Source organism: Monodelphis domestica, chromosome 3 (genome assembly GCF_027887165.1).
Source record: "Monodelphis domestica isolate mMonDom1 chromosome 3, mMonDom1.pri, whole genome shotgun sequence".
NCBI classification, from domain to species: domain Eukaryota; kingdom Metazoa; phylum Chordata; class Mammalia; order Didelphimorphia; family Didelphidae; genus Monodelphis; species Monodelphis domestica.
In genome coordinates, this window is record NC_077229.1 from 166,192,569 (window position 1) to 166,336,747 (window position 144,179).

Here is a 144,179-nt window from a genome sequence, read left to right on the forward strand (position 1 = left end):
AATGCAGTGTGTGGTTTCCTCAGGCTTCCTTATGGCTCCTTCTTCAAAAGATCTGTTTTTTTTTGTTTGTTTGTTTCAGGGTGTTGGCGAATTTCTTTTCCTGAAATTTTTCCAAAAAATTTTAAGCCTTGGATTTTAGGATAATTATACAATTCCCACTGAGGAGGGTGTTGACCAACACCTGGATTGCCCTAAGATACATTGCTAAATTATGAGGTATATGAATCAATTGTCAAAAGAAAACCACACACACATATACACACACTCACACAAAAACAAAATAGAAGAGAAAAAAATAAGTATATCAAAATCTTATGTGTATAAAATTATGAGTAAACAAATCACTAGTTGAATCACTAGTAAGCCTCAATTAAAGTGATTTATGTCCTATGAATCTGTAGGACAGTTGTAGCAATATAGCACTTACCCAATGGCAGTCAGGACTACAGAAAATTGCCATACTATAGAAGAGAAGGGACTAGATTCTGAGGTAAAAGGGAAATATGTGATTCATCACAGAAGGAGGAAGCATCTGCTCTAGGAGGAGCAGTGTATTCAAAGAGGGGCAGTCAGTAACCCAAGAGACATAAGCTCCGAGATGATTTTGAGAAGAAAATGGTTGAGTTCCACAAGGAGGAGATGTATGAATCAGACAAGGAGAAGGCCAAGGGCCACAAAGGAGTCAGAGTTTGAGGACGAGCCCAAATTTATGTCCACAGTCATTGCAGGCACCAGCAAAGGCCAGGAGGACGAGCGACCCGGCAAGTGGGAAGCCCTGGTGCTGCTGCCAGGGGGTAAGGAGAAGCAGAGAAAGGCAGAGGAGCTGGAGGATGACACCTATGGCGACCAGTCCAAGAAGGAAGAGCGGGCAGCCCCCAAGAGGACCGAGGCCACCATGGACTGGGACTTTGTGCCAGAGAACTTCTGGGTGACTGCCTACAGGGCCCTGCTGGAGAAGAGCTCATCTATGCCACCTCCACCACCTAGGAAGCCCACTGAGACCACCCAGGCTACTGCTGCCGCTGGCAACAAGCTGGGCCCAGCCCAGGCCAAGAGGCTGCCCGCTGGGCAAGTCCTCCTCCATCATAGGAGAGGCCCAAGTCAACATGCGCATGGACTCTTTCAATGAGGACCTGGCCTGTCCCAGTGGTTTATTGGCTCAGGAATGCAAACTCAGTCAGACCTAGTCCATAGCAACAAAAAAGATCAGGAATTCCGCTCCATTTTCCAGCATATACAGTCTGCTCAGTCTCAGCGGAGCCCCTCAGAGCTGTTTGCCCAGTACATTGTGAATATTGTTCATCATGTTAAAGAGCATCATTTTGGATTCTCAGGAATGACATTGAATGAACGTTTTACTAAATACCTAAAGAGGGGAACAGAACAGGAGGCAGCTAAAAACCAGAAGAGATTCACAGGAGGATAGATATTTCTCCCAGCACATTCAGAAAACATGGTTTGACTCATGACGAGATGAAAAGCACCCCGGAACCTGGCTACAAGGCTGAGGAAAATACAAAGATGACCCTATTGATCTTCGCTTTGATATTGAAAGTTGTAAAAAACATAAGGAATGAGATCTTAAACAAGATAAGTCAAGAGAATCAGTGGATTCCTGAGGCTCAAGCCACTCAAGATAGAGATCAACTGAAAAAACTGAGAAAACTCACAAAGGCTCCAAAAAGCAAAAGAAACATCACCAAATGAACATGGGATTGGTCTCAGTCACGTCATCCTCCTCCCAGTCATCACAATCTGTAAGAATTAAAATTTTGGGGGGGAAACTGAGGCAAGTAGAAATTAGTTTCTCTCTGCAAGGAGTATTATATTTTTAGAGGTTATTTAAGATAAGGAAGTTAGGAAAATACAAGTAAGAAAGGAACATGCTAGACCCAGAGAGCCTATTCACAACCACTCACATCTAGCCTGCTAGATGGAGAGCCGCAAGCGCTCCAAAGCGGAAGTAGGAAAAGAGCCCCAGAAGCCTTTACAGCCAGGTTAAATACCCCATCTCACTCTCGGCCCAGGTGAGGTTACAAGGCATTTTGGGAAGTGAGCAAAGACTTCTGGGAAATGGAGTTCCAGGTTCAAGTCTCCATTTTTACAATTCTTATAAAGCAGAGGAGTATACTGAAGAGACAGAGGAGTGGGAAGAGCGCACCACAGGCTTTGACAAATCTCGGCTGGGGACCAAAGATTTTGTGGGTCCAAGTAAGAGAGGAGGCAGAGCTCGAGGGACCTTTCAATTTCGAGCTAGAGGAAGAGGCTAGGGCAGAGGCAACTATGCTGGCAATAACAGTAGTGGAAACAATGATTTCCAGAAGAGGACCCAAGTGGAGGAGTGGGACCCAGAACATACACCCCAAAGCAAAAACTGTTACCTGCATGATGACCAAGAGGGTGAAGGCAGCGTAAAGTGGGTGAGCCGAGGCCGAGGCCGAGGCTGGGGTGCCTTTCATCAAGGCAGGGGCAGGTTCATGTTCCGGAAATCCAGCACCAGCCCTAAGTGGGCCCACGACAAATTTAGTAGAGAAGGAAAGATTGAAGATGATGAGAGCGGGATGAAGAACTGGGAGGAGAAGGACAATTTACAGGCAGCCACTGAGTAAAGAGCCCCTGGAGGACCCTCCCCCCCAACCCCCCAAAGGGAGAGCAGCACCTGTCACTAGCCAGGGAGAAGTCCCAGAGGGACTGAAGAGCGGATTCTCTAAAATATACCCCAAAGCCCCACCCTTCCCCTGCTCCCACCCCCACCCCCAACTAGAGGGGAGCCATCCCTGGCCTGTCTACTCAGAGCTGTCTGTGCAGTCTGACTCAGGGAGGGCTCAGCTCTCACTCTTAACCACAAGTAGGGATTTTGGTTGTTTCTTGCTTCTTTGAATGGGATTTGGGGCACAACATAGGCTATGAAAACTTGTTTGGATTTCAGTCAGGATCCCACTTTGAACCAAGTCTTATTTTTTATTTTTGAATTTAATTTAATTTTTCAATTTCCAATATAAGCTGAAAGATGAGGACTAATTTGATTCATTTTGGTCTCCTCTTCCTCTATTCTCCCCACCCCCCCCATATAATTTTTTAGGTCTCTACTTCATGCATATTTAGTAATACTAGCTCTCCAAGTTTAATTTAGGAAAATGATTCTCAAGAACAAAACATTGGTGTGTCAATTTTGATTCGGGACCAAAACTCTAATTTTTAGAGCAGCTTTTGTATTTAGTAAGTTTAGATCCTTTCAAACTACCTTGTTTGCATAAGCCTTCCCTGCTGAGCTCTCAGTGACAGGATCTTGGCCCCACACACATCCACACACTCTAACCTTTCTCATTTCCAGGGGCTGCTTTCCCTTATGGGACTAGACCCCAGGAATTGTGCTTATCCTCTCAGCAACTGGGATGTGAACTAGAGGGCAGTTTCTGGTGCGTTTTCTAAGAAACCTCTGAATTCTAGCTAAAAAAAAATTATAAAATGAGAATATTTTTTTCAATTTTTTAAAATTAATCTTTTTATAAAATGAAAACTCCTGTGATTAATAAAGGAAGGCAATTGTGGTTGTGTGGTTTTGGGATTATTTTTTTATTACAGTTTGTGTTTTAAATTTAAATTTTCTCAAAAGACATTGAGAGAAAACAATTATCTGTAATGAGTCCCTATGCTTGCTACAAGCAGGTGAATCATAAGGAGTTCATATGTTGTTTAAAAAAAAAAAAGACATGACAGAGGAGAGACTCTAAATGAACACTCTAATGCAAATATTATCAACAAAGCAATGGGTTCAAATCAAGAAAACATCTAATGCCCAGTGGATTTACGCGTCGGCTATGGGGGGTGGGGGGAGGAAAAGAAAATGATCTATGTCTTTAACGAATAATGCTTGGAAATGATCAAATAAAATATATTTAAAAAAAAAAGAAAAAGAAAGATTGCCTCCTTCCCCTTCTGTACCTCTGCCTTTTCCACCTTCAGATGGTTGTACTACTTTTTGTTCCCTCACTTTGCGAAATTTCTATAGTTTAGTTGATTTTGCTTGAATGATTCATGTTTAGGGGGAAAAAATTAAGTTTGTTTCAACTCCTAGAGCAAATAAAGAAAATAAGCACTCTCATGGATAGGGGAGCCAAAATGAAAGCCAAATTACGGTACTTGTAGGAATTCTGGCATGTCCAGTATCTGAAGTTGTCAAACAGATGCGTCCTTGAATCTCAAAAACAGTCCTCTGTCTTGGCACAAATTCTCACCAATCCCACAAGGATTGCTGGTCTCCTTGACCTTGTGCTTCTAGCACTGTGCAGTGGATATTTTGTGATCCCTTCTTCTGGAATCAGATACAATTATTATTAAAATTCCCATAATACTTTTTTTTTGAAGCTTACATTTTTTTTAATATATTTTATTTGATCATTTCCAAGCATTATTCGTTAAAGACATAGATCATTTTCTTTTCCTCCCCCCACCCCCCATAGCCGACGCGTAAGTCCACTGGGCATTAGATGTTTTCTTGATTTGAACCCATTGCTTTGTTGATAGTATAAAATTCCCATAATACTTAACAATCAACAATGGCAGGTTTCCATAGTCTTAAGCATTTGGATATGCAGAGGTATTAGGGCTAATAGATATTTTAAATTCATCCTTCAAAATAAAAAAAAACATTAATATTGATTTCATGTACTTCAAGCACAAAAAATAAGAAGAAAAAAATTCTAATATCCTATTGCAAACAAAAAGGAAAGCAAAAATAAAAAATTCAGGCATTCAATGTGTCATCCAAAACAGTGTTCAACTTATCTATAGACTTTTATAATGGTATTATCTTCAGTCCAGTAATAGGAGGAGGGTACAAATAAAGACAATTGCATGTGCCAATCAGTGTCAATGACAACTGCAAACAAACCTGTTCCTTGTAGACATGAGAGCTTCCACCAGCTATCATTAGGATTCATATGAGTCTCTATAGCCACTTGCTGTGTGTCATTTAAAAGCCTTTGAAGCTCATGGATATTTGTCACAAGTTCTCCAGATCTGTTTATTACTGCCATCATTCCAAAATTTGGCAAGAGAGCTCAGAAAAACCTTTGTACTCCTGATGAAGACTTTTTGGGCCTAGAAATGTTACCAAGAACCTAGATTACCATCCTGGTGGAAGGGTAGAGTAAGCTGAAGAGTGACAAATATAAAACCATCCAGGTGTCACCAAGTCTCATGGGAAATCCTCTCTCCTCCAGGATGAGATTGTAACAGTCATAAAAGGCATGTTTTTATATGTCCCGTCCATTGCAAATATGGAGGTGGGGAATACAATAAATGTGGAGGTGGGGAATACAATAGTGCTACTGCACTTCACTTTGACACTCATGTACTTACTTCTACTCAATGGACCTTTACCTCTTGTTACACACAAGTCAAAGGTAGGGGAATGATCAGTAAGAGGTGCTTCTAGATATCTAAAAATCCCTTCTGAAGACCATTTATAATGAATTGCGAATTTTAGCTCATTAAATTTTTCAAAGGTCACTTTGAAAAAGGTTGTAACCATTTTGATGGGGTCCATCCATCATCTATGTGACAATTAACAAAGGCAAAAGGAGCAAAAGGCCATTTAGGCAACATGTGAGCTCCTTGTGTGTGGTAATGTCTCATTACTGTGGACTTGAATTATTGCCCAGGACAAAACAGAGCTCAATGTGACAGAATGTATAGCTAAGAAGTGGTGCTACCTTGCATCTGTTCCTTCTTTCCCAAATATCTGGCAACACATTGGTTCCTTCTTGATTTCCCCACTAGTACAGTAGGCATAGATGGTAAGGGGCAGGGGTAGGGAGATAGATTTTCCTTCTGAATCTTGAGATTGATCAAGCTATCTTTCCATTGTTTTTCTTGGGGAGGAATGGATGAATTGCAAGGTAACCTATCAGTACAAATACCCCCAGGAAAGGGACTAATTGAAACCTTTCTGAAACTATGAGCTGTGTGAACCCAGTAATTTTCTTCTGGAACAGGAGCCATTTTAGATAGGCAGGAAGCAGCATTTTTGCAATGTGAGCCATGCTCTTCAGCACCATCCTTAGTCACCTATTTTAAAATTTAATTATTAAATTGACTAAAAGGAAAGCTATTTCAATTATCCAGAAATTTATATTGTAAAGGAGAAGAATAATGGAGGAGGGAAAAGGGGTGAGAAGGAATGAGGGGATTGTTTCTCTCCTCCCTTACTTATGGGGGGAGAGAGGTCAGGTCCTGTCCCCTTGAAAAAAGGAGTATGTCTCCACAGAGATATTATCTGGGGGATGGAGGACAGAAGACTAGAATGGGATTGCCCCAATGAGATGACAAGATTCCTCCCTCAGAGGAGCCCAGGGCTCCTGAGATCAAATCTATCTTTGAGAGGCAAGATGATCTCATACTTCTGCTTCCCAAAGGGACATTAACTGTCAGCCTTTTCAGGGATTTAGAAGTGGTCAACTGCCAAAGAAAGATGTCAGTTTCCTTGGTCAGACAGTCTTGAATCACTGGGGTTTGAAAGTCAAACCCTCTCTTGGAGAGGGGTGTGACCTTCCCAAACTTTTGATCCCCTTTGCTATGTTATTTAGAGATAGGACCAAACCCCAAATCCTAAACGTCAACTAATTTATTGAGGATAAAGTAGGAAGGGAATGGCAGGGATATGAGGCAGGAAAGTGGGTAAAAGGAAACCCTAAAGACTTTCCTCTTTTGCAGATGGCCTTTTCGATTCTGGAGACCAAAGGCTTCTTAGCCCTGACATCTCCTTTTTGCCAACTACTTTCTTGCCCTTACTCTCAAATGAACTAGACCTTGAAAGTTTAAGTCCAGAGACAAGTAAAAGAAAGAGAGAGAAACTATCCCAGGAAAGGATCTGGATGGCTCTGGTCAAAAGTCCAAATTCACAATCCCTTTTGAGGATTTTAAACAGCTGTAGTGGAGAGTCCTAGTGGAGATGTTTCAGGGTTTCAGAAGAGATAGTAAGTCTCAAATGAAATGGGCTTCTTCTCAGGTTTCGGGAAATTCACCTTTCTCCTCCACCTCACAGGTTAGTAGTGATCTGTCAGTTGGATTTCAAGCTTCTGTTTCTTCCTTAGAATTCTCAGCTTTTCTTCACCTCTCCTCCACTCTATTCAGCTGGTCTCTCCCTGAGACTGGTCTCTCTCCTAAATGCAAAATCTCTCTTCCCTTATTCTACAGTATTCCTACTCCTAAGAAACCAAGACTATGTACCTATTTTATATGGCAGCTAATAAAGATTCAAGAGTTTAATAAATCTAAATTATAAAGACAAAGATTTCACATTTCTCACTTCCCTCTTTTTCTCTCTACCTATAGAACCATCACCATGCTAGTTTAGGCCCATATCACCTGAAATACTGCAACAGCCTGCCTTAAACCTTTCCTCACTCCAATCTATCCTCCACATGCATGTTATTTCCCTTATCAACAAATTCTATTGACTTTCTATTGACACCAGGATAAAATAGAAATTCCTCTGGAACTTAAAACCTTTCACACTTATATTATTTCATTTGACATACATACACACATGTGATATCCACTTGGATAGAATGTAAGCACTTCAGGGAAGGAATTATTTCACGTCTGTGTTCATATCCTCAGAGTCGAACATATAGTAGGAATTGTAATGAAGGTTCTTTTACTATGGTATTTATGGTAAGAGAAAGTTCTAGAATGATTATACCAAGAAATAAGGTTAGAAGAACTGGGATTTCACTCCTCCTCCCCTCACCAGCTTTCTGTGTCTTTCTGTTGATGTTAACAGCAACCTTTCAATATATTAATTCCATAATGTAATACTGTCAAAAGGGGATTTATTTTAAAGGAAGGAAATTAGAGATGGGATAGGCAGAGGGAATTTAAGGTTTCCCTAATCTATTATAAAATTCAATATAAGGAAATATGGTTGATTTGTCCTTAAGGGGAAATTGTTAATAACTTGAAAAGGATCTTCAGAGCTATGCCCCAAACCTTTCCAAGGTTAAATTATTGGTTAGGAATTCAGAGCAGTCGTCTGCTGGCTCCTCTCTTCCAGTTCAAGAGAACAGAAGTTCAGAGCAGAAGTGAAGTTTCATATGTTGGCTTTCTTAACTGTCTCTCTGACCAAATTCTTCTCTGGAATCTTCCCTTCTCTCCTTGATTAACAGACCACCAAGCTTCCATTCCTTGCATCTCTTTGCAAATCTCTGTTGTGGTAATCAGTTTCTCACAGTATCTAATGAATAACTTGATTATTCAAGGAGCCATGCATTAATTCCTAAAAGAGTTGTCTCAAAATGGAGGTGGCTATGACTGGAAATTGCTGGGTTTTTCTTTGCAAGTCATTGAATAGCCTTTCCATGATTCTTTTGGGCTAATTTTTCTTTTTTGAGACTTCTTAATACTTTGTTCTACTACAGCACTCTGTACTGTATTCCAGGGCACCCTGTTAATATTCTTTGTAATGTAACACCCCTTCCTCCTCAGTCTCCAGCTCCTTATTTATTCACTGATGACAAGGTCATGTTTATTCACTATGTTAGCAGCAACTTAGATACTATAAGTTTTGTATACTTGCTTACATATACAAATGTACATATTGGTGTAAGGCTTTCCTAAAAAATTATGACTGATGAAAAGAAGTGTTGTGGATATACTGTCCTCAAGCACACATCAGAGACCCTAATACAAATCCTGGTAATGAGTTTCACGTAACATCTGCTCCAGAAAACCATACTGTTTTCAAGTCAGGTCTTTTCATATAAAATTAATCAATCCATTAATAAACTTTATATTAAATACCTATTATGTGCCAGGCACTATGCTTGACATTAGGGATAAAAAAAGAAAAAAAAAACCACCCCTATAACCATAGACTAGTCTGGAAAAAAGTATCTTAAACAAACAATATTTTATTGTGAAAAAGATTATACAAATATTTGAAAATGTATATGAAGTTATATGTATTTGAAAGTATATATAAAGTTCACATTTATAAATGTAAAATATTACTATTTATAACATTTTAATGTAGTATATTGGATATACTTTGTGTACTCAAAATAAACAGGAAAAACCAAAAGCATCTGGGGATTTTATTTAAGGCAATAAATTACTAAATATTTTATTTGGTGTGAAACAAAATAATGTGAAGAAATATCTTTAAATTTCAAAGTAGACTGGAAAATTTTTCTTGGTTTGCCAAAACTACATTTTTCATTTTAGTGACACTAATATTGCTGATACATAATGTTGAATGTTTATAAAACCCTAACACACCTGAGTAGATTCTATAAAACTTATTTGAAGAATCATGTGGCACAAAGTATTTTGAATATTTTAAAAGTGCCATTTAAAATGCACCCTGTTTTATTGTACATGAGGTACAATACACAATTATATGAAGTTTTGCTACCTATTTCTGTGTCGGCAGAACATCATGATTTCTATTACATGCTTTACTGTCCAATTTTGATAAAACTTATAATACAAAACCCCCCTTGGCATTTTCCTTTGGGGAACTTATCAAGTTATCTGACAACTATAAAAGTCTTAATTATATTCCTAGAAAGACATGAAACCTTTTTTTTTTAAACAAGAAAAGCACAGTATCATTTAGCTTGATTAAAGAAGGTAACATCTCAGAATATTGTCTTAATGAGCTAAAAAAAGTGTAAGGATTACTCACAGAAATGTCATGAACAGCACAATACCATATTGGCTCTACTTGAAGAAAGCACCTTAAATTTAGCTGCACTAAAATTTGCTTACTTTCTAAAATCAACAGGCATTTCACATCAGTAAATTTTTCTAAAATTCAAGGAATACAAAATTATTTACAAATTTTAGATTTTAAAGGCAGAATTGTCAGTTAAATTGTCATTTGAACTGTCATAAAGGCAGTTAAATTGTCATTTGAAGGACATTTAGATAGTAGATCACCATTTTGATAGGTAGAATGGCAAGGAGAAGAGAAAGGCAGATTTGAATCTAGAAAGACCTGGATTCCAATCCTGCCTCTGACATGACTAGCTGTGTAGCAAAGGGAGAAGTCATTTAACTTTTCACATGGTGCTGACAATTCTCCAGGACTAGAGAAACTGCAAAACAAGTATTCACTTGCATTGGTAATGGAGCTTCTTATACCCATGAAATCACAAGTACACTTTTGGTAGGTAATTTTTTTTCTTATCTTAAAAATGAATATTAATCATAATTTTAATAGTAACTAACATTTATATGGCACTTTAAGGTTTGCAAACACTTTATATGCATGATCTCATTTGATCCTCACAACAACCCTGTAAGGTAAGTGTTATCATCTCCATCCCAATCTTTATTTCTCTTTGAAACTTAGTGTAAAAACTACCAATAACAGTGCTAAAATGAGATAATGGCACAATGGTAAAGTACAAAATTTAAATAGTTTTGGCATTAATTTTCCAAACTTTTAAATCTTTATATTCTTTTAAAATAAAGAAAACAAGTAGGAAGGGTTAGGAGTAAAATGAAATCTTGACAATCTCACAAAAGTGAAATGGTCAGCCAAAATAAAGAAGAATTTTAAGAGATATCATCAACTGAAGAGAATTCTTCATCTCATCATCTCTATATCTGTCCTATTATTGTTAAACTGGTGCAATTCCATTCTTTGGATTTCTTGCTATCATTAACTTTTTTATACATTGCAACAGGTTCTTGTAACCCCATCTCTCCATTGTAACAGCAGGAAATGTATCTCTATGTGCAAAATGAGAGAAATATACAAAGGTGTTTATAAGGCTTAGTGCATTGGTCTTTTCCAGTGTAACATGACTCTCCTCAAAGGGAGGTTCAGTGAAACCATGAAGATTTTCTTTTTCAAGTATCTGAATTGTTTCCAGAACCCTGCTCTTTCCCAATGTCCAAAGCAGAGTGGATGAGCAGTGACGTAGAGCCTTTAGGACTATCTGGTTGCGAAATGCTGGGTATCTGCAAATTGCTACTTTGCAGTGGGTGAGTATCAGTAAAATTGCCTTTTGGAGTTACCCTAAAAAATAGAAAAGAAAAAGATTAACTTTTATCTTAAACACAATGAAAAATACATCTGCACAAAATAATACCAGATTTGTTTCCTGTAATAAGAATGGTAAAATGACCAGTTAGAAAAATACATATCTCTCTGGGCTTCAGGCTGTCTTGTTATTATAAATGCTTACATTATTGCTGACGTGATAAATAGGTCTTTCCTCTCTACTAATATTTTTTTAATGGAGAATGAAGGATGTCACCTTACTGAAGATGACTAACAAAGGGAAAATAGGTAGATGCCTGACTTAATGTATCATCTATTCCCTACTAAAATAGAAGTATATTGTTATAGAAGGGAAAATTGCTATCTGAAAAAAATTTTTTTTGCATAAAACAAATATTAATTACATGTCGTATACAAACAACAAATGGGTCATTAGTTGGGGTTGCAAAAGGATATGTTTTCCCAGTTCCAAAGAAGTTGCGAATGAGATAATAAATACAATCTGACTTTCTGCTTTAACTTTTAGTTCAATATAATATACTAAGATAAATTGATAGGTTTTTAAAATAAATGTATTAGTGATGCTTTGGTTGTTCTGGCTGATGGGACTATGAGATAAAACATTCTACTAGAATTTTATTAGCTAAAGAGAGCAATTAGGTGGTAAGTGGCTGGACCTAGAGTCAGGAAGACCTAAGTTCAAATCCAACCTAATGTACTTACTATACCCATGTGCTGCTAGATAAGTCAGCTAATCTGTTTTAGCTTCCTCATTTGGGGCTCTTGAAGGGATGAGGAGAGTGAGATGTGGTGAGGAGGTTGACATACATCAGAAGGGCCAATGAAGCTGGTAGCAATCAGAGGCAAGGTTTATTGATCACAGCTAGTAATTTATAGAGAAATGTTTTACATGGACAATGGTTAGTAATGATTTATAATATTAGTACAATGACTTAGTTTACCTCACTGAAACTTAGACAGAGTTTTCTATAGGATAATAAATCACAGGTAAATATGTAATCATCTAGTCCAGATTTTTCAGGGAAATGTTTGCTTCAGTGAGCTCGTCCAGAACGGTGAGTCATTTACCGAGGGAGGGGAGGGGTTTTGGGGCCTCAAGTGAAGAGTGATCTTGGCCAGATCATGACTTTGATTTTATTGGGGCCTACGAGAAGCAAAATGTGAAATGAAAGCAGTGCTTTATGAATGATCCTATCTAAACTTCAGGTATTAAGCTGCCAGGTCCCAGATCCACATAAAGGAAACTACAACACCTTACAATTTATTTTCACTATGCATTATTTGGAATCCTATCATTATTTAGCTCTGAACAAAAAATGCATTTTAAAATTTATGAAGAATATTTGAAATTGTAAAATTATGGGTACCCTCTACTCATGCTTTGCCAAAAGCATAGTATCTTTGTTAGAGATTGATTACTAAGTGGATAGAGATGTAAATCTACATCATCACTATTAGTATGGACCATCAATTTCTTTAGATAGATCTGAATAGCCATTCTGAATGGTTCAATTAGCCAGGAAATAGATAATTTTAACCATAGAAATTACCCAGTAGTCACTGAAATATGTGGCTAATTTTACTCAGTTGTCAAGAAGTTAATTCTAAAGGGATAGAAACAGGGTATTAGAATGCTTTCCCACTATTTCAGAAATATTATTGAAAGGGGATAGAAAAGAAACATAATATTATTTTGTTTCCTAAATTAGCACAAAACCCTACTGGCTTTAGTGATAAGATGACATAATGTAAGATGCCTGAGTAGAGATGAGAAATTAGGAATTATAAAAACTTTAAATCACCTTATGTCATTATTTTTAGCCTTTCACTGAACCCCTACTGTGATAAACACCATTCAAGTGATGTTATCGACACTCCCTTCTAAAACATTTCTACTTCTGCTCCACTTTTTTTCTTGTCATTTACTACCTTATTGATTCTGCTGCAGTGTATGCTGGGGCTACCCTTGCTTAGAAACCTATCAGAAGTAGATTTTGTGGACCAGGTTATATTCTGGTGGCTTCAAGCCTACCATAATTCTATCTCTAAGCCAGTAAGGCTGAGAAGGATCTGGCTTTTATTTCACATGGTGTAAGTCGCCTATCTACCTTGGTCTCTTTTGCAACATTACTATACACATTCCAACCCTTAATTGTGGGTGTATCTCTAAATTCTCTCCCCCACCCTTTCCTCCTTTCTAAATCCTTCTTCACAGTGATTTTATTGGCTCCCAAGGTTTCAGTTATCATCTCTAAGCAGATGACTCCCCTATCGACATACTCTGGCTTTGTCTCTCTCCTGCACTTCTGTCCCATATCAATAACTGCCCATGGACACTTTGAATTGAATGTTCAAAAACAACTAAAATAGGAGTCATCAGTTTTTCCCTCAGAATCTTTCATCTTCCTAATTTTTCAAGGCACTTGTTTCACTCAAGGCATCACTCTCCTTTTAGTCAGCCAGGTTTGAAACTTGGAAGTCATCACTAACTTCTTACTTTTCTTCAACCTCAATAGCTTAGCCTTTATCCCTTAGGGTTATCTCTGAATCCTGTAGTGGCACTGCTATATCAAAGGCTACACATAGCTTTATAGCCCTTTGGAAGTGTTTACTATTGATTTCCAGAATGGTTGTATCAGTTCAAAGTTCCACCAACAATGCATTAGTGTCCCAATTTTCTCACATCCCCTCCAACATTTATCGTTTTCCTTTTATAATATAAGCCACTCTGATAGGTGTGAGGTGGTATTTCAGAGCTGTTTTAATTGATATTTCTCAAATCAATAGTGATTTGGAGCATTTCCTCATATGATTATGAAGAGTTTTAATTTCTTCCTCTGAGAATTGCCAGTTCATCCTTTGATCATTTATCAACTGGAGAATGCTTTGTATTCTTACAAAATTTCAGTTTAATGTAAATAAAATTATTCATTTCACTTTTCATGAAATTTCTGTCCTGTATAGTCATAAATTCTTCCTTTACCCATAAGTCCAATAGGTTAACTTTTCCTTATTTCCCTAACTTGTTTATGGTATCTTTATTTCTAGATCAAGTATCCATTTTGACTTTATCCTGGTGTATGGTGTGAGACAATGGTCTATGCCAAACTTCTGCCATAACAGTTTCCAGTTTTTCTAGCAGTTTTTGTTAAATAGTAAGTTCTTCCCCCCAATAGCTTGGACCTTTGGGTTTATCGAACATTATACTAGTATAGTCATTAACTATTGTGGGTTGATTTCCTAACTATTTCACGGAGCCACAACTCTGTTTCGTAGCCAGTACCAGATTGTTTTGATGATTATTGCTTTATAGCATAGTGTGAGATCTGGTACAGGTAGGCCTCCTTCCTTCATATTTTTTTTTCATTAATTCCTGTGATATTCTTGGCCTTTTGTTCTTCCAGATTAATTTTGCTATTTTTTCTAGTTCCAGGAAATAATTTTTGGGTAGTTTGATTGGCATGGCACTAAATAGATAAATTAATTTAGGTAGGATTGTCATCTTTATTATATTGGCTTGGCAATTAATATTTTTGCAACTGTTTAGGCCTAACTTTATTTGTGTGAAAAGTGTTTTTTAACTGTGTTCACATAGTTTCCCATTTGTTTTGGAGGGATTTTATACTGTCTACAGTTATTTAAATGGAATTTCTTATTCTGTCTCTTTTGCTACTGATTTTCGTTGGTGGTAAACAGAAATGCTGATGATTTGTGTGGGTTTACTTTGTAGCCTGAAACTTTTAGTTTTTTTGGTTGATTATCTGGGGTTCTCCATTATATCATCTACAGAGTGACAGTTTTGTTTCCTCATTGCCTATTCTAATTCCTTTCATTTTAGTTTTCTGTTCTTATTGCTAGAGCTAGTGTTTCTAGTATAATAATAAACAGTAGTGGTGATAATGGTCATCCTTGCTTGAGTCCTGATCTTACTGGGAAGGATTCTAATTTACCCCCATTACAGATAATGCTTGCTGATGGTTTTAAATATATGCCTTTTGTTATTTAAGGAATGCGCCTTTTATTACAACACTTTCTAATTAAAAAAAATAATGAATGGATGTATTTTGTCAAAAGCTTTTTTTGCATCTATTGAGATAATCATATGGTTTCTGATGATTTTATTTTTTGATATAGTCAATTATGTTGACAGTCTTCCTAATATTGAACCTGCTTTCCTGGTTAAAAACCTACTTGGTCATGGTGGATGACTCTTGTGACAGAATGCTATAAATTCCTTGCTAAACTTTTAACTAAAATTTTTGCATCAATATTCTTTAGGGAGATTGGTCTATAGTTTACTTTCTGTATTTTAACTTACCCTGGTTTAGGTAATAGTACCCTGTTTGTATCATAAAAGGATTTTGCAAGAATTCCTTATTCTCCTATTTTTCAAAATAGTTTATATATTATGGAAATTAATTATTCATTGAATGTTTTGTAGTATTCATTTATGAATCCATCTGGTCCTGGAGCCTTTTCTTAAGATACACTTTGATAGTTTATTTAGTTTCATTTTCTGTGATGGGATTAAGTACTCTAATTCCTCTTGTTAATCTGGGCAGTTTATATTTTTGTAAATACTCATCTATTTCACTTAGATTTTTCATATTTATTGACATTTTGTTGTGCAAAATAATTTCCAATAATTGCTTTAATTTCCTTTGCATTAGTTGTGATTTCATTGTTTTCATTTTTGATGGTGGTAATTTGGTTTTTCCTTTTTAAAAATCAAATTAACCAATGCTTTGTCCATTTTACTTTTTCATAAAAACAGCTTCTTGCTTTATTTATTAGTTCAATAGTCTTCTTACTTTCTCCTTTTGATTTTTAGGATTTCCAATTTGGTGTTTAATTGGGGATTTTTGTTAATTCGTTCTTTTCCCAATTTTTTTAGTTGCATGCCCAATTCATTGATCTGCTCTTTTCCCATTTTATGGATGTAAGCACTTAGAGATATAAATTTCCCCTAATTACAGCTTTAGCTGCATTTCATGAATTTTAGTGCGCTGTTTCCTCAGGGTCATTTTCTTTAATGAAATTATTGATTGTATCTTTGATTTGTTCTTTGACCCATTTATTCTTTAGGATAATATTATTTAATTTCCAATTAATTTTTAGCCTATCTTTCTGCTGTCCTTTTTTAAATGTAATTTTTATTGCATTATGGTCTGAAAAGGAGGAATTTAATATTTCTGCTTTTATACACTTGGTTGTGAGGTTTTGTGCTCTAAATTATATGATCAATTTTTGGGAAGGTGCCATGTAATGTTGAGAAAAAGATATATCCCTTTCTATTCCCATTCAGTGTCTCCAGAGGTATACCATATCTAACTTTTCTAAAGTGTTATGTATTTCCTTAACTGCTTTCTTATTTATTTTTTAGTTGGATTTATCTATTTCTGAGAGGAGAAAGTTGAGGTCCTCCACTAATAAAGTTTTACTATTTCCTCTTATAAATCATATAAATTCTCCTTCAGGAATTTGCAGTGCTATGCCACCATTTGGTGCATGTTATTTTTCTTTTCTTTGATGTTATAATATCTCTTCTGGGATATTACCATGATTAACATTCGTGGGTTGGCATCCTTTAGGGGACAACTATTCCAAGTTCATGATACTTTGTGAGTCTATACGCATGAAACCACAGCTCAAAAGCCTATACTAGAATATATCATTCTTAACTCTTCATTCTTATTCACCTTAGATTTACAATAGGTTGCCAAATTTTGTCATTTCTACCTTTACGACGTCTCTCAAATAAATCTACTTTACCACTCTCATAGCTACCGAATTATTAAGCTCATACTATCATATGGATTCTACTAGAATATCCTTCAAATTGTTCTGTCTTGATTGTTACAAATCATCATCTATTCATCTGCCAAACTGATTTTTCTAAAGCATTGGAATGATGACCATGTCATTCCCCACTAAATAAACTCCAATGGTTCCCTATTGTCTCCAGGATCAAATATAAAGATATGTGGAATTTTAAGGTCTTCATAACCCAATCCCTTCCTACTTTTCAGATTTTATTATAGGTTACAGGTTTTATTTATTCCCTTCCATGTGCTCTACAATCTAGGCTTCTGTCTCCATGCCTCTGTACTTATGATGTCCCTCAGGCTTATAATATTCTTCCCTCCTCACTTCTGCATATTAGTTTCTCTTCAAGACAACTCAAACTCCACTTTCTATAGGAGACCTTTCTCAGTTTCACTAGCTGCTGCTGCCTTCTTTTGTGAAAATTCATTCTCTATGTATTTTATATATCTATTTTCATATTTGTCTCTTGTTAGAATGCCACCTCATTCAGGAGAGACTATTTTTGTCCTTCATGTTATTAGCACCTGGTGTAATGATTAGAACATAATACATACTTAATAAATGCTTGCTGATTACTATATAAACTGTAATTTCCTTTTTAATTTTAACCTTTCCCTCTTTCCCTCCCTCTTTCCATAAGGGCCGATTTCTTGATTCTAGTGACTTTTTCCTGAAATTAAAAAAAATCATTAGTATTCTTTTTGTTTTCAATTTTGTTTTTTTATTTTTGATGGATTATTTTTTGTGAACTTATTTTAGGATTACCGACTTGTTGATTTTCTAATTTTTAACAGTTCATATTTAATGTTAGTCTTATGTCTTTTTTGTTCGAGATTATATTTTAATAAAAATCCAAGATTTTGATTTTTCATTTGAGAAAGATCTTCAAAGAAGAAGCTTGCTAACTCCTAAATCCAGAGAATGAACTGTTGCAGAAAGATGCCAGAAAACCCACACTACATGAAGAAGATCAAGAATGAACTTTGGGTGTGGCTGATCAAACTGAAGTTTAATTGAACATTTATTTGTAAATGTATACTTTTATGCCAAGGGGACTGCCCCTAATTTGGCTTTTTGTCAATGTGTCTAGCAAAACATTGGTTTTGCTTTCTTTCTTTTCTATTCCTCCCTAACTACTCTAATTTCCTCTTAGAAAATTGAATATTGTATGCATCTGTAGTTTGAAGTGCATTTAGGACTACAAGATGATTATGTTAAATGATCAATGGGGAGACTAGTCTCCCAATGATCATCAGGGGGGATTGTGAATCTTAAAATTTCTCAGACTCTACTTCAGAAGATTTGATTAAGCTATTCCTCATTTTAAACAATGCAGGTACTTGGTCAGGAATGTATTGAGAACTTTAAAATTAGTCCACCCTGCTCAGACAGTGCCTTAGGGGAAGATAAAGTTGTAAATCCCTGATGGAACAATGAAAAAGTCCCTAACTCATACTTATAGTGAAGCTAAAACCTTAAGCTAGGTCTATTTTTAGATATAATACTAAAGGGTACTAAGTACCTATAAAGGTTAAATTAATCACTAAAAAGGTCAAGCAACTTACAAAGGGCAAGCTTGGCAAAGAGATGTGAAATACTCAGAAGATATAATCTAATCAGAGAAGGTGATAACAAAAGAAGATGTGAACTAAGAATGGTCAGTCCTGGGGAAAACATCTACTGTGATTGGTAGATGTGAAAATTTAGGGGAGGGGACACACTAGAAAATTTCTTTAAAAGGAAGGAGAGTTTGAAATTGAGTTAGTTGGAGTTCGGAGTAGTTGGAGTTCGTAGTTCAATTTGGAGTTTGCCCGGGGGGTGGGGGGGATTCGGAGTTAGTTTGGAGGAGCTGGCCCTCTGAACTTAGTTGGAGTTTGGAGTTAGTTGGAGGAGCTGGGTCTCTGAACTCAGTTCAGGAGTTGAGGATTTCAGTGAAGGACTGGGGTTTTGCTTTAGGATGATCTTGTGGTGAGTGATTAAAGACTGACTAGTTTCTCTTAAGGCTCAGGCCTAGGTCATTTGGCTTAGGCCCTTCCTACTATTCCCTCTTACACTCTCTCTCTCCCTTCCTTTAATTCCTTCATTTGTATTAATTAACATCTCCATAAAACCCAGATGATTTGGGTATTTTCATATTTGGGAATTTTCCCATGGCGACCACTTATTTTTAATATAAAACCAAGACACTAAAAATTATCTTTACAGTTTTGGCAATTCACAGTCTTGGAAACCATATTTTCATGGTCACAGTCTTCTCTTTAGTTACTATAAATGTTCAAGGATATACATTTACTCTAAGCATTGCTTCAGATGTATCTTATTTTCTCATTACTATTTTAATCATACTCTTCATTTAAGTCAATCTCTTCTCTTTACAGGAAGCTAAGAGTTGCAGTGGAGAAAGTGCTGGGCCTTTAAGACATCTTCCTGAAGTCAAATCTGGCCTGAAACACTTACCAGCTGTGTGACCCTGGGAAAGTTACTTAACCCTGCTGGTCTCAGTTACTCATCTGGTAAATGATCTGGAAAGGGAAATGGCAAACCACTTCAGGATCTCTGTCAAGAAATCCCCAAATGAGGTCACAAAGTATTGGACATGACTCAATAACAACAACAAATGGTAGGTGATTTATTGACTGATTGACTGAGGTGTGAACTCATATATTAATTTATTTTTGAGGGCAGCTAGGTGGTGCAGTGGATAGAGTGCTAGGCTGAGAGTTTAGAAATTTTACCCTCCTGAGTTCAAATATGGTTTTAGATACTTTCTAGCTATGTGACCCTGGTTAAGTCACTTAGCCCTGTTTGCCTCAGTTTCCTCATCTGTAGAATGAACTGGAGAAAGAAATGGCAAACCTCTACAATACCTTTGCCAAGAAAAATCCAAGTGGAGTCACAAAGAGCCAGATATGACAAACAATAACTGAACATTTCTCTTTTCATTACTTTTCACAAATGGTCTGCCTAGGATAAATTGCATATTTCTGTCTTTGTTTCCTTCTTTACGAATTTTTATGTCTTACTATGTTATTTTTTTTTGTAAATATACAATGCCATGCTGAAAGAAAAAACATCCTCAAAAATTCCTAGTCATAACTGTCAAAATTCTAGTATTCCAAAATTTCTCCTCAAATCCATTATTTCTTTCTTGTTTCCCTCTCTGTTCGATTTGCCTAAGTCTGAAAACGACACACTGACATAAATTACAATTATTGTCTTAAAATCTAGGCATTTTAACTGGCTTTTCCTTTAAATATTTATATGCTATGACATTTTTGCATATATATTAATATTGATACTATTTCATTTGTATATATTTGCTTCCCCTAATATAACTTAAGTACCTTAAGGAGAAAGACTTCACTTTTGTCTTTTAATATCCAATACTTTCCATAGTGCCTGGAATAGAATAGGTACTTACTAAATTCCTATTGACAAACTGATTTCATTATCTGTTGTAGTTTTAAGTATAAAGTTGTTCCCCTATCTATATCTCTTTAGAATATCTATCTATAATATTAGATTATTTGAAAACTCAATTGTTTCTCCTGCATTTTTTTCATTCAGGAAAGCATAACAAATTTTACTCCAGCTCATTTTAAGTATGCAAAGCATTTTTCTAACAAATTGTGTTTTCTTTTCTAATACATTTTGTGGTTCATTTCCATTTTATGTGTGAGCTCAGTTCACATTAGCATAAGTGAGTGAGTGAGTGTATGTGTGCATGTATCTTCTTTGACTCAACTTAGCCCCATATTACTTTATTCTATTTTTATTGCTATAATCTCATTTTACATTCTTTTGTCTAGCCCAGATAACTATGTGTTTCTTAAGTCTCCTTCTTCCTCCATCTCTTTAAGTGACCTTCACCTGTGAAAACCTGCTTCCACAAAACAGTAAATCACTTCATAAAATGACCCTCTCCTTTTCTAGGACACTGTATTCCCATCCGTGAAGCACAAAGTTATTCTCTCTTGGTTGCTTCAATGACTTTATTCTATTTGCTTTTACATTGGTCATTTCCGTTAGTACCTATACTACTCTTCCAGATTGAAACTTCCTTTTCAACAATGAAAAATTAATCAACTCAAGATACCAAAAACAATGGATCTATCTGACAAAGCATATAAGACTCTTTCTTTATGATGATGAGAGATTATTGTATTTTCTTTGGGAACAGAATTCTTTTTAAAAAACATACTTTACTGATGTTTTTAATCTTTACATTATGGTCACTGAAAATCTCTCTGCCTCACCGAACCTTCCTTTATAGCAAAAAAAAGCAATTACATAAAAATATGGAATGATTACATCTGGCAATGAATAATATTCTTTCCTAGTGCCTCCCTATATCTTAGTACTAGAGGTGGTGGTGGAAGGGCAGAGATATGTATGTTTCATCATATATCTTCTGAGACGAAATATTCAGGGCCTGACCTCTTTTTTTTCTTTTGATTTTCTTATTTACATTGTATTCAATGTGTTTGGTTTTGATTATTTTCCTTGCAGTTCATACAAGTCTTCATATATTTCTCTGAATTTCTCATTTTCTTACGATATATTTTATTATATTCATATGCAATAAATTTTTTCAGACATTCTTAAATTAATGGTCACCCACTGTTTTCAGTTTTTTGTTACCATTTTGTGCCACTATGAATATTTTGTTATCTATTCAACCTCTTTTCTCATCTATGACTTCCTTATTCAAAGTGTATAGTCTTTGCTTAGTTTCTCTTTTTAAATTTTCTTTGCATAATTTCAAACTGATATCCAGAACTGCTGGATCACTTCATGACTCCACTGACAGTGTATCATTGTGCCTATCTTTCTCCAGTACTTCCAACAATGATTGTTTCCCTTTTCTGTCACTTTTGCCAATTTGCATGGTATAAAGTGAAATCCCTGAGTTGTTTAAACTTGCATTTCTCTTGCCATTTAATATTTGGAGCCTGTTTAAATATGATCATTTGTAGTTTATATTTTGTATGAAAGTTTTGTTTATATTCCTTGACCTTTTAAGTATGGTGAATCCTATTTTGGATTTGGATCCTATGGTGAATCCTATGAATCCCTATTTTGGATGTTGGATTTTCATAGGTAATAGTTGCTGCAAATAATTTCCCTATGTTTTCTGCATCCATTGACAAAAACATAAGATTTTTGCTCTCTTTGTTTTATATGAGCAATTAGGAAAGAACTCAATAATTCTTTTACATCTCTAGTAGAAATCTGAGTCAAATCAACACTTATTAAAAACCTACTAAATGTCAGGCAAGGTGATAAAGCACTGGGAAGATAAATAAGAAAAGGAAATGGAAAAAAATTGAAACTATTGGTCAAGTATTGTTTTTCCAACAATCTGTTCAGATTCATATTTTTATAGTTTATAGTCTAAATTGGTATTGCTTTTGGTAGTATTTTGCTTGGAAAGTAAGTCTAGCATTTTATTCAGTAAAGCATTTTTTGGATTCTTTTGGTGCTCTTGTTGTGACAACAGAATTTACTTGGTATAAAATTATCAAAATTAGTACCATTATTTCTGCTATCTACTTCCAATTTATCCTTGCTAAATACTTGTTTATTGTCATGACTTACTTCTTTCAATTGTATGCCATACATTTTCCAAAACGTATTGTCCTTTGTTGTTATTTTTGTTTATTACTGACTGACCCTTCATAATTCTGTTTGAGATTTTTTTAGCAAAAATCCTGGCGTTGTTTACCATTTCCTTCCCTAGCTCATTTTACAGATGAAGAAACCTAGGCAAACAGGGTTAAGTGACTTGTCCAGGATCACACAGCTAACAAGTGTCTGAGGCCAGATATGAACTCTGATCTTCCTCACTCAAGGCCCAGAACTGTTATCTAGCAGCCCAAATTGCTTTGTGCTAACTATTACCTTTCACCTGAGAAGCTGGTGGTATCTGACTGACAGGTGATTCAAGGCTAAACTCTGACAGTGATATAATTTCTTTCCCTTTCTGTATATGTGTATATTGTATTTTAATTTAAAATCTAAGGATTATGAATTTTTTGTTTGAGATTGTATTTTTATAAAAATTCAAGATTTTGATTTTGTTCAAGAAAAGATCTTCAAGAAAGAAGCTTGAAACTTTTATATCCAGAGAATGAACTGTTGCAGAGAGGTGCCGAAAGCCTGCACTTCATCAAGAGGATCAAGAATGAACTTTGTATATGATTGATTGAACTGAACTTTGATTGAACATTTATTGAAAATGTACACATTTATGCCAAAAGGGACTGCCCCTAATTTGGCTTTCTGTCAATGCACCTAGCAAAACATTGGTTTTGCTTTATTTTCTTTTCTATTTCCTCTCTCACTATTATAATTTCTCTTAGAAAATTGAATATCATGTATATCTATAGCTAGAAGTGCATTTAGGATTACAAATTGATTATGTTAAATGATCAATGGGGAGACTAGTCTCCCAATAATCATCAGGGGGGATTGTAAATCTTGAAATCTCTCAGACTTGTGAATGTTGAAAATTTCCCCATCAGGGAATTCTTAATTGGAACAAATTCCCTACTGAGAAACATTCCCCATTTTGATGTGAGAACTCGCCAGGATCAGAAATGGGAGGACCTCTATTCCACCCGTACTTAAGACTGCTTTAGGGCAGAAAACTCATTGCTAAACAAAGAAAGTACTTGGATCCATGCTTATGGTGGGGCAAGGAGTTCTCTGAGCCAGGCCTGTTTTTAGAATTGATACAATGAGATGCTAGGTACCTAAAAGGGTCGGCAAGTTTTGTCTTAATGAGATTAGTTGACTCAGCTGTGTTTTCACTGGTTCAGACTTACTGAGGAGATTTGTCAACTTAGCAGGAATTCAGATGGGCAGTCCTTTGGAAAGCATCTACAGTGATTGGTAGATGTAGGGACTTAGGGGAGGTGACATGGGAGAAAAACCCCTATATAAGAAAAAGCAGAATCTCTTGAAGATATATCCTTTTGGAGAGATCCTTTTGGAGAAAGCCTTTTGGAGGATCTCTGATGAGGATCGCTTGGGAAGAATCTTTTGAGAGAGGCCTTTTGGAACAGTCTCTGGCTGGAAGGCTCTCTGGTGAAGTCAGCTGAGATGGAGCTGGCCTGATGTCACTAGAATCCTTGTTTAGTCAGACCTTGTGGTGAGTGTTAAAAAACTGACTGATTTCTCTCTTAAGACTCAGGTCTAGGCCATATTGGCTTGAGGCCCTTCATACTTATTCCTTTCTTACTCTCTCTCTCTTTCTTTGATTACTCATTGTATTGTTAATTAAAATCTCTATAAAACCCAATTGACTTGGATATTTGAATAATTGGGAATATTTCCCTGGCGACCACCTTATATTTGATTTAAAAACCAAGACACTGTAGTGAAACATATTTCTGCAGTCAAATTTACTCACCCTCTCTTATATCTATCACAATTTATATCTTCCACCATTTTAACTCACTACAGTTTAAGACCTCAACCATTTTAAATCTCACAATATAATACACACATGCATATGGATATAGTAGTCTTCTCTAATGCAAGCCATATTTAATATCTACAAATTCTTTTCTTGTATCATTAATGATATAGAGTTCTGTATATCTCTAAGATTTTAGCCTCTCTCATTTTTTTCACAAACCATTCTTTTCCACATATTAATCACAGACTTCACCTTTCCCCACCTTTGCATTTAGTTCACTGAGTATCAGAGTATATGCTGATTTAAATGTGATGTTTTATCAAGTTCCTTAAGGAAAGTCTCAATTTTTTCAACATCAATAATGGATATTGGTGTGTAAGCTATACTTGTTTCCAGTGATTTTTTGTAAATAACCTTCTTTAGCAATGCAGATATGTTTAGGACTGTCTTGACTTTACCAGGCTTTGTTGCACATGAATTTTCAGCGAGTTTATTATATGCAACAAATTTGGTGGTGGATGATATTGTTTTCTCATCCATTTTGAATTCTTCTCTTTTTTATTGATGATTTTAATCCATTCTCAGTTGTTTAGTCATTTGGTCATGTCTTTGTGACCCTCATGGATAATATGGGAAATACAAGTCCTTTCTATCCTTTAGTATCTCCTAAAGCAAAGATGGCGAACTTTTTAGAGACAGAGGAGGGAGGAAGCACCCCTACTGCGCTGCTGGGCAGAGGGGAAGGAGAGTGGCCTGAACAACCCACTCTCCTCTGGCTTTGTGCCACACGGTGAGCTATGATCCCCTCCAACCCCACCATGGAAGTTACCTTCACCATCGAGTCCACAGACTGCTGTCTGCACTGCCCCCTCACACAGCATATGAGCATGTGAGGCTTCCCTCCCCCCCCCCCACCTTACACCAGACTGGGGAGGGAGGAAGCACTCCCAATGGCTGCTGGGAAGAGGGGTGGGGGAAGTGAGTTATATCCTTGGGCACATGGAGAGGGAGGGGAAGAGCCCCACCCCGAGTCCCTCTGGTTTTCTAGTAAGGAAGTCTGGCGGGTGACTGCAGGTGTGCCCACAGAGAGAGCTCTATGTGCCCTTTTTGGCACATGTGCCACAGGTTTACCATCATGGTCCTAAAGTCTGTTCAAGTTCATATTTGTTGTTTCCATGACACTATCTAGACATCTCATCTTCTGCCATCCCCTTTTCCTTTTGTCTTCAATCTTTCCCAACATCAGGGTCTTTTTCTTTGAGTCTTGACTTCCTATCATATGGACAAAGTATTTAAATTTCAGTTTCAGTTATCTGACTTTCCAGGGAATAGTCTGAATTAATGATTTTTAAGTAGTAATCAAAGTCTTTAAGTATTTTATTTCCTTGCTCTCCAAGGGATTCTCAAAAATCTTCTCCAGCACCACAATTTAAAAATTTCTATTTCTCAAGTATTTAGTTTTCCTTATACATCGACTGTAACAGCCATACAATGCTGCTAGAAAAACCTTAGTTTTGACTATAAAGTACCTTTATTGGCAAGGTGATGGTCTCTGCTTTTTAGCATGCTCTTCAGTTTCCTGACACTTTCTTTCCAAGGAGCAAGTGCCTTTTAATTTTATGGTTGCAGCCACTGTCTGCTGTGATCTTTGAGCCCAAGAATATAAAATGTGGCACTATTTCTATTTTTTTCTCCCTCTGTTTGCAAGGAAGTGATGGAAACAATAGCCAAAATCTTAATTGTTGGATTTTTTTTTATGTTAAGATTCATACAAGCTTTTATACTCTACTCTTTCACCCTTACCAAAAGGCTTCTTAATTCTTCACTTTTTGCCATCAGAGTGCATATCAGAAATCTACATATCTGAGATTATGTTCTCCCAGAAACCTTACTTTCATCTTTTGATTTATCTAACCTGGAATTTCACATGATGTAGTCTGCATATAAATAAGATGACAACATATGGCCTAATCACACTACTTTCCCAATCTTAAGTGAACCAGTTTTTCTATATTTAGTTCTAGCTATTGTTTCTTGGCCCACACACAAGTTCCTCAGGAGACAAGTAAGATGATCTGGTACTCCCATCTCTTTAAGGACTTGTCACATTTTGTTGTGATCTATATAGTCAAAGGCTGTGTCAATGAAGCAGAAGTAGATGTTTTTCTGGAACTCCCTTGCTTTCCCCATAATCCAGCAAAATTTGGCAATTTGGTCTTTAGTTCTTCTGCTTTTCTGAAAATAAACCTGCTCTTCTAAGTAATTCTTGCTTTACACTGTAAAAAATAGACTCGAATACAGGACTACAATCCCCATGAGCCTTTGCTCCACTTCCCCAGAATGCCTTGTAATCTCACCTGGGCCGAGATCGAGAAGATATTTAAGCAAAGGCTTTTGAAGGGCTCGGCCTCTTTTTGGACTTCCATTTTTGGAGCAGACACAGCTCTTTCCATAATGTAGGTGAGGTCTAGGCCTCTGGCCTAGACACGTGTTTTTTCTTATCCTGTATTTTCTTTTAATCCTTAACTTTAATAAACCTCTAAAAAATATAATACTCCTTGCAGAGAGAAACTAATTTCTACCTGCCTCAGATGCCTCAGTCTCCCCATCTCCCCTGATGATCATTGGGAGACTAGTCTCCCCATTGATCATTTAACATAATCATTTTGTAGTTCTAAATTCACTTCTAACTAAAGATATACACAATATTCAATTTTCTAGGAGAAATTAGAATAGTGAGAGAGGAAATAGAAAAGAAAAGAAAGCAAAACCAATGTTTGCTAGGCGCATTGACAGAAAGCCAAATTAGGGGCTCTGAGGAAGCTTGCTCTGAAGGAAGCTGAAGGTGGGGGCCTCTGAGACTGTTTCTCCATTTTGGACACGTGAGTAATAGGGACTGATCTCTTTTCTTTGCCCCAGCTATCTAAGGGCTTGGGCCTTTTGGCCCAGCCTAAACAGAAGGGGTATTTAAGCCCTATTCCCTTCTCTCCCCTTTCTCTCTCTCTCTATATATATCTAATTCCTTTCTTGCTCCTATTGTAATTAAACTCCAAAAAAGGCTGACGGCTGACTTGAGTTTTTCATTTAGGAATTACATAGCTGATTCCTTGGCGACCTTAAATTAATATATATCAGTCTTTTAAAGTGATTCCCTTGTAACATTGTGGCTGACCACACGGGAGCAATTATTTTGTTTTTTTCACGTTCACTTAAAAAAGCCTGTAGTAAGCTCTCAACGTCCTTGTAAGACGGATTATATTGAAAAAATATGTCTCCCATCTTTTTTGTTACTAGAAAAGGATCTTGTTCATATGTGGGGATATTTCGTGTAAATTCATTTATTTCTTGGGGAGTAAACGGTATCCTATGTCTTAAAGTCACCACATCCCCATTTCGTCCTATTTCAGGTACTTCTCTTAGAGGAAACAGGCCTCTAGTTGAATTTTGCACCTGTGGGTCAGTTTGACAAGGACAGGTTTCTCTAGGAGGACAAGATCTCCCTTGCATTGGAATTTGGTTTTCTGTAGGAGAAGGAACATGAGAAGCTGGGATTGCAGGGGAAGGGTTTTGGGGATTAAATTCAGACAAGATTTGCACTACACGAGAGAAGCAGTCTGTTAACTGGGCTATAGGGAAGGTGTTTTCCATCTCTATTTCAGGGAAGGAAATTTCCTCATTCAAAGGTTCAGAAACAGGTCTGTTTCTGGTAGAGTGGTTTTTTGCCAATTGATCCTGTAAGAAACTTTTTAGATCTTCTAATTGGGCTTGCATTTTATCCTCAATTTTTCCTATTTTATCTTCCATATTTCCCATTTTATCCTCAATATTTCCTATTTTATTCTCAATATTTCCTATTTTATCCTCAAGTTTTTCTATTTTATTCTCAATATTTCCTATTTTATCCTCAATTTTTTCTATTGTATCCTCAATTTTTTCTATTTTATCCTCAATATTTTTTATTTTTTCATCTCTAAATATAGTATTGAGGAGTACAAAAATGACAGTACCTATTAATATAAAAATTTGGAGGTATCCTTCATTCCTCAATGCCCCTACTTCTTCAGCTGCCATATAATTGTCAAAGAATGTAGTACTCATTTTTATATGTATATTTTGTAATTTCACAAAACACGTGGGGAGCAGGGCAAAGCAACAAACTTTCCACAGGGTTTTTTTTTTTTCTAATCCAGGAAGTTGTTCCTTAAGGGAAAGGATATTTAGAAACAGTTCTTCCAGCCAGGACTTTAGAGTCCTGTTGCTGAGATTTAAAAACAGCTGTTTTCTGTCTATCAGAGTCACACAGCTGGGAAGTATCTGAGGTCCGATTTGAACCCAGGACCTTCTGCCTCTAGGGCTGGCTCTCAATCCGCTGAGCTACCCAGCTGTCCCTTAAGATTAAAGGGAAGAAAAAGAAAAAACTGCTGATTCCAATTTAACTTAAGGAGAAAAGAGAAAAAGTTTTTTATACTCACGTGTTCTAGCAGCTGTGTCTTTAAGCCAAGTTTTTTTGTTAAAAAAAAAAGAACTAAGTGGTGAAACAGTATAGTAAAAAGGCAAGGAAAAAGTTTTATTGAGAGGATTCTTTAGACTCCCGTGTGGTCAGCCACAATGTTACAAGGGAATCACTTTAAAAGACTGATATATATTAATTTAAGGTCGCCAAGGAATCAGCTATGTAATTCCTAAATGAAAAACTCAAGTCAGCCGTCAGCCTTTTTTGGAGTTTAATTACAATAGGAGCAAGAAAGGAATTAGATATATATAGAGAGAGAGAGAAAGGGGAGAGAAGGGAATAGGGCTTAAATACCCCTTCTGTTTAGGCTGGGCCAAAAGGCCCAAGCCCTTAGATAGCTGGGGCAAAGAAAAGAGATCAGTCCCTATTACTCACGTGTCCAAAATGGAGAAACAGTCTCAGAGGCCCCCACCTTCAGCTTCCTTCAGAGCAAGCTTCCTCAGAGCTAGGGGAGATGGGGAGACTGAGGCATCTGAGGCAGGTAGAAATTAGTTTCTCTCTGCAAGGAGTATTATATTTTTTAGAGGTTTATTAAAGTTAAGGATTAAAAGAAAATACAGGATAAGAAAAAACACGTGTCTAGGCCAGAGGCCTAGACCTCACCTACATTATGGAAAGAGCTGTGTCTGCTCCAAAAATGGAAGTCCAAAAAGAGGCCGAGCCCTTCAAAAGCCTTTGCTTAAATATCTTCTCGATCTCGGCCCAGGTGAGATTACAAGGCATTCTGGGGAAGTGGAGCAAAGGCTCATGGGGATTGTAGTCCTGTATTCGAGTCTATTTTTTACAACACACAGTTGAAGCCTAGCTTGTAGAATTTTTAAAAAATTAACTAACTTTTGATACTTTATTTTTCTCCAATTATGTGTAAACATTTTAATATTTCTTTTTTGAAATTGAATTCCGAATTCTCTCCTATCCTCCCCCTTACCTCCCTGAGATAGAAAGCAACTTGAAATAGATTATACATATGCAGTCATTCACAACCTAACATGGAAACATGTTTTACAAAAAAATACAGATAAAAAAACAACCAAAGAAAAATAAAGTTTTTAAAAAGTAAGCTTTGATCCGCATTCTGACTCTATCAGTTTTCTTTCTGGAACTGATAAAGAATTTTTCATCATTAAATCCTTCAGAATTCTTTTGGATCATTGCATTGCTGAGAATCACTAAGTCATTTATAATTAGTCATCGGACAATATTGCTGCTACTACGTACAATGTTCTCCTATTTCTGTTTATTTTACTTTGAATCAATTCATGTAAGTCCAGGTTTTTCTTTTGAAGTTTTTTTGTAGCCACCTCCTGTATAATATTGCTTATCTCTATCTATAGTTCTTCAGGCACTGTGTCTACCAGATCTAATTCCTTAAATCTATTTATCACTTCTACTTTATATTCATAAAGCATGTTATTTAGGACATACCTCTATAGTATAATGGTTTCCCCTATTTTCTTCAATTTATGTTTGAATTTTGCAATAAGCAGATGATCTGTCCCTCAGTTAGCTCCAAGTCTTGTTTTAACTATCTGTACTAAGCTTCTCTACCTTTGGCTGCAAAATATATAATTAAATTGATTTCGATACTGACAGTGTGATGATGTCCATTTGCAAAGGTGCCTTTTGGGTTGTTGAAAAAGATATATGGGGCAAGCAGTTCAGTGGCTCAGTAGAGAGAGAGCCAGGTCTAGAGATGGGAGGCCCTGGATTCAAATTTGGCCTTACATACTTTCTAGCGGTGTGACCCTGGGCAAGTCACTTAACCCCCATTGTCTAGCCATTACTGCTCTTCTTCCTTGGAATTAACACACAATATTGATAATACATAAGGAAAGGGTTTAAAAAAAGAAAGGGCATTTTCTGTGAGTACTGAGTTATCTTGCAAAAACTCTATTAGTCTCTCCCTTGTTTTTTGTAAGTTATTCCAATTATATTTTTATTTTCTACTTTCTCATTCCAATCCCATATTAAGAATGTGATGATGTCTTTTTCTGGTAGAAGATGCTCAAAGTCTTCATAGAACTGATCAACTTTGGCCTCTTTGTCATCAGTGGCTGGTATACAGATTTGTATTAATATGATGTTGAATGTTTTGCCATGGAATCAAACAGATATCATTTTTTTGAGATTATGTCTCAATATTGCTTTTCTCACTTATTCATAATAAGTAAACTTAATGTGTCAAATTAATATTTTTTCTCCATTAATGTCATGTCATATTCCCTTTGGATATATTATGCCATATTCGGTCTTTGGAATCACACTTTTCTAGTGGCCCAAATACTTCCTCTGCACAGAGGGAGCTAGCAGCCAGTCCCATAATTGACCAATTCTTTATGGACTCAAAAGAATCTTCTTCCTTGCTGCCTGAAAAATTAGTTTTTTTTGAGAATGTAGTTCTGAGCTCTGATTATGATGCTTCATGATAAATTAAACATAGTTTCTTTCGGCTGGCACTTTATGGATTCTCTGAACCTATAATTTATCTGCCTCCAATATTTCTAGGCAATTTTTCTCTGTGATTTTTTGGACTATGCCATTTAAATTTCCTTTTTCAATTTATGATATCTGTAATTTTCTCAGAGGATTTTGGCACAATTTTTTTTTTTGCTAAAGTACTTTTCCATTCAAATTGTTCTTTTCTTTAGTGTTTATTCATTTTCACAGTCAGCTTTTGTCTATGTTAATTATTCTGACTCTTTCATATAGTATCCTTTCTAAAATTTTATCTTTGAGCTTCTGTAAACTGAACACTATTTAAGGGATTAAGTAATCATTTAAGGGTTGGAAATGACAAAGTCTGTTGATTGTGCTCTCTTCTCTAGAAACACCAGGGTTAGGTGAAGGCTATGCCCCTTAGGAAGAAAAGATGACCAGTTGAAATACTATTGCAGGGAGAATGCTGGTGGCCATTGTAATTATGCTTTTTTTTCTACCTTTAGCAATCCTGTATTTCTTGGTTCAACCTTTTTCTTTATAAAGTGACTTTCTTTAGTCTTCTGGCAAGCCCCTAGGTATACAGGTTGCAGAGAGGTCTGAGGAGGGTTCCCCACTATATGGCTGAAAGGCATTCTCCAAAAACCTTTGCTTTTCACTCTTTTATCTAATGCTCACTCATTCTATTGGCTCTTCTTCTTCCTCAGGCTCTACACTTCTCCACAGTCTCATTCCTTTTATTCTTTCTGAGTTTTGGGGCTGCTCTGATTTATGAGTTTCAGTCTTCATTGGGAGAAAGGTTAACTCTGAAAGTCAGTATCCAGTCCAAGGCATAAACTGAAAAAACTGATAGAGGGAAACCTAGGGGTGAGAAAAGCTAGTGCCAGAACCTCTACCCACCTTGGGAATGGGGACTTATCTGTTCTCAATCCTTCTATTACAATGATGAGGGATTAAGTTAAAAAAATCATGACTGCCATTAGGACAACAGGGTCACCTAGGGTCCATGTGCAGGAGAAAGGGGAACATAAAGGGTAGAAACATAGTAAAAGCATCAGGCTTCTGAGGTAGTATTTACTATTTTTTTCTATGAGAATTAATACTGTGAAATTTGTGAAAGGTTTTTTAACTTTTCCTTTTCTATTACTGCTAAGACATCTTCATCTGAAGGTATTTCTTATTATTAGTTGTTATGGTGAAAGGAGAGAAGCTCCTTGGATACCTCTCATTTTTTCATTTTCCTAGGATTCTTAGCACTGGTTTTCCAATGACTAAGATCAGTCTTCTTTTAGTGATACTTTAATTTACACCATCATTGTTCATATCTTTCTATTGATCTCTCTTCTCTCTCTCTCTGTGTATATACATATATATGCATATATACATATATACATACACACATATGTATACTGTTCTACTTATTTCATTCTATATCATTTCATAACAATCTTCTCTTGAATTCCTAGTCTCTTATACTACATATTTCATTATATTCATATACCACACTTTTTCCCCCCATTTCCATTTCTTTGGGTGATTTTTCTCTTCTTTTTATAAATTTTATGTTTATTGGTGAAACCCAAGATAACATTAGCTTTTTCTGGTGACACATTACACAACACAAAGCATAATAGTATTTTAGAGCTAGAAAATCATCTAATCTCATTTTATAGATGAAGAAACAGGTCTGAATTCGCATAGGTAAAAAAAAAAAAAAGCCAGTATTTGAAACCAGGATGATTCGTCTTCCTGAGTTCAAATCCAGTGCTAGCTATGTGACCTTGGGCAAGTTACTTAAGTCTGTTGGCCTTAGTTTTTCATTTGTAAAATGAGCTGGAGAAAGAAATGACAAACCACTCCAAAATCTTTGCTAAGAAAAACCCAAACAGGATCATGAAGAGTTGGATACAACTGAAACAACTGAACAATAATATCAACACAGCCAAGCTATGCCCTTCATAGACTCTATTGGTGTAGTTGTTTGTTTTTTTTTTAACCAAAATGCAGACCTAGATAATGACTCCAGCATTCTTTGTAGAGAATCTATGGAAAAACCAAAGACGAGAAGTACCTTAGTATAAGTACAGAACTTTATTACTTAAACATTTATTAAATTTCAACTTGTATTTGACCCATCGTTCCAGCTTTATTCACTTTTTTTTTCTGTAGCCTTTTCTGTCAACCAAAGTAGTAGCAATCATTCCAATTTTGCTAAAAGGCTTATTTTTTAGGGGGAAAAAAAAGAAAGAAAAACTTACCTTCCTTCACTCCGCACACTTCCAGATATACTGTTCTTATCATTGGAATTTCCTGTCTTGCACTTTTTTTCCATCTGTTCCACAGATAATTTAGAACTAGATTCTGCAGGTGTTACATGCTCTACCACATTATTTTCTTTTGTTTTCTGAATGGAGGGTCCATCTGCTCCTGTATCTCTCACAGATGTTTCTGGGGATGTTTTAATTTCTGTCAAAGTCTCTTGACCTAAGTAATCATGGTTAGCAATTGCTACTGCAGATGTTCCATGATTTGTTGTAGCTCCTGTACTGGTTCCCATGGATTTTGAAATTACTTTCAGTTTGTGTGAACTTGATTTGTAGTGCTTCTTTTTATGTTTAACTTTAGAATTGTGTTTTAAGAAAAACTCACAGGATTCTTGCAGTACTCTTCTACTCTCACTGATTGGACTGAAAAAGAAAATCCCAGGAAAAGCATTAACTTTATAAACATTAAATATTATTTTTTAAAAATCACAAAAAACAATTACATCTTTTATTAGGAAATGCTATGCATCCAAGGAAAAAGTTCCTAAAATATTCAGGCAATAGTACAAATAATTCATAAAATTCAGAATTACAGATATAAATGAAACCCTTTATTAGAAGGAATGCATTCTTAAAGAGTGCATTAAAGTTCAGCAAAGCAAAATCCTAATTGTGTAGGAGTTGTTGTTTTTCCTATATTTTGGAGGGTCTAGTAAGATAATCTGGTGAAGGTAATGAGAAGTTGGGATTGTAACTTGGCCAAAAGAAAATCCTGTCCATCTTTATTAAGAGTTAAAGAAATAAGCAAACTATATGAAGTAAAATATCTAGGGGACCTCCATTCTAGCTTTGATCCTGCACATCCCACTGGTGGAATATAGGAGTCACTGAGTCACGTGTCATGTCTGATGTTGGTGTCTCCTGGCATCAGCGAGAGCAGCTTGAACATGAACATGGAGCTAGTGGGGTTTAAAAAGCGAGCTCAGGAAGAAGAGTGGTCTTTTTACTTCCTCTCCTGGCTTCCCCAATGGTTTTTGAGCTGGTGTTTCTCTCTGAGCTTTTTCTTTATCTGATTGGGTTATCTCTTGCAAGAGGGGGCACCTCAGCTATCTAGCTAAATGGAGAATCAGTTCTACCTTAAAGTAAGACAAGCTGAGATCTCTCTCTCCCCTATCTATTCCTCTCTCTTTACCAATAAATGCATATATATATATATATGTATAGTAATAAGCCTCTAGATTAATTTTTATTTATAATAAAACCAATAGCAATTAGTCTTCAGATTGGCATCTAGAAAAGTCAAGAAATATTATAGAATGAGAAAGCTATATTAGTGGCCTCTGTTTTCAAAGTGAGGAAAATAAGTTGGGGAAAAAAATGTAACAAATCAAGATCTCATTAATTCTGACTCCACTACATTAGAATTTCCTAGATTCCCAGAACTGAAAGAGACTTCAGATGTCATTTGTCTAATATACCACTGAACAGGAATTCTTTCTATAATATTCCCAACAATAAGGAATCCAATCTCTGCTTTAACACCTCTAGTTAGTTAAGGAGAACTCAGCTAACTCATTTCTCTTTTACGCACTTCAAAATGTTGAAAAGTTTTCTCTATGTTGAATTAAAAGTTATACTCATTACATTTAATTTTATTATTTGGGGCCAAGAAGCACAAGTTGAATCCTTCTTCTGCATAATAAACTCTTAAAAATTCGAGATAAGGTAATATGGCTCCATCTTTAAGCTAAACTTTGCTGGTACCTTGAACCATTTTCATATGGCATGGCTTCTATTGTCCTCAAAATCTTGGTGTCAGAAGCAAATTTCTCTCTCCATTGTGTTGCCTTTTTAACATCATCTCTCAGTGACCTGGAGGTCAAATACCACTGAGTAAATTCAGGTATAGATAAGCCCTCAGAGAAAGGAAGTTAAAGAACCAAGGAACCAACAAGATAGGAAACTGATTCCACAGGCACTGCCCCCCTGGGCAGTTCAGGCAATTCAAGAAACTATGGTTGGTTCCTGAGATGTGAAATGAGAGAGCTAGTGGGTGTACAAAACAGCTTTTAAGGGGAGACCCAGCAGGAAGTAAATATCTTTGGCGTGCACGTGGAGAATCTGAGGGGACCCTTGTCAGAGATTAGCTACTGGCCCATCATAGCGGCCAATAGATTAGAAAGCTAAATATTTCTCTACCTCTCTCCTATCTTTCCTTCTCTTTACTACTATTTTTACTACTTTGACTTAATAAAGTTATTAAACTACTAGCAGCCTCATAATTTTAGTTAAAACAATGGCTACCCTCCTTTGGGTACACTCCTGCTTGTTAACATACCTTTTAAAATATGGTACCCAGAACTGAATAGGATATAAATATTAGGATGACTGAATTCAGAAAAAATGGTTTGTAGATGCTAGGTTATAAAAAGTTTTAACAATTCAGTTATAATTCCAAATAAGCTCCCTTGTTCAAGAATTTCTTGATTTAGGATTCCTAATGAAATGCCTCATCCTATAGAAGATAAAAAGTTTTGTCAAGGCCATACAGGCCTAGGCTGTTTGCCAAGGGACCATTTAATAAGCAAGGCCCTTACAAATCAAAAAGTCAAAATGCTCTCAAGAAAACATCCAAAAGTAGAACATAAGGAATAGCATCATCTCTACAATAATTAAAGTACCAAAAGATCAAAAACAGAGATCAAGAAGTCAAGTTATAGATAAGACCTTAGAAGAGAGCATAAAATAACCAATGGACAATTAGAACTTGTCTTTGTTCATGGAGGAAGAAACATTTACTATTGAGTAACTGCACATGTCGGGTAGCTGGACTTCCTATATATGTACCATACTCAGGGGCCAAGGCAATGATTGATTCCTCTAAGACCAAATAGCCATGGAATATGTATCCTTCTGGAATATGGTAGAATCCAAAGCACATGTAAGTATGTTCATGGAGTTATCTCTATACTAAAGAAACACTAAAGGGATCCTGAATGTATCTGGGACTGATCTTGACATAGTAGTTGCTCATCATATAAGTGCTATGACCTATGACCATTTGCCACTCAAAACCACTTAGTCATTCTCGGTCACTGAGAGACTACCACTATTATTACTCAAAACCACAATGGCAAAGTAAAGTGGGATAATCACTTAACTAATTCTGAACACTGTTTCCCCTAGCAAAACATAAGATCATATTTTCATTTCTGACCGATATACCTCATAGTTGACTTGCATTCAATTTGCTGGTCACTAAAAACCCTTGATTCTTTTTCTGTTTTTTACCCATAACTTCAAAGGACTTGTGCAGTTAATTTCTACACACAAGTCTGAAATGGAGATATATGTAAAGTCTAACTGGGTTCAAAGATGAAGTTCTGAGAACTTTGTGCATATAATAAGTAGGGCAAGAAGAAATCAAGCCATCTGCAAAAAGACCTGGAGTTTTTAGTGGATGGAAAATTCAATACACCAACAGTGAATAATATAGAAGCCAAAAAAAGGCTAACATGATTCTAAAATACATTAAGAGAATAGCAAATATAAACTTGCTAAATGTTTAGAATTAGAGCTAAAATTCCAGACAATTAAAAAATTCACTTTATTTTTTTGTTATTTTTTTGGTCTGAGTTTTCTTTTTCAACATGACTAATGCAGAAATAGGTTTCACATAATTGTATGTGTATAATCTACATTGAATTGCTTACTATTTCAGGGGAAGGACAAGAGAGGAAAATTTTCAAAAAAGGTTAAATATTGTTTTTACATGTAATTGGAAAAAATAAAATATTATTTAAAAAAATGAACTTGGAAAAAAATTTCTAATCCTGAATAGGGCACTTATTAGTTCTTTGAGCCCTGGTAAAAGTCATTTTATCAATCTTAGCCCTGATTTCTTCATCTATAAAAATGGAGATAATATCACTTAATTTCTAGGATTGTTGGAGCAAGTGCATTCTTGAAGGCTGTCTTCAAATACAATGTTTGCCATGCATACGTTAAGATTATGATAGGTTTGATAATATAAATTGTGCAGATAACTAGGAAAATCCTGACTATTAATATCAAGTGAAGCATAAATTGGAGAGACATCTTACCATACATATATATCACACTATATATATAGTGTGAAGGATGTTCTTGGAAGAGAGATGGTGAGGTTCTCTAGCTGATACTCTTACAGATGCCACTATGTTAATTTTATCAATCTCCAGAACCCTACAGAGTCTCCTCAATAAAAAGAGGTAGTCAAAATTCACACATTATCCATCCAACTGATGACATAAAGTCAGACAGACAAAGATTACAGATTTGTAATTGTAATTTAAAGACATAACACCACAGATTTACAACTGCAACTAGTAAGACCTTCTATGAACCTACACTTTTATAGAAGGATAAACTGAGGCCCAGAGATTTGCCTTAGGCCATAGAGATAGCAAGGGGAAATCTAGATTTGAACCCAGATCCTCTGACTCCAAATTTAGTACTTTTCTAATGTGTACCATACTACAGAGAGGGCTGGAATATTGTGCAGAGCTTTTAAAGATGCCAAGTCATTTCCTGCTGCACATATGCATCTTTTTATCAACAATATACTACTAATGGTGATACTATATGGCTGAAAAAAAGGGAATGTTATAGTTTTAGAAGAATCAAAATTGGAGGAGATCCAAATGGCAATGAAAAGCACAGTACTGGCTCCAATATACTGTTGTATGGCAAAAGTAACATAAAAGTCATCATATAAGAAGACAAGAATGACTAGAAAAGGAGAGGAAGGGGTCACAAAGCAGGAATAAGGGCAGATTAGACAATCTAAATATTATATTTTATCCAAAACATGGTTAAAAGAATTGGAAGAACATGTCCAGTCAGATGAGTAGAGCTTTCAATGGAATACAAGCAGACAAGAAAATAGGATGAAAGATGAGGATGGAATGAATTGTATTCTGATGAAAGGAATATTTACAAATGAGATTGCAAAACAACTGAAATAAAATCCAGCTGAATTCTGAAAAAAAAAAAAACAATACATATTTGAGTAACTTTTACATTTAGTTATTGCCCTATTACAGTTAACATATCTTCTTAATCTATCAATATATTGGCAGTATGATAAGAAATCACTTAATTTTAATGCCCTATGCAAGAGCTCTAGGTCACAAATTAACTCTTTTTTAAAAATTTAGAGTATTTTTCCATGGTTACATGTCACAGATCAACTCTTGACTTATACGGGGGGAAGAAATTTCCTCACTTGGAATCATACAGATGAAATAATTTGTTTTGTTCAGTTGAGTCAGACTCTTTGTGACCCCATTTGGGGTTTTATTAGCAGATGCTGGAGCAGTTTGTCATTTCCCTCTCATTTTACAAATGAGAGAAATGAAGCAAACAGGGTCAAGTGACTTGCCCAGGGTCACAAAGCTATTAAATGTCTGAGGCCAGATTTGAACCAAAGAAAATTCAGGCTAAGGATTCTATCCACTGAGCCATCCAGCTGCCCAATGAAATTAAATATCCAGCCAATTTTTTCTAATCCAATGTTTCATTGCAAAATTGCCTACTTGACTTTAGCAGCAAACTGAGGCAAACAGAGCTGTCAAACTGGTTATATTTAACTCAGAAAATATGATTACTAAGCTCTAGCCTAGTATTTATACATGAATGTTAGTACTTAACTATATTTTTCTTTTATTGTCTCCCTTAACAAAATGGTGAGAGTATATGTAGCATTTCCATATTATAAATTACTCTAATAAACAAAAGCATTACTTGCAAATTTAGTCAAATGAATTCTGTATTTCCAAATGAGGTAGCTCACACAAAATTCCACATAGTGAAAGCTGAAATAAAGAAATGAAGGTTTGTTCTTTTATTATTTAGCAATTTTTTCCTATCAATGACTTTCTGTACCTTTTTGATACTGTGAAGGATACTAAGTTCTGAAAACATAATTTTCATTAATTGACCATAACATGAATGAGAGAAGTCAAACTATCTGTCCAAGTGGCAAGTGGGCAATACTGAGTGCTATTTGAATCAGATTAAAATGTAATTGGGAAATTTTTAACAAAAGAAAAATACAATATATGTTAATTTGTTGAGTCACTATGCCATCTGCAATGCATTTCTATTTGAGTTTGACACCAATGACATAGATGATTTCTTCTGCTCAAGTTTTTATCTAATCTTCAAGCTGGCAAAAAGAATTTTAGATTTCTTTAAATTATTCAACTTATTCATCTAATTGTTATTAAAAAATCTCAAACATTCAATTAAATCAAATTATTGCTTGAAGAAGCAATAAATTAAAATTTAATATACAAAACACAGTAGTTTTATGTTGAAACCAAATAAATACTCTTTTTAAGGGGTGGGAATGGGTCTAGACTTGTATTATCATCAATGTAAGAAACTCCACAGCAATTCTGTAACTTGCTGTCTAAGTAGGTGATTGAGTGATCAAAGCACTTGCCCAAGGTCCCACATAAATCTATTCTATCCTGATTACAACACACTGGCCTTTCTAGCCTCTATGCTAGAATAATGCTATATTACACAATGCTAAGTTGTATAATTTGGAAATATTAAAAATCACTGAGAAAAACTAAGTAATGCATATATTTCTATTTTCTCCAAAATTTCAAGTCTTTGCATTAGTAGCATTTTTTTTAAACCCTTACCTTCTGTATTGAAATGGAAGAAGAGTGGTAAGGGCTAGGCAATGGGGGTTAAGTGACTTGCCCAGGGTCACACAACTAGGAAGTATCTGAGGCCACATTTGAACCTAGGACCTCCCATCTATAGGCCTGGCTCTCAATCCACTCAGCTACCCAGCTGCCCCCAGTAGCATTTTTAAGTATGAAATGTTTTTTTTTTAAAGTTCAATGAATTTCTCTTTCATCTCAAAAATCTAGACCTTAACTGACTTTACAAAGCATGTGAAAAAAGCTAATTCATATTTTCACATCATTGAAATAAGGTTATTCCAATTAAATTATAAGTAGATTATATTATTGTGCTTTATATTAAAACCATAACAAGAAGATAAACCAAAAGAAAAAGTATTGTGAAAATATACATAGAGGGTCTTTTAAAAGAGGGCTACCTGATTTAGTGAGAAAAAGACTTACTAAAGTACTAAGAACTTGAGAGGAAAATTCATAGTTAATGTTTTGAGGAGCAGAAGGTACCAATCGATACCTGAGGAATAGGGAATCTTGGAAATATATATTTGGAAATTCTTCTAACCTAGAACCAGAATTCCAATGGAGACAGTGAATCCTTTCAAAAGATGTAAAGAAAATTAATACCATATGAATCTTTTGAGGTTTACAACCAATGTAAGTCTGTTACAAGTGTTATTATAAACATCAAATCAAAGTTTCTAAGTAATATGGCCTTCCATCCCTCAGTTGACTGCCCATTCATTTCAAACAATATTTGATATGGCAAAACAGAACAACAAAAATATTTTATGGTCATTTGATATTTTCCATAATTAGTTTCCCTGGTCTTACACACTCAGCTTAAATCCTACCAACTGCCATCATCTTCCCCTCTTGGGATTAACTTCCATCAACTCTGTGTTTACCTTGTATTAATCTAGTTATTTTTCCTTTATCTCCCCCATTAAATTGTGAACTCCTTGAAGGCAGGGACTGTTTTTGCCTTTCTTTGTATCCACAATACTTAGCATAGTGGGTGGGTGGGTGGGGCATACAGGAAATACTTAAGAAATATTTTGTAGACTGGTTGCCAATCTACACATTTCAAAATATACAGATTGAACTATTTATACAGTTAGCTATTACAATGCACAAATACAAAAGAATTATGGTTTAAAAATATCTCTTACTCTCTCTTGCGATTTCTGTTGAAGAAACTTGCCCATTCTGTGCAGGTCTTTTTGCTTCCCACCCAAAAGACTGCAGAGATTCCAACAATCAGTGTCATCAGATACTTTATCATAAACAATGCCAATTCTGGGCGCGCTAATGTTTTTGCCTAATGAAGAAAACCAGAGCAATTGAATCAGTTTTACAATACTAAATTTTTAAAGGGTAGAAACACTTTACATATAATATAGCTATATTAATCATTTATAACATGAGGTATTATAATAATAGCACCTAGCATCTAGGGTTCTTATGATAAAATAATATTTGCAAAGAACTTTGTAAATCTTAAAATTTCCAAGTGCTAGTTGTTATAATATAAAATTAAATGTTACATTCATTGTTAAAGAAAAACTATATTGGGATGAACAGAATTTTAAGCATAAGATTCTTTACTGAATCTATAAACAAACTGATATGGAGACTATATCTCTCAAATGTGGTGCTTCAAGAAATAAAGGTTGGAATCTATTAAAAAGGCATTACAAGGGCAACAAGGTGGCTCACTGAATAGAGAACCAGGCCTGGGGATGGGAGGGGGAGATCACAGGCTCAAATCTGGCTTCAAACACTTCCTAGCTATGTGAACCTGGGCAAGTCACTTAACCCCCATTGCCTAGCCCTTATCATTCTTCTGCCTTGGAACTGATACTCAGTATTGATTCTAAGACAGAAGGTAAGGATTTAAAAAATAGGCATGGGAGAGGAAGAAGGGGGAGGTTTATAGCATGGTCTGTGTATTTATTCCATTTCTAGAGGGGAGACTTGTAATATCTAAAATATCTAACTCTCTAAAATACTTGTTTAGTTAGTTCCTATTTTTAGACTCAGTTAATGTAAATGATAATCTAAATATTTAATAAAAAGTCTTGTGAGTATATAGATTTTATTTTAAAATCAGAGATAAGATGGTAAATCTGTTATAATTCAAAGCTCACAGTTTCATTATGGTCTGTTTAAGTTTTTAGTCATTGAAAAACTAAATAAGAAAAAGAAGGAAACAGGTCAAACCACACTTAATAAGCCTATTTTAGATTTTCTCTCTTTAGTTTATTTTTATGTCTTAAGAAGTGTTTGGCCAGACCAGTCTATGAACTGTACTTTGTTCAACATATGTTGTAACATTTACAAACAGAAACTGGAATCTTGAATTTTTGTTCTTAATGTACAATTTAAATTTTTAGCAGAATGAGTATTTTTCTTCAATTTATACAAAAGGCTTAAGAATATAGACTAAGTCTGCTTTAACATAACATCATTATTTGGATTTGGTGGTACCCAGAATTAAACTGCATTTCCTCAAACCCCAAAACACATTGTTAAAATATATCATAAGTTGGGTAGTCTAAATGCGGGTATTAATTATGTTTGCTGAAGTCAAATGGTTCAAATGTGTTTATCCACTGACCAAACTGGCTGGCAAATTATTTATTATATATTAATTCCTATTTAGGAAGGAAGGAAACAAGCACATGTTAAGCATCTCATTTGCATTAGGTACAGTGCTAAGTGATTTACAAATATAATTTAATTTTATCTTAACAATGTAGGGATGTAGGTGCTATTATTATCCCAATTTTATAAATTGAGACAGTCAGAAGTTAAATGACTTGTCCAGGGTCATATAGCTAATAAGTATCTGAAGCTGAATTTGAACTCAAGTCTTCTTGACTCCAGAATAAATACTCTATCTTAAACTTGTAACCTGGCTGCCTCTTGGCAGTTATTTGGCAAAGCTCAATCCACAAACTGCTTTATTTAAAAGACTATGTTTTTTGCTTGTTTAATATTATTGTTACTTAAATACATTTAGGACATGATTTTATTGGTAGAGGGACTTCCTTCAACTGAGGTAGATTACCCCTCTGTACACCTAAGTAGGTAATGTTAAGAACTGCCAAGGCGAAAAGATCCATCATCTTATAGTTAATATGCTGATGGGCAACTCTAAGAATGTAGCTAAGATGGTCCTCAGATAACAAACATACAGTCTGACAGAGGGCCCATATACAATGCCACAATGCTCAGCTTAGAAGGACCTGCCAAGACTTGTGTTCTCTGGACATTGTATTTGAGAATTCAGGGCTACTTCCCACCCCAAGAAGGTATCAGAATTGGACTCCAGTGGAAGAATATTAATATTACTGTATATTATGGATATTTCTTTGCTAAAGTCCTAAACTGATGCTTTATTCTGAGGAGTATCGATATGAAGAGGAGTATCGATCTTTGAAAACTATGCTAGCAGAATACAAAGTTTGGAAAATCCTAACAAATTGGAAAGGTTTTGTCTACAAACTGAGTGATAAACTCTGTGCCTATCATCTGGGATCTGGCCTAGCATCACTGAGAGAGGTAGAATTTGGCTTCACAAAATAGTAAAAGATTTTTTCCACAGCAGCTTACATTAGGAGAGGCATGGTGGGCTCATGGTCTGCATCAATGGAAGGAGTACCTATGCCAGTGAACTCATGGATGTTCTGAAGTATTAGACATAATAATAAATAATTAATCCAGAGAGAGGGCCATATATGATATCCCAAAAGTCTCAGTGCAATTTTAAACTTTAGTAGCTCAAAGCTGCACTGAGATTTTTGGAACTCTATATAAGAAGTATTGGCATATGAATTAAATTTCTGTGAAAAATACTGAACAACTATGCTTATAGAACTGTATTAGATTCAGAAATTTTAAAATCTTGAATCTTAAAAGCACCAATCTACAATTTTTATAAGCAAATGTGACCAAAGTCATAATAAAAAAAAGATCATAAGATCTGTGAAGTCAGGAATCATGTTATGTTTAAAATCTGTATCGTTCCATTCAATATCTCTAACACAGTGGATGCTTAATCAATGTTCACTTTAAAAAAAGGAATTTTAAGGACATTGAAACTGTATTTTATTTCAATGTTGTAAGCTTTCTGTTTGGAAAAAGCAGACTGATTTAGCCATATTTCTATTAAAATGGTTTCTTTCTTTTCTTTTTTTTTAAAACTACTTTCCACCTTAGAATCAATACTATGTATTGATTCCAAGGCAGAAGAGCAATAAGGATTAGGCAATGGAGGTTAAGTGATTTGCCCAGGATCACACAGCTAGGAAGTGTCTGAGGCCAGATTTGAACCTAGGCCCTCCCATCTCTAGGCCTGACTCTCAATTCACTAAGCTATCCAGCTGCCCCTTAAAATTATGTTTCTGAAGAACATTTTAGGAAGAATTACAAGTTGAAAAATATTATTCATTAAGGTCACATCTTAAGGGGGCAGCTGGGTAGCTCAGTGGATTGAGAACCAGGCCCAGAGATGGGATGTCCTGGATTCAAATCTGGCCTCACACACTTCCTAGCTGTGTGATCCTGGTCAAGTCACTTAAAGCCTACTGCCTAACCTTACCACTCTTCTGCCTTAGAACAAATACATAGTATTAATTCTAAGATAGAAGGTAAGGGTTTTAAAAAGAAAAAAAAAAGATCACATCTTAAAGAAAAGCACTCACTGATTCTTTTTACTGAATAAAAATCCAAAATTAACTCATATCTCTCTGCAAAGACTACATCATTCCTTCTCTGTTCACCTACCATACCCACCCACCAGTTTCTTCCTGTTTTTCAGTCAGGCATTCAGCTACTCTTTGTCCTTATTCAGAAGCAGCAGCTTGTCTTTGACATCCAATATTAATTTTCAAAAGTAACTCCTTAATGTGTCAATTTATATCTTCAATGGGTGCAAACCCAGAAGGAGATGAAAAATTATGTAATCTTGCAATCATTACCTTAATGAATATAGAGGTAATGACTTCAGATTATTATTGAATTTCCTAATCTTAAATCTAATTAAATATCATCAACAAACAAAATTATAATTCAGTGAACATAATCTATGTTAGTACTGAACAATAAAATAATCCATCTGTTTGTTTTTACCTGATGGGGGCATGGGATATGGTATCGATGGCAATGGTCAGAGACCCAAGTTGTTTCCCAAGTAATTCTGTATATCTGCTCATAGGCATAACATCCAAGAAGTGTTACTAATGGAACAAGGTACAAACCACTGAAGACTCCAATTCTAATCATAAATTTCTTTAGTTTTTCTTGGTTTCTTCCATCATGCTGTATAACTTGCCGAACATGATTTAAAGAAATAATGCCAGCTAAAAGAAGAGACAATCCAACAAACACACAAAGGCATAGAGGCAACAACACAAAGTATCGAGAAGCATAAAGGTCATAAAGGCCAACAAAACAAACACCACTGATATTGTCCCCTTCTACTTTGTTCATTGCCAGAAGCATCACTGTCAAGAAACCAGGCATCCCCCAGGCAACTGCATGAAACCACACAGCCTTTTGTTCAATTGCTTCACAGCTCCACTTTCTTCCAGCAGCTAAGAACCAAGTAATGGTAAGAATCACCCACCATACAGTGCCTGCCATTGTGAAAAAATATAAAAGCATAAAGAGAACTGTACATGCCTTATTTTGAGAGCCCAAAACAACTGTTTCACCAAGCTCTAGTTTTTCATCTGCCTTATTACAGGCTGTACTATTGCCTAGCAAAAAACCAATGAAGTACATTAATGATACAATACTGTAACAGACAGAGTAATATATGATTGGTCTTTCAGGGTACCTAAATCTTTTAACATCTATTAGAAAAGTCAAGAAAGTGAACAAAGTTGCACAAAGGCAAAATATTGAAACAATTCCGATGAAGCTTTTGGCAAATTCTAATTCATCATTTTTGAAATACATGTTGGGACATGGGGGTGCACACTGGTCAATTCCAAGGAATTTGTAGCCTTGTCCACCAGAGGTCTTCAGATGTCTTGGACACCAAAATCCATAGTCTCTTGGAACCTGCTCTGGTGTTTTTGGTGGGTCGTGAAACTTGGTGGTAAGGTCTGAAGCGACTGGAACAGACTCATCACAATTCTGCAATCTGCATAGATTACATAACACATTAAAATGAATTCCAACTATTCTACGTATTATATCCTACTTTAAATACAATATTTTAAAACTGAAAACATAAGTTTGTCTGAATTCAAAATTTGGGGAAAGTGTATGAGCTAAACTAAATTTCAGGAAAAGAAATTTGGTATCATCTAAAAATTTTATTAGCAAAAGTGCTGCTTAAGAGTAAACATTTACAAATGTGTATTGGGGAAAAAAATCAGCATATTTAAGAATTATAGGTTTTTTAAAAGTACTTAAAGAGATGTTATTATTCTTAAACTTCAAGAAGGTTATTGACAAAAACGCTAATTTCATTTATTTTAAGAAAAAATGAATAAAAATATTTGAAGAAATTTCTAAAAGATTTTATCATGTTCGGAGAGAATAGGCAGGATATTAGTCAAACTATTTTGTATCCAAATTACAAAATTTTATTAAGATTATTGCCTTAAAATTTTTACAAACTTAGTAACCACAGACAACAAAAAACTCCAACAAATAAATGTGTAAAATAAAGAAAATCCATAGTTCTTTAATATATTGCATTAAACATTTGAACAAAGTAGAAAGAATCAAATTAATAACCAAGCAAAATGTGTATGTTTTTGTTTCCTCTTGAGCCTACTTTTGTTTTCAACTACTTTTGTCTTTGTTCTCTTTTTTCCTACAGGAACTTTATTCATATTCTTCAACTTGCTATTTTACACTGAAGCATGAAATTTCCTTAAAAATGAATATTCAGTGGCAGCTAAATAGTATACTGGAGGGTGGAGTCAGGAGGACCTGAGATCAAATTTGACCTCAAACATAGTTGTATGACCTGGAGGAAGTCAGTTAACCCCAGCTGCCTCGCCCGTGCCATTCTTCTGTGTTAGAACTGAAACTAGGAGAAGGTAACAGTTAAAAAAAAAAGAATATTCATATTCAATTATTGAAAGTCAATAGTGAAAAAGAGGTTTTGGACAAGGAAAAATAAAAGAGCCTGCAATCTTTCCTTCATTTATATGATAAACCTGTCACAAGTCTTTAATTCCCTTAAGACTAAAACATTGGTATTAAAATACTTTACTTATAAGCTAAAAATAATACCATACCTGCTGCATTCAAGCTCCTCTGGCCACGTAATACCAAAAGTGTCAATTAACTGTTTACAGTCAGAATATACTCTCTCACAAAACTTTCGACAAGGAGGAACCACGTGAATTTGCTCAGTGCAGGCTGGCACAAAAGCTTTACAGAGGAAAGTATCGACATCTGGTGAACAGCGCAGATTTGCTAGAGGGAGAAAAGGCTTTCACCAAAAACAAAATGATCTGGTTAGAAATTTTTTTTAATATATACTAAACACCTATTTAAAGTAATGTGTATATGTATAATAACTATAGTTTGAGATGATAAATTTTACTTAACTCCTTTAAGTCAATAACTTTTCACAAACGGAACATTTTTTAGCCAACCACTCTTCTTGTTGAGAAAATAAAAAGTAAAAATATTCCTTATACTGAACTCTTTACTTTGGAATACATGCAGAGAAGGATGACAGAGGGCTGGAAATCATATTATTGGGCTGGCTGAAGAAACTAGGTGTATACTGTTTGAAAATGAACTAATGTAGGGAGACTAAGATAGATGTGTTTCAAGTATTTGACAGGCTGTTAAGCTGAAGACAGGGGTCAAGTTTGTCTACATTGGCACTAGACTTCAATTCAAAAAATAAGCAGACCCTGATAAATGACAGGACTGAAAAATGATAGGATTAAAGCAAACAATGACAGCACTCCTGGCCCTCAAAAACCCTATAATTTACAATCTAGTTCATTAAAAGCTTTCCCAATAAATTCAGGGAGATAAAGCACGGAAACTCCATTCTCCTCTATTATCTACTCTAGATATAGTAGAGATAGCAATAAAACAGGAGAAAGAAATCAAAGGCATAAATAATAGTAGAGAAGAAACAAGATTACAGCTACTTCTAGATTACATAAAGGTAAAAAAGTAGGAAAGAAACTGAGATTAATAGCATTAATAAATAGTTAGCATTTGTAAAGAGCTTAAAGTTTTATGAAATGCTGTACATATCTCATTTGAGCCTAATAATAGTCCTGGGAATTAAGTGATATTATCTCCATTTTTACAGATGAAAAAATTGAGGCTGAGTTTGATAAAAATGACTTGGGCCAGGGCTCAAAGAACTAATAAGTGCCTGATTTAGGACTTGAACTCAAGGCTTCCAGACTTCAAGTCCAGTGCTGTTGCATCACCTGGCTACCTAAAGTAAAAGCAAAAAGAAACAAAATATACAAAATCATTGGCATTTCTTTATAGTAAGAACAAAAAACAAAGAGGAAATAATAAAAATAGCTGGCATTTATCTAGTGTTTTAAGGTTTATAAAACATTTTTCATCTAGACAGCTAGGTGGCTCAATGGATATGAATACTAGCTCTGGAGTCAGGAAGACCTGAGTTCAAATACAGCCTCAGACTCTTACCAGCTGTGTCCCTGGGCAATTTGCTTAACCTCTGTTTACCTCTGTTTCCTTAATTGTAAAATAAGGATAATATCTCACTTATCTCCCAGGATTGTTGTGAAGATCAAATGTGATAGTAATTGTAAAGTACTTAGCACAGTGCCTGGCACATAGTAAGCATGCTTTAAACATTAGCTATTATTAATACTCTTATCTTATTTGACCTTCATAATAACCCTATGAAGTGGGATCTACCTCTATCTCTATTTTTACAGATAAGGAAACTGAGGTTGACATTAGTGAAGTGCTTTGTCCAGGGTAAGAATTCTGGGGTAGAATTCAAATTTAGATGCCCGCAGGAAAACAGAAGTGTAATATGGCAAAAATATAGATTTATCTAAAGAGTATCCATGAAGCATGCCAGACATGCTTCTATCTAGACAAAGTTCAAAGGAAGAATAAACAATACTATGATAGAAACATATTGCAGATCACCCATCCCAAAGGTATAAATTGATGATTAGTTCTGGAAGCAGACAGAACTTCAAACTGACACAGAAGTTTAATATAGCACTAATAGAAGACTATAATTATTTGGATCATCTTGATAAGAATTTAAGTGAAGGCAGCAACGAGGCTACTAAGTCTTTTAATAAATCAAGTGATGAGATGAAGCTGAACTTTTTCTGGCCAATATGAAAGAATGGATCACTGAAATAGAAATGATAAAAGCTATAGGAAGTGATTATTTCATCTTAGAGTTTTTGATAGATAAGGCTGGGAAAGCCAAGCACATTGATAAATACCCTGAATTTTAAGAGTTCAGAGAAAGGAGATGTAGCATAGGTAATATGTTACAAAGGAAGTCAGAACAAGCAAATAAAATGCTTTCAAGAAATTCTAGTTTTGTGACTGAACAAATCATTTCACCTCTCAGTGAGATGACAACTTTCCAAAACCAGTTGGTGAACAAGCATTAAGGGAATACTATGTGTCAGGCACTGGGCTAAAGCACTAAGTAAACAAAGAAAAACAAAAAATAACTGTCCTGATTCTTAGGAGCTCATAGTCTTAACAGAAGAGATCATATGCACACAACTCTGTACAAATAATAGAGATTAGTTGGGACATGAAAAAAAAGCCAGGGAAACCAGGAGGTAGACATGAGGAAAACTGTAGGTTTGGGGAACAGTCAGTGAAAAAGAACAGGAGTTAGGAGATGTGAAAGGAATAACTAGGTCAGTATCACTGGATAGCAAAGTGTGTCAAGGATGTATTATAAGGGTAGGATGGGGTAAGGTTAAGAAAAGTTTCAAAAGTCAAAATAGGATTTTATACTTGATCACGTTGGTAATGGGGAGCCACTGGAATTTAATGAATAGAGAAGTGACATGGTAAGAATAGTGTTTTAGTAAGATTAATTTGAAAGCTGATTAGAGAAAGAACTGAGTGGAGAGAAACAAAACAGAGAGGCTAACAAGAAGGCTATTGCAATAGTACAGGCATGAAAAGAAGAACATTACCATAAGAGTGATAGCAGTATTAGAAGAGGATATAATATAAGAGAGATGCAACAAAGCTAGAATTGACGATTGATCTGATAGAGTAAGATAGTGAGGAGTTGAAGATGACACCTAGATTGCTGACCTGGATGACTGGAAGGACAATGGTATTCTTGAGAGTGATAGAAAAAATGTTAAACTGTAGTTAAGACATATGAATAAACAAAATGATCCTCTGAAAAGTCAATATATACTATTACTGTGATGTAGAAAAGACTTAGTAGCCTATGCTGCCTTCACTTAAATTCTTTTTCATCTTATCCTACAACTCAACTGGACCTCCTGCCATAGTTGGCTCACAGGTGGGTGTCTTCAAAGAGATCTATTAAGTATGCTTTTACTAGTTTCCTGGAGAGTGCCAATAGCAGTTTGGAACCTCAAGTTTGTTTTGAAGTATTGAACAATCTCTCACTAATCTCATCAAGTGGCACAGTACCATATTATACCTCACAACTATGGATGAACTTTTAGGCTTTTGGCAACCTCCTCAGATTAAATGTATGTTCAACTAACATCTCTACAAAGATAATTTCCCTTCAGTATCTCTCAACTCCTAACTGACCTCCCTGCCTCAAACCACTCTCGAGGCCAATCCATCCTTCATAAAAAATAATACATATAGCAGAGGTCAAACAACTCCAATTGCTCCTGGTTACCTAAAACTTCATAAACAAACTCTTCTATTTAGTACTTAAAGTCCTTCACAAACTGGTTTCAACTTAATATTCCAGTCTGGAAATTCCCCTTTAAAGTTTGAAGTACACAGCAGTCATCAAAACAATTTGGTACTGGCTAAGAAACAGAAAGGAAGATCAGTGGAATAGACTGGGGGAAAGCGACCTCAGCAAGACAGTATACGATAAACCCAAAGATCCCAGCTTTTGGGACAAAAATCCACTATTCGACAAAAACTGCTGGGAAAATTGGAAGACAGTGTGGGAGAGACTAGGAATAGATCAACACCTCACACCCTACACCAAGATAAATTCAAAATGGGTGAGTGACTTAAACATAAAGAAGGAAACCATAAGTAAATTGGGTAAACACAGAATAGTATACATGTCAGACCTTTGGGAGGGGAAAGGCTTTAAAACCAAGCAAGACATAGAAAGAATCACAAAATGTAAAATAAATAATTTTGACTACATCAAACTAAAAAGCTTTTGTACAAACAAAACCAATGTAACTAAAATCAGAAGGGAAACAACAAATTGGGAAAAAATCTTCATAGAAACCTCTGACAAAGGTTTAATTACTCATATTTATAAAGAGCTAAATCAATTGTACAAAAAATCAAGCCATTCTCCAATTGATAAATGGGCAAGGGACATGGATAGGCAGTTCTCAGATAAAGAAATCAAAACTATTAACAATCACATGAAGAAGTGTTCTACATCTCTTATAATCAGAGAGATGCAAATTAAAACAACCCTGAGGTATCACCTCACACCTAGCAAATTGGCTAACATAACAGCAAAGGAAAGTAATGAATGCTGGAGGGGATGTGGCAAAGTAGGGACATTAATTCATTGCTGGTGGAGTTGTGAACTGATCCAACCATTCTGGAGGGCAATTTGGAACTATGCCCAAAGGGCGACAAAAGAATATCTACCCTTTGATCCAGCCATAGCACTGCTGGGTCTGTACCCCAAAGAGATAATGGACAAAAAGACTTGTACAAAAATATTCATAGCTGTATGTCACAGCACCTAGTTTCTATCATTTCTCTGTCAAGAGAGTAATATGCCTTATAGATCCTTTGTAGACATGGTTGGCTACCACTTTGATAAGGTTTCTTAATCCTTTCAAAACTATTTTATGTATAATGTTGTTGTCTAAATTGTTCTTCTAGTTCTACTTACTTTATTATGTCCACTTTCGTGCTACCCAGGATTCTCTGAAATCACTGTCTTTTTGGCACTTCTTATAACTCCTTACATTTGTATATCAATTTGCTTAGCCCGCCTCCAAATTTCAAAAAACCATCTGAAGTGACCCCTTCAATTTCATTTTCTTTTTTTCCTCCCCTTTCAATTTGTCCTTCTGTACAAAAGCTTGTTTCACTTGTAAGTAATTCCTCCCCAGTATTCCCTTCCCTCTTAATCCTTCCTCCCTTTCCAATCTCCACATTTCCTTAAGTTTGATTTAATTCTACACCAAGATATGTGTGTTTAAACTTCCTTTGTCCATTTCATATAGGTTCATCTAATGTCACTTCCCCTACTAATCTCTCCATGTTCATATGTTTTTGCATACCCCAATTTTGAGAAATAGCAAGTTCTACTCCCTTCTTCCTCTTCTCTATACTAGTATGTTACTTTTACCAGACTTTCTCATTCCCGTTTTCAAACCTTCAAAACAGAACCAATCTATTTCTAGGACCTCTGTTTTTCTTATTTAGCTTTCTCAATACTCTTTGAAGGCATTAAGATTTCTGAAGGCATGGGTGCACTTAACCCTAGAAAACTAAAGTGAACAAACATTTACAATATGAAACGGCTAGATAAGGAGAAGAGAAGATTTAAATAACTTAATTCCTCAAAAAGAAACTGAGCTAACTATAAATGAATAGAATATGGGAAAAGAAAACAAAATGCCCATAGTCCAAATGAATTTACAAGTGAATTGTATGAAATTTAAAAAAGATTAATAGCTCACATGTAAAAATTTGTTTGTAAAAATAGAGTACTTTGTGAAACAACTATAATACCTGTACCCAAATTTGAGATAAAACAGAAAAAAGAGCATACCCCAATATCACTAATGAATATAGATGTAAAATTATTTTTTTAAGTTGGTAAAGGTTCTATAAAAATATATTCCAAAATAAGTCACAATAACAAAAATAAAAAGAATATCAACAGGTGCAAAGAAGCCATAGACAAAATAACATATTCATTTACAATTAAAGGCATTTAAAAATAGGAACTAAAGGATCTTCCTTTATTTTCACTATAATAATCTCCCTAAAATCATAAGTTATGACTATTTCTTACAGAGAAACCTGAGAACCTTTCCCAATAACATCCCAGGTTAAGCCATTGTCTTTATTTTTGCTTGATAACATAGAAAAATGCTAGAGGGGCAGAGTCAAGATGGCAGCTTAGCAAGCAGCAAAAGTTCAGACCTCGTGGAAGACCCTTCCTTACCGACATAGACTGAATGCTCCCAGGGCACCGAAGTTCAATCTGAACAACAGGACAGAAGCGGGGAACCCTCCTTCTGGACTCAAATCAAAAGGTACACCCCCCAAAAGCTGGAATCCAAGAATACTCAGGGCTAAGGGGTAGGCAGAGGGTAGGTCCCAGGACCCCTCCCCCACAACCCAGAGGGTTGAGCCCACAGCAGCAGTGGGAACCTCTGAGAGGGCAAAGGTGCTGGTTTGCAGGGTCTACATTGTGAGAAGCGGGGCGCCAGGCTTGGAGCATCCAGCTTGGACAGCAGGGAGAAAGCCAGGGAGAAACTGGGCCTTGGCTGGGTCCCTCCATTAGGCTCCAGTCTCACCGTTGCCTCGGGGCACATCCAGACCAATCCAGTTAAACATAATCCCATCAGAACTCCTCAGAGTTTAGGGAGGTGGGCAAAGGCACTTGCGGACGGCGGAGAAGCAGCTGGAGAGAACTGGAGAGAGCCTGGGTGGCCCAGCCTTCCAGGAGTCCTCAGAGCCTCAGAGCTTCATACCACATACAGCACAATTGAACCAATCAAAAGCCTCCAGAGGACAGGGAAGCTAACATTCCTCCCCTAGAGACTGTACCAAGAGATCTGACAAAGCTCCAAGTGGGGAGACTGACAGCCCCCAAACCAAAACAAAATGAGAGGAGCAAGAGCACAGCCAAATACGGGGAGCAAAGAAGGGGTAAACTCGAGCAAACAACAGAAAAAGAAGAAAGAAATTACAATAGACAGCTTCTGCACAGGTAATGAGCAAAGAGAGAATGAAACAGAGGGGGAGGACCCAGTAAAGGAAAAATCAGAAATCCCAGCGAATTGGATACAGGCTCTGGAAGAACTCAAAATGCAATTCAAAACACAATTAAAAGAGGCTGAAGACAATTGGGAAAAGAATTAAAAACTAAGATAAGTCATCTGGAAACAGAAAATATTGTCTTGAAAGCCAAAATCAGCCACCTGGAAAATGAGGCAAAGGAGATGAAAGATGAGGCAAAGCAGATGAAAGATGAGGTGCAGAAGATGAAAGATGACCTCCAAAGAAAATCCGTCCAAAAGGAAAAGGACGACCAAAAAACTAAGGATGAAATCCAGTCTTTAAGAACCAGAATACAACATCTAGAATCAAGTGACCTCACAAGGCAGCAAGACACTATAAAACAAAACCAAAAGAATGAAAAAATTGAGGAAAATATGAAGCATCTCATTCACAAAACAGAGGAGTTAGAAAATCGTTCAAGGAGAGACAATTTAAGAATAATTGGACTACCAGAAGACCATGACAAAAGGAAAAGCCTGGACATTATTTTACAGGAAATTATTTTAAAAAATTGCTTCGAAATGCTTGAACAAGAGGGAAAAGTGGAGATTGATAGAATCCACAGATCACCTCCTGTACTTAATCCCCAACTGACAACACCCAGGAATGTTATAGCCAAATTCAAGAACTATCAGACCAAAGAAAAGATATTACAAGCTGCCAAGAAGAAGTCATTCAGATACCAAGGAACCCACAGTGAGGATAACTCAGGATCTGGCTGCATCCACACTGAAAAAAAGAAAGGCATGGAATACGATATTCCGGAAAGCAAGGGAATTAGTCTAAAACCAAGAATCAACTACCCAGCAAAACTGACTATATTCTTACAGGGCAAAGTATGGTCATTCAACAAAATAGAAGAATTTCAAGAATTCATAAATAAAAGACCAGACCTGAACAGAAAATTTGATGTCCAAGTACAGAACTCAAGAGAATCATCAAAAGGTAATTAAAAAAGAGGGGAAAAAAGGAAAACAAAAAAATTTTTTAAGAGACTCAATAAGTTAAAATGATATGTATCTCTATAAGAAAAGAGGTCATTGGTAACTCTTAAAAACTGTTGTTATTACCTGGGCAGCAAAAAGAAGTATACTTAGAGGGAACAACAACAAACTGTATAGGATGAAAGGACAAGACATAAATAGGTGTATAGATATATGCATGCAAAAATACATACGCATGAGTATGCATATATATATATATATATAAATAGAGCTTAAAATAGGTTAATATTAAAAGAAATAGGAAAAGAAACAAATGGGGGTAAATTTATATGTCATAAAGAAGCTCATGGTGGGAGGGGGGAGAACATCAATACACTGGAAGGGTAAAGAGGTCAGAGAAAGGAAACACTCAACTTTTACGTACTTTGAAAGTGACTCAAAGAGGGAAAAACAATCCAATCCATTGGGGGCAGAGAATAGATTTGCACCCTATAGGGGAGTAGAAGGGTAACAAAAGGTCTGGTGGGGAGGGAAGCAGTACAAGAGAGGGAGGGAGCGGGGGGTTAATTTTAGAAAGACTACAGGGAAAATAAGGGGGGATAAATAGGGAGGGGGGTAGAAAGGGAAGTAAAATAAGGGTGGGAACAAGGGGGACTGTTCAAAAGCAAACATTGGTGTAGAAGAAAATAGTGAAAGAAGAAAAGGCAGGTAAAGGAGCAGAAATCAAAATGCTGGGAAATACACAGCTAGTAATCATAACTCTGAATGTGAATGGAATGAACTCACCCATAAAACGCAAGCGAATAGCAGAGTGGATTAGAGTCCAAAACCCTACCATATGCTGTCTACAAGAAACACATATGAGAAAGGTAGATACACATAGGGTGAAAGAGGGTAGAGCCATATCTATTGGGCAACAACTGACAAAAAGAAGGCAGGAGTCGCAATCATGATATCCGACAAAGCCAAAGTAAAAATAAATCTAGTTAAAAGAGATAGGGAAGGTAATTACATCCTGATAAAAGGCAGTATAGACAGTGAGGAAATATCTGTACTAAACATGTATGCACCAAATGGCATAGCATCCAAATTTCTAAAGGAGAAACTAGAGGAACTCAAGGATGAAATAGATAGAAAAACTATACGAGTGGGAGACCTCAACCTTCCTCTAGCCAAACTAAATAAATCAAACCAAAAAATAAATAAGAAAGAGGTAAGAGAAGTGAATGAAATCTTAGAAAAATTAGAGTTAGTGACATGTGGAGAAAACTAAATAGGGACAAAAAGGAATATACCTTCTTTTCTGTAGCACATGGTACATTCACAAAAATTGACCATGTATTAGGGCATAAAAACACTGCAAACAAGTGCAAAAGAGCAGAAATAGTAAATGCAATCTTCTCAGATCACAATGCAATGAAAATAATAATTAGTAAGGGAACATGGAGAGGTAAATTGAAAATTAATTGGAAATTAAACAATACGATTCTCCAAAACCAGTTAAAGAACAAATCATAGAAACAATTAATAACTTCATTGAAGAAAATGACAATGATGAGACATCCTTTCAAAACCTATGGGATGCAGCCAAAGCAGTACTAAGGGGGAAATTTATATCCTTGACTTCATATATTAACAAATTAAGAAGGGCAGAGGTCAATGAATTGGGCATGCAAATTTAAAAAAATTAGAAAGTGAACAAATTAAAACTCCTCAGATGAAGACTAAATTAGAGATCCTAAAATTCAAAGGAGAAATTAATAAAATTGAAAGTCAAAGAACTATTGATTTAATAAATAAGACTAGAAGCTGGTACTTTGAAAAAACAAATAAAATAGACAAAGTACTAGTCAGTCTAATTAAAAAAAGGAAAGAAATAAACCAAATTGACAGTATCCAAGATGAAAAAGGAGACCTCACCTCTAATGAAGAGGAAATTAAGGCAATTATTAAAAACTACTATGCCCAATATATGGCAACAAATATGGCAATCTAGGTGATATGGATGAATACTTACAAAAATATGAATTGCCTAGACTAAAAGAGGAAGAAATAAATTACCTTAAAAACCCCATTTCAGAAAAAGAAATTGAACAAGCCATCAAAGAACTCCCTAAGAAAAAATCCCCAGGGCCTGATGGATTCACCAGTGAATTCTATCAAACATTCAAAGAACAACTAATCCCAATATTAAAAAAAACTATTTGACAAAATAGGCCAAGAAGGAGTTCCACCAAATTCATTCTATGACACAAACATGGTACTGATCCCAAAGCCAGGCAGGTCAAAAACAGAGAAAGAAAACTATAGACCAATCTCCCTAATGAATATAGACGCAAAAATCTTAAATAGGATACTAGCAAAAAGACTCCAGCAAGTCATCACAAGGGTCATCCACTATGACCAGGCAGGATTCATACCAGGAATGCAAGGATGGTCCAATATTAGGAAAACCATCCACATAATTGACCATGTTAACAAGCAAACCAACAAAAATCACATGATTATCTCAATAGATGCAGAAAAAGCCTTTGATAAAATACAATACCCATTCCTATTGAAAACACTAGAAAGTATAGGAATAGAGGGCCTTTCCTAAAAATAATAAACAGTATATATCTAAAACTACCAGCAAACATCATCTGCAATGGGGATAAACTAGAAGCCTTCCCAATAAGATCAGGAGTAAAACAAGGCCCATTATCACCTCTATTATTTAACATTGTACTAGAAACACTAGCAGTAGCAATTAGAGAAGAAAAAGAAATTGAAGGTATTAAAATTGGCAATGAGGAGACCAAGCTCTTTGCAGATGGTAAGATGGTTTAATTAAGGAATCCTAGTGAATCAACCAAAAAGTTACTCGAAATAATCAACAACTTTAGCAAAGTTGCAGGATACAAAATAAACACACATAAGTCATCAGCATTTCTATATATCTCTAACCCATTTCAGCAGCAAGAATTAGAAAGCGAAATACCATTCAAAATCACCCTAGACAATATAAAATACTTAGGAATCTATCTACCGAGACAAACACAGGAGCTATATGAACACAACTACAAAACACTTTCAAAACAGCTAAAAGTAGATCTAAACAATTGGAAAAATATTGATTGTTCATGGGTGGGACGAGCTAACATAATAAAAATGACAATCCTACCCAAATTAATTTACTTATTTAGTGCCATACTCATTAAACTACCAAAAAACTTCTTTACTGAATTAGAAAAAACCATAACTAAGTTCATTTGGAAGAACAAAGGATCAAGGATATCCAGGGAAATAATGAAAAAAATGCAAAGGAAGGAGGACTTACAGTCCCAGATCTCAAACTATACTATAAAGCAATGGTTAGCAAAACAATTTGGTACTGGCTAAGAGACAGAAAGGAGGATCAGTGGAATAGACTTGGCGTAAATGATCTCAGCAAGACAGTTTATGACAAACCCAAAGACCACAGCTTTTGGGACAAAAATCCATTATTTGATAAAAACTGCTGGGAAAATTGGAAGACAGTGTGGGAGAGATTAGGTTTGGATCAACACCTCACACCCTACACCAAGATAAATTCAAAATGGGTGAATGACTTGACCATAAAGAAGGAAACTATAAGTAAATTAGGTGAACACAGAATAGTATACATGTCAGACCTTTGGGAAGGGAAAGATTTTAAAACCAAGCAAGACTTAGAAAGAGTCACAAAATGTAAAATAAATAATTTTGACTACATCAAATTAAAAAGTTTTTGTACAAACAAAACCAATGTAACTAAAATCAGAAGGGTAGCAACAAATAGGGAAACAATCTTCATAAAAAATCTCTGACAAAGGTTTAATTACTCAAATTTACAAAGAGCTACATCAATTGTACAAAAAATCAAGCCATTCCCAATTGATAAATGGGCAAGGGACATGAACAGGCAGTTCTCAGCCAAAGAAATCAAAACGATTAATAAGCACATGAAAAAGTGTTCTACATCTCTTATAATCAGAGAGATGCAAATCAAAACAACTCTGAGATATCACCTCACACCTAGCAAATTGGCTAACATAATAGCTATGGAAAGTAATGAATGCTGGAGGGGATGTGGCAAAGTAGGAACACTAATTCATTGCTGGTGGAGTTGTGAATTAATCCAACCATTCTGGAGGGCAATTTGGAACTATGCCCAAAGGGCGATAAAAGACTGTCTGCCCTTTGATCCAGCCATAGCACTACTGGGCTTGTACCCCAAAGACATAATAAGGAAAAAGACTTGTACAAGAATATTCATAGCTGCACTCTTTGTGGTGGCCAAAAATTGGAAAATGGGGGGGATGCCCTTCAATTGGGGAATGGCTGAACAAATTGTGGTATATTTTGGTGATGGAATACTATTGTGCTAAAAGGAATAATAAAGTAGAGGAATTCCATGGAGACTGGAACGACCTCCAAGAAGTGATGCAGAGCGAAAGGAGTAGAACCAGAAAAACATTGTACACAGAGACTGATACATTGTGGTACAATCAAAGGTAATGGACTTCTCCATTAGTGGCAATGCAGTGTCCCTGAACAATCTGCAGGGATCTAAAAAACACTATCCACAAGCAGAAGATAAACTATGGGAGTAAAAACACCGAGGAAAAGCAACTGCTTGACTACAGGAGTGGAGGGGATATGACTGAGGAGAGACTCTAAATGAACACTCTAATGCAAATACCAACAACATGGAAATGGGTTTGAATCAAGAACACATGTGATACCCAGTGGAATTGCGCGTGGGCTATGGGAGAGGTGGGGGGGGGGGGGGAAGAAAAGAAAATGATCTTTGTTTCCAATGAATAATGTTTGGAAATGACCAAATAAAAATGTAAATAAATAAATAAGAAGAAAAATGCTAGATATAGTTTTCAGAGAAATAAAAAATTGAGACAATAAACTTAAGCAAGAATAATAATATAAAAAACGATCTCTGTGAAAATGAAGTAAAAGCTAGAAGCAAAGAACTATAGAATTTCAAAACTGAAAGGGACCTCAGCATGCTGTCTATTCCTTTATCCAAGACATTAATAAAGAAGTTAAACAGCCCCATTCTAGACACTCCACTAGATATATCCTTCTATTACCTGAGAAACAATGAAAAAATTAATTGAGATAACTAGTAAAGTGACAGGATAAAATACAAAATAAATCCACCTACAAATTTTCCTTTATATTGTTAAAAAATAATACCAGAGAAAAAGATAGGGAAATAAGTTCCCCTTTTTTAAAAAAAATCCAATAAAATGCACTATAGTAAAAAAGATTTGACTTACCATGGTATGCTCAGGACTTACATAAAAAAATAATTTATACGTAGTTCTAAACAGAGATACTAGATGTTCTATGATTGTTAAAATACTGCTATACTCACTGCTGGGTTTATACCCCAAAGAGATAATAAGGAAAAAGACATGTACAAAAATATTCATTGCTGCGCTCTTTGTGGTGGCTAAAAATTGGAAAATGAGGGGATGCCCTTCAATTGGGGAATGGCTGAACAAATTGTGGTATACATTGGTGATGGAATACTATTGTGCTCGAAGGAATAATAAACTGGAGGAATTCCATGGGAACTGGAATGACCTCCAGGAATTGATGCAGAGCAAAAGGAGCAGAGCCAGGAAAACATTGTACACAGAGACCGATACACTGTGATACAATAGAATGTAATGGACTTCTCCATTAGTGGCAATGTAGTGATCCTGAACAACTTGGATGGATCTATGAGAAGAAAAAAAAAACACTATCCAGATTCAGAGGAAAAACTGGGAGTAGAAAAACAGAAGAAAAACAACTGCTTGATTACATGGATCGAGGGGATATGGTTGGGGATGTAGACTCTAAATTAACATCCTAATGCAAACACCAACAACATGGAAATAGGTTTTGATCAAGGATACGTGTAATACCCAGTGAAATTGCGTATCAGCTACAGGAAGGATAGGAGGAGGGAAGGGAAGGAAATAATATGATCCTTGTAACTAAGGAATAAGGTTCTAAATTGACTAAATAAATTAATTTTAAAAAATACTGCTATACTACCCAAATTACTCTATAGATTTAGTGCTATCTCACTCAAATTACCAAAGAAGATATTTTATAAAGAGACAAAATACTGTCCAAATACATCTAATAGAATAAAACCCCAAGAATTTCAAGGGCCAATAATAATGAAAATGAATGAAAACTAATAAAAAAAGATAAGAAGGAAGCAAACTTGGGGCTTCTAGACTTATACGACAAAGCAGTAATTATCAAAACTATCTGGCACCGAACTTAAAATAAAAAAATTAAAAACTCAATGGAATGGAACAAACAATACCTAGAAATGAACACATACAGCTCACATATTGTTCAACATTCCCAAGAACACAAATTACTAAGAAATGACTACTTACTCAAGAAAACTCTTGGGGAAACTGATGGGCTACTTGGCAAAAAAAAAAACAACACATAAATTCAGTCATTAATATATTCTATATGCCACAATAAAAATGGGAAGAATAGAATCAAAAGCCACACCTTTCAAAATTACAAAGGGAGAAATTTGTAATCAAAGGAATGGGTCAGTCAAAAAAGACAAATTGACAAGTTTGATAATAGAACTTTTAAAGTTTTTGCACAAAAAAAACTAATGTAGTTGAAATAAAAAATGAAGATACACATTAGGAAAAATGTTTTGGCATTAAATTCTCTGATAAGAATATGATGTCCAAATAGAGAATTGGCATAGATTCGATCACTTCCCAAAATATGAGTGGTCAAAATGATATAACCATTTTTCAAAAACATAAATATAAACTATTAATTACTTGAAAAACATTTCAAAATCATGAATAAGTGAAATAGAAAATAAGAGGACCTGGGGAAATGGTGACATGTTAGAACCTAGTGGAGCCATGATTCTCCATAAACATTTTATTAAAGCTCTAAAACATACCAGAAGGAACAATGACAAAGAAAATCTTAAGAGAACCATCTATAAAATCTTCTTCCTGTCCAGAACTATACATGGGCTCTGTGCAGAGAAAATAAGCTAGGATATATAGAAGGCACAGTGTGAAGAAGAATGTTCCCATAATTAGCCAAGGCCAGAATAGTGCTTGTTATACTGTACCACATGGGGTCCCAGACAGGGCAAAAGACAAAACCAGAGAAGTTCCTTTGTAACAGAAAGGAATTTAGATATTCTCAACCATTCATGGCAGTTTTACAAAATCTGACCACATATTGGGGCATAACAACCTCACAAACAAATGCAAAAAAGCACTATTATTGAAGATGGACTTTACTGACTACAATTAAAATTATATCCAGTAACGGACCTTTGATGAAATAACAAAAATTTAACTGGAGACCAAACAACATAATCCTGAAGAATGTGAGAGTTAAAGAACAAATCAAGGAAATAATAGAAATTTATCAAACAAAATGACAATGATGAGAAAACTTAGAAGAACAAATCAATAAACTAAGCAAGTAATTAATGAAAGATCATGAATATTAGGGAAAATAATGAAAAGAATGCTAGGTTTTCAATGAAAAACATAGAAGTGATTAAAAAAAGTTTGATTAGAACAGATCAGGTATATAACACATAGAAACAAATGCTATAAGGATGAATAAACCTAAAGACCTTAGTTGTTGGATAAGAACTCACTATTCAAGGCAGTTTTCAGATGAAGAAATCAAAACTATCAATAACCACCTGAAAAAATATTCTAAATCCCTCCTGATTAGAGCAATGAAAATCAAAACAACTCTGAAGTACCATCTTAAACCTAGCAGATTGGTCAATATGACAGTAAAGGAAAACAATAAATAATGGATTTATTGCTGGTGTTGTGAATTGATCCAACCATTCTGGAAGGTAGTCTGGAATTATGCCCTTTGATGCAGCAATACCACTACTAGGTATATATGGTATAAATGCAAAAAAAAAAAAAAAGATTTATCAATTGTTCATTTGGGTATATGATTTTAGAGTTTTGCTTTTAAAAGATTACTTTATTACAAAAATGAATAATATGGAAATAGGTTTTGATTGATAATACACATATAACCCAGTGGAAACTGCTTGTCAACTCTGGAAAAAGGGAGAAAAGAGGGGAGGGAGACAACATGAATCATGTAACCATGGAAAACTTGGGAAACTTGTTACTGGAATAAAATAAAAATTTAAACAAAGAAAAAAAAGAACTCACTATTCAAAAAGCTTCTATGAAAACTTAAATTTTCTGGTAGAAAACCTGGTAGATATTAGTTAAACATCAATATCTCACATTGGTCTACCAAAATAACCTCCAAGGTATATAAGAGCCTTAAATAAGAAAGATGACATAAAAAAAATTAAAAGACCAAGGAAGAAATTATCTCTCTGATCTATGGATATGGAAGAGATTATAACCAAAGTATAGAGAAGCTCACAGAAGATAAAATAGAGAATTTTGATTTCATAAAATTTTAAAATTTGCAAAAAAAAAAAAACCTCAATGCAATTAAAATTAGAAAAGAAACAAGTAACTGAAGGGAGGAAAATCTTTGCAGAAAAAAAAAAGGTGTATATTGCAAGACATATAAAGAATTTATATAAATTTTATGACCTATTTCCTATACTATGAACAAAACCCAGCAGGAAGAGATAGAAAGAGAAATTCCATTTAAAATAACTTCAGACAATACATAACACTTGGGAGTCTACCTGTCAAGACAAACCTAGGGACTATATGAAAACAATTACAAAACACTTTTTCACAAACGGAAATTGGAAAAATATTAATTGTTCATGGGTAGCCTGAAAAAATACAATAAAAGTGACAATTTTATCTAAGTTAATTTACTTTAGTTAGTGCCATACAAATCAAATTTCCAAAGAATTGTTTTATAGAGCTAGAAAAAAAGTAACAAAATGCATCTGGAAGAACTAAAGATCAAAAATCTCAAGAGACATTTTTTTTTAATGTTAAGGAAGGTGGTTATACAAGAAATCATCAAAACAATCTGGTACTGGCTAAGAAAAAAGAATGGTGGATCACTAGAATAAGATTAGGCACACAATACACATTAGTAAATGACCATAATAACTTAGGGTTTGATAAACCCAAAGATTCAAGTTTTGGGGGTAAGATTCAACATCTGACAAAAACTGATTGGAAAACTAGAAAGTAGTTTGGCAGAAATAAGGCAGAGACCAACATTACATACCAAAATGAGGTAAAAAAGGTTAATAATTTAGACATTAAAGATGATCATCATAAGTAAATTAGGGGAATATGGGCAAATGTAACTGTCAGAACTATGGATAAGGGAAGAATTTATTACTAAACAAGATATAGAGGATACAAAATTAAAAAGCTGTTGTTCAAACAAAACTAATGCAGTTAGGGCAGCTAAATGACTAAGTGGATAGAAATATTGGCCTAGAGATGGAAGGTCTTGTGTTCAAATCTGACCTCAGACACTTCCTAGATGTGTGACCCTGGGCAATCCATGATCCCAATTGTCTAGCCCTTACCACTTTTTTCTTTGGAACCAATACTTAGTGTTGATTCTCAGACAGAAAGTAAGGGGGGGGGGGAGGTAAGAATGCAGCCAAAATTAGGAGGAAAACAAGAAATAACATAAATTTTTTTATAAGTTTTTTTTTGGATAAAGGCCTTGTTTCTCAAATGTAGTGAGAATTAAGCCAAATTTATAAAAATAAGAACCATTCCAGAAGAATATATATGGTCAAAGGACATAAAAAGGCAGTTTTCAAAAGAAGAAATCCAAGCAATCAACAGCAACATGAAAAAAAAATACTCTTAAATCACAACTGACTTGAAAAATGCTCTCAGTCACTACTGATTAGAGAAATGAGCATTGAAATATCTCTGAGATACCACCCCCACACCTAATAAGACTGGCCAACATGAGAGTAAGGAAAAATGACAAACTGCTGGAGGTTGTGGAAAAATTGGGAGTGGAATTGTGAACTAGTCCAACCATTCTGAAGAACAATTTGGAACACAGCCCAAAAGACTATAAAACTGTGTATATCCTTTGACACAGCAACATCACTACTAGTTCTACAGCTCAAAGAGAATAAAGAAAAGGAAAAAGGAGCTATTTGTACAAAAATATTGATAGCAATTCTTTTTGTGATGGAAAATAACTGCAAAAATGAAGGTATGTTCATCAACTGGGGAATGGCTGAAATGGTTCTGGTATATGCTTGAGATGGAATACGAATGTACTATAAGACATGAGAAGAGGATGGTTTCAGAAGAACCTGGGTTGACTTACTTGAAGTGACACAAAGTAAAGTGAGCAGAACCAAGAGAACATTGTTCACAATAACAGCAATACTATCATTAAGATCAACTGAAAGTAAGACTTAGCTATTGTCATCAAGATAATGACCCAAGACAATTCTAAAGGACTCATGATGAAAAATGTTGTCCATCTTCAAAGAGACAACTTAACTCTCAATGCAAATTAGAGCAAATTTTTTACTTCTTTATTTTCATTTTTTATGTATCTGCTTTTGCAACATGGCAAATATGGAAATGTATTTGGCATGACCTCACATGTATAATCAAAATCAAAGTGTTTGCCTTCTTAAGAAGGTGGAAGGGGGACTTCTAGGTAAACATGGCTGCAATCTAGACGCAACTCGCTTCCCCTCCCCAGCATACCCCACAGAAACGAAGGTACGTGGGGTTTGAACATTTCCGCACTATAAGGAGGAGGAAAAGCTCACACAAAAACGTGAACTGAGCTGCCCCTCCCCCAAACCAGAGTAAGCTATCATAGTGCTCACTGGGACAGTGAGTGAGTGAGGAGCGTCTCTGTCTGAGGGGGCACACCAGGGTCCTTGAGATCTAAAGACTGCAAGGAAACAACCTCTCAGGGTGGTTTCACAGGAGAATCCTGCGCTGAGCACAGGGGGCTGAGGAACTGAACTCCAGGGCGGTTGTGCTGAGCACCTGGGCGGAGCTGAACACCTGGGTGGGCTGCGCTGATCGCCTGGGAGGTTGGGCTGAACACAGGGGCCCCGCGCTCTAAGAAACCTTGGAGGCTGGGAAGAACTAGTCTGAGGCAACCTAAATTCACAGAAAACCTGCCCATATCACCCAGACCCCAGTCCAAAAAAAGAAAGTGGAATAAAACCACCAAAGGGATGACTCACATGTCCCAAAAGCAAGCCTCCAAGAAGAAAGGAAGGAAAAAGTGACTATTGAAAACTTTTATGGAGGGAGTACCCAAGGAAAAGAAGAGAAAGAGGAAGAAATCCAAACAAAACCAGAACATGCCTCCCAAAATGGAAACTATCCACAAGCTCTGGAAGATTTCAAACTGGAGCTTACCCAAAAGATGGAAACCTTTTGGAAAAAAAAATGGGAGAAAGAGATCAGCAGTCTGATAGACAAGACATCACAATTGGAGAAGGAGCTGGAAGCATCTAATAGAACGGCAGACAAAGCTGAAAAGCAAAACCAGTTCCTAACGACCAGAATTAAGCAACTGGAAGACGGCGAGCATGCCCAAAAGATGGAAACCTTTTGGAAAGACAAATGGGAGAAAGAGATCAGCAGTCTGATAGACAAGACTTCAGAATTGGAGAAAGAGCTGGAAGCATCTAACAGAAGGGCAGACAAAGCTGAAAAGCAAAACCAGTCCCTAACGACCAGAATTAAGCAAATGGAAGTAAGCTAGATTACAAAACAGCAAGAATCAATAAAGCAAAGCCAAAAAAATTAATGAATTAGAAGAAAACATGAAATATCTCACTGAAAAGGTCACAGACTTGGAAAACAGAGGAAGAAGAGACAACCTCTGAATTATCGGTCTCCCAGAAAAACCAGAGATAAACAATAAACTCGATATTATTCTATAGGAGATTATAAAAGAAAATTGCCCACACGTTCTGGAGCAAGGGGGCAAAATAGAAATAGAAAGGGTTCATAGAACACCTTCTACACTAAATCCCCAAAAGACAACCCCCAGGAATGTAATCGCCAAATTCAAGAGCTTCCAAGAAAAGGAGAAAATCCTATGAGAATCCAAGAAGAGGAGCTTCAGATATAGGGGTTCTCCCATAAGGATCACACACGACTTAGCGGCTAACACACTAAGAGACCGCAAAGCATGGAACACGATATTTAGAAAGGCAAGAGAGCTGGGTCTACAACCAAGAATCAACTACCCAGCAAAACTGACTATATACTTCCAGGGGAAAGTATGGGCATTCAACAAAATATAAGATTTCCAAGCATTTGCTAAGAAAAGACCAGAACTTAATGGAAAATTTGATATCCAAGTACAGAAAGCAAGAGAAACATGAAAAGGTAAATATGAAAGAAAGGGAAAAGGAGATAAATCTTATCTTTTTCTTTAAGTCAAACTCTCTTCTATAAGGACTACATTTACATCAAATTATATATATATATATATATATATTAATATGTGGGGAAAATGTTTTGTGTAACTCTTATAAATTGTATCAGCATAAGAGTAGTTAGAAGAAACAAGCATAGCGAAAGATTGGGGCATTAAGAAGATTTGGGGAAACTTGGGGCAAAGAAAGGAAAAGGGAGGGGGGAACTGTCGATAACACTAAGATTTACTTCAAGAAATGGGGGGGGACTTAATAGAATAATCTTTCCCATATAAAGATACACATGGGAAGAGGAGGGGAAGAACTCTCATATGAGAAGGAGAGGAAGAGAGTGGGAAGTGGAATTACTTAAACCTTACTCTCAGTGAAATCAAATCTGAGAGGGAAGAACATCTAGATCCAGTGGGATCCTGAATTCTATCTTATCCAACAGGGTAAGAAAGAAAGGAAAATCAAGGAGGGGGAGGGAGGAGGGAGTATAAAAAGGGAGGAAAGGAGAGGGGGAAGGGAATATAAAAAGGAAGCGAAGAAGAGGGGGGAGGGTAAGGGAGCATAAAAAGGGAGGGGCTAGAAAGGGAAGCATCTCAAGGGAGGGGACTAGGGGGACTGACCTTTTAAAGTAAATCACTGGTTCAAAAGGAGATAGCTGAAGAAGAAAGGTCAGAACTAGGGGAAGATATCAAAATGCCAGCGAATACACAAATGACAATCATAACTTTGAACGTGAATGGGATGAACTCACCCATAAAAGGTAGAAAAATAGCAGATTGGATTAGAACCCAAAACCCTACCATTTGTTGTCTTCAAGAAATGCATATGAGGTGGGTTGACACTCACAAGGTTAGAATTAAAGGTTGGAGTAAGACCTTTTGGGCCTCAACTGATAGAAAGAAGGCAGGAGTTGCAATCATGATATCTGACAAAGCCAAAGCAAAAACAGACCTGATCAAAAGGGATAGGGAAGGTAAATATATTCTGTTAAAAGGGAGTATAGACAATGAGGAAATATCACTAATCAACATGTATGCACCAAATGGTATAGCATTCAAATTTTTAATACAGAAACTAAGAGAATTGAAGGAGGAAATAGACAGTAAAACCTTATTAGTAGGAGACTTGAACCAACCACTATCAAATTTAGATAAATCAAACCAAAAAATAAACAAGAAAGAGGTAAAAGAGGTGAATGAAATTTTAGAAAAATTAGAGTTAATAGACATATGGAGAAAAATAAATAGGGACAAAAAGGAATACACCTTTTCAGCATGACATGGCACATTCACAAAAACAGATCATACACTAGGTCAAAGAAACATGGCACTCAAATGCAGAAAAACAAATAATAAATGCAGGCTTTTCAGATCATAAGGCAATAAAAATATTGATCGGCAAGGGTACATGGAGAGCCAAATCAAAAATTAATTGGAAATTAAATAATATGATACTCCAAAATCAGATAGTTAGAGAAGAAATCATGGAAACAATAATTTCCTTGAGGAAAATGACAACAGCGAGACATCCTTTCAAACCTTATGGGATGCATCCAAGGCAGTACTTAGAGGAAAATTCATATCCACGAGTGCATATATTAACAAATTAGGGACGGCAGAGATCAATAAATTGGAAATGCAAATCAAAAAACTTGAAAACAAACAAATTAAAAAACCCCAGAAGAAAACCAAACTTGAGATCCTAAAAATTAAGGGAGAAATTAATAAAATCGAAAGTGACAGAACTACTGAGCTAATAATAAACAAGATTAGAAGCTGGTACTTTGAAAAAACAGACAAAATAGACAAAGTATTGGTCAATCTAATTAAAGAAAGGAAAGAAGAAAGGCAAATTAACAGCATCAACGATGAAAAGGGGGATCTCACCTTCAATGGAGAGGAAATTAAGGCAATCATTAAAAACTACTTTGCCCAACTATATGGCAATAAATATACTAACCTAGGTGATATGGATGATTATCTACAAAAATATAAATTGCCTAGATTAACAGAAGAAGAAATAGATTTCTTAAATAATCCCATATCAGAAAAAGAAATCCAATAGGCCATCAAAGAACTTCCTAAGAAAAAATCCCCAGAGCCTGACGGATTCACCAGTGAATTCTATCAAACATTCAAAGAACAGGTAACTCCAATACTATACAAACTATTTAACAAAATAAGCAAAGAGGGAATTCTACCAAACTCCTTTTATGACACAAACATGGTACTAATTCCAAAGCCAGGCAGGCCAAAAACAGAGAAAGAAAATTATAGACCAATCTCCCTAATGAATATAGATGCAAAAATCTTAAATAGGATACTAGCAAAAAGACTTCAGCAAGTGATCAGAAGGGTCATCCACCATGATCAAGTAGGATTTATACCAGGGATGCAAGGCTGGTTCAATATTAGGAAAACTATACACATAATTGACCACATCAAAAAGCAAACCAACAAGAACCACATGATTATCTCAATAGATGCAGAAAAAGCCTTTGATAATATACAACACCCATTCCTACTAAAAACACTAGAAAGCATAGGAATAGAAGGATCGTTCCTAAAAATAATAAACAGTATATATCTAAAACCATCAACTAATATCATCTGCAATGGGAATAAACTAGATGCATTCCCATTAAGATCTGGAGTGAAACAAGGATGCCCATTATCACCTCTATTATTTGACATTGTATTAGAAACACTAGCAGTAGCAATTAGAGAAGAAAAAGAAATTGAAGGCATTAAAATCGGCAATGAGGAGACCAAGTTATCACTCTTTGCAGATGACATGATGATCTATTTAAAGAATCCTAGAGATTCAACCAAAAAGCTAATCGAAATAATCAACAACTTTAGCAAAGTTGCAGGATACAAAATAAACCCACATAAGTCATCAGCATTTCTATATAATTCTAACACAGCTCAGCAGCAAGAACTAGAAAGAGAAATCCCATTCAAAATTACCTTAGACAAAATAAAATACTTAGGAATCTATCTCTCGAGACAAACACAGGAACTATATGAACACAACTACAAAACACTTTCCACACAACTAAAACTAGACTTGAACAATTGGAAAAACATTAACTGCTCATGGGTAGGACGAGCCAATATAATAAAAATGACCATCCTACCCAAACTCATCTATCTATTTAGTGCCCTACCCATGGAACTTCCAAAAATTTTTTTTACTGATTTAGAAAAAAAAAACATAACAAAGTTCATTTGGAAGAACAAAAGATCAAGGATATCCAGGGAAATGATGGAAAAAAATACAAAGGGGGGGGGCCTTGCAGTCCCAGATCTTAAACTATATCATAAAGCAGCGGTCATCAAAACAATTTGGTACTGGCTAAGAGACAGAAAGGAGGATCAGTGGAATAGCCTGGGGGCAAGCGACCTCAGCAAGACAGTATATGACAAACCCAAAGATCCCAGCTTTTGGGACAAAAATCCACTATTTCATAAAAACTTCTGGGAAAATTGGAGAACAATGTGGAAAAGATTAGGTTTAGATCAACACCTCACACCCTACACCAAGATCTCTGAGGCTGGTGGTCCCTCTGGATATCAACTGCTTCCCAGTGAACCCCTGAAATCTTTCACTCAGCTTAAGATATCGTAGACTAGGACTTTGAAGAAAGCCACCTACTGAGAAACTCCTCTCCAAAATTCTTCTCCACCTCTCTCCCCAATTTGTCCTGAACTCCATTACTCTAACTAAATTAGCTCAGGAGTAGGGACCAACCTAGCAGCTGACCAGAAGAGATGTCAAGGTTGAGAGCCTGGAACCCTGAGATTTGGGGGGGTCAGTCTGCAAATTAATAGGAATTCCTGCTACCCACTTGCCTCACCTAATACCTTCATCTCTCCCTTGCCTGAGTGATCCCAAATAAAGTGTTACTACTTAGATCAGTTCTGCCTAATTCCTGACACTAAGGAAGGGGGCTGAAGATTTGGGGAGAATTATACCTCTCCCCCCAAAAGAGGGTTAACTCAGGATCCTAGGGATCCAAATAATTAGATCCAAAGGAGTAATCCTCTCCTCTAGGCAGAGGAGTAACTCCAGGTTTTTGGGAGAGGAGAAGTGGCAGTTGGTGTACTTGAAAGACCCAGAGAGGAAGGTCCATCTGGTCTCTCAACTATAGCTGAGACTAAGAAGGGAAGCTGTATGCCATCTCACTAAAGCTCTTGCCTTTAGTTTTAACCTCCACCTCCCAGAACCATTCTCTGAGGAGACATACTTTGCCTCTCAAGAAGACAAAACCAAGTTACCTTCCCCAAGGGTAAGAGAGGGGAAGATCTATCTCTTCCCTCTCTTCATTCTCTCAATTCTTTCTCTCCCTCTCTCCAGTTCCCCAATGTATGTGTGTGTGTGACCCTCCTACTGGCCATATATTTTATCATCTTTCATAATATTATCTATTACTTCTGTTTGTTTTTTACCAGGAAATCATTTAAAATTATTTGATTTAGTCTTATTGTTTTGAATACTTATTTCACAGTCTTTTATTAAATGTAATATTTATTTCATTGTGATCAGTAGGGGATGTATATGATATTTTTGCTTTTTTGGAATTTGTGTGATTTCTATGTACCAAAAGAGAACAATTACTGCACAGGTGCCATACACAGCTGGAAAATATAAAATACATCTATTTCCATTCAATAATCAAAAAAGGACTATTATATCTATTTTTTCAAAAATTCTACTCTGATCTTTTACTTCTTTCTTATTTATCTTTTGTTAAATTTAACTAGGTTGAATGGGGATAAATCAGTTCCCCAATATTATACCTTAATTGTCTTTCTACTAGAGATGATTCTTTCTAGTAGTGTTTTTTAATTTTATACTATTATTTCATTTAGTTTTTTAAATATTTATGTATAATGCACTATTAAGTCTATATACATGAAATTTTAAAATAAATTCAATCTTTGTAATCTTTCAGCAAAATGTCATTCCCCTCTTTCTCTATTTTTGCTGAATTATCTTTCTGAAATAATCATAACTTCTGATTTTTTGTGTTCAACTAAAGCATAATATATTTTTCAAAAACTTTTCATTTAATTGGAGATTTTATGTTTCAGGTGAGTTTCTTTTTTAAATTTTTTCTTTATTTTATTCTGGTAATAAATTTACACATAAGTTTTCTAATGTTACATGATTCATGCTATCTCCCTTCCCTCTCCTGGAATCAACAGGCAATTCCACTGGGTTTTATACATGGATTATCTCTCAAAACCTATTTCCATATTATTCATTTTTTGTAATAGAGTATTTTATAAAAACCAAAAACCCAAATCATATACCCATATAAATAAGTGATAAATCATGTTTTCTTCTGCATTTCTACTCCAATAGTTCTTTTTTTATATATGGATAGCATTCTTTTTCATAAATCCTTCAGAATTATCCTAGGTAATTGTATTGCTATTAGTATCAATCTATCACATTTGATCATCCCAAAATGTTTCAGTTACTGTGTATAATGTTCTCCTGGTTCTGCTTATTTCACTCTGCATCAGTTCATGTAGATCTTTCCAGCTCTTTCTGAAATCATCGGGTTCATCATTCCTAATAGCACAATATTATTCCATTTAACATAACAAAAAGTATTCATTTTACATTTTGTAATATTCTCTATCATTTGTTTGGTCTTAAATTCTTCCCTTCTCCATGAATCTAACTGGTAAACTATTCTATATTCACCTAATTTGTTTATAATGTCACTCTTGAATTAAATCTAGTTTTTGCCATACTATGTTCTAATTTTCCCAAAAGTTCTTGTCAGATAGTGAGTTCAAATCCTGAAAGCTAGGATCTTTGGGTTTATCAAACATTACATTATTAAGGTCATTTACCATTAGTCTATTTCATTGATCCACCCTGAATTTTATTATTGTTTTTTCTAGTTCAATTAAATAGTTACTTTGGGAGATTGACAAGTATGACACTGAATAAGTAAATTGATATAGATAGGATTGTCATTTTTATTACATTACCTTGGATTATACCCATGAGAAAAAATGTTTCTCCAATTGTTTAGATCTAGTTTTGTGTGAAAAGTGTTTTGTTTTATATAATTCTTATATTTTTGGCAGATTGATTCCCAAATATTTTATATTGTCTAGAGTTATTTTAAATGGAGTTTCTCTTTCTACCTCTTGGTACTTAGTTTTATTGGAAATATATAGAAATGCTGATGATTTATGTGGGGTTATTTTGTATTCTGGAACTTTGCTAAAGTTATTAGTTATTTCCACTAGTTTTTCAATTGATTTTCTAGGAATGCCTAACTATACCATCATATCACCTACAAGGCACTATAGTTTAGTTTCCTCATTGCCTACTTAATTTCTCCAATTTCTTTTTCTGCTTTGATTGCTACACCTAGCATTTCTAGTACAATATTAAATAATAGTGGTAATAAACGGCATCCTTGCTTCATTCCTGATCTTATTGGGAAGGCTTCTAATTTGTCCCCATTGTATATGATACTTGCTGTTGGGTTTAAATAAATCTTATGCATTTTGGAAAAAAAACAAACAAACACTAGAAAGCATAGGAATAGAAGGATCGTTCCTAAAAATAATAAACAGTATATATCTAAAACCATCAATTAATATCATCTGCAATGGGGGATAAACTAGATGCATTCCCATTAAGATCAGGAGTGAAACAAGGATGCCCATTATCACCTCTACTATTTGACATTGTACTAGAAATACTAGCAGTAGCAATTAGAGAAGAAAAAGAAATTGAAGGCATTAAAATCGGCAATGAGGAGACCAAGTTATCACTCTTTGCAGATGACATGATGGTCTATTTAAAGAATCCTAGAGATTCAACCAAAAAGCTAATCGAAATAATCAACACCTTTAGCAAAGTTGCAGGATACAAATAAACCCACATAAGTCATCAGCATTTCTATATTTTCCAACACAGCTCAGCAGCAAGAACTAGAAAGAGAAATCCCATTCAAATTACCTTAGACAAAATAAAATACTTAGGAATCTATCTCCCGAGACAAGCACAGGAACTTTACGAACACAACTAAAACTAGACTTGAACAACTGGAAAAACATTAACTGCTCATGGATAGGATGAGCCAATATAATAAAAATGACCATCCTACTCAAACTCATCTATTTAGTGCCATACCCATGGAACTTCCAAAGAAATTTTTTTACTGATCTAGAAAAAACCATAACAAAGTTCATTTGGAAGAACAAAGGATCAAGGATATCCAGGGAAATAATGAAAAAAAAAATACAAAGGAAGGGGGCCTTGCAGTCCCAGATCTCAGACTATATTACAAAGCAGCGGTCATCAAAACAATTTGGTACTGGCTAAGAGACAGAAAGGAGGATCAGTGGAATAGACTCGGAGTAAGTGACCTCAGCAAGACAGTATATGACAAACCCAAAGACCACAGCTTTTGGGACAAAAACCCACTATTTCATAAAAACTGCTGGGAAAAGTGGAGGACAATGTGGAAAAGGTTAGGTTTAGATCAACACCTCACACCCTACACCAAGATAAATTCAAAATGGGTGAATGACTTGAACATAAAGAAGGAAACTATAAGAAAATCAGGCGAACACAGAATAGTATACATTTCAGACCTTTGGGAAGGGAGAGGCTTTAAAACCAAGCAAGACTTAGAAAGAGTCACAAAATGCAAAATAAATAATTTTGACTACATCAAATTGAAAAGGTTTTGTACAAACAAAACCAATGTAACTAAAATCAGAAGGGAAGCAACAAATTGGGAAACAATCTTCATAAAAACCTCTGACAAAGGTTTAATTACTCAAATTTACAAAGAGCTACATCAATTGTACAAAAAATCATGCCATTCTCCAATTGATAAATGGGCAAGGGACATGAACAGGCAGTTCTCAGCCAAAGAAATCAAAACTATTAATAAGCACATGAAAAAGTGTTCTACATCTCTTATAATCAGAGAGATGCAAATCAAAACAACCCTGAGGTATCACCTCACACCTAGCAGAATGACTAACATGACAGCTATGGAAAGTAATGAATGCTGGAGGGGATGTGGCAAAGTAGGGACATTAATTCATTGCTAGTAGAGTTGTGAACTGATCCAACCATTCTGGAGGGCAATTTGGAACTATGCCCAAAGGGTGATAAAAGACTGTCTGCCCTTTGATCCAGCCATAGCACTTGTTGGGTTTGTACCCCAAAGAAATAATAAGGAAAAAGACATGTACAAGAATATTCATAGCTGCACTCTTTGTGGTGGCCAAAAATTGGAAAATGAGGGGATGCCCTTCAATTGGGGAATGGCTGAACAAATTGTGGTATATTTTGGTGATGGAATACTTTTGTGCTAAAAGGAATAATAAAGTAGAGGAATTCCATGGAGACTGGAATGACCTCCAAGAAGTGATGCAGAGCGAAAGGAGCAGAACCAGGAAAACATTATACACAGAGACTGATACACTGTGGTACAATCGAAAGTAATGGACTTCTCCATTAGGAACAATTCAGTGTCCCTGAACAATCTGCAGGGATCTAAAAAACACCATCCACAAGCAGAGGATAAACTATGGGAGTAAAAACACCGAGGAAAAGCAACTGCTTGACTACAGGAGTGGAGGGGATACAACTGAGGAGAGACTCTAAATGAACACTCTAATGCAAATACCAACAACAAGGAAATGGGTTAGAACCAAGAACACATGTGATACCCAGTGGAATCGTGCGTGGAAAGGGGGAGGAGATAAAGAAAATGATCTTTGTTTCCAATGAATAATGCTTGGAAATGACCAAATAAAATAATGTTTAAAGTGGGGGAATAAAAGAATAAAATACTAGAAGTGGAAAAAAAAAGAAGGTGGAAGGGGCAGATTTGAGGAAGATAATGCAGAAAAAATTTGAAATGATTATTAAGAATTTTTTACGCATAATGGATGAATATTTAATGAAAAACATTTTTTTTTAAAAAGCCATTAGTAGTAAAGTTGCATGCTGGGAACTAAGACGGCAGAGAGTAAGGGATGATCAGTTAGCTTAAATTCTCCAAATACACAAGAAAAGAAAATAAGATGCCTCAAAATAAAGGAAAGTCTTTGGCAAAATACAATATCTATTCATTATAAAAGTCATTAGAAAATGTTAGAATAATAGTTTTCCTTAAAACAATAAAGGGCATCTATCTAAAACTATCAGCAAGCATTATCTATAATGAGGATAAACTAAAATCCTTCCCAACAAGATCAGAGGTGAAAATACCCATTATCACCACTGCTGTTTAATATTATTCTAGAAGCTATCTAAGCAATAAGAGCAGAGAATGAAGTTGAAGAAATCAGAAACAGCAACAAGGAAACAAAACTTATCACTCTTTGTAAATATGATGGTATACACAGAAAACCCCAGAGAATCAACCAAAAAACTAATAGAAACAACAACTTAGCAAAGTTGCTGAATAAAAAATAAACCCACATAAATCACCAGCATTTCTATTTGCCACTAACAAAATTCAACAGCAAAAGCCAGAAAAAGAAATTCTATTTAAAATAACTGTAGACACTAAATAACATTTATTACCAAAACAAACATAGCAACTGTATAAACACAATTACAAAAGCCTTTTCACAAAATAGAGTCAGGCCTAAATAAATGGAAAAATATTAGTTGCTCATGTATGGGTCAAGTCAATATAATAAAAATGACAGTCCCACCTAAGTGAATTTACCTATTCAGTGCCATACCAATCAAACTACCCAAAAATATTTAATATAATTTAAAAAATAATAAAACTCATCTGGAAGAACAAAAGGTCAAGAATATCAAGAGAATGAATAAAAAGATATCTGAAAGAGGGAGGCCTACCTGAAAACTAAAGCAGTAAGCATCAAAACAAACTGATGCTGGCTAAGAAATAAGAGCAATACATCAATGGCATAGATTAGGTAACAAACATATAGTAGTTAATGACCATAGTAACCTAGTGTTCTTTAAACCCAAAGATCCAAGCTATTGGGGGAAGAATTCAGTATCTTATAAAAACTGCTGGGAAAACTGGAAAAACAATATGGCAGAAATTAGGCATAGGCCAACATCTCATACCACATCCCTGGATAAAGTCAAAATGGACACCTGACCTAGAAATAAAGGGAGATATCATAAACAAATCAGGTGCTGAAGGAAAAGTTTATCTGTCAGACTTAAGAATGAGGGAAGAATTTATGACCAAACAAGACAAGGAATGTTACAAAAAATGAAGTGGATAATTTTGATTATCTTAAATTGAAAAGTTTCTGTAAAAACAAAACCAATACAACCAAAATTAAGAAGGGAAACAACAAAATGGGGGGAAAACTTTATAGCAAATATCTTTGATAAAGACCTCATTTCTCAAATATATAGAGAGAACTGAGCCAAATTTATAAGAATACAAAGCATTCCTCATTGATAAATGGTCAAAGGATATGAACAGGCAATTCTCAGAGGAAGAAATTAAAACTATCAGGCATATGAAGAAATAATCAAAGAAATGCAAATTAAAACAACTCTAAGATACCACTTCATATCTATCAGAATGGCTAATATGGACAAAAAGGAAAATAATAAATGTTGGAGAGGATGTAGGAAAATTGTGACAGTAATGCATTGTTGGTAGAACTATGAACTGATACAATCATTCTAGAGGGCAATATGGAACTGTATCCAAAGGGCCATAAAATTAGGCATATGCGTTGACCTAGCAATACACTACTAGGTCTGTATCTCAAAGACATCAGAGATAAGGGAAGAGGACCTATCTGTTCAAAAATATTTTTAGCAGCCCTTTTTACAGTGACAAAGAACTGGAAACTGAGGGGAACACTTGGGGAATGACTAAACAAATTGTACTATATGGTTGTAATGGGATAAATACTATTATACCATAACAAATGACAAACAGGATGAGTTCAGAAAAAAAAAAAACAAGAAAAACTTATATGAACTGATGCAAAATGAAATGAACAGAATCAGGAGAAAAGTATATATAGTAACAGAAATATGATATGATGATAAACTATGAAGAACTAAATTATTATCAAGAAAACAAGGTTCTAAGATAACCCCACAGGACTCATGATTAAAAAATGCTAGCCACAGCCAAAGAAAGAACTCTTGGTGTCTGATTGCAGATCAAAATATGCCATCATTCATTTTATTTTCTTTATGGATTTTTTTATTATATATGTGGTATGTGTCTTCAGTGAGGACATGGGAAATATGGAAATATATATTACATGAAAGGACTGATATAACCTATATCAGACTATTTATTGCCTTGGGGAAGGTGGGGAAGAAGTAAGGGACAGGAGAGAATCTGAATCCCAGAATGTCAGAAAACAACTGGCAAAATTATTTCTAGATGTAATTTAAAAAAACTAATTTAAAGAAATAGCCATTCATCAACTGAGAAATGATTGAAGGCAATTTTCAAAGAAACATAAATATAAGCCATTAACAACTTGAAACATTTGCTCCATATCACCAAAAATTCAGGGAATACAAATTAAAACCACTCTGGTGTTCCACCACAAGTGACTACTAAAGATTAAAAAAAGAAAAATGACAATTGTTAGAGGAGCTGTAGGAAAATAAGCACATTAGTACACTGTTAGTGGAACTGTGATTTGGACTAGCCATTCTTATAACTAATTTTGAACTATGTCCCTAAAGTCTAAAAACTAAATTGCTATCCACTTGACCTGGCAATATTACTACTAGGCATATGCCCAAAGAGATCAAAGAAAAAGCAAAAGGTCAAATATGTAGTGCAAAAATATTCATAGCAGATATAGGAGTGCCCATCAATTGGGGAATATAAAGGACTATCACTGTACCATGAAAAATTATTAAAAATATAAGTTTCAGAGAACTCTGCAAAGTAAAGTGAGCAAAGCCAGGAAAATATATGATACTATAAAGAAAAATAACTTTGAAAGACTCAAGAACTATTATCCAGAAGACTTATGATGAAATATGCTATCCACCTTTTGACAAAGAGGTGATGGGACTCAAGCCTATCTTTGTTACAAGAGTTTTTTTTCAATGGTGGGTAGAATGTGTCAGGCATCAACAAAGATACAATAGATAAAAAGAATATTAAAAGATCATTGAGGCAATTTTTTAAAAAATCTTTAAGATTAGAACAGAAGAAAGGCCAGAAAGAAGTTTAAACAAGGTCACACCCAGAGTGGCCAAGATGATAGAAAAAGAACAATGATAAATGATAGAGGGAAACAATATGGGGGAAAGGGCACATAGATGTACTGTCAGTGGATACAATCATTTTGAAAAGCAATTTAGAATTATACACAAAAATTTACTTAAGAATGTGTGCCCTTTAACCCAGTTATACCACTGTTGTGCCTATTCCCAAAAAGAGATCAAAGAAAGAGGAAAATTCATATACAATTTTTTAACATACAAAAATATTTATAGCAGTTCTTTTTGTAGTGTCAAAAAATAGAAAAAAGAGGATGTTCAACAACTAAGGAATTACTGAATAAATTGTGGTATGTAATTGTGAAGTACTACTCTGCTTTAAGAAATAAGGGAACAGATGATTTCAGAAAGACTTATATGAACTGAGTCAGAAAGATATGAGCAGAAACAAACAATTTACACTACAACATCAATATAAAAATGAACAATTTTGAGGACTTTTATTAACTAATAAAGAATGAAATGAGCAGAAACAGAACAATTTAAATGATACCACAATCATAAAACCAAACTATAAAAACTTTGGGAACTATGATCAATATAATAACCATTCAAAATTCCAAAACACTGATTATGAAATATGCCATCCATTACAGAAAAGTGCTAGATTTAAAGTGCAGAATGTGAAGTGTGTGCATTTGCATGTATGTAGCCATCAGGAGAATTTGTTTTGCTTAAATCCCATTTATCACAATAAATTCACTTCTATTTTTTATTTCCCCCCAATTGGGTAAGAAGTAGAAGAAAATAGATTAATTTCTTAAAAATAGAAAGGGAGTGTTATAGAGATGAAGATATAGATACATGAACTTTCAGATTAGGGGCATAAGGTTAGTGTATTATTGGTTTTACTTAACTGTTTTACTTTGATACAAGAGACTTCTCACAAAGAGGAAGTAATCTATAAATGTTTGTAAAGGAAGAACAAAACATCAACAAAAATGAAATTATAAAAATGAAAAAAGAGCCAAGACAGCTTTGTAGATTACATTGACAAATTTATTATATTTTTAAAAGTAAGCTTTTCATAATAAAGGACTTCAATTTCATTTTTTTGTTTTATTGTTATATGTTATCTCATAGATCCATTTTATTTAAGTTTAAAATAAAAATAAACAAAATAGTAAAGAAAAAGTAAATTAAAACAATCCTGAGATACTACCTTATACTCCTCACACTAGCAAAAACTACTAAAAAATGGGAAAACTCATTGTTGCAGTGGTTGTTAATGAAGTAGAGACTCAGTTCAATAATTCTCAAAAAGAATTTTTAATTATCACAGAAAAGGCACTAAACTGTTCATATGCTTGACCTAGAAATGTCACTACTGGGAATTGCTAGGAGCAGTTCTGACACTGGCATTCAGTTAGTTCAGGTTCAATGTTGAAATGAAATGAATTCATAAATCATTGGAGAGGTAACAAAAGAAGGTTCACTAGCCCTAACAAAGCAAGGATATGTAGCACTTAACTTCTGTAGGCATGCCCCCTTTCTCCAAATGGAAATGTGTCTGGTCAGCAAGGCAGGGAATGGCGACTCTTATGATGTTCCAGTATCCAACAAGTCAGAAGGGCACTGACCTCATGGGGAAAGGGGCTCTTATGCCCCTAAGTAACCAGGATGGCATGTCAACACAGGCAGAGGCCATATGAAAACTGTGTTAAGAGAAGTATAGCTTGAACCTTCCTTTTCCTCCCTTGGCCAATCAAGTACTGTCTTCACTGCCCTTTTTTTTTTATTTGCCTGTTTTGGGTAATACCTTTCTAGACCTTTTATATTATATAACCTCCTTCTTCTTTGAGAGATCTTGATGGGTTCCAAGGCAGAAGGGTGGTGAGGGCTATGTAACTGAGGTTAAGTGACTTGCCCAGGATCACATAGTTTTTTAGTCTGAGGTCAAACTTGAACCCATAACCTCCCATCTCAAGTCCTGGCTTTCTATCCACTGAGCAACCTAGATGACCCTTCATTGCCTTTAAGGGGAAATCTAGCCTAAGTCCTATTACAGGAAAGGAGGAATCCTTGTCTGGTTACAGTAGAATATTCTTAATAGGCAATGTAGTAAGAAAAGTCTTATTTGGATAAATAGGACTAGCAGCATTAGTTGTGACAATCAAAAGTTGGAAAAAAAATTGTTTGGAAATTTATTTTAAAAAATTATAGTATACGAATTTAATCATATAGTATTTATTATAAAGAATATAAAATAGTAATAATTCAGGGAAATATTAGGAGACATGAAATTATACAGAACAAGAAATACAAGACTAAAAAAACATACAAAATGGCTATCTTAATGTAAATAAAAGCAATACTAATACTCCAATGTAGGAAATTTCAAATTGTCACTTTTTAAGAATATGGATCATTATCTATGGCTTTGTGAAGATACGATTAACTCTCCCCTTGTCAATTTTTCACTAAACAAATTAAGAACTTAAAGTACCCTTGCTTGACACTAAGAGAGTTCCCAAGTCACTTACTAGAGTAAGCTCATACCTCCGAAGGTCACTACCGCACCCCCTTGGGCAGTGCTAGGCAAATTGAAAGACTGTCATTGGTTCCTATAAAGTGGGGGAGTGACAGGAAGTGACACTGAGAAAACTGCTTTCAAAAGGCCAGTTCAAGGATTCAGTCACTCTCTTTGTGTTGGTGAGCCAGACAGGAGGAGGAGACTCTTTCCTTGGATCCTGCATTGGCTATTTATGGTGGTGAGTGGAGTGATTCCTTCCTTGGTTCTTCAGTGAGGAGACCCTCTCTACTCGTTGCTGCTTTGGTGGGACACTCTTCACCATGAGTTCTGGTGAGATTCTTGGCGGTCTTAGCCTTGTGTGCATTGAAGGTTCTTGGAGGATTCTTCAGTGTCTCCTGGTTTTTCAGATTCTGGCTTCCTAATTAGGACATTGGATTCTAGTGAGATTTGCTTTTGGATTCACATTTGCAGTCTAGAAATATTAGGATTAAACTTAAGATGGCTAGATCCTACACTGACAGCTTCCCTTTTACAATAGCCTCTCTTCCTCAGGTTTTGTAACTGACCAGAGTGGCAGTTGGTATCTGACTTTCTGACTTGTTCCCGCCCACCCCCCACACCCCTGCTTCCCGCAAGGAATCAAAATGTTTTTGATCCTGTGTGGAAACTGCTAGGCAGAGTCAGTGACAAAGGCTGCTCGCCTCAGGAATTGTAGTGATAGTCACTAAAGAGTTTTTTAATAAATGGGGTTCTTTTAAATATGGGGTGCCAAGTGTATTAAAAAAAGATAAAAGAGGGAAGTTTGTACCCCAAGGGAAATTTGGATTTTTGGTATGGAGAGGGGGAAAGAGAAGAGAACCCCCTTCTCAAAGCAGGGTTCAGGGGAGGCAGCAGATGTAACGGGTTGACTCAGAAAAAGGAGGGGGGGGTTGAAGATTTTCCCCCTTCTACCTCCTCTCCTTAGCTAAAGTTACCCTCCCCAATTTGCTCTTGTCCCTCTTGTCCCCCCTCCACTACTCAAGACCAAAAGGTCTCCCCTTGATCCATTCCCTCACACTCAGCTTGGGGAACAGATAACTTTTAATGTTAACTCAATCAGGTAATACAAAAGGAATAATGGGCAGGGAAGAATGGTTAAAGGAAAGTGGGAAAAGGAGGTCCCTGTCTCTATCTAAACCCTTTCTCCTCCCTCCTTGAGTCTGGGGGGAACTCAGGCCTTGGCAGTCTGAGCCTCCTGAGAGAAAGTCAGGTTGACTCACCCCTGGGCAACAAGAGCTGAGGTAAAGTCTGCTCAGGTTTCTCTTCAAAATTCCCTTCAATTGGGAAGTGTTGGGGAGAAAGATTTCCAGTCATCAGCAGGAAAAATGGGTAACCCTCGGGAGAAAGCCTTTTTCCCAACTTCTCTCTTCAGCTTCTCAAGACTGTGAGACCCTCTCTGCTTTCCCAGTCAGAGTCTTCTCCTCCAGATTCCACTCCTGGGGCCCCTCCCCCATTGAGGTGATCAATTTCACATACTCTTCAGCCAGTCACAGTAGCTAGGCAATACTTTCTGTCTCTTTATCTACATTTTTACACTTTCACTCTTGCCACCTCTTTGTAAATAAAACTTCTAAAAGTCATGTTGACTTAAGCTATGATATTTTAAAATCAGTGACCACAATATTACTTTAGAATTCTATTTAGCATAAAACCTAAATTTAAATTCTTACAGCTTTTTTGTCAACACCTTTCAAAGAATTAGCCAAAGGAAGTCCTGGGAGCTGTAGGAAGTTTCAAATTGGGAGCTTCTTCACATTTTCCCATAATCATAAGGATACCTTTGGAGCACATGAGTTGTTCACTGGATATACCTAAATCTTTCTTTGTGACCAGGCCATATTCTTTTTCAACACTGAGGCAACAAAATTCTTTTTAAATAAAAGCAATGGTAGTCCTATACTCCCCAAATTAAAGGATACTTTCCTTCTATCTATTAATAATTAAATAATTGGGTTTTTTTCTGGGAATTTATAAAAAGGTTTGTTCTAGTATATAATGGAAAATATGTGTTGTAGCAAAATATGCTAATATATTGTATTTCTTTCTTTTTGATTGTAAAGAATCTGAAAAAATATATCTATATTTATCTTTTTATCTAAAAGATCAAATATTATGAGTTACATTGCCTCACAAAATAGCAAAAAACTGCAAAAAAATAAATCAGTCTTTGAAAAGCTTATGCCTATGCCAAATAATCCTGAAAGCTTTTTCTAATTAAAATAGGAAGCCAACCAAAAAAATGTGAAATAAAAGAACTCTCCCAGTATGACTAAATGAATCTCATGTTCATGGTGTGTGAAATTACCACATTTGCCCTACAAATCTCAGTCCCTGATATATATATATATATATATATATATATATGAGGAAATGGTGTCCAAGAAAGTGAAGTGAGGAAAATAGCGGACCTTATTATATGGAAAAATCTATACCAGAGGGCACAACAAGGGTCTTCAAGTGAAGGCTGGATGGCTACTTGTAGATGTTACAAAAGAGATTCTTAGTCAGATAGAAGCTGGAATTGCCAGTTCTGAGATCCCTTCTAATTTTGAGGTTTTGGTAACAGTTTTAAAGACACACAATGAAGAAGTTCAACATCACTGACCTTTATATTAACATTTTTATCTTCATAAAATCTTTGCACTCCTGGGGCCCCTCTATACTGTTAAAATTTTTGAGAAGGGAATAGACAGGTTTTTAGGTGATTCTCTATATCAAGTTATATGTTGAGTCACATAGTTAAATTTATGAAATTAAGTTCTGCTTCAACAAATTTGATACAATATTTATTTAAACACTTACCAAGTGCAAGGTACTATGAGAGGCACTGGAGATACAAGGACAAAAAAAAATTTCAAATAGTTCCTGTTCTCAAGGAATTCTAATCTGAGAATAAAAAATGTACACAAAGAAAAGTAGTATGTGGGAAAAAATTGAGGAAGAAGAATGGATTAACAATTGGGGATATCAAAAAAGGCTTTAGAAAGGAAGTGATATTCAAACTAACCTCAGAAAGAAGATATTATGAAACACAGATGAAGAAGTGCACTTCAAGAATGGTTGTGGCATGCAAAGATGCACAGAGGTGGCAGACAGCATCAAATTTGATTAATAATTCTTTTAAGGCCCTAGAATTTAGTTCTTCTGTGCCTGGTGACTTTAATCACTCATTAATTCTCTACTTATCCAGAGTATCGGTTTTTATTATTCATTTTTGTTCATCTAAAGATCATTCCTCCTTGGCAGAGAAAACAAGTAAAATAAGAAATGAGCAGGTTTACCTCTGTCAGTCATAATTATTCACACGTCTATCTCAAGTATTGATCTTATCCTTAAAACTCTGGGACACATATTGTTGTATTAGTGGAATATTTTCATGAAAAACTGATCCATGCAATTATAAACACTGCTAAAGATCACTCTAAAGCCCAGCTCAGGTGCTACTTCCTCTTTGAAGTCTGGTCCATCTCAGTTGAAAGGATTTTTTCATTCTTATATTTTCTTATGGCACTTTGTCTTGCTCTTCACCCTTTATTCTTAATATATTAGCCTAGTATCCCAATTGTTTGTGTATGTATTAAACTATAAATTATTTCATATTAAGGAATACAATTTTTAATTTCTTTCAGTTCAGTAACCAGCACAGTACCTTGTATACAATACAAGGTATTTAACAGAGATATATATCAAAATGAATTACTTCAAGGGAAGTTAGCAAAAAATAAATATGTCCTTTGGTGTCCAATATCCTCTTCTTTCTTTAAGATAGGAGGTTCCTAAAGGTTCTCATATCTAAAAGGAAATAATTTAACGAAGACTCTCCAAAGGTGTTAGTTGAACTAGAAAAGTACTCTACATGTTTCTGAAAAGAAAGATGCAAACCCGGGTAGGATTGTTCTTTGGAAAACAAGTGATTCATACATAAATAATGTGTAGCAAAAACTGCAAAGTTGTTGGGGTTTTTTTTGCAGAATTCTAAGGAAAATAAGAATTGTACTTTATTATGAAGTTGTCAATGACTTCGTGATGATGAAAGCCTAAAAGCCAGTGACTATCAAGAAATACTTTAACTTCATTATAACAAATGACTAAAGTGTCCCTTTTTATTCCAAGAAATATTAAAGTTTTTGTACCATGAAAGAACTTTAACAGACTATCAAAATGGTCTCTTAAATGATGATGATGATAGCTAACATTTAAATAATGCCCAATATGTGCCAGGCTTTGTGCTAAGCTCTTTATATATATTATCTCATTTGATACTCAAAAAAATCTGGGAGGTAGGTGCTATCAATTATCCCCATTTTATTCTTAAGGAAAACAATGCAAGGAGAGGCCAAATGACTTGCTCAGGATCACACAGCTTTTAATTTTTTTTTTAAATTTTGATTGACAGATGATGTCCCTTGCTTGCAATGCAGATTCTCTCTTTTACAGTGTCAAAGGAGAAATTTGAACTCAGGTCTTCCTAACTCCAGGCCTAGTGCTCTATAAAGTAGCTGTATTTAATATTGCTCAAAGAATACTGTTCTTTCAATCAGAAGACCTTGGTTTTAGTATTGATTTCCCTTTATTTAATAATTCAATTAATTCTTCTGTGCTATGTGGAATGGACACCACTACTCATTTTAGTTTACAAAATATTCTGTTCATAATGACCTACTAAAATAGTTGGGCAAAGATTGTTCTGTCTATTTTACAAATAAAGAAAGTTGTTTTTTCTGCCATGGAGGTAAGTCAATAATACTTGCACTATCTTATCTCACAGCATACTTATGAAAAAGGCATTCTAAGTGGAAAAGCAACATATAAACATTAAAAATAACAATAGAAAATTGACATATATGTACTATAGGGACTCAGAAGTGAGGAGAAGATAAATTTAATTACTTAATAAAATATAAGAAATGCAGATTTCTTGATTCTTTTCCCAAGTAACTATATCCTTTGTACATCCTTTTCCTCCTTTTAGATAAGGTATTATAAAATGCTTTGTAAATTTTAAAATAACATACAAATGTCAGCTCTTGGTATTATCAATAACATTGAATGCAAATACTATTCTGCTTTATAAAACAAGCTTTTATCAACTTCATAGGCACTTTTATTTAGCTTCATAATTTAGGTCAAATTTTTTCCCTTAAATTCAGTCAGTAATATTAGAAATAGCAATATCTATTATCTCAATGTTTTAAACTCTCATAATTTTTAAATGTCAATATTTTCAGATATTTATAGCTTTTTAACTTCTAATTAATGTTACCTGAAAACATCTATACTGTTTTAGCAACCTTCTTCCAAAACTGATATATCAATTTTCAAATGTCTCTATTAAGTCTGGCCTCTTCCTTATAGAAACTATGTATAACTCTTCAGCACAGTAGGCAGCGTGGTCTCCTAAGAGGAAGGTCCTATAAAAACTGCTGGGAAAACTGGAGGACAGTGTGGGAAAGATTAGGTTTAGATCAACACCTCACACCCTACACCAAGATAAATTCAAAATGGGTGAATGACTTGAACATAAAGAAGGAAACTATAAGAAAATCAGGAGAACACAGAATAGTATACATTTCAGACCTTTGGGAAGGGAGAGGCTTTAAAACCAAGCAAGACTTAGAAAGAGTCACAAAATGCAAAATAAATAATTTTGACTACATCAAATTGAAAAGGTTTTGTACAAACAAAACCAATGTAACTAAAATCAGAAGGGAAGCAACAAATTGGGAAACAATCTTCATAAAAACCTCTGACAAAGGTTTAATCACTCAAATTTACAAAGAGCTAAATCAATTGTACAAAAAATCAAGCCATTCTCCAATTGATAAATGGGCAAGGGACATGAACAGGCAGTTTCTCAGCCAAAGAAATCAAAACTGTTAATAAGCACATGAAAAAGTGCTCTACATCTCTTATAATCAGAGAGATGCAAATCAAAGCAACTCTGAGGTATCACCTCACACCTAGCAGATTGGCTAACATGACAGCTATGGAAAGTAATGAATGCTGGAGGGGATGTGGCAAAGTGGGGACACTAATTCATTGCTAGTAGAGTTGTGAACTGATCCAACCATTCTGGGGGGCAATTTGGAACTATGCCCAAAGGGTGATAAAAGACTGTCTGCCCTTTGATCCAGCCATAGCACTTGTTGGGTTTGTACCCCAAAGAAATAATAAGGAAAAAGACATGTACAAGAATATTCATAGCTGCACTCTTTGTGGTGGCCAAAAATTGGAAAATGAGGGGATGCCCTTCAATTGGGGAATGGCTGAACAAATTGTGGTAGATGTTGGTGATGGAATACTATTGTGGTCAAAGGAATAACAAAGTGGAGGAATTCCATGGAGACTGGAACAACCTCCAGAAAGTGATGCAGAGCAAAAGGAGCAGAACCAGGAAAACATTGTACACAGAGACTGATACATTGTGGTACAATCGAAGGTGATGGACTTCTTCATTAGTGTCAATGCAATGTCCCTGAACAATCTGCAGGGATCTAAAAAATACTATCCACAAGCAGAGGATAAACTGTGGGAGTAAAAACACAAAGGAAAAGCAACTGCTTTTCTGCTTGACTATAGGGGTGGAGGGAATATGACTGAGGAGAGACTCTAAATGAACACTCTAATGCAAATACCAACAACACAGAAATGGGTTCGAATCAAGAACACATGTGATAACCAGTGGAATCATGAGTCGGCTATGGGAGTGGTGGGGGAGGTAAAGAAAATGATCTTTGTTTCCAATGAATGTTTGGAAATGACCAAATAAAATAATGTTTAAAAAAAAAAAGAGTAAGGTCCTGAGTTTGATTCTCTAAAGGAGGGTGTGATACAGTGGGAGAGACTTCTGGAGACAAGAAGGTTCACTTGGCTTGGGTTTGGCCCCACTAGACCTGTATTATCTTTACCTTAGGGGCCATTATTCAGTCTGAAATTGCTAGCCTGAGATTCCCTTCAGGGTGGATTCTGTTGGATACAAGCTTTGGGGTCTCCAACTTGTAAGCTAGTCCTAAAACTTGGGGTTCATCAGATCTTACTAGGCTACAAGTTTGGGGCTTCTAGATTCCATGCTGACAGTGGGGAGGGCAGATGGGAGAAGGAAACAACATTTACACAGAGAAGTAAATACAAAGGATATGCTAAATAAATAGCAAGAAATTTGATGAGAGAAACACTGTCAAATTGGGAGGAAGGACCAGGAGTTAGGAGAGGGTCCTCATATGATAAAGCACCTGAGTAATGTCTTAAAGGATCTAGAGATCCCCGATTTTGTTGCTGGGTATGAAAGCTTTGGGGAAAAGATAAGGAGAGATGGCAGCAAGAGTTGAATTCATTAAATTTCCTAATAAAGCAATTTACAAATATTTAAGAATCACTAGCCAATAGAATTTTTTTGGTCTCATTATCCTTTCTTCCTCTACCTCTTTATAAAAATGGAAATGGATATGGAAACAATATATTGTTTCTGTAGTACATATTAACAGGTGGAAAGGAAAAGGAAGGGTTTTTGCTCATTTCCCTTTAGAATTCAACAAAAGTAGAGTCACCACATGCTGTTCCAAATACAATACATAGCTTTGCTTTTGCTCAGGCTTATATGAAAGCAATTCAGCAAGAATAAAACAAATGTTCCTGTTTCCATTTTTCCTATGCCAGTTTCAGCCTTCTCCGGAAAAGATCAGAATTTCCCTTGGGAGGCAAGCCTCAGAATTTGAGAAACAATGCTCTAGAGAGCAAGCAAAAATGAACACAATGGAAAACCAGGGCAATTTGTTTTTCACTTAGGTAATTAGCCTTTGCAAAACACCCTTAAAAAGCCAAGTTGTATATCAGAAACACTTTAATTCTTTGCAATACAAAATTGGGTGTCTTCTAATATCCATTTGGAAGATCTAATACTTGTTTCCCGCTGAATTCCTAAAAGGAATGGACCTAAGTGATACTTTACCTTTTTGTCCTACCATTTTAAAAGCTTCGTGCCTTTGGTGCTGTCTTGGAGTCAGAAAGACTTGTCAAATCCTATCTTTAATATTTAATATCAGTGCAGCTAGGTGGCACAGTGGACAAAGAACCAGGCCTGGTAATGGGCAGTCATGAGTTTAAATCTGGCCTCAGATACTTCCTAGCAGTGTATCTCAGGACAAATCATTTAACTCCCACTGCCTAACCCTTATGGCTCTTCTGCCTTAGAACCAAGAGAAGATAAGGATTAAAAAACAAAAACAAAAAAACCCCTTAATATCATTTAACCTGTTTGTGTTTCCTCATTAGTAGAATGAATGCCCCTTAAGATTCTAAATCTATGATTCTATGATTTTCCTTATGTGTTAGAAATTCAGCAGTGACTAGAAAGTGTCGAACCTAGGCTGTTTTAAAAGAAAATAACATAAACTATATTTTCATTATGTGTAATTAGAAATCTACCTTTGAACTACATTACCCAGGAGCCCACTTACTTCCTATCCTTACATGCTGACTTTGACAGAAGATAAATTGGGTGGGGCTCCGTGTCTAGAGCTCTTTCTTTCCTGTGGAGGCTTTGGTGGACTGGGCCATTTTGAGCGGTAGATTAGCCATGGGCACGTGGTTTTAATTTATTAGATAATTACCTTTTATTTCTTTACTTCTAGTGATTATTAATCAATCCTGTAAAATATAATATTTGAAGTTATTGTATATTAATTTTAATTTTCACAATTAAAATAACACTGCCAAAGAAGATATGGTGCTAAGGGTCAGTAACTCAACATTATTGGCCTATGCATTCTGTTTGGGCTGGAAGGGAAGGGCTAAACAAGGAACTAACTGATTTGAAGTTAACAATCTCACATGGCCCAGCCAAAAAACTAAATAATATGCTCTCATCATCCCAATTACTTAGACGTCAATGACAAAGGAATTTGAATATAGTTTAGCAATCATGTTTAAGTTGGAATGGTAGTGAAGAGGAAGAACACAACTCTGAACTGCACAATTCATTAGACTCAATGTAGGCAGATGGTTACAACAGCCTAGATGTCAATGTATTTGATTTTGAGAATGAGGAAATGGGCAAGAATGATTAGAATGTTCTCCTAACTGAATTGTTGAGACAGTGGTACTTTTTTCTTGAAAATATTGAAATTCTACTTAGACATGGACCCTAGAAGATAAAAGAAAGCAAGAAAAGGGAATAGACAAGAGTTGCTACAAATAAATTATGACTTTCTAATCCAAGTTTACATCTAGAAGATTTTACAGTTGGCAAAGACTTGAATCATCACTTCTCAATTTGAATCTGTAATAATACTCCACTCATCTGATATAGTGAGGAAAGATAAAATGAAACAGACGCCGTATAATAAGGACTGGTAATGAAGGGTGATGGAAAATGTTCTCATAAAAGACTTATAATGCTTAGACAATTTGGAAACCTTTCTAAGTTCAGGTTGAACACTGGCAAAACTTGGACTCTGCTAGAAAAACCTTTAAAAAAAAAGCCCTACAGTCATCTCCATATCATACTGTAGCATGAAAGTATGAATGGATGATGGCTAAATATTCTTTTTTGTAATTAAAAGGACTAAGGCAGAATCGGAAGGTACAAGAAGTTATTAAAAGTACAGTGGGAAAAATATAAACATCATTGTAATCTGCTTTATTAATATTCATAAATTATCTGAAAAAAGAATGCCTGCACTTTAAATTAGGAGGTAAAATGTCTGAGATAGATAGCTAATACAGTAAATGACACCTCAGATAATTTTTAAAAAACCAACAGGTAAGAATAAATTAAATCTAAAAGATGAAATGTACTGGGGAGATATGCAGTATCCTACACTTAAGAATTTATAAATCAGCTTTGCAAAGACAGAATGAAGTAAACATGGTTAGATAAGTATATGTAAAAAATAGCTAAATGTTTTATCAATGATCAGATCTATCCAAAAAATACAATAGGTTGAATCATGAGGTAATAAGTTCTCCATCCCATAAGAGCATTTAAAAAGAGATCTGATAATCATTTGTTGGCAATTTTATATACCACAAGATTAGACAAGATAACCCCTAAATAGAACTTTCAACTCTAAAAGTCTTATTCTAAATATTTCCTACTTTGTCTCTAGGTAGTCACTCCCAAACTAGCCTGAGGTCAAAAAGTCTATTGGGAAAATGGTTTTAAAAAAAGTCCTTTTCATCTTTTCTTTTGTTCCCTTTGAGTACAAACTGATGCAATAAAACTCAAATAGTTAAGGGCAACAGACATGCTTAACATACAAAGAAAATGATATTATTTGATCATGAAAGAAAAAAGTATCCTTTCAGACACTCCCAAAATTTGCTAAGAAAACAAAATGACCAGTGCTGTTTTTTTTTTAAGCAGCAAATAATTCAATAACATTTCATGAAGAAATTTTATTTTAGATATAGTTTAAGGAACAGAGTAGTTCTTATTGCCTTACTATTGTAGTTAATTAGGAGAAAGGATACATCTCTTAAATACTTTTTAAAACCATTTCCAGGGAAAAAGAAACTGTCTAAACAGCTTAATATCACAGGGCCAATGTTTGTATTCAAATTTACCTTAAGAAAAGATGAATTATTACATAGTACCAAAAGATCGAACAGGTAAAGTAAATTAGGAAATGGCATACAAAAAAAAATGCCTAAAGATACTCTGAAAACTAACTTTACATATAAAGATTAATTATACATAATGTAATATAGAGATCATAGATGAAATAACAAAGAATGCAATATATTTTCATTCAATGCTCCCTATTACTTTATTTAAGAAAATAAAATCTATGTTGCAGTATAATAGTTAAAAATACACACTAACAAGTATAGGTATGTAATTTATAGTATACTTCTCAGAGTACTTTTAACAGATTTCTTCTATACAATAAGGTAGCCTGAGAACTACTCTTTGTACAAATAAAGTTCAATATGGTCTTTCAATTAGGGGTTATTTTTTCTGCAGAAAACAAACTTTCTTAGACAAAGCTTTCTTGACAGAGGTGCTAAAAAAATAAACAGTGCTGTCTTCCAACACAAGTTAGATCAACTTTATAGATCTTCGTCATAGGACAGGAACCTGTTGCTACAGGTAATTCTTTATTCCCTCAACCTCCCTACATTTGCATATCTCTAAAAGGGAGTGTAATAATGAGTGGCACCTAAGGCAATAGTTGTTACTGCAATTCCCATAATATAAGGCGTCTCCCCCATTCCCCTCAACTCAGAGTTAGGCTTGGTTTTCTCTTCCTAAATGTATCTACCTTATTTTTTCTTCTTCCTTTTGGCCTATGGTTTAAATATATTAAAAACATTTATGTATACTCTTTAACCCAGAGTAAAAGCAGAGCAATAAATAAATAAATAAGAAGATGGCTAGGCAGAAAAATAAATAATATGCATGCATATTCTTTATATATTTTTTCAAATCATTATTCAAATAAGTATGAACATAAATACCCAAGAGAGACCATATGGCATAATGGATAGAGAATTGGCCTTTGAGTCTAGGTTGGTTTAAGTTCTACCTTTAGCTGTATATTTGTTATGCGATCCTGGGTAGGCCACTTAAACCTCTTTTTGTGTTGGAGACAAATCTCTAAGACTAAATATTACAGAGAAGGTGCCAGTCTCAGTAAGTAGAGGAAATTCTCACCAGGAGCTCCCTATAAAGAAAAAATCAGATGTCCAGGAAAACAAGCCTATACATATACATGTAGGTTAATAAGCATGTATGCTTATTTTGCACTAGGGAACATGATAATCCTGGGAATACAAAGACAAAAGTGAATATGTTGATTCCTTCAAGTAGTTTACATTCTAATGGAAAAGACAAGAAGGTTATATATAAGTACAAAGAGATCATTCAAACAAAAGGAGTAAATAGGTGGTGCAAAAGACAGATAATGCTGGGTCAGAAACATCTGAGTTTAAATCTGGCCTAAGACCCTGATAAGTGGTGTGATCCTGGGCAAATCAATTAACCTGTTTCCCTCAGTTTCCTTAAATATAAAGTGGAGATTATAGTAGTACCTATTTTACAAGATAAAATGAGAGATACTGCTAAAAAGCATTTAGCAGAGTTTCTGGAATATAGCAGGTTCTATCTAAATGTTTTTTACATCTCTCTCCTTTCTTGAATCTTGAAAGAGACACAAATGTGTCTAGAGATTGAAAGGGCTAAATACCGGGTCTCAAGATTTACCATGAGAACTTAGGTTGAACTGTTCCTTTATATTGCTCAAATTATTATTCAAACAAATATGAAAACTTGTTTGACAGGCATATAGTTGAAGTTCTCACAGAGCCATGGTTGGATATGAAATGATTTTTTTTTTTTTAGTAAAACTCTAATTATGGTCTTAAATCTTCAAGTCATGAAAAATGTTAAAAAATGCTGATTCATTTTTCAATGAGAAGTGAGTTTATTGTAGTAAAAATTTACTATAAAATCTGAGGATTATTATATTTCAATCTGAGAATCAAGATATTAATTACTAATTACATGGCATTTCAAAATCATTCATTGTTCTAATTCTGTGCAAGTATGCTCCTGTTTTAAACAAATACAGAATTTGAATATTAAGATTTTTTAAAAAGATAAATTAAGGAAGAATTCTTAATTTCATAAAAGGCTTCTCCACAGAAATAAGCAAACTTTCCATAAGTTATTTGTTAAACTGTTTGTCATACACAACTTGAAAAATATATCTATTGAGTAAAGAAAGTTACTTACTTCTGTAGTTTATTATTGGATTGTTCTATAAAACTTCAAAGTAAAAGGAAGAACAAAAACTCACCTCCATTTCCATAGCAGCCATAGACTGGTCATAATGCCCCATCAAATTAGGGAAAAATGTCATATTGTAGGTCATTTTCACACATTTGGGAACAGTAATTGGTTCACAGGTAAAGTAACTGTGCCCTCTAACGAGGGGAAGCATTATACACATCACAAAAAATATGAATGCTTCCATTTTCTTCAAATTTCTGATTTCACCACATGGCTTGGAATGCAGTTATTTTGATCATCTTAGGCAACATCAAAAAGTTGCTCAAATTGCTCATTTCATTATTTTATCATCCTTTAGGGCGTTGTTTTTACTGAAATTTACTTCTCGATTTACTGTAAAACCAAACAAGGACACACCATCAGACTTTAGCCACAATTTTTAATCTAGACCTAAATGTTAAAGTGAACCACGTTTAAAACTGTCTAATAACTTTCATTTACAATTGTACTAAGGCACATTTCTATAATTTTTAAGGAACAGTTACAAAATCTTTGTATTATGTTGCATATTCTATATATATACAAACAGTAAGCATGAACGTGGATTTTAAAAAGCAAGGTAGGTAAGGGATGGGGAGAAAAATGCTATAAAAATGAATTACAAAGGAATTAGAGAATCAAAGTAGCGTAGAGACCAGAGGTCATCTAGTGTAACTCCCTCTTCACTTAAAAGCGAAAACTGTAGCCCAGAGAAGTGGGATGATCACTCAGTTACTAGGTCCTGGAATAAAATTCTTGTCCCAGATTCCTAAATCCTACAAGCTGCCTCCCCAGGCTCTATTTCAGCATTCTAGAATTAAAGAGTTTTCCTCTTGCTGAACAATGAGCTAGATATGAACTTTATTGGCTTTCTTTATAGAAGGCACTGCTGCCTGCATGGCGGAAGTGAAAGAACACAGCATTTGTCATCAGTAGATCTAGGTTCAAATCCCATCCTAACCCTACCTCCTACTCTGTGTGATCCCTTGGCAAGGATGTCTCTCTAGTTTCATTTGTAAAATGAGGAAATTACTAGATTACCTCCAAGTCTAAAAAGATGCCTCTACGAACCTACAGCTAATTGTTAATAAGTAATAATCATTATTCTCAGAGCACCACCGCTCCACGTCACTCCCTACCCCTCCAGACCAGCAGAAATGTGGGATTAGCAATTTGATAAAGGGTGAGGCGCGCAAAAAGAAAACGTAAGCCCTTTCCATCTCCGCTATACTTCACAAATTCCTCTTAAAAAGGGGGGGGGGGGGCTCTATGGCTTTACAAGCCAAATCCAGGCATGGGATGAGATGCCCTCTTGGACGCAGCAGGAGCTGGGCACCTGTTCCTGCCCTGGCCAGTAGTCTCTTCTCAAGCCCCGGTGGGCGATTTCCGTAACTTAACTTGGAAAGCAACTTTGGGGATTTGGCTCCTGATTTCGGGAGAAACTTTCAGGCGGTGCGGACCACAGCTGCCTCCCGTGAGCACCTGTAGTAGTGATACGCTTATGGGGCCCCTACTCAGTACCCCAACTAGGATGAAGCTACCCTAGAAGAGCGCGAACAGCGCCCCCGCCCCCTTCCGGCCTGAGCAGCCCACCCCCACCCAACAGTCTCTCTCCGTTACCTGGACGACCGCCTCTCCCCCTCCCTTCAACCCAGGGGGTGGAGGTGTGGGGGTGGGAGCTCCACCAACCTCCACGGAGAAGGAACCCAGGGTTCGTCACCTACGGGACGGCCCGGGTCACTGCGGCCTCTTTACCTGGGGGAAACTTCTGGGTGAGCCTAGAGCCAGCGCCGCTATCGTCGTCGTCGTCGTCGTCGTCGTCGTCGTCGTCGCCGCCGCCGCCGCCGCCTCCCTCCCCTCGGGTCCCCGAGGCGGGAGCAAATGGCTCTGGCGAGTTGCCTGGATCTGGGAGCCGCACGGGGCGCGAGAACTAAGCAATCCCGCGAGACTGGCTAGGGCAGGTTGGGCCCGGACAGGTCCGGGCTCGCGTCTCCGAGGCTGGAGGGGAAGCGGTCCCCCGCCCTCGCACTAGTCCTAGCACCAGGGCCTCGCTAACTCCAGGGAGTGTCCGGCACTGTGGCGCACTGGCTGGGGAACCCGTGCCTGTACCTACTGTACCCCAAGTGTTATGCTCAGGGGCAGCAGAGTGAAAATTCTGATTGTATTAGGCTGCGGGATTTGGGGAAGAGAAACTCCTTTTTCTCACCTGCATTTGTAGAGTCCTCGAAAGAGTGAACTGGCTCCAAGTTGTGGTTTTCCCACTTGGAAATGGCAGAGTACCGGTCTGTGCTGTGTCTTGTTCCCCAAGGTCTGATGAGGCTCAGTGTAATTAGTATCTATGAAGCACTCTCTGCGTCCTTTGAAGAAGAAACAGTACAGCTTTTCATCTGCTGTTTTCAGAAGCTCTGTTCAGTGAAAAGTATTTTCCCAGGGTAGATTTGCTCCTCAAAGCCTTTCGTCCAAAGAAATCTGAGCTAGTGATTAGGTGGGACAACCCTGATTTGGATATAGCTACTCCTTTTGCCTAAATGTCCTGAATGGGATCGGGATTACAGAATCTGGAGGTCGAAAGAGAACTCCAGATGTGACTTCCTTTGCACAACGAATGCATTTTAAATAACCAGGAGAGCAGTTTTAGTTAAGTCTAAAATTCCATATGAATTATTTTATGAAGTGTAGAATCATTCTCAAATATATCTTTCTAAAAACTTTCATCTTCCTATTCAGAATTTGCTAAAGGTGTGAAGGTTCTCCTGTATTTTTGTACAGGAATGATTTTGGAATGTACTATGTAGCAGTAATTTAATAAATTGGGTTTTCTGAATTACTTGGTGAAATACATACACGGTTTCCTCCCTATCTCATTAGACTCATTTTGCATATTGTATAAATATATATGTGTGCATACATACCTATACACACATATATTTCTCTGTATACATGTATACACACAGGATTTTACACCACTAGAAACTTTTAAAATTAGTTGGAGCTTTACAAAAGAAATTATTTCATGTCTAACCCTGGTACTGTAAGAACAGTACAATATACTGGTCAAACAAGTTTTAAACTTATTTGAATAATGATTTAAACAACATAAATAGTTCAACCCAAGTTTAATATTAAATTATAAGATACTGAGTTTTCTTGATGGGAAGCTAAGCAGGTTTTTTTTCTGTTCCAGAGGAGGCCATTATTTTTTTTCCCACCATATACTCTTTATTATAGGCATACCTCTTAGATTTTCTGGTTTGGTTCCAGACCACCACAACATATCGATATATTCAATAAAGCTACTCACAAGAATTTTTTTATTTTCCAGTGCATATTAAAGTTATGTTTTCACTATATGATAGCCTATGCGTGAAATAGTATTGTCTAAAAATATAATGTATATGCCTTAATTAAAAACACTTTATTGCTAAAAAAGGCTAACCATTATATGAGCCTTCAGCAAGTGGAGGTGTTGATATATGTTGTTTGCCACCGACTGATCAGAGGGTTGGATGCTGAAGGTTGGGGTGGTAGTGGCAATTTCTTAAAATAAGACAACAGTGAAGTTGCCAAATCATTAAATCTTCCTTTCAGGAAAGATTTCTCAGTAGCAGGCTATACTTTTTGATAGCATTTACTACTTTCAAAACTGAAGTCAATTCTTTCAAACCCTGCTGCTGCTTTATCAACTAGGTTTATAAAATGTTCTTTAATATCATGTCTAAGAGACTAGGAGGCCTGAGGAGAGAGAACAGGAAACAACCAGGTTGATGGAGAAGTCAAAATATACACGTTTGTGGATTAAATTCAGTCTTGTATGGGCATCATTGGTGGTGCCCCAAAACAATTACTATAACATCAAAGATCACTGATCACAGATCATCATAACATACAATAACAATAAAAAAACTTGAAGTATTGCAAGAATTACCAAAATGTGACACAGAGACATGACATGAGCTCATGCTGTTGGAAAAATGGCACAGATAGAACTGCTCCACTAAGGGTTTCCACAAACCTTCAATTCATGAAAAAAACAAACAAAAAATATATGTGCAGAGCACTATGAAAGGAAGCACAATAAAATAAGGTTTGCCTGTGTTCATATTCTGGTTGTCTGCTTTTGTACTACTTGTGTGAGCTGATGCAATTCTTTTAACTTTTCTGGGTACTATTTACCTCATATGCCAAAGGAGGAGTTTGAACTAGATGATCTCTAAGTTTCTTTCCAGTTCTAAATCTTTTGAAACTTTCTGATGCCCTCAGATGTTTTCTAGTCTAACTCATAGCTGCTAAAGATTTTCCTTTAGAATATCTAACATAAATATTCATACATTTTTTCCTCAGGAAGACCTCCAGAGAAGGGGAACCCTATGTATCATAAAACAGCCACTTTTTTATACCTCTAGTTGTGCAAAGATTTATACTTACATAAAATAAAAAAGTCTCATTGCAACTTTCCACATGGTTTAGGATATCTGGTTATTTCCCCAGGTTTGTGAAAAGGGAGTATCAATGTGAGAAGACATCACTCCTTTACTTAAAACCTACTGAAAAGTTGAAGGAAAGAACACTAGACTTTATAAAGGCAGCTGCAGTAAATTTCAAAGGGTCTTGAAATTTGGAAGCCACAAGATTGGTGTTAGGGAATCATGGAACTGAATTATATGAGCCACTTAAAACTATTCAACTACAGAAATCTGCACTGGTGTTTTTAATGTCCAGATTACATTGTGGAATAAAAGTTTTTCAAAATAATAGTAATAGATAGAAATTTATATAATTCTGTATGGTTTATAAGCACTTAACAAATATTTAATTTTATCGTTGTAATACATAGCTTCCAACTTTATCATTCATCCAAACTGCTCTCTCCAAAGTTGTCAATGATCTCTTAATTGCTAAATTCCTTTTAAAAAAACCTTTTCTTTCTGCTTATTTTTCTTGACCTTTCTGTAGCCTTTGACAATGCTGATCACTTTCCTCTCCTAGATGCGTTTTAATCTCTAGGTTTTTTAATACTCCTTTCTCCTGGTACTCCTCCTCCTTATCCAACTGTTCCTGCTTAGTCTTTTTTGCTGGATCTCAATGCTGAACTTCCAGTCTTGCATCTCTAACTGCCTATTAGTCATACTCAAACTAGTTATCTTATAGACATTTCAAACTCAAGTTGTCCAAAACTAAACTTTACTTCCTAAACCCCCTGCAACTTGGGTATCAATCTTGTCTCTTCATTTTCTATTGTCACTACTTGCCATATTCAATCCCTTGTCAAGGCCTGTTGATTTTACCTTTGTGACATTTCTCTGATATTCTAATACTGTCTCCACTCTAATGCTGGGTCCCATCACCTCATACCTGGATGATTGCAATAAGCTGCTGGTTAGTCTGCCTGTCAGCAGTCTCTTCCTCACTCCAATCCATCCTCCACTCACTTTGTGAAGATAATTTTCCTAAAGAATTGGTACAAACATGTTTCTCCTCTACTTAATAAATTCAAGTGGCCCCCTGTCACTTCCAGGATGAAATACAGAATCCTCAGTTTGGCATTCAAAGCCCTTCATAATCTACCCCTTCCCCACTTTTCTAACCTTCATGCTCCTTATGTCTCCTTCACTTTTCCAGTCAGTGACTCTAATCTCCTTGCTCTTCCTCAAACAAGACACCACTTCCTGACTCCTGGCATTTTTCCTGGCTGTGCCTCCTTAATGGAATGTTCTTCTTCCTCATCACAGACTCCTGGTTTCCCTGATGTCCTTCAAGTCCAAGCTAAAATCTTGCATTCTTTAGGAAGCTTTTCCCAATCCCTCTCAATTCTAGAACCTTCCCATATTGATTATTTTCTATTTATCCCATATTTTGTATGTTTTTACATAATAGTTGCAAGTTGTCTCCCCATTACTCTGCAAGCTCTTCAAGGCTTTTCTTTTCCCTAGAGCATAGTATAGAGCCTTACACACTTAATAAGTATTTATTTACTTAAAACCACCCTACGAGGTAGTTATTATTATCTTCTTTTCACAGATCAAGAAACTGAGGCAGACAGGCTGTAAATTATCCAAGATCACACATGTAGTAGGTGCCTGAATCTGGATTTAAACTCGGATTTTCCCAATTCTAGGTCCAGTATTTTATCTGTTCCATCCAATATTCTATCCACTGTGCCAACTAGCTGCCTACAATGTTTTTTTTTTCCAAGAAAAATCTAAACTTTCTTAGACAGTTTTTTTTTTGCATGTCTTCATTAGAATGTGAGTTCTTTGAGGTGATGGACTATGTTTTGCTTTTCTTTCTATCCCCAGTGCTTAGCATAGTGTCTGGAATGCTTAATAAATGCTTGTCGATTGATTAGCTAAACTTGCAGACAAGGAAATAATGAAACCCACTATATTTTTCCATAGTCATACTTTTTTATTAGACCAATAAGCACTATTCACTTCATATATTGGAATTTATCCACATTTATCTAGTTTAATTCTTGCCTAAGTCTATATATTTTCTTTACACGTAAGAGCTCTTCCACTAGTTCCCTTTAATATTTTATTGCACTATTGTAGCACTTAAGCTATCCATCTGCTGTCCTTTATTCTTGATACATAATCAGCCCACCTTCTTGTCTATTCATACATGATCTTGATGATGCCCTCCCTATATGTCACTTCTCACAAGTCATCATTAGTAATATGATGCAGCCTGCTCACAACCCCTCTGCAGCTTTCAATAGATCTTTGAAGGTCAACTTCAATTTTGATTCTTCCATAATTCACAGCCATATGGTTTTATAGGGAGAGTATCAATGTTAACAAGATACATTTTTACAACAATCCAAGATCATTGAAAGGTCTGTGCAATTTCCCATATGTGATCCAAACAGATTTCTTCTTTCTATTCAGTTCTGAACCTAACTCATTATCCTTTTAGAGTGTGTATCTTAGATACTGAAATGAATAAATTAAATCACTGGACTGCCCATTTAGTGCCTTTCTGCTAAATCTGAGGTCCTGAACGCTTTGTGAAATTTCAGAAATCATGTTATTAAATTAAAAATGTACAGATATCTTAAATTATTAGAGGAAAGTTAATTTATACTTAAATATAGTTATACTTAAACAGCATAAATTGATTTATACTCAAACATTTAAGTGTGTTAAATGAATAGATGTTATATATGACTATACATAAATGTATAAATACCAAAAATATACTCTCCATTCCACTCAAATTAGCCTGATTGCTAGCTTTCCCCATAAACAACACCATATCTCTTGTGTTCTATCTTTATATAAGTAATTTCCCCATATCTAGAACATACTTCCTCCTTATCTTTAATGTATAGAATCATTTGCTTTCTTCAAAGAACAGTTTAGCCATCACATAACCTTTCCTAATCTTTCTAGTTGCTAGGGCACTATTCTTCCTGAAATTATATTGAATTTCTTTTTACCTACTTTTCATTTGCTCATCTATGTCATCATTTGGGAAGGTCTAGGTCTGCATTTAAATCCTACTTGTAACATTATCTCTGTGACACTGGGAAAATTACTTAATCTCCTTGGTCTCAATTTCCTCATCCTTAAAATAAAGAGTTGGAACTAGATGGCTTCTCAGACCCCTTCCAGTTCTAGAGTTATAATCCTATGATCTGTGTATACCTAGTTTTCTCCCATATCAAATGAAAATTTCTCAAGGACTAAAGCTATTTCATTGCATACCCAGGAATTGAATTGAATGCTATTAGAATTTAAGCAAGGCAGCTAGGTGATAAATGTACATAGCACTAGAGGCTGGAGTCAGGTAGACTTGAATTCAAATTTCACCATACACCTATTAGCCATGTGATTCTAGACAAGTCACTTAATCTCTGCGTCATTTTCTTCCTTTGTAAAAAGGGATAATAATACAAATCCTATCTCCTAAGAAAACAAAAGCCAAAAATTGCTTTTACATGTAATTGGGAAAAATTAAAACACTGCTGAAGGGGAAAAAATAATTTAACTTCCCAAAATAGCCCAATAAAAATAACTCTCCATTGCCCTTTGGGTTGTCCACAATTTCAAATCTTTATTATTTATGGCTTTGAGTTACAGCAGTATAGAAGCACTAGAAAAACACCCATATTAAAAAGGTGAATTTTTGCTTCAGGAAGAAATTGGACAGATTTGAAAGTGCTGCATAATTTCCCCAAAATAAGTCATTTCAGTACAAGATGCATGCTTTATGTTCCTTTTGTAGCTAAGTCTTAGGCACTGAGGATTCATAGAAAAAGAAAAAAGTGCTATTATTTTTTTTTCTTTAATTTTGGGCCCGACAGCCAAGTGCTGTCTTCAGCACTTATCTCAAATATATGTACTCATGGATTGACTCAATGGGCTGCCCATTCAAACATTTGTTATAACATATATCATAAGCATTCCTTATCCATTTTGGGGGGATATAGATTGCTAAAGCATTTTTATTTACTGAATCCTTACTGCAACAAGACAATCCTTTTAAAATTTCCTAATTGATTCTCTATTTCATTCTTCACAATAGCTGTTCCAAACCTTCTCCTTTCTCCTTAAATTTTCTACACTAAACCTTTCTCTGACAGCAGAAGATTTTGGTTAATTCTTTTCTATGACTAGCACCATTATCCTTACCACCACTACAAATCATAATCATACTAGCATATATAGCATATATATAAATATAGTGTCTACTATGTGGTAGGCACTGTGCTAAGTGATTTACAAAAATTTTCTTTGATGAGATAATATTATATACCTGTAAGCATATATACATATATATAGTGTGTGTGTGTTTGTGTACCCCATATACACATGTGTATGTGTGGCTATATGAAATATAGGCAATTACCCTTGAGCTCCCTTTTCTCTCCTTGTCCTCATCTTCATCTCTACTCCTTTATTAGCATCATCTCCCTTCTCTTTTTCTCTGTTTCTTTTTAAATGAACTGAGACTTCACACCAAAGCTAACTGCCCCAAGTACCCTTGATTCCTATCTCATCATCTTCTCAAGCAGATTGCCCCTTCTATCATTCCCTTTCCCCATCTTTCTTTCTCTTTCTCTTTCTCTTTTTACTGGCTCCATCTTTGTTGCCTAGACACCCAGATCTCTCTCATACTTAAGAAACAAACAAAACAAAACAAAACAAAATCCTCAATTAGACCCTATCATCACTTAAAGTAATTGTCCTTTTTTCTCCTCTATTTCTCAGCCAAACTCCTAGTAAAAAGCCATCTTTATTCATTCCTTCCATTTCTTGCCCTCATTGTTTTCTAAACCCTTTGTAATCTGGCTTCAGACTTTATTGTTTAGTTGAAACTGCTGCCTCCAGAGTTACCTATGATCTCTTAATTGCCAAATCTCATGTTCTTTTCTTAGTCTTCTTCCTTCTTTTTGCAGCATTTGGCTCTGTTGACTAGCCTCTCATCCTAGATACTATCTCCTTTCTGGGTTTTCATGGCAATGTCCTCTCCTGTTTCACCTTCTTCACAATTTCCTTAGCCAGAGAGCTTCATGACAGATCATGACCATTAAGTATGGATTTCCTTCAAATTTCTTCGTATACTTTTCTTTTTGCTCTATACTGTCTCACTTGGTGACTTTATCAACTTTGATAAGTTCAATTATCATCTCTGTGCAGATGACTCTCATATTTATACTTCTAACCCTCCTCTCTCTCCTGAGCTAGAGTCTGGCATCGCCAAGTGCCTACTAGACATTTTGAACTGGATGTTCCATAGACATTTCCAACTGAACTTATTCCCTGCCCCCAAATCATTTTTCTTTTGAACTTCCTAATTTCTGTTCAAGACACTACCATTCTTTTAGGTTTCCAGTCTCACTGTTATTCTAGAATTCTTGTTCTTACTGCACTTATCCAATCTTTTGTCAAATCTTGTCATTTCTACCTTTACAATACTTCTCATATCTGTCTCTTCTCCACTCCACTCCTCTCCTCTCCTCTCCTGCCCTAACTCAAACCCCTCATCCTCTCCTTCCTGAAATAGAGATCCTTATTGATCTCTCCACCCCAAATATTGCCCCACTTCAGTCCATGCTCCATTCAGCTGCTAAAGGGATTTTTCTTAAGTGCATCTGACCATGTCTTTCCCTTATTCAATAAACTTTACTGACTTTTTGTTACTTATAGAATGAAATATAAATCCTGCTGTTTAGCATCTAAAGTCCTTCATAAACGGACCGAAATCTATCTTTGTAGCCTTATTAAATATTACTTCTCTTTACGAACATTATGATTCACTTAACTGGTCTTTTTGCTGTTGTTTATTCACAGCATTCAAACTCCTGCCACTGGGACTTTGCATTGGCTCTTCATATGCTTGTGATGCTCTCTCTCCTTATATCTATTTCTTAGAATCCTAGTTTCCTTCAAAGGAATTACCTTTTCTTTTTCCTTTTCTAAAAAAACATTTTCTTTTCCCCCTGTTACGTTTAAAACCAATTTTAAACACTCTTTTTTAAAAACTTTAAGCTTCAAATTCTCTCCCTCCTTGCAACTACCTCTCTCATTCCCTACCTGACTTTCTCCTCTTCCAGATGGTAAGCAATCTGTTATAGATTTTATATGACAGCACCACCTTCTAAATAAGGTTTTTCTTAAACCCTGAGTGCCTTTCCCTCCAAATCACCTTGTGCCTGCATATATACCTATGTGTGTATATGCAGGAAGGCAGTGTTGTATAGTGGATGGAGATCTGATAATGAAATCAGAATAACCTGAGTGCAAATCCCACCATCACCACCACCTCCTGACTGTGACACTGGGCAAATTTCTTAACTTCTCAGTGACCTGGTCAACTCTTTCAGAGAAGGTAACAACCTGCATAGGTAGGATGTACTTCCTCATCCAGGAGTTAACTATATTAATCCCATCATAGGTACAGTCCTTATTCCTTTTCTATTTACATAAGTGTATCCTAAGTTGAATGTTTGTTCTTTGAAAAGGTTGGAAAACTTTTATCTTTGTATCTAATGTATTGGTACAGTACCTGGCCTATTATAGGACTTAATAAATTCTTGGGGCAATTAGTTGGCCCTGTGGATAGAGTACTTGACCTAGAGTCAGGAAGACTTATCTTCCTGAGTTCAAATCTGACCTCAGACACTTACTGGCTGTGTGGTCCTAGGCAAATCATTTAACCTTGTTTGCCTCAATTTCCTCATCTGTTCCATGAACTGGTGAAAGAAATGGCAAACCATTCTATTATGTCTGCTAAGAAAACACCAAATGGGGCCTCAAAAAGTTGGATATGACTGAAATGAACAACAACACAACAAATGCTTATTTATTGATAGATTATTATTTGACTCTAGTATTCTGGGACTAGATCACATTAATAAAATGTCATTTGCAAATAATAACATCTGGAAGATACCTCCCTCTATATGGAATCTCTCTTCGATTTAGACAATTGCCATCTGGAGGACATCTGGTAAACACACATATCCCTGTTTTACATTTATTTGGTTTTGAGAATCAGAGACAGGTTGAGGCAAATTATTTATGTGGTTATAATTAACAATAAATTTTGTCAAATCAACATCTGTATGGAAGCTACCTTGCTAAAGGAGAGTCCTTGACTCTATTATATAATAGCTTTAAAAAATAAACAATGAACAATAAGTATAGTAGAATTCTACATTCTCTTGACCTTTCATGATTGTGTCACTAGGAAAACAGGATCTATTATAGAAAATGAGTGCAGAAACTTGCTTGTTTCTGTCTTGTGTTTTCATCACCTTGAAATTTTTGTATATTATTATTGTGCTGACTTTATACAAGTGAATAATAGTCAAATGAGTTGATAGTTATTAATGTCTTAATTAAGGCTTTTTTGTTTTTTTCTTAATCATTCAGTAATTTCCTCTCTTTCAAGTGTCTTGAAAATTAATCCCTCAATGTTTTCAAAACTGTGTTAATCCTAGGAAGAATTTCTTTTCCATGTCCTTGATCTAGTCCAGTTGCTCTTCCTGTCTTTGTTTTGTTTTGTTTTTTTTAAGTGACATTTCCACTTCCTCACATAACATGTTGGAGACTGAGGTGTTAGAATCCAAATATGGTAATTCCACTAGCCTGAATGATGAAAATAATTTGTTGTAGAAATGTAGTCAGAGCTATTCCATTTATCTGCTTGTTCTTGTCCTTCTGGTTTCATATACTCTTGGGATGACCTGATATACCATGGTCTCATGCCAGATTCATTATACCTTCATTACTCTGTTACTTTGTTAGGTTGTTTTTCATCTATACATTATCTTGTGTAATATTTTAGAAACAAATTTATACTATACATAGTTCATAATCTGTGGCAACTATCCCAATTCCTACTCCTCTAATGGATCAAATTCCTGGGTGATGGCTACTATATCTCCACTTAGTAATCTAGGGGTAAATCTAAGAGGTTTGGTTTTATTGCTGTGGTTCATGGCCCCCCTATAGTTTTTCTCCTTGTAATTATTGTCTTTCTCCCTATGCTTATTAATTAGTCAGACTAAATTAGCCCTTTTAGAAAGGAATATTTACTAAGGTGACATATTTAGAAAAGTTGGTATAAAAATTCTTCCTGTGACATATTTTCCCATAAATACATATAGAGTCCAGGGTGAAGTGGGCTCAAGCTTAGAATGCATGTTACGTATGGCAGTGTAGTAACTCACAGATCATTAAAGTTTCTTTCTTATATTCATATGGATTCATAAAATTTCTCCTAGGCAGGGTGTTACTCCTATTAATTTACTTTTGTACTTTGTTCACCATAACCAGTTTGTTCTCTGCTCCAGTTTAGGACATTGCCACTAACTACCATTGTCTTGGAAATAAATGCTATAATGCATGTGGGAAGATGAGAAGTAAAACATTCTCCAGGCCCTTCTAAGCTTGCAAGATGCAACTCCATTTAAAGGGAAAGGGATGGTGGGGAAAGACCAAGACTGAGAATGAAGCCCAAGACTTTGTTCCTTCTCACCTTTCCAATCAATTACTTCTCAGACGTTTAGCTGAAATGTTCTCACCTCTCCACTTGCAGGAATATTTCCAGATTCTAAACTAGCACCTGGCTTTATATGGGCTCCATATGGAACTGCCAAGCTTCTTCAATAAATCCAGACATACTTCCTATGCAACTTCATTCCATTTCATTAAGGATTTTTTCAGCACTTACTCTAAAATCCATGATTACTTGATTGATTGAGACGTGTTCTCATGTAGTCAAAGTATCAATATATATTATTTTATTATGTGCTTTAAATGGGATAGAATAACTTGATTGAAATCAGTGTGGCCCGTGGCTGCCAAGACTTTATGCTTGGCAATGTTATTTATGTGCAATTTTGATCTTTTTGTGGTGATCAGCTTACATTGTTTGAACTTCTGTAGAAAATGGTAATTAGAATCTGTCTTCATCATTTTACATTGTCAATAGCTTGTTTGAATAGAGTGGATTTGTCTTAACTCTACACTGGGTTGTTTTTGGTTTTTATTTTAAATCTTTATTCTTTATTCTTCTCCTGGTAGTCCAGGACTGCATAAGAAGAAAACCAGAAGCCCGAGATCAGAGGATGCACCAGGAGAGGTAGAAATTCTCATCAATGAGACATGGATTCTGTAGGATCTCAGCCATGGTCTGTCAGAGCAGCAACAGGGGATAGAGCCAAATCCTGATAGATCACTGAACAAGTAGACAGGGCTGTGTAGTGGATATGTGCCTTCAGCTCTCTAAGGGGATTGTATCTAGCATGCTTATTGAAATCATTACATAAGTCAAGGTCAGTGAATTACCTAGTAGGCTGCATGGATGTGCTTTTCCAGGAGGCCTGGTATGAACATAATCTCTGAAATCTGTCCAAGGCTTGTCACGGCCACAGCTGAAGATGGAACCAACATCCTTTTTGGGGATTGAGCAAAGAGGAGAGATAAACAGAACTGAGTCCCGCATTCCTTCTGATCACAAAGAGGAAGAAGTGAAGAAATTATAAGAATTAAGGAAAGTATAGCTTTTAAGGGGGAAAAATAGAGAATAAATAATTTAGAACAGGTGAAAATCCTTACACACCAAAAATACCAATCTTCCTGAACAACGGAACAAGTAGAACACAGCAATTCCATATAATAGTAAGAAATATTGAACAGAGTCAAAAGACAGAAAAATTAGAACACATAAATGCAGTCTATACTATCAAGAGGTAGCTAGATGGCAGAGTAAATAGAGTGCTGGGACCAGAGTCAGGAAGACTCATCTACCTGATTTCAAATCTGGCTTTAGACACATTAGGTATGTAAAAATGGGCAAGTCACTTAACCCTGTTTGCCTCAGTTTTCTCATGTATAAAAAATAAGCTGAAGAAGGAAATGGCAAATCACTCCAGTATCTTTTGCCCAAAACAAAACAAAACCCTAAATGGGGTTGGCCATGACTGAAATGACTGAAAAACAGCAATGTACCATCAAAAACAATTGACCTGAAAAATGGGGAAAATTCATAATCCTCCTTGAAAACCATACAAATGTAGTTTTTTTTTTCTCATTTGATATATTTTTTAAATTTTATAATATTTTATTTGATCATTTCCATGCATTATTCATTAAAGACAAAGATCATTTTCTTTTCCTTCCCCCCCACCCCACATAGCCGACGTGTGATTCCACTGGGTATCACATGTGTTCTTGATTTGAACCCATTGTCATGTTGTTAATTGCATTAGAGTGTTCCTTTAGAGTCTCTCCTCTGTCATGTCCCCTCAAACGCTGTAGTAAGGCAGTTGCTTTTCCTTGGTGTTTCTACTCCCACAGTTTGTCCTCTGCTTATGAATAGTGTTTTTTTCTCCCAGAACCCTGCAGATTGTTCAGGGACATTACACTGCCACTAATGGAGAAGTCCATTACATTTGATTATACCACAGTGTATTAATCTCTATGTACAATGTTCTCCTGGTTCTGCTCCTCTCGCTCTGCATCACTTCCTGGAGGTTGTGCCAGTCTCCATGGAACACCTCCACTTTGTTATTCCTTTGACCACAATAGTATTCCATCACCAACATCTACCACAATTTGTTCAGCCATTCCCCAATTGAAGGGCATCCCCTCATTTTCCAATTTTTGGCCACCACAAAGAGTGCAGCTATGAATATTCTTGTACAAGTCTTTTTCTCCATTATCTCTTTGGGGTACAAACCCAGCAGTGCTATGGATGGATCAAAGGGTAGACATTCTTTTATCGCCCTTTGGGCGTAGTTCCAAATTGCCCTCCAGAATGGTTGGATCAGTTCACAACTCCACCAGCAATGAATTAATGTCCCTACTTTGCCACATCCCCTCCAGCATTCATTACTTTGCTTTGCTATCATGTTAGCCAGTCTGCTTGGTGTGAGGTGATATCTCAGAGTTGTTTTGATTTGCATCTCTCTGATTATAAGAGATTTAGAACTCTTCTTCATGTGCTTATTAATAGTTTTGATTTCTTTATCTGAAAACTGCCTATCCATGTCCCTTGCCCATTTATCAATTGGAGAATGGCTTGGTTTTTTGTACAATTGATTTAGCTCTATAAATTTGAGTAATTAAATCTTTATCAGAGGTTTTTATGAAGATTTTTTCCCAATTTGTTGTTTCCCTTCTGATTTTAGTTACATTGGTTTTGTTTGTACAAAAGCTTTTTAATTTGATGTAGTCGAAATTATTTATTTTACATTTTGTGACTCTTTCTAAGTCTTGCTTGGTTTTAAAGTCTTTCCCCTCCCAAAGATCTGACATGTATACTGTTCTGTGATTACCCAATTTACTTATGGTTTCCTTCTTTATGTTTTAGTCATTCACCCATTTTGAATTTATCTTGGTGTAGGGTATGAGGTGTTGATCTATTCCTAATCTCTCCCACACTGTCTTCCAATTTTCCCAGCAGTTTTTATCGAATAATGGATTTTTGTCCCAAAAGCTGGGATTTTTGGGTTTATCGTATACTGTCTTGCTGAGGTCGCTTGCCCCCAGTCTATTCCACTGATCCTCCTTTCTGTCTCTTAGCCAGTACCAAATTGTTTTGATGATTGCTGCTTTGTAATATAGTTTGAGGTCTAGGACTGCAAGGCCCCCCTCATTTGTGTTTTTTTTTCATTATTTCCCTGAATATCCTTGATCTTTTGTTCTTCCAAATGAACTTTGTTATGGTTTTTTCTAATTCAGTAAAGAAGTTTTTTGGTAGTTCAATGGGTATGGCACTAAATAAGTAAATTAATTTGGGTAGAATTGTCATTTTTATTATGTTAGCTCATCCCACCCATGAGCAATCAATATTTTTCTAATTGTTTAGATCTAGTTTTAGCTGTGTGGAAAGTGTTTTGTAGTTGTGTTCATATAGTTCCTGTGTTTGTCTCGGTAGATAGATTCCTAAGTATTTTATTTTGTCTAAGGTGATTTTGAATGAGATTTCTCTTTCTAGTTCGTGCTGCTGAGCTTTGTTGGAAGTATATAGAAATGTGGGTTTGTTTTGTATCCTGCAATGTTGCTAAAGTTGTTGATTATTTCTATTAGCATTTTTGTTGAATCTCTAGGATTCTTGAAGTAGATCATCATGTTATCCACAAAGAGTGATAACTTGGTCTCCTCCTTGCCGACTTTAATGCCTTAAATTTCTTTTTCTTCTCTAATTTCTACTGCTAGTGTTTCTAGTACAATGTCAAATAATAGAGATGATAATGGGCATCCTTGTTTCACTCCAGATCTTATTGGGAATGCATCTAGTTTATCCCCATTGCAGATGATATTAGCTGATGGTTTTAGATACATACCGTTTATTATTTTTAGGAATAATCCTTCTATTCCTATGCTTTCTAGTGTTTTAATAGGAATGCGTGTTGCATTTTATCAGTCTTTTTTCTGCATCTATTGAGATAATCATGTGATTTTTGTTGGTTTGCTTGTTGATATGGTCAATTATGTGGATTGTTTTCCCAATATTGAACCAGCCCTGCATCTCTGGTATAAATCCTACTTGATTATGGTGAATTACCCTTCTAATCACTTACTGGAGTCTTTTTGCTAGTATCCTATTTAAGATTTTTGCGTCTATATTCATTAGGAAGATTGGTCTATAATTTTCTTTATCTGTTTTTGGCCTGCCTGGTTTTGGAATCAGTACCATGTTTGTGTCATAAAAGGAATTTGGTCGGACTCCCTCTTTGAGTTTATTTATTTTATGTCAAATAGTTTGTGTAATATTGGGATTAGCTGTTCTTTGAATGTTTGATAGAATTCACTTGTGAATCCATCTGGACCTGGGGATTTTTCTTTAGGGATTTCTTTGATGGCCTGTTGGATTTCATTTTCTGATATGGGATTATTTAAGAATTCTATTTCTTCTTCTGTTAGTCTAGGCAGTTTATATTTTTTGTAAATATTCGTCCATATGACCTAGATTGGTATATTTATTGCCATTTAATTGGGCAAAGTAATTTTTAATGATTGCCTTAATTTCCTCTTCATTGGAGGTGATGTCCCTCTTTTCATCTTTGATGCTGTTAATTTGATTTTCTTCTTTCCTTTTTTAAATTAGATTGACCAGTACTTTGTCTATTTTGTTTGTTTTTTCAAAGTACCAGTTTTTAGTCTTATTTATTAGTTTAATAGTTCTATCACTTTAGATTTTATTAATTTCTCCCTTAATTTTTAGAGTCTCTAGTTTGGTTTTCTTCTGGGGGGTTTTAATTTGTTTGCTTTCAAGTTTTTTTATTTGCATTTCCAATTCGTTGATCTCTGCCCTCCCTAGTTTGTTAATATATGCACTCAGGGATATGAACTTTCCTCTGATTACTGCTTTGGCTGCATCCCATAAAGTTTGAAAGGATGTCTCACTATTGTCATTTTCCTCGATGAAATTATTGTTTCTATGATTTGTTCTCTAACTAACTGATTTTGGAGTATCATATTATTTAATTTCCAATTAATATTTGATTTGGTTCTCCATGTACCCTTACTGATCATTATTTTTCTTGCCTTATGATCTGAAAAGGCTGCATTTATTATTTCTCCTTTTCTGCATTTGTATGCCATGTTTCTGTGACCTAGTGTATGATCAATCTTGGTGAATGTGCCATGTGGTGCTGAGAAGAAGGTGTATTCCTTTTTATCCCTATTTATTTTTCTCCATATGTCTATTAATTCTAATTTTTCTAAGATTTCATTCACTTCTTTTACCTCTTTCTTATTTATTTTTTGATTTGATTTATCTAAATTTGATAATGGTTAGTTCAAATCTCCCACTAATATGGTTTTATTGTCTATTTCCTCCTTCAATTCTCCTAGTTTCTCCATTAGAAATTTGGGTGCTATACTATTTGGTGCATACATGTGGATTAATGATATTTCCTCATTATCTAAAGTCCCTTTTAACAAAATATATTTACCTCCCCTATCCCTTTTGATCAGGTCTATTTTTGCTTTGGCTTTGTCAGATATCATGATTGCAACTCCTGCCCTTTTTCTATCAGTTGAGGCCCAGAAGGTCTTACTTCATCCTTTAATTTTGACCTTGTGGGTGTCAACCCGCCTCATGTGTGTTTCTTGAAGGCAACATATAGTAGGGTTTTGGATTCTAATCCATTCTGCTATTCGTCTACGTTTTATGGGTGATTTCATCCCATTAATGTTCAAAGTTATGATTGTTATTTGTGGACTCCCTGGCATTTTGATATCCTCCCCTAATTCTGAACTTTCTTCTTTAGCTATAACCTTTTAAACCAGTGATTTACTTTAAATCAGTCTCCCTAGTCCCTTTCCTTGATATGTTTACTTTTCTAGCCCCTCCCTTTTTGTTCCCTTTCCTTCCCTCCTCTCCTTCCCTCTCTTTTTGTGTTCCCTCCCCCCCCCTTGGTTTTCCCTTCTCCCTTACCCTGTTGGATAAGATAAAATTCAAGATCCCAATGGATCTGGATGTTCTTCCTCTCAGAGTTGATTTCACTGAGAGTAAGGTTTAAGTAAAAACTCTCTTCCTCTCCTTCTTATAAGATAATTCTTCCCCTCCCTTTCCCATGTGTCTTTTGTGAGAAAGATTATTCTATTTAGTTTTTTTTTCTATTTCTTGGAGTATATCTTAGTACCATCAATGATTCTCCCTTCCCTTTTTCTTTCTATCCCCCCTTTCTCCATATCATCTTGATGCCCCAAACTTTCCCTATGCGTGATTCTTCTTACTATTCTAATGTTGCATACAATTTTTGAGAGTTACACATTACATTTCCCCCACACATTAATATATATAAATTGATATAAATGTAGTCCTTATAGAAGAGAGTTTGAATAAAAAAAAGATAACATTTTCTCCTTTCCCCTTTCCTTCATATTTACCTTTTCATGTCTCTATTGCTCTTTGTGATTGAATATCAAACTTTCCACAGAGCTCTGGTCTTTTCTTTATAAACGCTTGGAAATCTTGTATTTTGTTGAATGCCCATACTTTCCCCTGGAAGTATATAGTCAGTTTTGATGGATAGCTGATTCTTGATTGAAGACTCAGCTCTCTTGCTTTTCTGAATATCATGTTCCTTGCCTTACAGTCGTTCAGAGTGAAAATTGCTAGGTCCTGTGTGACCCTGATTGGTGTTCCTTTATATCTAAATTGTCTTTTTCTAGCTTCTTGTAAGATTTTTTTCTTTTGCTTGAAAGCTTTGGAATTTGGCAATTACATTCTTGGAAGTTGTCTTTTGGGGATTTAGTGTAGAGGGTGTTCTGTGAACTCTTTCAATGCATATTTTGTCCCCCTTTTCTAGAATCTCTGGGCAGTTTTCTTTGATGATATCATGTATTATGATATCAAGATTACTGTTTATTTCTGGCATTTCTGGTAGATCAATAATTCTCAGATTGTTTCTCCTTCCTCTGTTTTCCAGGTCTGTCACCTTGTCAGTGAGATATTTTATGTTGTCTTCTAATTCTTTAGTCTTTTGACTTTGATTTATTAATTCTTGTTCTTTTGCAAGATCATTGTCTTCCAGTTGCCTGATTCTGACCTTTAAAGAATTGTTTTCCTTTTCAGTTTTGTCTGATCTGTTTTTTGAGGCTTCGAGCTGTTTCTGCATTTGCATATTTTGGTCTCTCAGATTGTTGTGTTCCTTTTGCATTGTTTCCCATTTTTCCTGCCAGAAGGCTACCATCCTTTTGATAATTTCCAATTTAAATTCTTCAAGAGTTTGTGGAGAATTTCCATCTCCTTTGGAAGGTTTTGGAGCATTTGTTTGTGTTTCCTCTTCTATCTCCTCTGTATTTTGTATTTTTGCTCCATAAAATGTGTCCAAAGTCACCCCCTTCTTTTGCTTTTCTTGGTGTTTGGAGGCTTTTGCAATTCTGTACTGTTTGCCATCTCTATCTGAGTGAGGAGGACTGGCTCTTAGTGTATCTGTTTGATGGTCCAAGGCTTTGGCCCCAGGCAAATTGTCTGTTCTCTGCAGCTGTGCTGTCTTCCCGGGGTAGCCCAGAGTCTGCCCTCCCCTGCCTGCTGGCTTTTTGGGTGTTACTGCTCTCAGTTCCATCCAGTTGCTTCTCCGCTGCCTTATTTCCATGCTCTGAGCCTGGCACAGCACTGTCCGCAAGATATCTCAGTGCCTTTGCCAGCCCTGAGGTTCATGTCCTATCAGAGGGCCCTGCACTCTAAGGGGGGAGGGGTCCTGGCCTCCTTCAGCTCTGAGGGTTCCTGATGGGATTATGTTCAGCTGGGTTGGTCTGGATGTGCTTTGAAGCAAAAACCTCTGCTGCTTCCCTGAGATCTGTGTTGGATGCCCCCAGACTGGCCCAGGTTACTTTCAAGGTATGCCCTTCGGAGCAACCCCTTTGCAGGCCCCAAGATTTCTGTCTTTTCAAAAGACCCTGCACTCTAAGGGGAGAGGGCTCCTGGCCTCCCTGAGCTCTGAGGGCTCCTGATGGGATTAGGTTGAGCTGGGTTGGTCTGGATGTGCCCCGAAGCAAAAACCTCCTGTGAGACTCAGATGGAAGGACCCAGCTAGGGGGCTATAGGCTCCCCTGGTCTCTCTCTGTTTCCTTGCCATCTGTGTTGGACTCCCCCAAGACTGGCTCATGTTGCTTTCAAGGTGCACCCTTCAAAACAGCCGGCCCTGAGGCCCTTTTGCTGGCCCAGAGGTTCACACTGCTGCCGCAGGCTCAGGGCTCTGGGTTGGGGAGGGAGGGTTCCTGGGACCTTCCTTCTGCCTTCCCCTTAGACCCAAGTGATCTAGGATTCGAGCTTTTGGGGGACATACCTTTTGATCCGAGTCCAGAAGGAGGGTTCCCCAACTCTGTCCTGTTGTTAAGTTTGAATTTCAGTCTCCTAGGAGCATTCAGTTTGTGATCGGTAAGGAAGGGTTTTCAGAGGTCTGAACTTTTGCTGCCTCTAAGCCACCATCTTGACTGGAAGTCCTTCATTGGTAACTCTTAAAAATTGTTATTATCACCTGGGCAGCTAGAAGAATTACACCTAGAGGAAACAGTGACAAAATGTATAGGATGAAATGCCAAGACATAAATATGTGTATATGTTTATATATACATATATATGTATATATATATATATATATATATATATATATATATATATAACTAGAGCTAAGAAAGAGGTTAATACTAAAAGAAATGGGAAAAGAAACAAATGGGGGTAAATTTATAAGTCACAAAGAAGCTCATGGTGGGATGGGGGAGAACATCAATACATTGGGAGGGTAAAGATGTTGGAGATAGGAAATACTCAACTCTTGTGTGCATTGAAAATGACCCCTAGAGGGTAGAAAATCCAATCCATGGGGGCAGAGAATAGTTTTGCAACCTATAGGGAAGTAGAAGGGTAACAAATGGACTAGTGGGGAGGGAAGCAGTAAAAGGGAGAGAGATGGTGGGGGGGTAGTTTAAAAAGACTGCCTAGAAAATAAGGAGGGGATAAGAAGGAAGGGGGTAGAAAGGGAAGTAAAATAAGGGTGGGAACTAGGGGGACTGATTAAAAACAAACATTGTTATAGAAGGAAATAGTGAAAGAAGAAAAAGCATGACCAGGAGTAGAAATCAAAATGCTGGGAAATACACAGCTGGTAATCATAACTCTGAATGTGAATGGAATGAATTCACCCATAAAATGCAAGCAAATAACATAGTAGATTAGAATCCCAAACTCTACTATATGCTTTCTACAAGAAATACGCATGAGGAAGGTAGATATGTATAGGGTGAAAGTCAGAGGATGGAGCCAAATCTATTGGGCATCAACTGATAAAAAGAAGGCAGGAGTCGCAATCATGATATCTGACAAAGCCAAAGTGAAAATAAATCTAGTTAAAAGAGATAGGGAAGGTAATTACATCCTGATAAAAGGCAGTACAGACAATGAGGAAATATCATTCTCAACATGTATGCACCAAATGGCATAGCTTCCAAATTTCTAAAGGGGAAACTCGGGGAGCTCAAAGATGAAATAGATAGAAAAACTATACTAGTGGGAGACCTGAACCTTCCTCTATCCAAACTAGATGAATCAAACCAAAAAATAAATAAGAAAGAAGAGGAGTGAGTGAAATCTTAGAAAAATTAGAGTTAGGGGATATGTGGAGAAAAATAAATAGGGGCAAAAATGAATATACCTTCTTTTCATCAGCACATGCTACATTCACAAAAATTGACCACGTATTAGGGAAAAAAAAACATTGCAAACAAGTGCAAAAGAGGAGAAATAATAAATTCAATCTTCTCAGATCATAATGCAATGAATATAATAATCAGTAAGGGTACATGGAGAGGTAAATCAAAAATTAATTGGAAATTAAACTATATGGTTCTCCAAAACCAGTTAGTTAAAGAACAAATCATAGAAACAATTAATAATTTCACTGAAGAAAATAGCAATGATGAGACCTCCTTTCAAAACCTATGGGATGCAGCCAAAGCAGTACTCAGGGGGAAATTTATATCCTTGAATTCATATATTAACAAACTAGAGAGGGCAGAGGTCAATAAATTAGGCATGCAAATTAAAAAACTAGAAAGTGAACACATTAAAAATCCTCAGATGAAGACTAAATTAGAGTTCCTAAAAATCAAAGGAGAAATTAATAAAATTGAAAGTCAAAGAACTATTGATTTAATAAATAGGACTTTGAAAAAAAACAAATAAAATAGACAAAGTACTGGTCAATCTAATTTAAGAAAGGAAAAAAGAAAAGCAAATTGACAGTATCCAAGATGAAAAGGGAGACCTCACCTCTAATTAAGAGGAAATTAAAGCAATCATTAAAAACTATTATGCCCAACTATATGACAACAAATATGGCAATCTAGGTGATATGGATGAATATTTACAAAAATATAAATTGCCTAGACTAACAGAGGAAGAAATAGATTACCTAAACAGTCCCATATCAGAAAAAGAAATTGAACAAGCCATCAAAGAACTCCCTAAGAAAAAATCCCCAGGTCCAGATGGATTCACAAATGAATTCTATCAAACATTCAAAGAACAACTAATCCCAATATTATACAAACTATTTGACAGAATAAGCCAAGAAGGAGTTCTATCAAATTCATTATATGACACAAATATGGTTCTGATTCCAAAGCCAAGCAGGTCAAAAACAGATAAAGAAAACCATAGATCAAGCTCCTCAATGAATATAGATGCAAAAATCTTAAATAGGACACTAGCAAAAAGACTCCAGCAAGTCATCACAAGGGTTATTCACGATGACCAGGTAGGATTCATACCAGGAATGCAAGGATGGTTCAATATTAGGAAAACCATGCACATAATTGCCCATATTAACAAGCAAACTGACAAAAACCACATGTTTATCCCAATAGATGCAGAAAAAGCCTTTGACAAAATGCAACACCCATTCCTTTTTAAAACACTAGAAAGTATACGAATAGAAGGGTCTTTCCTAAAAATAATAAACAGTATATATCTAAAACCATAAGCAAACATCATCTGCAATAGGGATAAACTAGAAGTCTTCCCAATAAGATCAGGAGTGAAACAAGGATGCCCATTATCACCTTTATTATTTAACATTGTACTAGAAATGCTAGCTGTAGCAATTAGAGGAGAAAAAAATTGAAGGTATCAAAATAGGCAATGAGGCGACCAAGTTATCACTCTTTGAAGATGGTATGATGGTCTACTTAAAGAGTTCTAGAGAATCAACCAAATAGCTAGTGGAAATAATCAACAACTTCAACAAAGTTGCAGGACACAAAATAAACCCACATAAGTCATCAGCATTTCTATATATCTGCAACACATTTCAGCAGCAAGAATTAGAAAGAGAAATTCCATTTAAAATCACCCTAGACAATATAAAATACTTAGGAATCTGTCTGCTGAGAAAAACACAGGCACTATATGAACACAACTATAAAATGCTCTCCACACAATTAAAACTAGATCTAAATAATTGGGAAAACATTGATTGCTCATGGGTAGGATGAGCCCAATAAAAATGACCATCCTACCCAAATTAATTTACTTATTTATTGCTATGCCCATTGAGCAACCAAAAATCTTTTACTGAATTAGAAAAAAAAACATAACAAAGTTCATTTGGAAGAACAAAAGATCAAGGATATTCAGGGAAATCATGAAAAAAAAAATGCGACAAAGGAGGCCTTGCAGTCCCAAATCTCAAACTAGACTAAAAAGCAGTGGTTATCAAAACAATTTGGTACTGGCTATAAGAGATAGAAAGGAGGATCAGTGGAATAGACTTGGGGTAAATGACCTCAGCAAGACAGTCTATGATAAGCCCAAAGATCCCAGCTTTTGGGACCAAAACCCACTATTTGATAAAAAATGCTGGGAAAATTAGAAGACAGTATAGAAGAGATTAGGGTTGGATCAACACCTCACACCCTACACCAAGATAAAACTGAGAATGTGTGAATGACCTGAATATAAAGAAGGAAACTATAAGCAAATTAGGTGAACACAGAATAGCATACATGTCAGATCTTTGGGAAAGGAAAGACTTTAAAATCAATTAAAAGCTAGAAAAAAATCACAAAATATAAAATCAATAATTTTGATTATATCAAATTAAAAAGGATTTGTACAAACAAAACCAAATGCAACCAAAATTAGAAAAGAAGCAACAAATTGGGAAACAATCTTCATTAAAAAAACTCTGACAAAGGTCTAATTACTCAAATTTATAAAGAACTAAACCAATTGTACAAAAAATCAAGCCTTTCTCCAATTGATAAATGGGCAAGGGACATGAATAGGCATTTTTCAGTTAAAGAAATCAAAACTATTAATAAGCACATGAAGAAGTGTTCTAAATCTCTTATAATCAGAGAAATGCAAATCAAAAAAACTCTGAGGTATCACCTCACACCTAGCAGATTGGCTAACATGACAGCAAAGGGAAGTAATGAATGCTGGTTGGGATGTGGCAAAGTCAGGACATTAATTCATTACTGGTGGAGTTGTGAATTGATCCAACTGTTCTGGAGGGCAATTTGGAACTATGACCAAAGGGTGATAAAAGACTGTCTGCCCTTTGATCCAGCCATAGCACTGCTGGGTCTGTACCCTAAAGAGGTAATAAGGAAAAAGACATGTACAAAAATATTTATAACTCTGCTCTTTGTTGGGGCAAAAAAATTGGAAAATGAGGGGATGCCCTTCAATTGGAGAATGGCTGAACAAATTGTGGTAGATGTTGGTGATGGAATACTATTGTGGTCAAAGGAATAACAAAGTGGAGGAATTCCATGGAGACTGGAACAACCTCCAGGAAGTGATGCAGAGCAAAAGGAGCAGAACCAGGAGAACATTGTACACAGAGACTGATACATTGTGGTACAATCGAACGTAATGGAATTCTCCATTAGTGTCAATGCAATGTCCCTAAACAATCTGCAGGGATCTAGGAGAAAAAACACTATCCACAAGCAGAGGACAAACTGTGAAAGTAGAAACACAGAAGAAAAACATCTGCTTGAATACATGGGTGGAGGGGAAATGACTGGGGAGGTAGACTCTAAATGAACATCCTAATCCAAACACCAACAACATGGAAATAGGTTCTGATCAAGGACACAAGAAATACCCAATGAAATTGCGCATAGGCTGCTATGGGAATGTTGGGTGGAGGGGAGGGAAGGAAATAATGTGATTATTGTAACCAAGGAGTAGTGATCTAAATTGACTAAATTAATTCAAATTTAAAAAGATAAAATTAAAATGAACAATATGGAAATATGTTTTTTGTGATAATACATGTAAAACCCAGATTTAATTGCTTGTCAGCTCCAAGAGAGGAGAAGGAAGGGAGGGAGAATATTTGAATTATATAACTTCAGAAAATTTATATGGAAATTTGTTATCACATGTAATTAGCAAAAATAAAGATAAAAAAGAAGTTAGTGGAATGTGAAAAATCACATCCCCTAGACTAAAAATATTTAAGGGGGCCAAGAGATTTAATTCTAGTTTAGTCTCCCCTCTCTCTAAAGGGAGCCAATTTTCCTCTTATCCCAATCTTCAAGTTCCCCTACAAACAGAAATTAAAATTTCCCTTTGAGAAGGTTGGAGGGAGAAGAAGCAGAATCTATTCTGCTTCCCTTTAAGCCACACAATGACACCCCCCATGTTACTTGTAGGGGACAGCCCTTTCCATATCTACTTTCTGAAAATTACTCAGAAATATTCTACAGTTTCTTCTTTGAGAAACATTCATCCTCTCCTTTATTTAGGCAAGATGAAAGCCATGGGAGGAGATTGCTCTGTTTATAGCCTACATTGCCCAGCTTCCACTGAATGCAGTTTTCTCTTGATATCTCTTATCCTTTCAGGATTTATGTTTTCCCTATGAGATAAAAAAATTTTTATTATCTTCAAGTCACATTGTAATCCTCTATCACAAACAAAGATGTAGCTGTTTAGGTCAGTCAAAATTGCTGCAGGATTTAAAGTACTGAATATATATTATATTGTTAACATATATAATAATTATATGTTATACTTAATATATAATTAAGATTATATAATATATGACATACATTATAGAACATATATGTAAACATAACAATTATTGTATATTATACTTAATAAATAACAATAATAAATTGATATATATGATAAACATCAAGTACTAACAATAAATTCAGCATCTATGGAATTAGGGTTTTGCCTTAAAATATTTGTATGTGTCTTTAGGACCAAGTTCAGTCTTAGAAAGGGGTTTGTTGTTGGTTTGGGGTTTTTTTCCCCCTCTGGGAACAAAAATAAATATTCCAATGGTGCATGGTGTGACTTTTTTTATCTTATACCTGTAGTGATATAACTTAAGGAGAGCTTATGAAAACACAAGCAGTAGGATAGCATCTCTTTTAAAATAACTTTCACTTAACATTCTCTGTCCATTACCTGTCACTCCTGCATGAAAATTTAATTTCTGCAGCATGTTTGTAGGATAGCATTTAACCTTTTAATATGCTCTAGTTGGGGGCCATTATAGTCTTTCTAATTGATACCTCTAGAGTTCTTGGAAAAATATATATTTCCAGCCCCATATCAACAAAATGGGGGCATAAAACACCTACATTTTATAAAAAAAGAAAGAAAATAATTTATCAGTTGTCAGTTTATGTTTTGGTTGCACTAGTATTGCCATTTGCAAATAAAGTCAAACTTTTAAATTAAAAAAAGTTTCAGCTTAGCAATCTTTTGAAACACATTTTACATCCCTGGCTTTGCTTTATTATTTGGTTTTTTTTTCTTTTAATAACATCAGTATAGAACATCTGATCATCTTTAATATCCTTTGAACATTTCCAGCAATAATTCTATCAGCTCAGATAGTGAGGGTAACATAAGCAATGTTCTTTCCCCCACTCTTTTCCAACTCCTGTCTTGACCAAAAGTTTTTTTTATTTTTTTTAAACCATAATCATGATTTTATTGGCAAAGGGAACACCCATTGAGAAAGTTCTCTCTACCAATGCAGGTCAGCAATTTTTCTGTAAATTATAAACTTAGATAGTTGCCCTGAGCATTGAGAGGTTGTGACTTGCCCAAGGTCACACACCCAGCATCTGCAGAGGAGGTACTTGATTGCAGGTCATTCTAGCTCTGAAGCCAGTAGTCTATTTACTAAGCCCATGTTTCCTCTCTATGACAACAATTCAATGTCTAGACAATCCTCTTTGCCTCAACTCCAGTTCACTTGGCTAACAAAATATTATGCCCCATTGATTAACAAATAGTAGTTTCATGTCCACCTGAATCACACTATGCTAAGTACTCTAACAGGCGAAGTTCCCTTGTAAACTTATAGGGTTAAGTGTGAGTAACTAAAGAGGAAACCATAGAATTTAATTTCTAGGAAGCATAATGTCCTTTCTAATTAGGCTTTTGAAGGAGATCTGATTTCAGGAGCCTCTTGGATGGGAAAAAAAAGGAATGAGCTGAGAGTTCTAGGCATTGGACTTTTAAGTTGAGTTGTAGATAGAATGCTGGACCTGGAGTCAAGAAGGAATGAGATCAAATCCTATATCAGATATTTACTACCTATGTGACCCTTAGCAAGTCACTTAACCATTCTCAGCCTTAACTTACTCATCTGTAAAATTGGGATCACCATAGAACCTGCTTCACAGAGTTGTTGTGAGGAACAAAGGAAATAATAATTAAAAAGTACTTTGCAAACCTTAAAAATGCTATATAAATGTTAGTTATTATCGTTGTGTATGGTTTAAGAAGAGGCTTAATGGAAGTGGAAGTAAAATGATTAAGGAAAAGGGACCGATCAAATGGACTTCTTTATTAATATTAAAGTATTTGGTTACCTCCTCTTCCTTCTTGTCTTTGAAAAGGGGATTTTTTTGTCATTTCCATAATAGATCCTGACAATTATATGCAAAATACCCCCTAAGTCTCCTCTGTTCCCCCACTGCCCCTACCACCAGCTTTTTTCTTTGATTAGTTCTTTCTCTTCCCTCTTCTATGAACAATTCCACTTATCTATGCTCTATTGTTGCAGAATACTGCTGATTGACTGGATACTGGCTACTATTAGTGGCCCTTGAAAAGTGTGTTGTAAGAAACAGAAGCTATTACCAGCTAGCAGTCTTCCTTAGCAGGCTATTAAATCTTTTTTCTTTTCAGTTTGGCTATTTAAGTTATTTGATTTCCAGTCAGTGGTTCTAACTAAGTCATGAGATTCTCTTTGGTCTCTCTTGGAACCCAGGCTGAGAAATACCCAACAATAAATTCATTAATACAGAAAACTTCCAATGAGGAAACTCCCTCTCCCAATCCATATCTTTAATGGTTCTGTAATTTAGGATCATAAATCTAAAGTTAGAAGGGACATCAGAGTCCATCTAGTCGAGTCCCCTTTTCTTTGGGAAGAAAATTTATATCTTTTGTCTTTGTGTTACAATTTGTTTGGGAGTGGTGGGGCAGAGATCTGCTCTTTCTCCCTCCCATTTGATCATTTCTTTAAAACAAAGAACAGTAAGTAAAAATATCTATTCAGTTAATCATATATGAAAACATATGAGACATTCTACCCTAGTAGTTCCCTAATTAACTGCAGTGAGGAGGTAGTACAAGGCAATTTCCTCACAATGCTGGGAATTATATACTGTGCTCACTAATTCAACACTTCATCGAGCAGGTTTTTTTCTGGATAGTGTAACAGACTTAAGAATGAGAGGAAATAGGTTCAGATTTCATCTTAGACTACTTATATGCCCTTAGACAATTTATTTCAGTTCTCAAACGGTTAGCTTTTTCTTCTATAAAATAGGAATGATGATACTTAAATGAGTTAATATACATAAAGGCCTATGCAAATTTTAAATATCAGTTATTATAATTATTTGCACTACCTTCCTTCTAGGGTTGTTGTGAGGAAAGCAACTTAAAATACAGCATAAGTGATCTTTCTTTTCTTCTTCTTGTGCTTCTTGCTTTTCTTTTTCTTTTCTTTTCTCTTTTTCCCTCCTTCCAGCTAACAAGTTGGGGGATCAGGAAAGGTTTGTGTAGACATAGTAATTAAGTTGAGCTCAGAAGGAATTTAGGAATTTTAAAAGGCAGAGAGTAGGAAATGAATTTGATGAATGATGAATGAATGATGGTAATCACTCCAAAGTAAATTGTTATGCTAGTTTTACCCAATTTAGAGAAGGCAATTTGTTACCCAAATTAGGCAAGAGAATAGTAATAGAGGGAAGAATTTGATAATAATTTTTAAAAATCAATTCTTTTCATGTCATATTTAATGAGTTGGCATTGGCTATTATTTGAGATGCCGCCAAGTAAATGCTGCACAAAATTGGAATGACAAGGAAATGTCAAGGACATGCAGGTGTATTTTTTTGTCTTTTCTCCTCCTGGCCAAATTACTGTCATAGATTTGGCAGTTCCCAGGATTCAACAACAAAAATGGTTAGAAGAGAAATTTTATAGGTCTTGATCAATGACATGTAAAACCCAGTGGAATTGTGCGTTGACTACAGGACAGTTAGGGTTAGGGTTAGGGTTAGAACATGAATCATGGAATCATGGAAAAATTCTCTTAATTAATCAATTAAATACAATTTAAAAAAGAAAAGAAAAGAAGAGAAATTTTAGTAAACAATCGGAGCCACTATGGAAATAGTAACAAATGGACATATCTTTTTGTATATTGCAATAGTTCTCTCTGAAAAATGTTTGGATTAATCCATTTAAGGCCTTTATTATATATGGGATCCCTCTGACTCCGTTTAGGTCCCTTGAAGTCTTTGTCATATGATTTTCTAATCATTTGCTAAGTCTAAAGCATGCTGAGATAAAAGTCCTCTGAAAAGTGATATTTTCTTCCATATGTTAACTGACTCTTGCTAAATGTCTTAAAATTAAGGTTAACTCTGGATGGTTCATGAGACCAAATACACGATATGTTAAGATTGAACCCATTATTGAATCATAGATTTACTAATAACAGCTAACATTTAGATAGTACTTACTCTGTAGTTCACCAGGTACTATAAAAAGTGCTTTTTATTTATTATCTCATTTGATCCTCATAATAAACCTGAGAGGTAAGTAAAATTATCATTCCCATTTTACAGATAAGGAAACTGAGACAAACAAAGATTAAATGACTTGCCCGGGTTCACATAATATATTAGGGAATTGATTTAAGGGTTATGGAGATTGAGAAATCAGGTCTGCCACCCTCCTTCCTTTTCCTTTCCCCCTCCCTTTCCTCCTCCCTTCCCCTGTCAGTTGGTTTCTTCAGTTGGTGACACTGAAATCAGCTCTGAGTGAGTATTCTTAAAAATCAAATAAATAACTCTCTCTGGCTAGATAAAACAAGGGGTTTTATTTAGGAAAAGGGGAAGGATAGGGAAGTTGATGGGAGAGAGGGTTTAGGGTTTCCCTAATCCCAAAATATTCCTAAATTTGAAGAATAGTGGAATAGAATCTTGAATTGGAGAATAGGGCTAACAGGTTGAGGATTTTTAGTCACTTTTGTCTGTAGGGGGAAATCAGTAAGAGCAGGATTTTTTCAGTCCTTATTCCTTTTTGTCTCAAAAGCAAGAGACCCCTCCTCCCAGTTTGGCTGTTCCTTTCTTCAACCGTCTTTCCCTGGTCATCATTCCATTCCAGAATGCTTTTCTTGATTGACAGCTCTGCAGATCTTACTCCTTCAGCTCTGTTGTAGGTTTTTTCCAATTCCCTCATCCACAAATCCCCATTTTGTTTCTGGACAGGATGCAACCTGCATCCTGTATTAAAGTTACTTAACTCATGTTTATCTTGAAAAAAATTTTAACTATCTAATTCTTAACCCTATACTATGTTAAATATTCTTTTACCCTCTAAAACAACAAAATCTAGTCTTTCAACTATTCTGCCTAACTAACTCTATGCTAAGTTTGGGTATAGGAAAATGGCTTAGGTAATAGGGATTTTACATGAATATAGTTTTTTTTAACATAATAGTAAACAATGTAACAATTTAGACAATATTTTTCACAATGTAACTGTCTTATCTCCTAATGTCTATCCCTTGTACTAAGTAAAAGTTTCTATGACTACCAAGTGTTATTAAAATTATTATATAACCTAACTTCTATGATTAATGCTATATTTCTGTCCCTACATTCCCTAGGAATTTGAACACATTTTTCTAAACTTTCCCTATTGTTAGTAATTAGAACATTAATAAATTACTCTAATATAGTTAGTCTGTTATTAGTATTTACATATGTACATAGGTTTTATCTATACAGATATACAAATATAATACAATGTTTTGATTTCTGTGCAAAGTCATGCAGATGAGAAATTTCTTTGTTTGAATTTTCCACAGAAATTTGTAAACATACTAGTATGAATTTTGTTTGTTTCAAGTATGCATGTGTTGTATACTTACCTATTCCATGAGATGTTCTTCCACATTGTCTTTATGTGTAGTTGCATATGTATGTATATGTGAAATTAACATGTATGCCACATTCTTACATGACCTCCAGATCACCAGTTCAAAATTTCAAAGTCCTTCCACATCTTTTAATGTTGATTGTAGAAGCATATGTGCCTTGCTTTTTTCATCTGTGCTGGATACATTTGTTGACTGTCGTCTGCTCTTGATTGAAGTCCTGTGTTCTTTAACATTCAGGCACATACATGCATGTAAGACTTTATATGTGCATATATGTAAGATTGAATTTTGTTTCATTGTGCATGGAAATAAGGTATGAATTCTTCATGGATGCTTGTCAATCTTGATGAGTTGGTTCTTCATGTGTGGAAGTAAGCTATTTCATATGATCATCTTCATCTGCAGGTGTATGTAGTATGTTGTATTGTATGAGTTCTTAAATGTATGTTATGATTATAAATTTGATGTTGTCTTATCTCAGTTGATGTTTGATTTTCACAAGGGTTTTTTTATTTGTATTGTTTGCTTCTCTTTGATGTTCATGTTAAGATTTGTTGGCTTTTGAGGTTTCTTGGAGATAGAATTCTGCTATTGGCTTATGAGCAATGATATAATGTATGTCATTTACTTATATCTTCCTAATCAAATAACTTTGTTACTTTTCTTTGTTGTTATAATTGTTGGCAGAGACCTTTGTAGAGACTTTTCATTGGAGTTAATTCTAATTTGCATGTTTTTCTATCTGTCTGTTTTACTGTCTATTTTTCTATCTGGAGCTGTTTCATTTGCTTTTGCAGTGCTTGTTTCTGTTTTAATTTGTACTCTTGTGTGTTTTCCTTTATATTAATATGTGCAATGTTTTCATGTTTTTTCTTTATGTTCTCTTTCATAGCTTTCCATTCATAGGGACTATTGTTAATTATGACTAGGGCTATTTGTTTCAGATGTTATATTTATTTATCTTCTTTGCTGGTACTGTCATGGGTGTGATGCAATTTTACATGTGAAGCGTGAAACCAAGGATATTTTTGATCAACCTTTACTTGTTACTATGTTGGTCTTACCATTACAATGGTTAGAGGTCCTATCCATCTTGGTTCTGTAGGAGATTCTCTATTCAAATTATTGACATATACTTTGTCTCTTGGTTTTATCTTATGCAATGAAAAATCTAATGGTATTTTTTGCACAAGTAATCCTAGTTTCCTTAGTTTTTTCCAACCTATCTTTGTTTCAAATATTCATGCAGTACACATTCCCCTTTTAACATGGACAGATATGATGGCTTTATTGTTCTACCATGCCAACATGATTGACCATACAGAATTTCAAATGGTGATATATGCAAATCAGTTCTAGGTCTCATTCTTATATTAAACAAAGTAAGAGGTATAACATCTGTACATTTTAAGTGTGTTTCTGAACAGTTCCCCTATTTGTGTTTTCAATTCTTTGTTCCTACATTCAACTTGGCCTGAACTTTGGTTCTATAAACAGTGTGATAATTACATTTGATCCCCAAGTTCTTCTATATTTCTCGTAGAACTTGGGAAGTGAAATGCGATCCCTTGTCCGAGTCTATGGTATTGGGAATGCAATGTCTAGGTATTATTTCTTTCAATAGAAATCTCACTACTGTGGCTGTATCATTTTTCTTGACTGGAAACGCTTCAACCCATCTTGTCAGTCTATCCACAATAACCAATGTATATTTGTATCCCTTGTCTTTGGGCATGTTAATATAATCAATTTGAATACATTGGAAAGGCATGTAGCTGAGAGGACTGCCTCCCAATGCTATGTTCTTAAAATGTCCTTGATTATATTTTTTGCATGTCTCACATGCCTGACAAGTTCTAATGGCATTTGTTGTTATTTCAGATGCTGTACAAAAGTGCTATATTGTATCTAGAATACCCTGCACCCCATAATTTCCTTTTGCATGAATTACAGTTCATAGATGTTGATATAATTTTCTAGGGAGAATTGGTTTACCCCCTTGAGCAACCCAGATGCCTTGGAATAATTTAGCACCTAGTCGATCCTTCCATGACTGTATTCCATTATAAACTTTGGTGAGACTATGCTTATCAACCAGAGAGAAATTCAGTACACGGTGGGGTCCAAACCTCACAACATATTTTGTGGTTATTTCTACTCTGTCATTCCCTAGGGATATACTGTCTTTTCCATGAGTACGTGTGCATTGGATTAAGACTACCTCCTTTGGAAGTTCTACAGCTTTTATAAGATGGTCTATTAATTTGCCATATGCAATTCTGTTTTTCCATATTATTGCAGAAGAATGAATCATAGAGAAAGCATAATTCGAGTCTACGAAAATATTCACCCTTTTGATAATTCCAGAGCCATGAGCAGGGCCTTTAACTCAGCACCCTGTGCACTAACATTACTTTGCAATGATGCATTTTGTCACTGTCAACTACAATAGCTCCTGTGATACTACGTCCTCCGTGAATGCACTAGAATCCATTAGTATATAATTCAATATTGGGATTAATAAAAGGTGTGTCTTTAAGGTATTTGTTAGGTTTATGCATTATTTCCACTAGTTGGTTGTAATCATGCAGTTGATCACCTCCTATTGGCAAATCTAGAATTAGAGTAGCTGGGTTTAGTGGTGCACATCTATGAATAGTGATGTTGTCATTGCCTACCTAGCAAAATGATTTCATACTGGGATATTCTTGCATCTGTAAATGAATGCATATTCTGTGATCTTAGTAGTTTTTCTATTTAGTGTGCAGAATATACATGCAATTTGCATCCCAGTACTATATCATAAGATTTCTTTACCATGAGAGCGATTGCCACAATGCTTCTCAGGCAATGCACTATTCCTTGTGTGACAGAATCAAGGATAGAACTATAAAATGCTATAGCCCTTAAATTCAGCCCAAAATACTGTGCTAACATTCCAGAAGTGATGTCCTTAGCTTCATGGACATATAAGTGGAACTCCTTCTTATAATCTGGTATTCCCAAAGCCGGAGCTGATAAAATGGCTCTTTTCAACTGTGACAAAGCATGCAGGTGTTCTTTGTTTAATTGCAAAGGTTCTTTAACTTCTTTCTTTGTCAAGTCAGTTAAACATTTGGATATGTGAGAATACCCTACTATGTATTGTCTTGAGAAACCAGCAACCCTTAGAATTGCTCTAAGTTCTTTCTTGGCCCTAGGGATGCCTAGCTTCTATATGTCTGCTCTCCTTTTATTAGAGATTTTCCTAGTGCCCCCCTCCAGGACAAATACAAGATAGTCAACTTTTGGGAGAACCCACTGGATTTTCTTTTTAGAAACTTTATGACCTCTATTATGAAGTTCTATTAATAAATGAATCTTCCAAACATGTTTTTGGGTCAGGTAATGCTAGCAGCAAGTCATCCATATAATGTATTAATCTGCTATGTTTGAAAGTTATGTTAGCTAGATCTCTCTGTAGAAGTTGACAAAATATGGTAGCTGATTCACGACATCCTTGCACTAATCTAGTGTAACAGAGCTTAGTTTGTTCCCATTGGAAAGCAAAAATATTCTGAGAGTCAGGGTGCAATGGTATAGTAAAGTATGCATTGCTCAAGTGCAACATTGTGTATCACCGGGCCTCTGAAGGTATTTGTGTGATTATATCATTTGGTGAAGGTTGTGAAAGAGGAATTGGGAAAGCATGCAAAAGTCAGAGGGAAAGCATGCATCAAGACAAGAAGTAATGGCTGGAGGTTGATCAACTGTCAATCAAAGGAAGATTCCATTTTGGAATATTACCGGGAAACAGTTGAAGGCAAGAGCCAACTGCTGACAGATTTCTGGGCTTCTTGGCTGATGGTGGTAACTTTGAAAGAAGAAGCTGGGTTTATCTCTGGGACTTGGGATAATCAAGCTGGAGGTGGCCTGGCTTATTTGAAGACAGAAGAAGGACAATAGTCCATATATCTCTCTCTGACTTGCTCTGTTTCTTGGTAGTGACTGAATTTCCATTTCTTTCAATATCCTTCAACCTAAGACTCACTGTAGATAATAGGGAAGCTTCCAACCCTCTTACCTCCATTTTCTACCTTTTTTATCTTCCCAAATAAACCTCTTACTTGAGATAGAAGATAAAGACTATATCATTTGAAACATCATAGCTCACTCTGAGTGACTAGAAGCAGGGAAAGGAAGCAGAAGGGAGGAAGGGAGATTGGAAGAGGGAGGAAGGGAGGTATAGAGGGAGGAGGGTAGGCAAAAGGAAGATAGCTGCCTGATCTATTAGTTGTCAAATACCCATCAAATATACCCTCTCCAATATTATCTATTATAATGTGTAATCGTGTATTTCTTTTTTATGAAGTTGTTTACTGCCCTAAGATCCATCACAAATCTCCAAGCTGGTTTTCCATCTTCATTAAGTTTGGGTTTTTTTAAATAGCCAGAATTGGACTATTAAATTCAGGCACTGTAGGTCTTAAAATGTCTTGTTCCAACAAGCTGTTTATGACTGGGGTTATGCCTTCTTTTGCTTCTTTGCTTAATTTGTACTGAGGTATCTTAGGAGCAACTCCTTCCCTGACTTCAATTTTTACTGGTGTCACTGATTTTATTCTACCCACGTCATTCTGATGTTTAGCAAACAACCCTTGTGGAATATCTTTAGGTATTTCATACATAGATGTTAAAATTTGGATTTTCTCGTGTTCTTCTAATTGCTCTAGCTATAATAATGGGTAGTGTTTTAGTAAATATTTGGGCAAATATAAGTATATTTTCCCAGATCTTTCACACTGAAAAGTTGCTCTGATCTTACACAAAAAATACCATCCTAAAAGGTTATCTCGAAATGAAGGGATCAATAGCAATGTATGATTTATGGTGAGAGGACCCAATTTAACAATTGTGCTTTTGAGCTCAGGGACTTGTTTTATCTCTCCCATAGCTCTAGCTCTAGAAACCATACCCCCTATGTTGGTATCCCCTGGACATGTCTTTAGGACTGATTTTGAAGCACCAGTATCCATGAAAGCTTTGTATTTTTTCTTTCCCACTTTAATCCATACATATGGCTCTGGCTTTTATGGAGTTATGGAATTGATTGTTAGTGATTCACTCTGTACTTCTCTGTTTTCTTCTGCTAGTTGTATGGTTGAACTAGTTAAATCTTCTTGGCTTAAATCATTTCCTAATTGATCTTCATCTAAGTTTGATTGTATTATGTTTTCTACTTAATTGGAATATGAATTTAAACCATAGCTATGTTTAATATGATATATTCCTCCTTGGTCAGACCTCCCCTATCCATTTAGAATGTTATCTTCATGGATGTCATTTGAACCCTTGGTTGCCCTTCTTTCCAGCAAAGGAAAGTACAAAGGGAAACTAGACAGTGCTTTTTTTGTCATAAAACTGGACTTTTCCAAAAAGAAATAGGAAATTAAATAATAGGAACACACAAGGAAAACATTTCAAACAGCAAAAAGACAGGTGCTGCAAACACTGTAGTTTAAAATCAACTCAGGAAGCTTCAAATATTGAGGAAATGTGGGCAGTTATTAATGCAGGGTCTAAACCCAAATATTCAGAGATTGTAAGAAGGGATTTATGAAGCCAAAAGTATAATTTATCTAGTTTGGTACATGTAGTTAGAAAGAGAGTAGTGCATGAGGTTCAAAACAGTGAGAGGCATACTGATACAAAACAAAAGCAAGGAGCAAAACAAGAGAAAGAGCAGAATAGAGAAAATGCAAAGGTGATGCAGATGGCTAAATATATTAAGTCTGTGAGTAATGATGAGAGCAAACCAAACAAAATATCAAGTGAAGAGCAGAGACAGGTACAGGAGCTAGAGAGAATAAAAATATCATTGCTCAGATAAAAACTGAAATGAGAGACAGACAGAAGTAGCATAATAACAACTCATGAAAAAAGAAGAAATCCATGTAGCTGTGGTGCTAGTTGTTATTACTGGCTACATTATATTCTAAGTGTATTTGTGACCCTAAGTGTACAAGCCTCCTATCAAGTTTGTTCTTGTAACTCTTATATTCAAGGTGTAGGGTATGAAAATGCAGAACTTAAGGAGAGCACTGATTTGTCAGCTGTTGTCCTCTAAACTGAAGTTATTTGTAACTATAGACTTTTACAGGTTTTTCCTTTAAAGATGTTTGTGTGCTTTTAATTGACAACTAACTTCTTGCTGCTGTATAGTAAAATGTTAATATATTTTTATCATTAAACTGCTGCATGACTATCATCACTGAGTGAAGAGAAAATGTTATAAAAAAGATGCCTTAAACAGTACATTTTTGTTCAGAATTCTGTAGAAAGCATTTAAGTAAATGGAGAATCTTGTCTGACTCAAAGTTCTGGGGATGAAATAATTTGTTTCTTGACAAATCTAACCGTGTAGATCTAACTGCTGTATATAGAAGACACCACCTGTAGGAACAGGAAGGTATCTGTATCTGTGCTTCTCAATGATTGTAAAGCATTGGCCTAGGAAGGTGAAAAAGTTGTCTAAAGTTACTTTTCTGCTGGTTCATTTGGTTTTATTTTTATATTTTTAAAGTTCCCTGGTTGTGTTTTTTCCTTTGTTTTTGAGATCTACTGTATATGTTGAATAAACAAGCTATTTCCATTGTACTGTGCATTTCTCTTTTAAATAATTTGCTTTTAGTATCCATACAATGTTAAATATAATATGACCTTACAGTAGTTAGGTGTTTCTTTTACTTAAAAATCACTGGAAATTATTACATTTTTTTCTCCCCCCCCCAAAAAAAAAGAAAAAAGAAGAAAAATGATAAAAAAAATACTTAGAAAACTTTTTTTAGTGTGCAGGCTGGGCATAAGGATTGAATTTTGTATAAATAAAAGTCATAAAAATTCAAATAAACCTAAAAAGGAACAGTTGAAAAAAGACTATGGAACAAAATTTTAATTCCCTGCAACAAAATGACTGTGACAGGTCAAAGAAGAAGGTTACTGTTACAAATAATTTTAATGGAGCTGCAAAATACTTGCAAAAACTCACAGAAACATAAAACCCCACATGAATCAGTTAAAACTTCAAATAGCTATATGGTACAGACTTCTGTAGAAAAAACATCCAGCTTGAACCCAGAAGCTGAAATTTTTCATCCTATAGTGAATAATTTAGAAATTACAAATGTAAATTAAAATAAAGCTAAAATTACATTTGAAAACAACTATATTCAAGGTAATTGAAGTGAAATAGCAGTTAAATTTCAAAATATGAATAGAATGGAAGACTTAAGTACTGTTAGGACAGCTGAAGATTCAAGGGACATCCATGATGCCAACATTCTAAATGGATGGGGGAGGTCTGACCAAGAAGGAATATATCAGATTAAACATAACTATGGTTTAAATTCATATTCCAATGAAATAGAAAACATTATAATCAAACTCAGATGAAGATCAATTAGGAAATGATTTAAGCCAAGAAGATTTAACTAGTTCAACCATACAACTGGCTGAATATAAAAGTGCAGAGCAGAATGAATCACTAACAATTCCATATCTACACAAAAGCCATAGTTACATGGCTAAGGTCAAATTCGAACTCAGATCTTTCTGTCTCTAGGATTTGCCCTTTATCCACGCTATTACTTAGGAAATGTGAGAAGTGGAGATGTTAAGTGATTTACTCAAGTGCACACAGGATTGAGATGAGAACAAAGGCATTATGACTCTAAATCCAGTCCACTTTTCATCTACACTATTATTATCCACTTCCCAATTTGTCTTTCCCCCTAACTTCCATATTTCTGTTGAAAATGCTATTGAATTCTCAGTTACACAGGCTAGTAATCTTTTAATTATTTTTGATTCATTCCTTACCTTCAACCCTACACATTTGCCAATATTTTCTACCACCCCATTTTACCAGGATTAAAACCTCACAAAGTTTAATTAATGGAAGCTTTATTATAACAACCTCAATTATTTACAAGAGCCTCTCCCTTTGTCATTCTTCTTTCAGGCCATACTATACCTTCTTTAATCCAAACTATAGGCTCAACACTATCCACTATGCCCCTAAGCTGCCTCCATGCTTAAAGTAATCATGGACATGTGAAAGATGGACAGTGAAAGATGAAATGATCGGGGAAACAAAGGTTCAAACTTCTGAGCGTATCTGTTTACTAAATAATGCATGTCAATTGTTCCACAAATCAAGACCTGATTAGGAATTTTCAAAGTTGGAAGGAGGGAGAGTGAAAAGGTACAATTCCCTGAATTCAGAAAAAGAGATATCCCATTCCCCTTCATGCCTGTAAACAATCAAAAGAACATGAAAACAATAATCGATCATTGTGGAACCAGTTTTCAGATAAGACACATGGGTTGCTTGAGATGTACTGTTGTGAGAAAATGCCTTGCATCAGTCTTTGAATCTGACTGGGTTTCTGGCAGGCATAATCTAGTTGCTTAGTAAATGATCTCTAATTCATAAGTAGAGGTGGTCCAGCTTCCCAGTCATGTGGAGCTAGGTACAAACAATGTAGTAAGGTTTTCTCACAATTCCTGCAACAGTTTTCTCATGTGACAGAAATTGAACTAGATCTATAATAGAATAGAAAGAGAACTGAGCTAGCTCTAGAATTGAGTCACAAGATAGAATCAGTGTGGAACAGCAGATTAGCACAGTGGATAGAGCACCAGTCCTGGAGTTGAGAAGACCTAGGTTCAAATCTGACCTCAGATACTTTCTAATTATGTGATCATTAGCAAATCATTTAACTCCAGTTGCCTAGCCCTTGCTTCTCTTCTGTCTTAGAACTGATACTAAGGAAAGGGTTAAAAAAAAAAGGTGGGCTCAGCATGGTTCTCTCAATTCCATCTACCACTTGTTCAAATCCTCTAAATTCCCTCAGTTTTATCAACATCATTCATGTAAAACAAATGAGTAGGAGAAATAATATGGTACATTGGAAACCAGTAGTGTGATGGTATGGAAAGAACATCATGCCTAACTTTGCTACTTACTACTTGTATAACTTTCAAAAAGTCACTTGATCCCTTGGGACTCATTTTCTTCATTTTACAAATGGCATTGGATTAGTTAATTGAATCATAAAATTACAGGACTTGAGATTTGAAAAGGAATTTAGTAGCTATGTAGTCCAACCTATATAGGAAAATCCAGCAAAGGGCCTTTCATCTTCTACTTCAAGGAGAGAAACCCACCAGTAACTACGTTAGCCCATTCTACTTTTGACCAGCTCTGAGTATTAGGATGTTCTTCTTGAACATTATCAAAGGACAGTCTGTATCCCAATTAAATCACAGATAGGAGGAAAGGACCAAAAATATTTATAGCTACTCTTTTTTATGGTGACAAAGAATTGGAAACTGAAGAGATGTGCATCAATTGAGAAATGGTTGAACAAGTTGGGGCATCTGATTATAATAGAATATAACAAACAAACAAACTTAGAAAGGCATACAAAATGATGCAAAGGGAAGCAGAACCAGGAGAACATTGCAAAAAATAACAGCAATAATGTACAATGATCAGCTATGACTCACTTAAATATTATCAACAATGCAAGGATTCAAGATAATTCCAAGGGACACATGATGAAAAAGGCTATCTACCATCAGTGAAGGAGTTAATAAGATTAACACATATCATTTTTCATTTTATTTCCTTCATGTTTTTCTTGTATAAACAATTTGTGTCTTTCACAACATAATGAACATGGTAATACACATATAACCTATATCATATTACCTCCTCTTTTGGGGACGGTGAGAACATGGACTTTACAATTTTGGAAAATTATTAGTGAAAATTATATCTAAACTGTGGAGAAGGGTAGAATTTATAACTAGAGACATAGAATAGAAAGATGTAGGAAGAAATAATTTTTACTATATTAAATTTAAAAAACCAATGTAAATAAGATTAGAAGGGAAACAACAAATCAGGGGGAATTGTTATAACAAATTTCTCTGATAAAGGTCTCATTTCTCAAAAATATAGAGAACTAAGCCAAATTACAAGATTACAAGTCATTCCCCAATTGACAAATGGCCAAAGAATATGAATAAGCAGTTTTCAAATGAAGAAATCAAAGATATCAATAATCATATAAAAATGTCCTAAATCACTCTTTTTTAGAGACATGCACATTAAAATAAGTCTGAAATAAAGGTAAGTGATAATAAATGTTGGAGGGGATGTGGCAAAATTGGGACATTAATGCTTTGCTGGTGGATTGTGAATCGATCCAACCATTCTAGAGGGCAATTTGAAACTATGCCTAAAGGACTATAAAACAGTGCATACCCCTTGATCCAGAAATACTACTACTTAGTCTGTATCCCAAGGAAATAAAAAGAGGGGGGGAGTACCTATTTGTACAAAAAATATTTATAGCTTCTCTTTTTGGTGGCAAAAATTTAGAAATCGAAAGGATATCTATCAATTGGGGAATGGCTGAACAAATTGTGTTATATGATGATGATGGAATACTATTGTGCTGTAAGAAATGATAAACAGGATGATTTCAGAAGGATCTGGGAAAACCTACCTAAACAAATACATACTGAAATAAGTAGAACCAAAAGGACATTGTACACAGTAACAGCAATATTGTGGAATGATCATGTGATAGACTTTGTTATTCTCAGCAGTTCAATGATTCAGGACAATTTTTAAGAACTTAGGACAAATAATAAATACTAACTAATAATGTTAAACATTTTATGTTAACATAAATAACATTGTAAAAATTAAAAATTAACTTATTATATTAAAAATACTTCTATTTTCCAAAACAAAGGATTTTTTTTTTTGCTAAAAGGAGTGTCATTGTTTTACATATTTTTGCAAATATCTTTAGTGTCTGAAACTGAATTTGAACATCTGTTTCTGCATTTTATCTGTTGTAATCTGTTGTTTTGGTTGAAGTTTATTAAGAAAATTTGGCCAAGTAGCCATAGAATTAGAAAAAGCAGTATGTTAATAGACATATAATGTCTATTATTATTATTCTAGTATTATTATGAAAATAGTTCTGAATGTGACTATTATCTCCTTATTCCTGGAAGTTATGCCTCTGTTGAGATGGGAGTCAATTATCTCTATCCTATTTCAATTAAGTGAAAGGATAATAATCTCGGATACTTTGAACCAGGTGAAAAATATCTTGATTGTTCACCAGAGAAGAACAATCTCTTTATCTTTCTGTTGAAGCAGTCAACCAATCATAGGAATTAGACCATTAGATTATAAGCTCCTTGAATGAAGGGTTGGTCTGTTACCTCTTTTTCTGTCCTCAGCATGCTTAGTACATAGTAGACGCTTAAAATGTTCATTAATTAGTTTCCAAATTCAGAAAGTCCATGTTCAATTTAGTTATCTTTGAAAGTCATTGTATGGACGGGAGTGGTATTGTACAGGAAATCTGTTAGCTTAGTTAAGGGACTTGGTTGTGTTTGTGGGACTTGCATAAAAGCAATCTAATCTCTTTAGGCCCTGAACTTTTGATGCTACATTATACAAATGAGACTACAACTGACGGTCTACCATACAAAATCAAAAATTCAAGCAGACATGTTGATATGTATTTTGCATGCATGTGTATTTGTATTGAGAAACAGGACTATGCAAATGCAAGATATCAGCACACTGAAGTTGTGCCAAAAATTACCAATGGGATAAAAAAATGAGTTATAGGCATCATCTGTATCATTATTAGATTTAGCTCATATTATTTTAATATGCTAACAGCTCTTAATGAAGACTACATTCTAAGTTAAACACAAAAACCTTAAGAAAACAGAACTGTCAGTGGAGATACAATCTATTATCAGCTTTGTACATGGCGCATACATTGAAACATCCCAAGTATACTGGACATTCTCTTTTAGCCATAAGATAAAAAAGCAAGATAGGGAATTACACCAGTTAAGAACAAAGGACAAAAAGAAAGTCAGGTTAATAAATAAGATTTTAAAACTAGAATGGAAGAAGGAAAGAAGGAAAAAACAAATGTCAACCATAGAATCAAAACATCATACAACAGGAAAGGACTTCCCCAGGCCATCTGGTCTAGTTCTTTTCCAAAACTAATGAAAATATTGATTTCAGACAATTCCTGAACTGCAAAGTCAAATTGAGAAAAATGTTATGATTTATTGAAAGTTGAAAAGGATAAAAATTAACTAATTAACCTCAGCACTAAGGAAAATGTGAACCTGAGGACCAAAAAAGTATGGAGAGAAAGTACTCTTAAATTTAGTTCTAACTTTGCTCTAACCTCATAAAAGTTTGTTTGCTTGTTTTTACAAACCATAAATTGGCTAATCTCAACATCAGCTATAATTTGCGCTTTAGTCCAAATATGTATATACATCTGGACTCATAGAATTATACAAAGATAGAAATAAAAGGCATATTATAGGTGACCTAGTTGTGTTTCCTAATCCAAATTATATGATAGACTGTTAAAATATCTGAATACTTTACCTTGGGCTTGTCTGCTTCTAAAGATTCAGCACAAAAACTCTTAGAGGTAGATGGTGGTTAGAGAACTGAATCTGGAATCAAATAGACTTGAGTTCAAATTTAGCCTCAAAGATTTACTAGCTTGGTAACTCTGGACAAATCACTTCAATCTCCTGTTTTCTCAACTGTAAGATGGGGACAATAATAGTATCTACCTCCAGAGTTGCAAGGATTAAAAGAGATATCTGTAAAGTGCTTTGGATATTAGTTGAGATATAATAAATGCTTAGTAAAAAAATGTTTCATTTCTTTATATCACAGAACAGAAGATAGGAAGAAAGAAGACCTTGGAAATCATTGGAGAGGGGGACAAGGGATTCCAAATTTATATTAATAGTTTTTAATAAGTGGGAACTTGGCGTTGAAGTTTTGCAGACCATAAAAAAAACTAGCCATAGACCAGATTTGACCTCACAACCAGAAACTGGAAAAAAACTAATCTGTTTTGCAAATGAGAGAACTGAAGATATTTTTACTTTCTCAAGGTCACACAGCTGACCTTAGTGGCAAAACTAGAACCAGAATCCAGGGTTTCTGACATCTGATCATGCTATCTTTCTACTGTGTCACACTGCCCCTAGATATGAGATATTCTACAAGTGTGTGCTGGAGCCAGCTCACAGGAGCTGATTGTTAAAATTTCAGTATGAGCACCTCAGAAAACAGCAGATACTGCATTCAGTACTTGATTTTTTTATTGTTGATTTCTAGACTTAAGAAGCTAATGGAGAAAATATTAATAATGCAGATTAAATTTATTTTTGCATTTTAAAAAAATGTATTACATTAAAGTTCCCAGATTTCTCCCTCCTTCCCTTACTAAAGAAGATATCGTTTGACTCTATATGTATACATAAAACTATGTCTGGCATATTTCTATTTGTCATTTCTTTCTCTGGAGGTGGACATTCAGTTATTCTTCAAACATATTTCTGCTATTGTACATAATATTCTCTTGGTTTTGCTTGTTTTATTTTTCATAATTTCATGTAATTTTTTGCATGTTTTAAAAAATTTAGCTTGCTTGTTATTCCTTACCACACAATGCAAATTAAATCTAGAAAAATGTTGTACTTTGTTTTCAGAGATCCAATAGTTAAACTTTTGCCAGCATGCCTCTTGGAGTCTGCAGACTCATTCTATCTGCTCGTGGCAAGAGAAACAAGAGGTTAGAACTTGAGCTTTACATTGGGTGGCTCTGCTACAGCTTTGATAAGGCCTCTCCTCATTTCCCACCCTACTTCTCCAATACTCTTACTGAAAATATAGGTGGGCAGGGAAAAGTAAAAAACACTGGGAATTTAGCTATAGGTAGAGGGGAAAACATTTTGCCTATGACATAGAAATCCTTACATTTACCCTATTTGCAGAAGTCATATCCATAATTATTTCCTAGAATCCAATTAGACTTTCTTACATTAACAAATAATCAAGGGTTGTTGAGGAGAGGAAAGAATAATCACAAACACTATGTAATGGGCTGAGTCTAAGTATGACATTTTGGGGCATGGATTTAATGTAGCTGGTCCTATGTGTTGATGCCAGTTCCCTGGATATCATAATTCATGTCTGTTCCATGACATTTGGCTCTTAAATTACTACTAGCTTCTCAGTAGCAACATGCTAAAAACAAAGATATTGGGATGTGCTAAGGATCACAGACTCAAAGGAATATCCGTATAGAGTTGGAAGGATTTTAGAGGCCATCTAGTTCAGTACTATCATTTTGCAACAGGGTGGGGGAAAGAGATGAACTAAACCACCCAAATTTGCAGAGGTAGTTGAAAGAGACAGAATTAACATTTGACTCTTTTGACTCCATGTATCCCTTATTCCACTACACCATGAATAACCAATTCTTACCCTACTAAAGCATTTCCAGATGTTTTCCATAGTTTTAGGGATACTGAGGGTAGAAGAAGGCAAAAAGAACTTCAGGCATCAGTGATGGAAAAGAACAAGAAGAGGAATCTTTTCCACCTTCCGTTCTGGAAAATCATAGCATTTTGTGGAGCCTGGAAATGCTTCTGCGAAGGACCCTGAGGCTGAAGCAGAAGGGAGAGTTTTTTATTCTTTTTTTTTCACCTTTCTCTTCTATACTGTACTTATTCTGTCATGCTTATTTGTTTCCAGAATGGTTCTCTGCTGGAAACTAAGGTCTGGCAGGGGCTGCACTTCGACTCAATTCTGGGCTAGCCAAATGGAGACTGAAACCAGAGCAGGACTTTTGAAAGATTTCAGGTTAAATTGTGACCGAGTATGAATAAGAAAGCCTTGAAACGGGTGGTTGTTAAAAGTATTATGGAGCATGGGAACAAAATGATCAGAGCAATGTGCTCTTGACAGTACATGTGAATCAAAGGGCAGGTGAAATTTTCCCCCTGAGATTAGCCACAGCCTTCATGAGCTCTCTGTATTTGTTCTAACCTCAGTACATTGGGGTCATTCAGTCGGAGATGAACACCACTCAGTACACAAAAAATCCAAAACATTATTATTATATTTGTGGTAATGGGTTGTTTTCTGGTACATGTTCTTATTTTTAATAAGTCTTTTCTTTATTCTAGTTCCTTAGCTAGAGGTAAGGACAGAAACACAAAGGCAGATACAAAGAAACTGTTTCTTTATTTCTCTGTGCCTCTTTGTCTATATCTGTATCGCTAGATGCTCTTTGCCTCTGTCTGTCTGTCTGAGAGACAGAGGCAAAGAGCATCTAGTAGCTAGAGAAAGCTAGTAGCACTGGTCTGTTCTCTTCACCTGGGTAGACATGAAGCCATGAGCACATCACTCTCTGTTGCTTCTCTTCCTGTGGCATTTATTCTTTCCTAACTTAGATACTGGAGACAAAATGGACTAGTCTGCAACCTTGTCATCTCTGAAATTTTTGGGAGGGTTCCAGGAGTCCAGGAACTAGCAGCCAAAATCTGGTAAAGCAACTGACTTGATTTAGCCCAACAGTGGATGGAAGGTAGCCAAGAGGGAATGCTGCTTGGTGCTGTAAATGTCTTGTAGTGACTGTTTAAGTTTGAGCCCACACCCCCAGTGACCAAAGTGGTATAAAGAAGAGTGTTCCCTTGGTTTGAGAGCATATATCTGTTACCTCTGGCTCTCCTGTTACATGTGAAAAGTAAAAGATAAAGGAAGTGAATAGTGTAACTACTTGGGGTAAAAAGGTTTATATAACTATGTAGATAAATTCTGGCATGATGCCAGTGAGGGCATGCAGGATTGGTGGTAGTCTTATTCTTTTCCCTATTATGGTACATTTTAATGAATCATAGTATTTAGAGTTCAAAGGGAATTTTCCCCTCCAAACTGTAAATGTAGTCAATTCTCAACATTCTCACACTTAACTTTCCAGAACTGAAGCATTTATGTAATTTTATCAATAACTTTATTTTCACTTTCATGTTGGCAACACACAAGTGCCCATGAACAGTAGAGAAAATATTGAGAGTCTCAATGGGCAGCTGACAAAGAGGGTAAATACAATGGTTCAAGAAGGTCAGGACAATGAAGAAGATGATGATGATGATGAACAAGTTCTCAAGATTGTGCACTCACAGTTTCCAAGCTTGAAGGTTAGCTTGGCATAATTGACCAGCTGACTGGAGATATCTGGACTGTCATAACGTTTTATGTTTTAAGTTTTAAGATTAAATATCAACTCATCTCTTATACTCTGAGACCCTTAAGAATTTCAAATGGTCCAGAAAGCAGGTTATTTCAAGCTGGTGCCTCCTTCACAATCTTCAATGCTATTCCTCAGCAATGAAGGGCAGAGTGTCAGAGACCTTGCGAATCTCATTTTAAGACAGCAGCAACTGAAGTCCCAGTAACCTCTCTTTTGGTTTTCAAAAGATCACAAAGGATAGAAAGGTTTACAAGACTATAGTAGATAGTAAAATGCCTTCACATCACTATTTGATACAGTAGGAAGCAAAATTC

The 144,179-nt window shown here is 35.5% G+C and overlaps 1 protein-coding gene and 1 pseudogene across 4 annotated transcripts; one reads left to right on the forward strand and one right to left on the reverse strand.

Moving 5' to 3' along the window:
• LOC100031010 (thyroid hormone receptor-associated protein 3-like) overlaps positions 1–2,609 on the forward strand; it is a 3,439-nt pseudogene extending 830 nt beyond the window's left edge.
• A 6,288-nt stretch (positions 2,610–8,897) lies between these two features.
• Positions 8,898–97,760, reverse strand: FZD6 (frizzled class receptor 6). 4 transcript variants are annotated; one of them, XR_008917537.1, is made up of 8 exons: positions 97,033–97,432; positions 95,306–95,631; positions 47,464–47,660; positions 45,335–46,352; positions 41,371–41,519; positions 33,495–33,923; positions 29,176–33,279; positions 10,855–11,032 (listed from the first exon to the last, which is right to left on the reverse strand). XR_008917537.1 is itself a non-coding variant. In XM_007488185.3 (7 exons), exons 2-7 carry the CDS (start codon positions 95,480–95,482, stop codon positions 10,864–10,866), a joined length of 2,139 nt encoding a protein of 712 aa, XP_007488247.1. In that variant the 5' UTR covers positions 95,483–95,631; positions 97,484–97,760; the 3' UTR covers positions 8,898–10,863. The 4 variants fall into 4 exon arrangements, 3 of the variants coding, with proteins under 3 accessions (XP_007488247.1, XP_007488246.1, XP_007488248.1); XM_007488185.3 differs by lacking the exons at positions 29,176–33,279; positions 97,033–97,432 and adding an exon at positions 97,484–97,760 and having other exon boundaries at positions 8,898–11,032; XM_007488184.3 differs by lacking the exon at positions 29,176–33,279 and having other exon boundaries at positions 8,898–11,032; positions 97,033–97,428.
• Between the last annotated feature and the right edge of the window lie 46,419 nt (positions 97,761–144,179).

Bases quoted from the DNA above. Each gene is read 5' to 3' on its own strand.
- FZD6 (XM_007488185.3), bottom strand. From the start codon at position 95,482: ATGGAAGCATTCATATTTTTTGTGATGTGTATAATGCTTCCCCTCGTT. The intron at 47,661-95,305 runs GTGAGTTTTTGT...TTTTGGTGAAAG, and splicing joins TGGCTGCTATGGAAATGGAG to CCTTTTCTCCCTCTAGCAAA. The intron at 46,353-47,463 runs GTATGGTATTAT...TAATCTATGCAG, and splicing joins GAGGAGCTTGAATGCAGCAG to ATTGCAGAATTGTGATGAGT.